Source organism: Apteryx mantelli, unplaced genomic scaffold (genome assembly GCF_036417845.1).
Source record: "Apteryx mantelli isolate bAptMan1 unplaced genomic scaffold, bAptMan1.hap1 HAP1_SCAFFOLD_163, whole genome shotgun sequence".
NCBI lineage: Eukaryota > Metazoa > Chordata > Aves > Apterygiformes > Apterygidae > Apteryx > Apteryx mantelli.
Genome location: NW_027118516.1, coordinates 1 through 125,984, shown reverse-complemented (window position 1 = coordinate 125,984; position 125,984 = coordinate 1). Strand labels below are relative to the sequence as shown.

The window sequence follows — 125,984 nt, the reverse complement described above, 5'->3', positions numbered from 1 at the left end:
TAGTAACACAAGCAAGGTAAATGAGAATACACAAGCCACAGCACCCCTTCTCCCATTCTGCAGGCTATAACGACATTCGGGCTTGCTGTGAGAGGGACATTAGACTAAGTAGTCGCTGGAGGTTTACCTTTACAGAGCTTTTTGCATCCACTTTTTTGGCCCCCGTTCATTAATATTAGTGCTCACTGTGCACTTGGATAGGTGATACTGCTGCCTAATCATTTCCCTGAAATAGCTACTTTAGAGGGGTTTGAGCAGATTGGATTGCAACCGCGCAATGAAAGATGAAAGCCTCAAACACTGTTACAGCCCAGATCACTGCTAAATAGTTTTTCTCATAGCTGGAGAATTTTTGTTCAGCACTAATTGAGCCTTACTGAAACTGATCTCTTAACTTTATATTTCAGATACTTCTCTCCCTCGTTTTGCCTTCTGTAACTCTGGTCACTTGACGATCATCCACTTAAGACAATAACTTGGTGTCTTGTAGCTCGCAAAACATAACGCTTCATATATACAATCATATGCGTACAAATATATCTATGCAATGTACTTTGTTACACATATATGTTACACATGTTATATGTTGGTGATCTGTTATCCTGATCACTATTAAAAGAGATCCTTTCTCACCAAGAAAAATTAGATTTCTCTTGTTGGAGATGGAAACTGCTTTCAGTTGGGTTCATTTTGTTTTACTACTTTAGCTTCTTCTCATTTTTCTGGCCTTTTCTATTTCAGCCATGGCAATTAATCTGGTAAGTGAATATTATATCCTTCCCTTTTCACACATGCATATACGACAACAAAAGAAAACAGAAACAAACAAAGCAAAGCTAAGCCACATATAGTTAACGATATCACAGGGCAGGAATGGGTTACTTAGTCCTCAGCACTGCCCCTGGAGACAGAATTAACAAACATCTGTTAGCGATAGTTACCTTAGTTACCAAGGCTGGAACGCCTCCTTCTCTGGTTTCTGGTGATATCAAGAGTCCACTAAATTGCAGTTTTCTTCCATGTTTCATCACGTCCCTTAGGTATTATTCACAGAAACCTGTTTACTGATCTTCTCTGTTATCTGTCAGCATTTGCTGTCATTGGTTCCATCTCTATAACGGACAGATAAATTTTGCATTTTATTTGAAATGAGAAGCCGTTAAATTTATGCATCGTCTTTTTCTCTTTACTGTGTTCTATTTGTTTGTTTGTTTCCCTTAAAGGAAAGATCCTAATACGTCACTTGCTATCATGCACTACAGGGTAAATTTACGGAAAAATTAAATGCAGTAGTTAAATTTTAGTTATCAGACAGGTGGGAGCATCCCCTGACACTTACCTATACCACTTTCCATAAAACAATATTTTTCTTCAACTACACAGAAGAGTGAGAGCACTTCGTTTGCTCCCTCTGTTTCAAACCTATCACCTTTTTGATACCTCTGCTAGGTTCTTTCCATATCGGGACCCTTACCTCGAAGAAGAGGACTGACATGAACGACCGTGTCTCTGAGTCTAGCTGCTACCCTCGTTCAGAGGATTACCCTGCAAAGGAAACCAAAAAGTCTGCTGAGGCCATGAGGTTATCCTATTTTCAGAGCCCTTCTCAAAAGCTGTATGTACAGCTGATGGACCCGCTTCTCCTCACATGACTCAACACCTAAACTATTTCTTTTTTAGGTTGGCGCTGTTTGTCATTTGCTTTGGGGTTTTTAACTTTGCACGTGCTCCATAATCCACTGTGCCGCGTAGCCAGAGGCACGTTGCGGGGGCCCTGGGGCAGGGCTTGGGGCATTTGGGTCTGCACGGTCCCTGCAGCCCTGCTGCGGGTGGCAAGGAGGATCCCAGCGCGGCGGGAGGCCGGCAGGAGCCACGCTCGCATCCGTCGGGGCCAAGCGGGTTGCGGAGCCGCCTGGCGTGGCCTCGCTGTTTCCCCTAACGGATTATGGCAACATCTGTGTTAATCGTTAGGGGCTGCGGTGCCGCTCCGGCGCTCGGCTCGGGGCCTGCGGGCACCGGGGCTCGCAGGACCCTTCCCCTCCGCCTTCGTGCCAGAGGACGGTTCTCCGCTGCCTCCCCGGGGCCGCGCTAACGGGCCCGGCTCACATCGCCCCTCGCTCCGGCGACTCCGTTCGCTGCTCTGGAGCATCCTCGCGACTCGCCCGCACTGTTGCCGCCGCCGCCGCCGCCCCGCCCCGCGCCGCCTCCGCAGGGAAGCGGCCGCCCAAGGGACGCGTTCGACTCACCGGGGCTCCCAGAGCCGCGGCGAGGGCAGCGCCGGCCTCACCCGCCCCGGGACCGCACCTGGCCGCCGCCATGATGCTCTGGGTACCGCGCATGCGCCGCGCGCCAGGGGGCGGGGCTGCTCCGGGGCACCGCGCGTGCGTCGGACGCCAAGGGGCGGGGCTTCCCCTTGCCGCGCGTGCGCCAGACGCCAAGGGCGGTGGCTGCTTCTTGCGCATGCCCGGACGCCAAGGGGCGGGGCCGCTCCCAGTCCCGCGCGCGTGACGGACGCCAAGGGGCGGGGCCGCTCCCAGTCCCGCGCGTGCGCCGGGCGCGGATCGAGGCGCCCTCGCGCGCTCCCAGCCCCGCGCTGCAGGGACGGGGCGGGGTCGCCCCCACGTCTCGGGGGGGGGGGGGCGGGGGGGGGCGCAGGCCGGACGCCGGGGTCCCCGGGGGGTCCCCAAGGAACGAGGCCGAGTCCGGAGCAGAGCTTTACTGTTGCGGGGACCGGGGAGGCGGCCCCGCTCAGCCGTGCATGGAGGGGGGGCCCGGGGGGGGCCCCAGGGGGGGCAGGTAGAGGGCAGCAAAGGGGGGGGCGAAGGGGGGGGGCAGGCGGGGGGGGGGGCCGCGGGGGGGGCGGCGAAGGGCAGGGGGCCCCCCCCGGCGGCCTCCACCGCGGCCCCCCCTGCTGCCCCCCCGCTGCGCTTCCCCTTCTGGCGCCGGTTGCAGAACCAGACCCGGACGACCTGGGGGGGGGGGCGGGGGGGGCAGGGTCAGGGGCACCCGGGACCCCCGGTGCTCTCAGCACCCCTAGGTCTGCGGTGCCCCTGGCCCGTCCTGCCCCCCAGCAGACAGACCCCCATCTCCCCTGCGCCACCCAGCACCCCGCGTCCCCCATGTGTCCCCACGTCCCCTCTGTGTCCCCCATGTGTCCCCCCCGTGTCCCCCCTGTGTCCCCGATGTGTCCCCATGTCCCCCCATGTCCCCGATGTCCCCCAATGTCTCATATCCCCCCATATCCTCCTATATCCTCATGTCCCCCCATGTCCCCCCTGTGTCCCCGATGTGTCCCCATGTCCCACCATGTCCCATGTCCCCCTGTGTCCCCCCATGTCCCCGTGTCCCCTCATGTCCCCCATCTCCCACCGTGTCCCCACATGTCACCGATGTCCCCCCATGTCTCATATCTCCCCATATCCTCATGTCCCCCCATGTCCCCCTGTGTCCCTGATGTGTCCCCATGTCCCACCATGTCCCATGTCCCCCTGTGTCCCCCCATGTCCCCGTGTCCCCTCATGTCCCCCATCTCCCACTGTGTCCCCACATGTCACCGATGTCCCCCACGCCCCCCCATGTCCCATGTTCCCCCATGTCTCCCCACGTCCCCAATGCCGCCCCGTGTCCCCAGTGTCCCACCAGGTCGCCCCCGTGTCCCCCGTCCCCACTCACGTCCTTGTCCAGCCCCAGCTCCCGGCCCAGCCGCGCCATCTCGGGCAGGGAGGGCCGGGGGCAGCGGCGGAAGCAGGACTCCAGGGCCCCGCGCGCCCCCGTCTCGATGCTGGTGCGGCGCCGCTTGCGGGCCTGCAGGGCCGCCCCCTCGGCCGCGCACAGCTGGGGGGGGGGGGCAGGGCTCAGGCCGACCTCTGACCTCTGACCTCTGACCTCTGGCCCTGGCCTCGACCCTGACCCCCACCACCCCGACCCGCGGGGCCGCCCCCCCCCGGCCGCACACAGCTGCGGCATTTGCTCACCCCAAATCTGCGGCGACCCAGAGCCCCCCCCCAGCCCCCCCCCACGTCCTGCAGCCCCCAGCTGCCGTCGCCCCCCCCCCGGGACCCCCCCCCACCTCCTGCAGCCCCCCGTTGCCGTCGCCCCCCCCCCGGGGACCCCCCCCCACCTCCCGCAGCCCCCCGTTGCCGTCGCCCCCCCCGGGACCCCCCCCCACCTCCCGCAACCCCCCGTTGCCGTCGCCCCCCCCCCGGGACCCCCCCCACCTCCTGCAGCCCCCCGTTGCCGTCAGCCTCCCGCAGCCAGCGCTGCAGCAGCGGCCGCAGTTTGCACATGTTGCGGAAGCTCAGCTGGAGCGCCTCGAACCGGCAGATGGTGGTCTGGCTGAACATGCGGCCTGGGGGGGACACAGAGGTCAGGGACCCCCCCCCGGGACCCCCCCGAGCCCCGGTCTGGCTGAACATGCGGCCTGGGGGGGGACACAGGGGTCAGGGACCCCCCCCCCGGGACCCCCCCGAGCCCCGGTCTGGCTGAACATGCGGCCTGGGGGGGGACACAGAGGTCAGGGACCCCCCCCCCCGGGACCCCCCCGAGCCCCGGTCTGGCTGAACATGCGGCCTGGGGGGGGACACAGAGGTCAGGGACCCCCCCCCCCGGGACCCCCCCGAGCCCCGGTCTGGCTGAACATGCGACCTGGGGGGGGACACAGAGGTCAGGGACCCCCCCCCCGGGACCCCCCCGATCCCCGGTCTGGCTGAACATGCGGCCTGGGGGGGGACACAGAGGTCAGGGACCCCCCCCCCGGGACCCCCCCGATCCCCGGTCTGGCTGGACATGCGGCTGGGGGGGGGGGGACACAGGGGTCAGGGCCTCCCAGGACCCAGGCGTCCGAGCCCCCCCCACCCCCCCACCCGGGACCCGGGGTCAGGCCCCCCCCGCACCGTAGAGGACGCCCAGCGCCAGCCCCACGTCGGCCTGGGTGAAGCCCAACGTGATGCGCCGGTGCTTGAGCTCCTTGGCGAACTGCTCCATCTCCTCCGTGGTCGGCGTCTCCTGCGGGCCGCACGCGTGAGGCCCCGGCGTCCGGGACCGGCCCCCCCCCCGACCCCCCCCCGACCCCCCTCCACCCCACACACCCTTTCCCCGAGGGCCCCCGGTGCCCAGCACGTCGCCCCCCCGCCCCCGGGCCACCCCGCCGCGCCGGCCCGCGGGTCTCCACGTACCTCGCCGTCGCCGTCGGGGCCGCGGGCGCTGCCGGGGCCGGGGCCGGGGCCGCTGCCGGGGGGGCTCCCGGGGCCGCCGGGCTCGGTGGGGGGCGGCGGCGGCGGCGGGGGGGGGCTGGGGGCGCGGGAGGGGGGGGCCCAGGGCGGCGGCGCGGGGGGGGGCCAGGCCGCCCCCGGGGGGGCCCCGAAGGAGCCGCTCGGGCCCGGCGCTGCCCAGGGCTCGGCCGCGCTCCAGCCGCGGGCGCCGCCGTCGGGGCCCGGGGGGGAGCCGAGCGCGAAGCCCCCCGCGAAGGCCTCGGCGCCGAAGGGCCCGGGGGGCTCAGCCGCGGCGAAGGGGAACGGGCGGCCCAGGTCGTGCCCCAGGGGACCCGCCATCGGGGGCGCCCGGGGCTTCAGAGGGGTCGCGGGCGTCCGCGGAGGTCGCGAGGGCACTCGGGCGCCCCGGGCGGGCCCAGCGGGGCCCGGCTGGGCATGGAGGGACCCGGGGGGCCGGGAGGGACGCGCTGCTCCTCCCGGGGCGGGAGGGGTCCGGGCGCGCGGGCCGAGGCGGGCGGCGGCCGGGGGGCCCAGGCGTCCGAGGCTCCCGCCTCGCGGTCAAGGTGCTGCGGAGGTTCGCGGGATGCTCCGCCGGCGAGGACCCAGGCGTCCGGGGCGCGGCGGCTGCGGAGCCCCCGGCCGCCACCTCGGAAAGGGGAAGGGGGCGCGGCGGGAGGAATCCAGGCGCTCGAGGAGAGGCAACGGGAAGGACCCCGGTGTCCCGGGGGGCGGGGGAGCCCCCGAAGCCGAGAGCAGTGGAAGGGACCCAGGCGTCCGGCAAGAGAAACGACGTCGTTGGAAGGAGAGGGGTGGGGGCAATGGGGAAGGGACCCAGGCGTCCGAGCGACTGAGTCCTACCTGCAGCGCCGGGCAAAGCCCCCTCCCCCGGGCGTTGACCCCTCCCTGCCCGCCCCGCCCGACTTCAAAGGCACCTGAGCCCGGACGCCGGGGTCCATTCCGGGGGGGGGGGGGGGGGGCTGGGTTCTCGCCCCAGGGCGCCCTGGAGGTGGGAAACTGAGGCAGCGGGGGGAGGGCGGCCGGGCGGAGCGATGCCCGAGAAGGATCCAGGCGTCCGGGCGGCGCGGCCCGGCTGCTCCCGGTCACTGCCAGCGCGGCTCCCGGGTGGCCCCCAGCCCCCGGACGCCTGGGTCCCCTTGGGGAGGTGGGGGCGGGGCGGGCCCCGACGCCTGGGACGCGCCGGGCCGTCGCTGCCGGCACTTAGCGGCCCATCGAGGCTCAATGGGCGCCGCTCAGGGGAACAATGGGGCCATCGGGGCCGGATGGCCGCGCCCGGGGCCGGCGGCGGGGGACCGGGCGTCCGGGGGACCCAGCGCCGCCGAGGCCCTGCCCCCCGCAGCGCCCACGCCGGGCGGGACCCACCGCGTCCCGCGTGGGACCTGCGTCCCGGACACCCGGGGGCCCTGCAGGGCAGAGCCGGGGGCGGGGGGACGTCGCGGTCCCCGGACGCCTGCGTTCTCCCTGCCTGGGTGACGCACCCGGGGGCGGCTGGGCGCCGCCTGCTCCCCTCCCCGGCCGTGCACAGGGGCTCCCCGGACGCCTGGGCCCGCGGGGCGAGGGCTGGCGCCCAAGGACGGAGGCGGCGGTGGGCAGAGCCGTTTATTTGCCCCGTGGGGCAGGAGGGGACGGGGCGGCTCGGGGCCGCGGTTGGGGGCGGGGGCGGCTCAGTCATCCTTGTCGCGCACCGACGTCGTCCGCTCGGCTGGCGGCGGCGGCAGCGGCTCCGCTGCAAGGGAGAGCGGGGTCAGCCCCAGCCCGACCTCTGACCCCCAGCCCTGGCCCCAACCCTGACCCCCGACCTCAGCCGTGATCCTGACCCCCGACCCCAAGCCTCAGCCCAGCCCCGACCGGCCCGGCCCGCTCTGGGGCCGCTGCGGCTGAGCCGGGCGGTCGGGGCAGCCGCGGGCAGCAAGCGGGACCCAGGCGTCCGGGCGCCTCCGCATTCCCCCCCCCCCCCCCCAGGTCCAGGCATCCAGGCACCTCCCCGGGCCCCCTCCCGGGCCCAGGCGTCCGGGCTCACCCTTGTGGCCCCTCCAGAGGCCCTGGAGGACGCCCCAGCCCCAGCGGAGCAGGTTCATCAGGCACTGGCAGCCCTGGCACATCCTGGCTCACGGCCCGCTCCTGCCGGCGGCACGGTCAGCGCGCACGCTTGAACACGCACACGGACCCGGGCCCCATCCCCGTGTCCCCTCGCCCCCCCACCTCCTCCCTCGCCCAAGTCCAGCCCCGTGACCCCCATTTCCCTATCCCGTGTCCCCTTGCCCCCCGTGTCCCTGTCCTGTGTCCCCCCTGTGAATCCGTGTCCCCATCCCAACTCGCCCCCAGTCCCCCAGGTCCCTCTCCACTGTCTGGGTCCATCCCTGTCCCCATCCCGTGTCCCTGTCCCCATCCCGTGTCCCTCTCCCCTGTATCCACCTGTGTCCCCCATCCATCCCCGTCCATCCCCCCCATCCATGTCCTGTCTGTCCCTCCGCCCGCCCCCCATCCCATGTCCCCTTGATGTTCCTGTCCGTCCCCCCATGCCCCCGCTCGTCTCATCCATCCCCCATCCGTCCCCGTCCACCCCCCCATCCTCATCCCCTGTCTGTCCCTTTGCCCGTCCACTGCCCGTCCCCATCCGTGTCCCCGCTCACCGCAGGGTCCCGCCGGTGCCGCGGGGCCCCGGGGCCGCCCTTAAATCGCGGCGGACGCGCAGGGCCGGGCCGGGCCAGGCCGTGTCATCACGGGGCCGCAGGGCCGGTTCACCCGGTCCCGGCCCGGCCGTGGGTGTGCAGGTGCAACACGGGGGACACGGGACAACACGGGACAACACAGGGGACATGGGGGATGGGACAACACGGGGGACACAGGACAACACGGGACAATATGGGAGACACGGGGGACACCGGGGACACAGGACAACATGGGGGATACGGGGCAACACGGGACAACACAGGGGACCTGGAGGACCCAGGGACGGGGGGACACGGGAGTGCAGGGACCCAGGGACATGGGGAACACAGGGATATGGGGACATGGACAGGGGGGGTGTGAGGGCACAGGGATACAGGGGCACAGGAGACACGACACGGGGACATGGGACAGGGGATGGGGGACGGGGGGGTGTGAGGACACGGGACGAGGCAGAGGGACGTGGGGACATGGGGTCGGGGCTGCAGGACCCGGCTCAGGGGGGGGCTCGGTCTCAGAGTGCCGCCCCGTCCCCCGTGTCCCCCGGTCCCCTTCCCGTCTCTGTGTTCCCGTTCCTATTCCCTTGTCCCCCCTGTCCCTGTGTCCCTGTCCCGTCTCCATGTTCCCGTCCCCCCCTGTCCGTCCCCCCCCCCCCCGCGCTCCCGGTGCGCTCGCGGCTGCCCCGCCCGGGCCGGGATCGGCGGGGGCGGGGGCGCGGCCGGACGTCGAGAACCCCCGGACGCCTGAGTCCGCGGGCGGCGGCGGCCTGGCCGGGTGCCGCGGGCGCGCCCGGGGCGGGGCCAGGGCGGAGGATCCTCCCACGGGGGCGTGGCCATGGCGGGGGGCGGGACGCCCGTGGGGGCGGGGTCCGGACGCCGGGGCCCGCGCGCGGCGGAAGGGGGCGGAGCCTCGCGGGCTTTCCTGGCGCGCGGGGCAGCGGCGGCCGCGATGGTCAGCGGGGCCGGGGGTTCCGGGGGGGTCTCGGGCTCCGGTCGTGGGGCCGGGGCGCTCGGGGGATCCCGGGCAGCGGCGGCCCCTCGCGACCCGCGTGTCTGTGTCCCCGCAGCTTTTCTACTCCTTCTTCAAGTCCCTCGTGGGCAAAGATGTCGTGGTGGAGCTGAAGAACGACCTCAGGTGAGGTTCCCCCCACCCCCCCATGGGACCCCGGCGTCGCCTCCCCCCCCATGGGACCGAGGCGTCCCGGTGACTCTCTCTCCCCCCCCCAGCATCTGCGGGACGCTGCACTCCGTGGACCAGGTGAGCGGGGCCGGGACCACTGGGGGGGGGGGACAAGGAGGGATTGTGGGGCTGGGGGTTCCCACGGGGGGGGGGGGTGTCACGAGGGTTCCGGGGGGGCTGGGTCCCACGCGGTGGGACGGGACCTGAGGGGCTAGTTGGACCCACGGGCAGGGGGGTCTGTGGGGTGGACGGGGCCCACGGGGGGCCAGGCCCATGGAGGGGGGGTCTCTGGGGACAAGGGATCCTGAGGGGGGGAAGGCCCCATGGGGGGGCCTCTGGGGTGGAGGGGACCCATGGGGGGGGCAGGCCCTACGGGGCTCCCTGGCCGTGACCCCCCCCCTCCCCCCCCTTTCCTGCAGTACCTGAACATCAAACTGACGGATATCAGTGTCACTGACCCCGAGAAGTACCCGCACATGGTAAGGCCCGGATGCCTGGGCCCCCCCAGGCCAGCCGTGGTGCTCCAGACACCCTGATGCCGGGGTCTCCCCAAACGCCCGGGTCCCCCGGGCCCTGCTGACGCCCAGGCACCTGGGTCCCCCCGCAGCTGTCGGTGAAGAACTGCTTCATCCGGGGCTCGGTCGTGCGCTACGTGCAGCTCCCGGCTGACGAGGTCGACACGCAGCTGCTCCAGGACGCTGCCCGCAAGGAGGCCCTGCAGCAGAAGCAGTGAGCCCGGACGCTGGGGCCCCCCCGGACGCTGGGGTCCCGTCGCCTCCCCGCCCGGACGCCGGATTCCCCCACTCCGCTCCCACCGTTTCTCTACCTCACCCCAATGCCCGAATCCCTCCCCGAGGCCCCCCCTTTCCTCGCCGGGACACCTGGGTTCACCATTGCCCCAACCCCCCCCGGCCTGGGGGTCTGGGGGGGGTCGGGTGGGTGGAGCCCAGGTGTCCGGGGGGCAGTGGGGCACAATAAACGCTGGTGATGGGGACCCAGACCTGGCTCTGTGTCGTGGCGGGGTCATGGTGGGGATCCCAGACGCCTGGGACGGGGGGGGGGGAAGGTAACGGTCCCCGGAGGACCCGGCTGTACGGGCCGCGTCCCGCCCGCGCCGCCAGGGGCCGCCTGACCCGCTCGGTGGCCCGCGGGGGCCGGTCTGCCCCGCCGCGTCGTCCGACTCTGTGGTCGGGGAGGTGCCACCCCCCCCATGCTGTGCTGACTGCGCCTGCGCGGCGCCCGCAGCCAATCCGGGGAGAGCCGGAGGGCGGGCGCATGCGCGGGGCGGGCGCATGCGCGGTCCTTGCGGCTCCACGCGGTTCCTCCCGCACCTGCAGCAGGTACCGGCGGCGGCTCCGGGACACCGACGGCCCCGCCCATCCGGCCCCGCCCCCTTCAGGCCCCGCCCCCGCGACCCCCGTCGCTCCTGTGCCGCGTCGCCAGCGCCCCTCTCTCCGGCGCCCTCGGGCTCCCTCCCGGTGCCCCTGTAGCCCCGGCGCCCCCGGGCCGCGGCCATGGCGGCGCCGCGGCTCTTCCTGCGGCCGCCGCCCGAGGACGCGGCGGCGCAGCGGGTGCTGATCGCCGCCCGGTACGGCGGGGCGGCGCCGGCGCTGGAGCGGGTGGCAGCGGGGCCGGGCCCGGGCCCCGGAGCGCTGCCGGCGCTGCGCACCCCCGCGGGGCGGCTGCTGGCGGGGCCCGGCGCCGCCGCGCTCTTCCTCAGCCCCCCCGCGCTGCTGGGCCGCGGCGCCGCCGCCGCGCTCGTGCGCCAGTGGGTCGCCTTCGCCGAGGCCGAGCTGCTGCCCGCCGCCGCCGTGACGGCCCGGCGCCCCGGCGGGGAGGTATGGGGGAACCGGGACCCGGCGCCCCGGCGTGGAGATACCGGGGAGGGAGGGGACACGGCGCCCCAGAGGGACGGGGGGGACCGGGGGGACGGGGATGGGACCGGGACCAGGGATGGAGGGGGCAGCATGGGGGGGACTGGGACCAGGACAGGGGGGACCGGGAGGGCTGAGACACGGCACCCCAGAGGGACGGGGGGACCTGGGGAGGTGAGTTTACGGGAGTGGGTCGGGGACTGGGGACGGGAGGGCTAGGGGGGACGTGGGGGGGGAGTTGGGGGTCCCCGGACGCCTGGGCCCCCGGGACGGGGCACTTCCGGACGCCTGGGTCCCCGCGGCAGACGGAGGAGCGGGCGCACGCGGAGCTGCGGCGGGCACTGGCGGCGCTGGACTCCCACCTGCAGCCCCGGACCTTCCTGGTGGGCGAGAGCGTGACGCTGGCCGACATCACCGTCACCTGCGCCCTGCTGCTGCCCTTCCAGCATGTGAGCTGCGTGTTCCTGTGTATCCCTGCGCGTCCCCGCGTGTCCTGGCACGGCACGGCCCACGTGTCCTGATGTGGCTCCATGTGCCCTGGCACAGCTCTGCGTGCCCAGCCATGACCCAGCTGCATCCCCTGTGCCCGGCCACGTTCCGTGTCCCTGTGCCAAGCCACATCTGTGTTCCCAGTGTCCTGCTGCATTGCCGTGCCGATCGGCGTTCGTATGCCTGTGCTGATCCATGTCCGTGTGCCGATCGGCATCCATGTCCGTGTGCTGATTGGCATCCGTGTCCGTGTCCCCAGGTGCTGGGCCCGGCCGCCCGGGCCCCGTTCCCCAACGTGCTTCGCTGGTTCCTCATGTGCGTCAACCAGCCCCACTTCCGGGCTGTGCTGGGGCCCGTGGTGCTGTGCGGAGAGGGGGCTGCCAGCGCCCCCCCGGGTGAGTGGGGCCGGGGCTGTGGAAGGCGGTCGGGGGGCCGTGGGCACTGTGGGGCTGGGCATCGGGGGGCTGCGGTGCTGAGGCCTGACCCCGCTGCCCCCCAGAGGAGCCTGAGGCCATGGGGCCGGGTGCTATGGGGCCAGAGGCCGCCCCCCTGGCCAAGAGTGCGTCGCAGCTGAAGAAGGAGGCAAAAAAGAGGGAGAAAATGGAGAAATTCCAGCAGAAGAAAGAAAAGAGTCAGCAGCAGGAGGTGGGGACGGGCCCCATGGCGGGTTGGAGCTGTGCCCCAGAGCGGGCCGGGCTGGGCTGGCCCCACGGCGGGGAGTCATCACCTGCGTCCTGGCCCCACAGAAGAAGGCGAAAGGGGAGAAGAAGGAGAAGAAGGAGCGGAAGGAGCTCGGAGTCATCACCTACGACCGGGAGACCCCCCCGGGGGAGAAGAAGGGTGAGAGGGGCCAGGTGGGGGGCAGATCGGGGGGGAAATGTATAGGACTGGGGGGAATGGGGTGGGGGAAAAGGATCGGGGGGCAAAGAATGGGGCTGGGGTGAATGAGGCTGGCTGGAGGGGGTGAATGGTGCTGGGGGGGGGAGTGGGGGTGGGGGAAGAGGGGCTGGGGGGGGAATGGGGCTGGGGGGCCTGGGCTGGGGGCAGCCTGTCGGGTCCCGTGGTGAGTCGCGTGGCGGGTGCGTGCCGGCCCCGTGCCCGTCGCGTGCCAGCACTGATGGGACCGCGCAGACGTGAGCGGCCCGATGCCCGAGTCGTACAGCCCCCGGTACGTGGAGGCGGCCTGGTACCCGTGGTGGGAGCAGCAGGGCTTTTTCAAGCCCGAGTACGGGGTGAGTCGGGATGGGGCGAGCGTGCGAGCGCGTGTCGTTACGTGAGGCCGCGTGCCCCGTCCCCGCGTAGTCCCCGGCGCGACGTGGTGGCCCCGTGCAAGGCCCTGCGCAAGGCCGGGTCCCTGCGTGTGTCCGTGTGCGAGGCCCTTGGGGGAGGCCCTCGTGCGAGGCTCATCCGAGGGCCCCGTGCGAGGTGGTGCCTCGTGCAAGGCCCTCGTGCGAGGGCCCCGTGCGAGGCGGTGCCGTCCCCGCTCCCCGCAGCGCTCCAGCGTGGCGCAGCCCAACCCTCGCGGCGTCTTCATGATGTGCCTCCCCCCGCCCAACGTCACGGGGTCGCTGCACCTCGGCCACGCGCTCACCGGCGCCATCCAGGACGCCCTGGCCCGCTGGTGAGACCCCGTGCCCCACGGCGTGCCCCACGGCGTGCCCCCCGCGGTGCTCCCGGACCCCGGGGATCCCATGGGGCCCTTCCTGTCCCCCAGACTCCCTGCGATACCCCTGGGACCCCCCTGCTCCACGGAGCCCCTGCAACCCCCAGGGACCCCACAGGCCCCATGGGACCCCCCAGGACCCTTCCTGTCCCCTGGACCCCCTGGGAACCCAACGAAGCCCAGGACCCCTCCTGCCCCATGGTGTGACCCTGCGGTGCCCCACAGCAGCTCGTGGTGCCCCGGGGACCCCCATGGGACCCCTCCTGTTCCCCAGACTCCCTGCAGTACCCCCAAGACCCCCTGCCCCATGGAGCCCCACGGAGCCCCTGGGACCCCCCTGCCCCATGACCCCCCCAGTGGGACCCCCATGTCTTCTGTCCCTATGGGACCCTGCACCCCCTCCCTGGGGGGTCCCACCGCCACACAGAGCCCGTCACGGGCGTTCCTCTGCCCCACGGCGCGGCGTGTGTTCCTCTGCCCCACGGCTGGGCGTTCCCGGCAGGCACCGGATGCGGGGGGCGACGACGCTGTGGGTGCCGGGCTGCGACCACGCCGGCATCGCCACCCAGGTGGTGGTGGAGCGGCGGCTCTGGCGCGAGTCGGGGCGGACGCGGCACCAGCTGGGGCGCGAAGCTTTTCTGCGCGAGGTCTGGCGCTGGAAAGAGGAGTAAGTGTCCCCCCCCGTGTCCCCCGTGTCCCTCACGGCCACCCCACGGTCCCACGGTGAACCCTTCCCGCGCGAGGTCTGGCGCTGGAAGGAGCGAGTGTCCCCCCCGTGTCCCCCCACGTCCTCGTGTGTTCTCATGTGTCTTTGTGTGTCCCCCATATGTCCCCTGTGCTATTGCATGTCCCACATGTATCCCCTGTAGGTGCCACCACCCCGTAGGGGCTCCACAGCATCCCCATAGCTCCCTAACCCCTGTAACCCCTATAGCCCCCCATTGCCCCTCTGTAGCCCCCAACAGCCTCCGCAGCCCCTCCACAGCCCCCCCGCAGCCCCCATTGCCCCCCATTGCCTCCCCAGAGCACCCCATCTCCCCCAATAGCCCCTAGAGCCCCCCCCCTTAGCTGCCCCCCATGGCCCCCCGCAGCCCCCCATCGCCCTGCGGTGTCCCCCCAGGAAGGGCGACCGCATCTACCACCAGCTGAAGCGCTTGGGCACCTCCATGGACTGGGACCGGGCCTGCTTCACCATGGACCCTGTGAGTGGGGGGACGGGGGGGCAGGGGATGGGAGACCCCACGCCGCGGGGGGCTGCTGGGGCACGGGGCGCTGCCCGGGCCGGGGGGCTCAAGGGGCTCGGGAGGTCGGGGGGGGGGCATCGGGGCCATTGGGGGCTGCGCCGCACTTCTAGGGGGGCTGCGGGAGTCTATGTGGGTTCTGTAGAGATCTGTAGGGACCTATGATGGTCACCAGAGAGCCTATAGCGCTCCGTAGGAGACTACAGAGGTCTGGGGGGGTCCAGGCAGGGTCTGTGGGGCTCTGCTGGCGTCCGGGTGTGCCCATGGGGTCCATAGGGCTCTATAGGGGCCATCAGGGTCCACAGGGCTCTATAGGGGCCCATCGGGCTCTGTGGCGGTCAGTGGGGATTTAAACAGGGTCTGTGGAGTATCTGGGGGTCATGGGGGTCTCTAGGGGCCCCTGAGGGGCTGTGGGGCCCATAAGGGCCTATAGGGGCCCTGACGGCTCTGCGCAGAAACTCTCCCGCGCGGTGTGCGAGGCCTTCGTGCGGCTGCACGACGAGGGGCTGATCTACCGCAGCAAGCGCCTGGTCAACTGGTCCTGCGCCCTCAAGTCGGCCATCTCCGACATCGAGGTGGGACACGGGGGGACGCGGGGAGCTGGGGGACGCAGGGGGGACATGGTGGGAACAGGGGGCTGGGGGACGCGGGGGGGGGGACATGGTGGGACACAGGGCCCGGCCGCTCCTGCGCTCTCAAGTCGGCCATCTCCAGCACTGAGGTGGGATGGGGATGTCGGACATGAGAAGACGCTGGGGGCCATGGGGTGTCTGTGGGGCCTCCGTGGGGCACCTGCAGGGGCCACGGGGCAGCCGTGGCGTCCATGGGGCATCTGCAGGGCTGTGTGGTGAGCGAGGAGGGGATGCGGGGGGGCATCTGTGGGGCAGCCGTGGGGCGACGGTGGTCAGGGCGAGGCCGCTGCAGGTGGACAAGAAGGAGCTGGGGGGTCGGACGCTGCTGTCGGTGCCGGGCTACGAGGCCAAGGTGGAGTTTGGGGTCCTGGTGTCCTTCGCCTACGCCCTGGAGGACCACGGTGGGCATGGGGACGCGGCGTGGGGACGCGGCGCGGGGGCAGGACGTGGTGTGGGGAGGGGATGTGGGGATGGGGGACGGGATGGGGACGTGGCGCAGGGAGGGGACGTGGGGACGGGGGACATGGTGTGGGGAGGGGACGGGCGACAGAGGTGGGATGGGGACATGGGGACGGGGCAGGACGGGACGGGATGGGGACGTGGCACGGGGAGGGGACGCGGGATGGGGGCGAGATGGGGACGGGGAGGGGACGCAGGGACACGGCCCAGGGACAGGGATGGGGCACCCCACGGTGCGGGGCCATGGTCGGGGATGGGGAGGGGACACGGTGGGGGGCGTGGCTGGGGTGTGGGGGCGTGGCTGGGGCACGGGGGCATGGCTGGGGAAGGCTGACCCCACCCCCAGAGGAGGAGGAGGTTGTCGTGGCGACGACCCGCCTGGAGACGATGCTGGGGGATGTGGCTGTGGCCGTGCACCCTGAGGACCCTCGCTACCAGGTGGGCGGGGCCAGGGGTGGGGCTTGTGGAGGCGGGTCCTGGTGGGTGGGGCTTATCCCAGGGTGGGGAAGGGGCCTGCTGGGGTGGGGTGCACGGGGGGGGCGGAGCCATGGCTGGCCCGGGTGGTGCTGGGCGGAGCTTGGTGGGTGGGACTGGGATGGGGGGGCGGGGGCTGGTGTGGGCGGGACCTGTGTGGGCGGGGCAGTGACGCGCTGTCCCCAGCACCTGCGGGGGCGCCGCGTCCGTCACCCCTTCACGGGCCGGAGCCTCCCCATCATCCACGATGACTTCGTCGACGTCACCTTTGGCACCGGTATGGGGCGGGGCCACAGGGGGGCGGGGCTGTGGGCAGGCAGGGCTTGGGGGTGGGACTAAGCTGTGGGGGGGGGTGATGATGGCTGGGGTGGGGCCTTGGGGTGGGTGGGGCTTGGTGCCATGGGTGGGGTTAAGCTAGAGTTGTTATGAGCTGGGGCGGGGCCTTGGTGTGGGCGGGGCCTTGGTGTGGGCGGGGCCACCGCTGCAGAGGCTCCGCCCCCAGGTGCGGTGAAGATCACCCCGGCCCACGACGCCACCGACTTCGAGGTGGGCCAGCGCCACGGGCTGCCCTGTGTCACCGTGCTCAGCGACGAGGGGCGGCTCGTCAACGTGCCCCCCCCTTTCCTGGTACGTGTGGGGGGGGGGGGACGTGGGGGGACACGGGGGGGACACGGGGGGATACTTGGGGACAGGGGGGCACACAGGGGGCTACAGGGACACGGGACCCCCAGCGCACGGTGGCTGGGGCGTCCCCGGACCCTGGCAACGGGGGGGATCCCGGAACTGCACTGGTGACGGCCGGGCCCCGAGGGAGGTGGTGGTGACAGCGCTGGGGGGCATGGGGACAAGGGGGGGGGGCCTCGGGGACCTGTTGGGGACCTGGCGGTGTCCTGCAGGGCATGCGGCGGTTCGAGGCCCGGGGAGCCGTGCTGGAGGCGCTGAAGCAGCAGGGGCTCTTCCGGGGCGTCAGGGACAACCCCATGGTGGTGCCCATCTGCAGGTCGGTCACGGGGACGGGGGGGGGACCGGGGGGGGCCTTAGTGGCTGTGGGGTGCTGTGGGTGTCCAGGGGTGGCCATAGATTGCTGTGAGGTGTCTGTGGGTCGTGGTGGGTGTCCGTGGGTCACCGTGGGTCTGACCGGGGCTCCCGCAGCCGCTCCAAGGACGTGGTGGAGCCGCTGCTGAAGCCGCAGTGGTGCCTGGGGGGCCGTGGGGGGTCCGTGGGTCGCCGTGGGGTGTCCATGGGTCGCCGTGGGTCTGACCGGGGCTCCTGCAGCCGCTCCAAGGACGTGGTGGAGCCGCTGCTGAAGCCGCAGTGGTGCCTGGGGGGCCGTGGGGGGTCCGTGGGTCGCCGTGGGGTGTCCGTGGGTCGCCGTGGGTCTGACCGGGGCTCCCGCAGCCGCTCCAAGGACGTGGTGGAGCCGCTGCTGAAGCCGCAGTGGTGCCTGGGGGGCCGTGGGGGGTCCGTGGGTCGCCGTGGGGTGTCCGTGGGTCGCCGTGGGTCTGACCGGGGCTCCCGCAGCCGCTCCAAGGACGTGGTGGAGCCGCTGCTGAAGCCGCAGTGGTACGTGCGCTGCGAGGGGCTGGCGCGGGGGGCGGCCGAGGCCGTGCGCCGGGGGGACCTGCGGATCCTGCCCCACGGCCACACGCGCACCTGGTTCCAGTGGATGGACAACATACGGTGAGCCCCCCGCCCCATAGCCCCCGCCCCATAGCCCCTGCCCCATGGCCCGGGGACCCCCACGTCCTGCCCCACAGCCGCTTCTCCACCTGGTCCCTGTGAGCAGACGTCTGGTGAGCCCCACGCCTGCCCCGTGGCCCCCCCTGCCCCCTGGTGCCGTGGGGCAGCCCCCGACGTGCCCCTGCCACAGGGACTGGTGCATCTCGCGGCAGCTGTGGTGGGGCCACCGCATCCCCGCGTACTTCGTCACCGTGCGCGACCCCGCCGTGCCGCCCGGAGAGGTGGGTCGGGGTGGGGCCGGGGGGTGTCTGGGGCGCTGGGTCCGCCGTGGGGCCGGGGGCCTCGTGGGTGCCGGGGCAGTCTGGGGGGCTGCAGGGACGTCAGCTGGGAACTTGGTCACGGGGCTGGTGGCACCAGGCGGTCAGGTGGGGGCTGTGGGGCCAGGTGGGGGCCGTGGGGCCAGGACCATGGGTGCCGTGGGGCCGGGGCCTTGGGTGCCGTGGGGCTGGGTGCTGTGGGGCCGGGTGGGTGCCGTGGTGCTGAGTGCTGGGGAGTGGGTGGGGGCCATGGGTGCCATGGGGCTGGGTGCTGTGGGGCCAGGACCATGGGTGCTGTGGGGCCGGGTGGGTGCCGTGGGGCCGGGGCCTTGGGTGCCATGGGGCTGGGTGCTGTGGGGCCAGGACCATGGGTGCTGTGGGGCTGGGTGCTGTGGGATGGGTGGGTGCCGTGGGGCTGGGGCCTTGGGTGCTGTGGGTGCCGTGGGGCCGGGTGCTGGGGGGCTGGGTGCTGGGGGGCCGGGTGGGGGCCATGGGGCTGGGTCCTTGGGTGCCGTGGGGCCGGGTGCTGGGGGGCCGGGTGCTGGGGGGCCGTGGGGCTGCAGCCGTGGGGCTGACGCTGCGGGGCAGGACGAGGACGGGCGGTACTGGGTGAGCGGCCGCAGCGAGGACGAGGCCCGGGCCAAGGCCGCCCGCGCGTTCGGGGTGTCCCCGGAGAGCGTCGACCTGCGGCAAGGTGGGGCCGGGGGCTGGGGGGTACTGGGGGGCACTGGGGGGTACTGGGAGCACTGAAGGGGAATGACAAGATAGTGGGGAGCACTGGGGGGCACTGGGGGATACTGGGGGGAGCACTGGGGGTGCTGGGAGCACCAGGGGGTACTGGGGGATACTGGGGGGGAGCACTGGGAGCACTGGGGGATACTGGGGGGAGCACTGGGGGTACTGGGAGCACCGGCGGGTACTGGGGGATACTGGGGGGAGCACTGGGGGTACTGGGCGCACCGGGGGGTACTGGGGGGAGCACTGGGGGTACTGGGAGCACCGGGGGGTACTGGGGGATACTGGGGGGAACACTGGGGGCACTGGGAGCACCGGGCAGTACTGGGGGGAGCACTGGGGGTACTGGGAGCACCGGGGGGTACTGGGGGGAGCACTGGGGGTACTGGGAGCACCGGGGGGTACTGGGGGGAGCACTGGGGGTACTGGGAGCACCGGGGGGTACTGGGGGATACTGGGGGAGCACTGGGGGCACTGGGAGCACCGGGGGGTACTGGGGGGAGCACTGGGGGTACTGGGAGCACCGGGCGGTACTGGGGGATACTGGGGGGAGCACTGGGGGTACTGGGAGCACCGGGGGGGTACTGGGGGATACTGGGGGGAGCACTGGGGGCACTGGGAGCACCGGGGGGTACTGGGGGGAGCACTGGGGGTACTGGGAGCACCGGGGGGTACTGAGGGATACTGGGGGGAGCGCTGGGAGCACCGGGGGGTACTGGGGGGAGCACTGGGCCCCCCCGACCTGCTCTCCCGCAGACGAGGACGTCCTGGACACCTGGTTCTCCTCTGGCCTCTTCCCCTTCTCCATCTTCGGCTGGCCCGAGCCCGTGAGTGGGGGCCCCGGCGTCCGGGGGGCCCCGGCGTCCGGGGCGGGGCTGGGGGGGACCTGGTGTCCAGGGGGAGTGCGGGGGGGGGCCGGGGGGACCCTGGTGTATGGGGGGGCTGGGGGGACCCCGGCGTGCGGTGCGGTGCGGGGCTGGAGCCCCCCGGCCCCGAGGGACCCGGCGTCTGGGGGGACCCCAGCGTGCGTTGGGGGGGGGGGGGGCTGGGGGGACCCTCGTGTCCGGGGGGGACCCCGGTGCGGGGGCAGGGCAGGGCCGGAGCCCCCCCCGCCCCCCCCCCCCGGCCCCGAGGGACCCGGCGCGCGCGGCCCCGCAGAGCGAGGAGCTGGAGGTTTTCTACCCCGGGACGCTGCTGGAGACGGGCCACGACATCCTCTTCTTCTGGGTCGCCCGCATGGTGATGCTGGGGCTGGCGCTCACCGGCAGGCTGCCCTTCCGCGAGGTGCGCTGCCCGCTGCCCCCCGGGACCCCCCCGCTGCCCCCCCCGGGACCCCCGCTGCCCCCGCAGGGGCCCCCAGCTGCCCCCCCAGGACCTCAATTGCCCCTGCAGGGACCCCCAGCTGCCCCCCACAGGGACCCCCGCTGCCCCCCCAGAGCCCCAGCTGCCCCCCCAGGACCTCAATTGCCCTTGCAGGGACCCCCACTGCCCCTGCAGGGGCCCCCCGCTGCCCCCCCAGGACCTCAATTGCCCTTGCAGGGACCCCCAGCTGCCCCCCAGAGCCCCAGCTGCACCCCAGGACCCCCCACTGCCCCTGCAGGGGCCCCCAGCTGCCCCCCCAGGACCCCCCACTGCCCCCCCAGGACCCCCACTGCCCCTGCAGGACCCCCACTGCCCCCCCCAGGACCTCAGTTGCCCCCCCAGGACCCCCGCTGCCCCTGCAGGGACCCCCGCTGCCCCCCCAGGACCTCAATTGCCCCTGCAGGGACCCCCAGCTGCCCCCCACAGGGACCCTAGCTGCCCCCCCAGGACCCCCACTGCCCCTGCAGGGGCCCCCCGCTGCCCCCCCAGAGTCCCAGCTGCACCCCGGGACCCCTCCTGCCCCCACAGGGACCCCCAGCTGCCCCCCCAGAGCCCCAGCTGCACCCCGGGACCCCCCCTGCCCCCACAGGGACCCCCAGCTGCCCCCGCAGACCCCAGACCCCCCAGGGACTCCTTAAGTGCCCCCCCCCCCCGGGATGCCAGAACTGCCCTGAGGACACCCAAACTGCTCCGGGGACCCTGAGCCACCCCCCGGGGACCCTCATACTGCCCCAGGGGCACCCCCAACCGCCTGGGACCCCACTAACACCCCCGGGGACCTCCAAGCCCCACCGGAGACCCCCAAAGCGCCCCGGGGCCCCCCAACCCCCGTCGCGCCCCCCAGGTCTACCTGCACGCTGTGGTCCGCGACGCCCACGGGCGCAAGATGAGCAAGTCGCTGGGGAACGTCATCGACCCCCTGGATGTCGTCACCGGCATCTCCCTCGAGGTGCCACGGGGCCGGGGGGGCGCAAAGGGGGCAGCGGGGACGTGGGGTGGGGGGATGTGGGGGGGTGCAGAGGGCTTGGGGGGGCGCAGGGGGAGCCTGGGGGGAGCAGGAGAGGTTTGGGGGGGGCCCTCAGGGGAGGTCGGGGGGCCGTGGGGGGCACAGGGGGAGCCTGGGGGGGTGCTCAGGGGAGGTTGGGGGGCCATGGGGGGGCACAGGGAGGATCTCGGGGGAGATCGGGGGTCCCAGTTTGGGGGCCCCACGTTCGTCTGTCCATCCCCCCCCCCAGGGTCTGCACGCGCAGCTGGAGAGCAGCAACCTGGACCCGGCCGAGCTGGAGCGAGCGCGGCAAGGACAGGTGGGGCCGGGGGGCTGCCGGGGGCCATGGGGGGCGCCATGGGGCTGCCGGGGGGCTGCCGGGGGGCTGGGGGGATGCTGGGGGGCCATGGGGGGCAGGTGGGGCCGGGGGCTGCCGAGGGGCTGGGGAGGATTTGGGGACGCTGGGGGGCTGGCAGGGGGGTCTGGAGGATCCTGGGGGGCTGCAGTGGGGGGGCTGAGGGGGCTGCCATGGGGTGGGAGGGCCTGGGGGGCTGTGGGGGGGCCAGGGGCGGGGGCTGACCGTGCCGTGGGGCTGCCCCACACCGGCCCCCCCCCCAGAAAAGCGACTTCCCCAACGGGATCCCCGAGTGCGGGACGGACGCTCTGCGCTTCGCCCTCTGCGCCTACACGGCCCAAGGTACGACCCACAGCCGCTCCCCGGCCTCCCCGCGCGCCCCACGGCCGCCCCACGGCCGCCCCACGTCCACCCCACGTGCCCCCCAGCCGCCTTGTACACCCCGTATGCCCTATGGCTGTCCTGCACGCCCCCGGCCGCCCCACAGCTGCCACCCTGCACACCCCACATGCCCCGCAGCTGCCCCACGGCCACCCCATGTGCCCCCCCGGCCCCTCTCGCGCCCCACGGCGCCGCCGGTCGCTCCCGGCCCCGGCCCCACAGCAGCTGCCCGCAGGCCGCGACATCAACCTGGACGTGGGGCGAGTCCTGGGCTACCGGCACTTCTGCAACAAGCTGTGGAACGGCGCCCGGTTCACGCTGCGGGCGCTGGGCCCCGCGTACCGGCCCCCCGCCGCCCTCCAGGTGCCTCCGCGCGGCCCCCGGGGGGGGAATGGGGGGCTGACCCGTGGGGGGGCCCCAGCCCACGGGGGAGACCCCGACCCACGGCGGGACTGCGGGGTGGGGGGGACCAACCCATGGTGGAACCGCGGGGAGGGCCTGACCCACGGCGGGACTGTGCAGGGGCCTGACCTGTGGGGGGGACCTGACCCATGGTGGGACCGCAGGGGAGGGCCTGACCCACGGCGGGGACCGTGACCCACAGCGGGACCATGGCAGGACCCCAGCCCCCAGCAGCCTTGCCCCACGGGGGGATCCTGACCCGCAGGGGGACCACGGGGACCCCAACCCACAGCCCTGACCCAAGGGGCCCTGACCCACAGGAGACCACCGAGGCTCCCAAGCCGTAGCACACCCACGGGGTAGACTCTGACCCACGGTGGTGCCCCTGACCCACGGGGGGCTCCCCGAGACCCCCCCCGTTCCCCCTGAGCCCCAACCCACAGCAGGAGACCCTGACCCATAGGGGCGACTGGGACCCCCAGCCGCGGGGACCCCCGAGCCCCCCGGCGGGGGTCTGCGGGGGCCCCCCCTGACCGGTCTCCGCAGCCGCGGGGCGCCGTGGGGCTGGCGGAGGGCTGGATCCGGAGCCGCCTGAGCCTGGTGGTGGCGCAGTGCGGGGCGGCCCTGGGCGCCTACGACTTCCCCGCCGCCACCACGGCCGCCCACGGCTTCTGGCTGTACGACCTCTGCGACGTCTACCTGGTACGGGGACACGGGGGGGGACACGGGGACAGGAGCTGCGCTGCAGACAGGGGCGCAGGGAGGGGGACGTTGGTTGGGGGGGCACTCGGGGATGGGACACAGTGCCGGGCGCTGACGTGCCGGCGCGCAGGAGTGCGTGAAGCCGGTGCTGGCCCGCGGAGCCGGGGACGGGGACGGTGACGCCGATGGAGCCGGGGACGGCGGCGGCGAGGAGGCGGCGGCGGCGGCGCTGGCGGCGCGGGACACCCTCTACACCTGCCTGGACGCGGGGCTGCGGCTCCTGGCGCCCTTCATGCCCTTCGTCACCGAGGAGCTGTGGCAGCGGCTGCCGCGCCGCGACCCCTCCGGGGACCCCCCCAGCCTCTGCGTCAGCCCCTACCCCGACCCCCAGCAGGTACCGGGGGCGACGGGGGGTCTGGGGGGGGGGTCCCAGGGGTGCTGGGAGGAGTCAGGGAGCCCTGGGGGGTGATGGGGGGGTTGGGGGATCCCTGGGGCACCTCAGCGTGGTTTTGGAGGTCCCAGAGGGGATTTGGGGCTGGGGGGACTTGGGGGGCTGGGGGGTCTCGGAGGGTTGTGGGGTGAGAGGGGGTCTGGGGGCCCCCGTTGACCCCCCCCCCCCGCCCCCTCCCGCAGTACTGCTGGCGCGACCTGGAGCTGGAGGCCACCATGGAGTTCGCCCTGGGCATCGTCCGCACCCTGCGCTCCCTCCGCGCCGACTACAACCTCACACGGAGCAGGGCCGACTGTAGGCCCCAGGGCCCCGGCGTCCGGGCCGGGGAGGGGGGGGACCCCCGCGTCCTGGGGGGAGGCAGAAGGACCCCAGTGTCCTGGGGGGAGGCGGAAGGACCCCAGCGTCTGGGCAGGTGGAGCTGAGCCAGGCAGGGGGTCGGCGGGGCCCCGGCGTCTGGGCGGGCACCGGGGGGGCCCCGGCGTCCGGGTGACCCCCCCCCCGCCCCCCCCCCCCAGGCTTCCTGCAGTGCCCGGAGGCGGAGTGGGCGGCGCGGGCCCGGTGCTGCAGCAGCTACATCCGGACCCTGGCGTCCTGCGGGGCCCTGCGGGTGCTGGAGCCCGGCGAGAGCCCCCCCCCGGGCTGCGCCGTCGCCGTCGCCTCCGACCGCTGCACCGTCCACCTGCTGCTCAAGGTGGGGCCCCGGCGCCTGGGCACGAGGGTCCCAGGGGACCGGGATGGGGGGGGGGGGCACGAGGGACCCAGGGGACCGGGATGGGGGGGGCACAAGGGACCCAGGGGACCGGGAGGGACCCGGGCGTCTGGGACGAGGGGCGGCGCGGGGGCCCCTGACGCTCAGCGTCTCGTGGGGGCCCGTGCTGGGGGGGGTGTTTAGCGGGGGTGGCGGCGGCGGAGGGGGGGACCCAGACGTCCGGGGGCCCTGGCGTCCCCACGGGCTGATGGGGGCCGCGCAGGGGGTGATCGACGCCCCTAAGGAGCTGGCCAAGCTCGGGGGGCGCCGGGAGGAGCTGGGGCGGCAGCTGGAGCGGTTGCGGGAGCGCCGGGCCGCCCCCGAGTACGGCGCCAAGGTGCCCCCCGCTGTGCAGGAGGCCGACGCTGCCAAGGTAGGGGGCTGGGGGGCGCTTGGGGGGCTGGGGGAGTCCCGGGGGGCGACTTGGGGGGGCTGGGAGGGTCCGGAGGGGTGACTTGGGGGCCTGGGGGAGTCCCGGGGGGCGACTTGGGGGGCTGGAAGGGTCCAGGGAGGTGCTGTGGGGCTGGGGTTGGGGCGGGTTCTCCCGGCACTGCCCTCCTGCTCGTGCAGGTCTGGTGTTTCCTGGTCTCCGGGGGGTCTCAGTGGGGCTGGGGGGCCCCTCGGGACAGGGAGTGCCTGTGGGGCCCAAAGTGTCTGTGGGGCTGGGGGGTCTATGGGGCAGGGGGATTTCCAGGGGTGGGGGCTCTCTGTGGGGCAGGGGCTTTCCATGGGGCTCTGTGGGGTGGGGGGCTCCCAGGGGGGCTTTGTTGGGTGGGTCTGTGTGGGGTGGGGGTGTCTGTGGGGCAGGGGGACCCCGTGGGGGTCTCCGTGGGGCGGCCCCACAGCCTGTGTCCCGGCAGCTGGCGCAGGCCGAGGCGGAGCTGCACAAGGTGCTGGAGGCGCTGGAGCTGGTGCAGAGGATGCTCTGACCCACAGCTGCCCCACGGCCGGGCCCACATCGCCCCACATCGGCCCTGTGGCCCAGCCCCACATTGGCCCCCCCTAGACATTAAAGTTATTTTGCTGAGCTGCAACTCTGGGCGTGTTTGGGGCTGTGGAGGCCTTGGGGGGGGGGGGCAGCTGTGGGGCAGTTGGTCACCGTGGTGCAGGGGTTGCCGTGAGGCAGCTGCGGGGCAGTTGTGGTAGTCACGGGGTCACTGGGGCAGTTGGGGGGTTGCTGTGTGGGGTGTTTGGGCCAGTTCTGGGGGTGGCTGGGGGCAGTTGTGGGGCAGTTGGGGCAGTTAGGGGGTGGCTGGGGCAGTTCTGGGGTCGCTGGGGGCAGTTTAGGGGTGGTGGGGGCAGTTCTGGGGCAGTTGGGGCAGTCTGGGGGTGGCTGGGGCAGTTCTGGGGTCGCTGGGGGGCAGTTGTGGGGCAACTGAGGGCAGTTTGGGAGTGGCTGGGGCAGTTCTGGGGTTGCTGGGGGCAGTTTAGGGGTGGTGGGGGCAGTTCTGGGGTGGCTGGGGGGCAGTTGTGGGGTGGTGGGGGCAGTTCTGGGGTCGCTGGGGCAGTTTAGGGGTGTCTGGGGCAGTTCTGGGGTGGCTGGGGGGCAGTTGTGGGGCAGTTGGGGCAGTTTGGGGGTGGCTGGGGCAGTTCTGGGGTCGCTGGGAGGCAGTTGTGAGGCAATTGAGGGCAGTTAGGGGGTGGCTGGGGCAGTTCTGGGGTTGCTGGGGGCAGTTTAGGGGTGGTGGGAGCAGTTCTGGGGTGGCTGGGGGGCAGTTGTGAGGCAATTGAGGGCAGTTAGGGGGTGGCTGGGGCAGTTCTGGTGTTGCTGGGGGCAGTTTAGGGGTGGTGGGGGCAGTTCTGGGGTCGCTGGGGGGCAGTTGTGGGGCAGTTGGGGCAGTTTAGGGGTGGTGGGGGCAGTTCTGGGGTGGCTGGGGGGCAGTTGGGCAGTTGGGGCAGTTTGGGGGTGGTTGGGGCAGTTCTGGGGTCGCTGGGGGCAGTTTAGGGGTGGTGGGGGCAGTTCTGGGGTCGCTGGGGGCAGTTGTGAGGCAATTGAGGGCAGTTAGGGGGCGACTGGGGCAGTTCTGGGGTCGCTGGGGGGCAGTTGTGGGGCAGTTGGGGCAGTTAGGGGGTGGCTGAGGCAGTTCTGGGGTCGCTGGGGGCAGTTTAGGGGTGGTGGGGGCAGTTCTGGGGTCGCTGGGGGGCAGCTGTGGGGCAATTGAGGACAGTTAGGGGGCGACTGGGGCAGTTGTGGGTCGCCGCGGGGGGGGGGGGGGGCGCCCTCGTCCCGGTGCGGGCGGGCACAGGCGCCCGGGCGGGGCCCCTCTCCCCCCTCCCCCCTCCCCCCCCGCCGGATTTCCGCTCCCCCGAGGCCCCGCCCCGCGGGCGGTAGCCGAGGGGACCCAGGCGTCCGGGCGCCGCCCCCGCTTCCTCGGGCGGGGCCCAGGCGTCCGGGAGCCGCCGGGACCGGGCGCAGCCGTGCAGCCCCGACCCCCGCGGTGACCCCGCGGCGACCCCGCCATGGCGGAGGAGCAGCCGCTCGTGGAGCTGTTCGTGAAGGTACCGGGGGGGGGAGGGGGGAGCTGCCCCCGCTGCCCCCCCGGGCCACGCCGGCGCCCTCGAATGGCACCGGGGAGCCCGGACGCCTGGGTCCCCTGGGGGGGGGGGGGAAGGGAGGGGAGCCCCGGACGCCTGGGTCCCCTGGGGGGGGGGGGGGAGGGGAGCCCCGGACGCCTGGGTCCGCAGCAGCCATGCCTCCCCTCCCCCGTGTTTCCGGGTGGCGGTTTCAGCCCCGGACGGAAACGGAGGCACCAGGGAACACGTGTCCCGTGTGACACGTGTGCGCAGGTCTCCTCACACACACGCATGTGCGAGGGCGTCTCCCATGTGACAGGCATGTGCGGCTCACCCCATGCGCACGCGTGGGCAAGGGCGTCTCCCGTGACTCACGTGTGGGCGAACGCCGGTCTCCTCATGCGCACGTGTGTGCGAGGGCGTCTCCCGTGTGACACGCATGTGCGGCTCACCTCATGCGCGTGCGTGTGCGAGGGCATCTCCCGTGTGACACGCATGTGCGGCTCCCCTCGTGCGCGTGCGTGTGCGAGGGCGTCTCCCGTGACACACTTGGGCAGGCACAGATCTTCTCACGCACACGCATGTGCGTCTCCCGTCACATGTGTGGGCGGTCCAGCCCCTGCTACCTGTGGGGGCGCCGGGGTCAGAGGTCAGTGCAGGGGCGGGCGGGTGCCACCAGAACTGCCCCCGCGTTCAAGGAGGGGCCCAGGCGTCCGGCCCCGCCCTGCCCCGGCCGTCTCCATGGCGACAGGGCTGCACCTGCTCCCCGGTGGGCCGTTGCCACAGCGACTGCCCGCGCGGGAGGGCGGCGGGTGTTTGCTGTTGGCCTGGCAACGCGGGAGGGGGCGGGGCCTGGCGGCCAGCAGCCAACCAGCTCTCTGGCGGGCTCAGCTCCCTAGCAACAGGTGGGGCCACGAGGGGGCAGGGCTCTGTGACCCGGCTGCCTAGCAACGGGGCCGAGGCCTCCCTAGGCCCAGCTGGGCCCGGGGCCTCCTTTGCACCACGGGCCACCCCGTGCCCCCGCTGTCCCTGCAGCCCTGTGGCCCCGTCACCCTGCTGTCCTCGTCAACTCCCCCACCCCCGCTTCCCTCATTAACCCCCCACACCCTTGCCATCTTCATTAACTCTCCCACGTTTGCTGTCCTCATTAACTCCCCCGTGCCCTCGTTATCCCGTGCCCTTGTTAACCTCCGCCTTGTGCCCCGTGCCCGCAGGCCGGCAGCGATGGGGCCAAGATCGGCAACTGCCCCTTCTCGCAGCGGCTCTTCATGGTGCTCTGGCTCAAGGGCGTCACCTTCAATGTCACCACGGTGGACACCAAGCGGTGAGTGTGCCGTTCCCCCCCATCCCAGGGCCCTGGCGTCCAGGGCCCCGGTGTCTGGGCGCCGCCTACCGCCTGCTCCTGCCCGCAGGCGCCCGGAGGCCGTGCGGCGCCTCTGCCCCGGGGGGCAGCTGCCCTTCCTGCTCTACGGCGGTGAGGTCTACACCGACACCAACAAGATTGAGGAGTTCCTCGAGGAGGTGCTCTGCCCCCCACGGTGAGCCATGGGGCTGCTCGGGGTGGGGGGTCCCAGGGCCGCTCGGAGTCCCGATCTGCCCCCCAGGTACCCCCACCTGGCCGCCCGCAACCCTGAGGGGCAGCTCGGGAGTGTCCCGGGGCAGTTTGGGGGGTCCTGGAGCGGTTTGGGGGGGTCCCGGGGCAGTTCAGAGCCCCAGTCCCACCCCAGGTACCCCCGCCTGGCTGCCTGCAACCCCGAGGGGCAGCTCGGGAGTGTCCTGGGGCAGTTTGGGGGGTCCTGGAGCGGTTTGGGGGGGTCCCGGGGCAGTTCAGAGCCCCAGTTCCACCCCAGGTACCCCTGCCTGGCTGCCCGCAACCCAGAGGGGCAGCTCGGGGGGGTTCCAGGGCAGTTTGGGGGGTCCTGGAGCGGTTTGGGGGGGTCCCGGGGCAGTTCAGAGCCCCAGTTCCACCCCAGGTACCCCCGCCTGGCTGCCCGCAACCCCGAGGCCAACACCGCCGGCCTTGACGTCTTCGCCAAGTTCTCGGCATACGTGAAGAACGGGAACCCCACCCTGGATGCTGGTGAGCCCCGCCCACAGGGGAGGGGCCTGGGGAGGCCATGCCCATGGGGGAGGGGCCGGGGGAACCCACCCTGGATGCCAGTGAACCCTGCTCACTGGGGGGGGGTGTCCTAGGGGAGACCACACCCACATGGGAGGGGCCCAGAGAAACCACACCCACCAGGGGTGGGACCAGGGCAGACTCCTCCCCTTGGGTGAGGCCTGGGAGGACCCACCCCAGGGATGTGGTCAAAGGAAGCTCCTCCCAGGGGTGGGGCTTGGGGGCTCATCATTGGGTGCTCCGCCACCTGTGCTTCTGCCCCGTGTTCCCATTGGCTGCTTCCCCATCCCCCAGCCTGATTGGCTGTCACAGGCACTCTGATTGGCTCCCCTTTTCCCACCCAGTTCTGATTGGCCATCTGGTCTTTTCTGCCTTACCTGATTGGCAGCTGTCTCTCTCCTTTGGCTGCTTATCGGGTGTTTTTTCTCTCTCTGGATTCTGATTGGCTGTTCTTTTTCTTCTTTTCCCTACATGCTCTCTGATTGGCTGTGTCTCTTCTTCCTTCTTCCTGGATTGGCTGTCTCCTTACAACCTTGGTTTTGGTATCTCTCTCCTGTGTCTCATTGGTTGTCTCTGCCGCCTTTCCTCTGATTGGCTCACTCTCCTCCCATCCTTACCATTGGCTGTCTGCGCCCCCCTGCCTCTCCCATTGGCTGCCGCTCCACAGCCTCCTGGTCCCTCTTGGCTGTGGGGGGCTGAAATGCCGCAGGTGGGTCCCGCTGTGGGTCAGGATGTGGCCATAGGTCCTCCTGCGGGTCTGGCTGCTGGTCCTGACACGGCCGTGGGTCCCGCTGTGGGTCCCGCGGCGGGTGCTGACGCAGCTGTGGGTCGCAGGGCTGCAGCAGGGGCTGCTGCGGGCGCTGCGGGCGCTGGACACCTTCCTGCTGACGCCGCTGCCCCAGGAGCTGGACGAGGGCAGCGCCGAGGAGCCGCCCCCATCGCAGCGCCGCTTCCTGGACGGTGACGAGCTCACCCTGCCCGACTGCAACCTGCTGCCCAAGCTGCACGTGCTCCAGGTGGCACAGGGGGGATACGGGGGGGGGACGGGGGGAGGTGGGGACACATGTCGGTGGCTCATGTCGCCCTGTCCCTGTCCCCGCCCAGGTGGTGTGCCGGCGGTTCCGGGGCTTCAGGATCCCGGAGGAGCTGGCGGGGCTGCAGCGGTACCTGCGCAACGCCGCCGCCCGCGAGGAGTTCGCCAGCACCTGCCCCGACGCCACCGAGATCGAGCTGGCCTACGAGCAGGTGGCGCGGCCCCTCGCCTGAGCCCGCGCTGCCCTGAAAACGCCCCCAGATCCTCCAGCCGGCCCCAGGAACGTTCCGTCCAGCCCCCAAAATGCCCCCAAGGTGTTCCAGCCGGCCCCAGGATCACTATCCAGCCCCAAAACGCTCCGTCCAGCCCCCCAAATGCCCCCAACAGCTGCCAAATGCTCCAGCCAGCCCCAAAAATGCTCTCTTCAGCCCCCAAAACACCCCCAATGGCTCTGAAAACACCCCCCAATCCTCCAGGTGGCCCAGAGAACACTGTCCAGCCCCAAAACCCTCCATCTGGCCACAAAAATGCTCTGTCCAGCCCCGAAACGCTCCCAACGGCTCAAAACACTTTCTCCCATCCCGAAGTCTTCATCCTGCCCCAAAACACTTTATCTTGCCATGAAATCCTTCATCCTGTCCCCAAAACCCTCCCAACGGCCCCAGAACACATCATCCTGCCACGAAACTCCTTGTGCTGCCCCAAAATGCCTCCAGTGGCCGCAGAACGCTTCATCCTGCTCCCAAAACCCTTCCTCGGTCCTGGAGCCATCCGGGAACCATCCACCATCTCGGAAACGCCTGGTCCTACCTCAGCCGCCCCCAGGGCACCCTGGAACTGCGTCCTGCTCGGGAACCCCCTGGCGGCCTCAAAAACCTCCCTCTGGCCCCAAAAGCCTTTGTCTTACTCCAACTGCCTGTGCCCCCCCCCCACTGGCTGCAATAAAGGCGGACGGAGGGACCCAGGCGTCCGGGGCCGCTGCTGACGGAAGCACCGGGGGTCTGCGACGCGCGAGGCGGGACCCAGGCGGCTGGGGAGGACAACCCCAGCGTGGTCCCAGTGCCCCCAGTAAGGCCCGTTCCAGTGCCCCCGTGGTCTCGCTCCTGCCTCGAGCTGGTGGGTGGGAGAAGGGGGCGGGGCCTTCCTTGGGTCCCGCCCCAGGGTGGTGCATTCTGCCGAGGCCCCGCCCCCAGGAGGGGCCCGCCCCTGGAGGGGGTGTTCTACCTTGGCCCCGCCCCTGGGCGTGGTACCCTGCTGCGGCTCCGCCCCTGCCGCGGAGACAATGGGCCGCGCGGGCGGGGCCGCCCTGGGCAGCGGCGCCGCGGGGGCTGTCGGGAGCGGGGCGGACCGCGGCTGGCGGACCCGCCGGAGCCGACCCAGCGGTGCGGGGGGGGGAACTGGGGGGACTGGGGGAAATAGGGGGCGGGGGACTGAGACGGGGGCGATGGGGGGAACTGGAGGGGGCTGGGGCAAATGGGGGGTGGGAACTGGCCTGGGGGGAGAGGCGGGGGACTGGGAGGGACTGGAGCGGGACTGGGGGCGTTGGGAGGGACTGGGGAAACTGGTGAGGACTGCGGAGGGGACAGAGGTGAGCTGGGGGGGACGGGACGGGGGGAGCATGGCTGGACTGGGTGTCACTGGGAGAGCTGGGGCTGCACTGGGAGTCTGCTGGGAGAACTGGGGGGCACTGGGAGAGCTGGGGCCAGACTGGAGGTCCACTGGGAGAACTGGGGGGCACTGGGAGAGCTGGGGCCGCCTGGGCCGTCAGCCTGTGGGGCGGGGGGCCCGGACGCCTGGGCCCCGAGGGGCTGAGCCCCAGCCGCCCCCGCCCGGCACATATTTTCCCCCTGAGCGAATCTGGCCCGGTTCCACTCCTGCCTCCACCCGCGGCCAGCGAGTCTGGCAGCCCCAGCTGCCGCTAATCATGGTGTTAATTGCACTGATTTGCGGGGCTGTCATGGGTCTGAGGAGCGTGTAATAACCAGGGTGAATTTGGGGTCGTTTAGGCCTGTTTGTGGGAATCCCCCGCCCCTGCTGACCCCCCCCCCCCGGTTCCCTTGCAGCTTTGGCCCCGTCCTGTGGCGGGAGCTGCCTCGGGGAGAAACCGAGGGAAATCGGGGCACGGAGCTGCCTGCCCCGTGTCGGTGGGGGCTGCCGCGTCTCACTGGCACGGAGGGATCGAGCGATCATGGAGCGAACCTAGGAAATCGGGGACTGAGCCGGCACAACAGCGGATTGCACCCGGGTGATCACAGGCTGAGCTGGGGCGATCACGGACAGAGATCGCGGACCGAGCCCGGGAAATCACGGATTGCAATCACGGAGCGAGCTCAGATGATCATGGACTGAGCCCGTGTGGTCGCGGATTGAGCCCGTGCGGTCGCGGGCTGCGATCCCGGCTGGAGCCCCGGCGATCGCAGCGGGACCCAGCGCTCCGGGCCTGAGCCTGGCTCGTCGCCAGCGTGCGGGGCCGGCGATGGCGGGGCCGGGGGCCTTCGGGCGCTACAGCCACGCGGTGGTGCGGGCGCTGCCCGAGGCGCCAGGGGCCGAGGGCCCGGGGGGGCCGCTGGACCTGGCCAAGGCGCAGCGGCAGCTCGGCGTCTTCGCGGGGATCCTGCGGCAGCAGCTGGGGCTGCAGGTGGTGGCGCTGCCGCCGGTGGCCCCCCGCGCCGTGCTGCTGGAGGACGTGGCCGTGGTGCAGGGCGACACCGCGCTGCTCACCCGGCCCTGGGAGCCTGCCCGCCGTGACGAGGTGCCGGCGACGGGGGGCGGCTGGGACCCCGGGGGGGGGGGGGGCTGGGGGGGGACCCGGACACCTGGGACCACAGGGAAGGCGGGAAACCCGGATGCTGGACACCCGGGACCGGGACATCCTTGGTTTGGGGGTTGAGGGGGCTCAGTGGGGTCCCTTTGGGGGTGTCAGGACCCCTGGTTGGGGGGGGGGAGGCACCAGCTCATGCAGGAGATAGATAGTGCCATTTCTGCCCCCAAACGCCCCCCAATAGGCCCAGAAGGGGTTAATGCCGCCCTCATAGCCCCTGCCCCGGACACCTGGGTCCCTCCCGCAGGGGGCATCGGTGGTGGGTTTTGGGAGGGATTTGGGGGTTCCGGGGACTGGTCCCAGCCCTGTACCGGCAGCTGGGCAGCGTCCGGGCAGTGCTGGAGGAGCTGAAGCTGCGAGTGGTGGCGGTGACGGACGAGGGGGCGACGCTGGACGGCAGCGACGTCCTCTTCACTGGTGAGTGACCCCAGCCTGGCCCCGCGGAGGGGCCCCGGCATCCGGGACGGGCCCCGGTGTCCAGGTGACGGCGCCTCCCCGCAGGCCGCGAATTCTTCGTGGGCATCTCGCGCTGGACCAACCACCGCGGGGCTGAGATGGTCGCCGACGCCTTCCGGGTGAGTGCGGCGGGCCCAGGTGTCCGGGCCGGCCGGGGGGGGGAAGGGAATGCCCCAACACCCCCCGGGGACCCAGGCGTCCAGGTGGCCCTGAGCTGCCCCCAGCGTGTGTGTGTGGGGGGGGGGGGTAGGAGGGTGCTTGGGGGGGGTGTTTCAGGGTGGGGAGGGGAAGGGTCGTCCTGCGGCCCCTCCCGGACGCCTGGGCCCCCAGGACTTTGCGGTCTCCACGGTGCCGGTGGGGGGCGGGGGGCACCTGAAGAGCTTCTGCAGCATGGCCGCCCCCGACACCATCGCCATCGGCAGCAGCGAGGCCGCCCAGCGCGCCATGAAGGTGGGATCGGGGGTCGGGAGGGGTCAGAGGTTGGGGCAGGTGGGGGGGGAACGCCAGGGGTCATAAGGGGCATCATGGGGGTGTCAAGGGTTGCAGGCAGGTCAGGGGCCATGGGAAAGGTCACAGTGGGGGTGGGGTCAGGGGTCATGTGGGGGGTCAGGGGCCACGGGGGGGGGGTCAGAGTGGGGTCGGGGGGGGGGTTAGGGCACATTTGAGGCTGGGGGGGGGGCACAGGGTCGGGGTCCCAGTGGGCAGGTCAGGGGTGTGGGGTGGAGGGTCGTGGGCCGAAGGGGAGGGGTGGAGGCTTGGGGGTCGGGTCAGGGGTTGGGGGTCAGGGTTGGAGGGCCAGGGGTCGCAGGTGCGGGGCGGAGGGTCGGGGGTCGGGCCAGGGGTCGAAGGTGAGGGCTGGGGCCGGCACAGGCCATGGAGCAGCTCTCGGACCACGGCTACGGGCGGCTCTCGGTGCCCGACGACCCGGCCGGGAACTGCCTCTTCGCCCGCCTGGGCCCCGGCGGCTGCGCCCTGGTGCACCGCAGCCCGGAGGAGTTCCCCCACAGCCTGCAGGTGGGGGCGGGGCCACCCGGGGGCGGGGCCGCTGGGGGCGGGGTCTGCTGGGTGGGGCCGCTGGGGGCGGGGCCTCGGAGGGGTGGAGCCAGTGGGGGGGCAGCTGCACCCTGGTGCACTGCAGCCCTGAGGAGTTCCCCCACAGCCTGCAGGTGGGGGCGGAGCCACCTGGGGGTGGAGCCTTGAGGGCGGGGTCTGCCAGGGGGTGGGGCAACCCCAGGGCAGGGGGTGGCAGGAGGGGGCTGGGCCCTGGATGGGTGGGGCCTCATGGGGGAGGGGGTGGGGCCTGGGTGAGGGTGGGGCTTGAGGGCAGGGGCAGGGCCATGGTGGGGGGTGTGGTTCTGGCAGGGGCATGGCCATCCTGGGGGGCGTGTCCTGATGGCCCCGCCCACAGCCCTTCCAGAAGCTGCCGGGCTGCACCCTGGTGCCGGCGTCCTGCTCCGAGGTGGCCAAGCTGGGGGGGGCCCTGAGCTCCTGCGCCCTCCTCGTCAACACCCGCCCCGAGGCCTAGCGACCCCCAGGGCCGTGGGGCGCCCCACGGCGGGATCTGTGGCCCACCGGGACCCCCACGGCCACCGGGACCCCCACGGCCCTGGGGTGCCCCACAGTGGGACCCACAGCCACTGGGAGCCCCACAGTGACCGGGACCCCCCCCCCCATGGCTATGGGGAGCCCCACGGTGAGACCCATGGCGACCAGGACCACTCCCCACCCTGCCGATGGCAGGAATCATCTTGGGCGCTCCTCATCAAGCCTCCAGTGATGAATGATGGCATCAATCGGGAGCAGGACTCGCTCCCCCCCCACCCCCCCCCCATGGACATAGGGAGCCCCATACCGAGTGGGACCCCCCCCCCCGGTGACAGGGCTCCTCCTGCGCTGTCCCCCCCCCCCACAATACCCCCCCCCGATGACTAATGATGACAGTGCCATGAGGAGCAGGACCCCCCCCATGGCCACAGGGGTCCCCCAAAGTCCCTGGCCCCCCTGCCACAGGCCCCCCTGCCACAGGCCCCCCCCCCCCTGTGATTCTTCCCCTCAAAACCAACCCAGGATCCCAGAAATAGGCTCACTCTCCCCCCCCAAATTGGTCCCCCCATTAACTCCATGGGGGGGGGGGCCCCCCCCCCATTTTGGGATCACTGTGAGGGGTTTGGGGGGGGTCATGAGCATGGTAGCGTAGTTGGGGGGGGGTCATGTAGCAGCCCCCCCCCAAGTGGCAGCTGAACCCCTCCCCCGCCTCATTATTTTTAGCTTAATTTGTTAATAAACACCTCAAACGGCTCCGTCTTTCTCTGTCATTGCCTCCCACCCCCAATAAAGGGTCCAGGTCCCCCCCCCCAACCCCCCCATACTGCTCGAGGCCGCAGGTACAAAAAATACCTTTAATGGCGGGGGGGGGGGGGGGCTGGGGGGGGCTAGAGGCGCCAGGGCAGGCGGAAGGCCTGGGGGGGCAGCGGGGCGCAGTGCGATGCCTCGAAGTTCTGCAGGTGCTTCCGCGCCTGGGAGCGGGAGGGGGGGGGGTCAGGGGGCCCTGGCATCCAGGGGGGTCCTGCCCCATCCCACCGAGGACCCCCCCAGACCTCCCCAAATGGACCCCCATGCCCCCCCCCATGGACCCCGGTGTCCAGGTGCCCCCCCCGCAGGGGGCCCCGGTGTCCGGGCGGGCCCTTACCAGGAACAGGGCCAGCTGCCGCCGTCCCTCAGCCGACATGTCTTCGCCTGGGGGGGGGGGGGGGGGCAACGAAGGGTTAATGCTGGGAGGGGGTGGGGCCTGCCCTGGCCCCACCCCTGCAGCCACTCCCACTTCCTGATTGGTTGATGTGGGACCAGCCCCCAAACCCCATCAGCCAATCCCATTTCCCCTCCTCAGACATTGGCCAATCGCCCATTGCAGGCCTGCTTTCCCATTGGCTGAACAGGGAAAGCCCCACCCATCCATGCCTGACCCCATTGGTTGCTCTGCAATGCCAAGCGAACCCGTTGGTCGCTCTGCAGGGCCGAGCACGCCCATTGGCCATCCCACAGGACCGAGCACTCCCATTGGTTGCCCCACTGAACCGAGCACTCCCATTGGCCACCCCACGCAGCCAAGCACCCCCATTGGCCGTGTGTGAGGCTGAGCTGCCCCCATTGGCCTCCCTGCGAGGCCGCGCGCCGCCATTGGCCGACTCACCGACGCTCCAGGGGAAGGGGGGGTCGCGGTCCTCGGCGAAGGAGCTCAGCACCGAGAGGCACCAGCCCTCGTCCACGGCGCAGCGCTGCAGCACGGCCCCTGCGGGCACCGGACGCCTGGGTCCCACGGCTGCCGGGGGGGCTGCCGGGGGGGGCCGGACACCTGGGCCCGCGGGGACGGGGACTGGGGGGGCGCCGGACCGGACCCTGGGGTGGGAGCTGGCAGGGGCGGGGTCAGGGGCTCCCAGACACCTGGGTCCCTGGGGGACGGGGACGGGGGCTGTCCCGGATGCCTGGGTCCCCTCCCCATGGTTGGGGGGGGTCCCGGTCTCTTACCCTCCTCTGCAGGGGTGGCGGCCTCGAGCCACTCGCGCACGACGCGGACGCCCTCGTCGGCCATGATCCTGGGGTAGCTGCGGGGGACGGGGGGGGTCAGAGAGCCCCCAGCTGCCCCAAACGGCCCTGAACCTCCCCAAAATCACCCCAAACTGTCCCCACTCACCGGTGCTGCAGCAGCTTCAGCAGCAGGTCGTTGCCCCGGTTGGAGGCGATGTCCTCAGGGACCCTGCGGAGACCCCGCGGGGCCGAGTCAGGGCGGGCAAGGGGGGCCCAGGCATCCGGGTGCCCCCCATCCCCGTCGCCCCCCCGCCCCGAGGGACCCAGGCGTCCGGGCTCACGTGGTGGTGATGATCTCGTCCTTGGTCCTTCGCACCAGCAGCACCGGACCCTGGTACCTGGGCAGGGAAAGGGGGGGCTGCAGGCGGGGCCCAGGCGTCCAGGCACCCCCAAAGGGGGCCCAGGCATCCGGGCCCCTCCCCACACCCCCCCCAGCCCCACGGGGCCCCAGCACCCAGTACCTGCAGAGCTGCTCCCCGTTGTTGAGGTTCAGGTACTGCCGCACCGTCAGGGTCACCAGATCCCCTGGGGGCCGCAGGGAAGCGGTTAACAAGGCTGTGGTTTAACGGGGGGGCAACCCTCCCCCCCGAATCAACAGGCTGCCCCATAACCCCCCCACTGCCCCCGCAACCCACCTCCTGAACAGGCCGCCCCCTTCCACCCCAGCCAGACAGAAAAGCTCTAATTAATCCACTGCACTAATTAAAGCAGCACATTAATTAAACCACATTAATTAAATTAGTACTTTACCCCCCCACAGAGCCCTGATTGGTTGACAGGTGACCATACAGGGTACTGATTGGCCAGGGGGCTCTCTGCAGGGTCCTGATTGGCCGGCGGGGGCCCCGTGGGGTCCTGATTGGCCGGCGGGGGCCAGGGACACTCACGCCAGCTGCGGGGCAGCACCTTGAGCGCCAGCGGCACCAGGTCGTCGAAGGAGGCGTCGAGCACCAGGGCCCCGACCTCGGGGTACGACATGGCCGCCCAGGTGGCTGCGGGGGGGGATCGCTGGGGGGGGGGCAACCCCGGACCCCCACCAGCCCCCCATAACCCCCCACTGACCCCCATAACCCAAATTATACCCCCCCCAAAAAAACATTAGTCCCCCCCCAGCCCCCACATCACCCCCAATCTCCCCCCATAGCCCTCTCGCAGCCCCATTACCCCCCAAGAGCCCCCATCACCCCCCTCAGGATCCCCCATCACCCCCCAGGATCCCCCATTTCACCCCAGGACCCCTATTACCCCCCTCATTACGCCCATCAGCCCCCCAGGACCCCTGCTACTGCCCCAGGACCTCCATCAGCCCCCCCCAAAACCCCCCCATTTCACCCCAAGGGCCCCCATTACCCCCCCCCAGAACCACCATCAGCCCCCCAGGACCCCCATTACCCCCCCAAGAGCCCCTATTCCTCCCCCCAGGACCCCCATCGCCCCCCAAGACCCCCCCCAGGATCCCCCACTTCACCCCAGAACCCCCCATCAGCCTCCCAGGATTCCCCATTATCCCCCAGCACCCTCATCACCCTCCTGGGCCTCCCCCAGGGCCCCCCCCGGGTACCGGTGAAGCCCCCGATGGACCAGGCGTAGATGATGATGTCGCGGGGGGCGAAGCCGAGCCGGTGCAGCGCGTACTGCATCACCACGTCCATGGCATTGGCCTCGCTCTGCGGCAGCGGCACCCCCTGCGCGGGGGCGGGGGGGTGAGGAGGGCCGGCCCAGACGCCGGGGCCCCCCAGACACCTGGGTCCTCGCCCCCGCGGGGGCAGGCAGGGACTCACTGTGCTGCCCGCGAAGCCGGGGTGGTTCCAGCCCAGGACGGAGTATCCGGCTGCGGGAGAGAAGGATGGTGTCGCCCCGAGTGCTGGGGCCAATTGGACCATGGACCCCCAAAGGGGATGGGAAGAGCCAAGGACCCCCTAAAAGGGAACAGACTGGCCCAGAGACACCCCCCCCCCCCAAAAGGGGATGCAAAAAAACCAGGAACTCCCTAAATAAGGATGTGAAAACCCAGGAACCACCAAAAGGGAATAAAAAAAATAGAAACCTCCCCAAAAGGGAATGGAAAAACCCTGGAAGCTCCCCAAAAGGGGATGGGAAAGCCCAGGGACCCCCCCCAAAAGGGGATGGGAAAGCCCAGGGACCCCCCCCAAAAGGGAATGGGCCAGCCCAGGGACAACCCCAAATAAAAGGGGGTGTCCGGGCCGGCCCACAGCACCCGGGGGGGGGGGTCCGAGCTGGTGCACGGTGCCCGGAGGGGGGGCCGGGCCAGTCCACGGCACACAGGGGGGTCTGGGGGGGGGGTCCAGTCCGTACCATCAAGGGGGGTGGAGAGGCAGCCGACCTCGTAGAACCCGGCGTTGCCCTCGCAGCAGATCACCTGGAGGGCAGATGGGGTCACGACCCCCCGAAACGCTGACCCCCCCACCGAGCCTGTCCCGGGCCGGACGCCTGGGCCCCGCGCCGTCCTCACCAGCTTCTTGCCCTGGGGCTCGGGGCCGCCGCGCCGGTCCATGAACATGGTGTCGATCTCGTTGCCGTCGCAGGCCAGCAGCTTGGCGCGTTCGCCGTGACACTGCGCCGCGGGGAGGGGAGGGGTCAGGGCGCCCGGACGCCGGGGCCCTGCCGCGGGGGGGGGGGGGGGGTGTGGGAACGCCCGGACGCCGGGGCCCGCTCACCTCCTCGACGAGGCGGGCCTGGCCCTGCAGCAGCACGGGCATCAGGGCCTTCTGCAGCAGGTAGACGGAGCCGGGGTAGAGCATGCGGCGCCCCAGCGTGTGGGCCAGCACGAAGCTGCGGCGGGGAGGGGGGAGCCCGCGGGGGCGGAGCCAGCACGTGGGTGGAGCCAACGCGTGGGTGGAGCCAGCACATGGGTGGAGCCAGCAGGGGGCAGAGTCAGTGGGGGGGTGGAGTCATTACCAGCTCTGCCCCCACCTGGCTGCCACCCACCTCCCGGCCAGTTGTCACAGCAACGCTGCCCCGCCCCTCCCACCCCGCCCCCCCGGGGGCGGGGCCACCACGAGCCCCACCCCCTAGGGCGGAGCCTACCTGGCCAGCTGGCAGGGCAGCTTGCGGAGGGCTCCCAAGAGGCTGCGGGCGGCGCCGCGGGGGCGGGGGGGCAGCCGGAGCAGCGGGGCCCCCCGGGCGTCCCACCTGCGGGCACCCGCGCGTCAGCCCCACGGCGGGGGCAGCCGGGCGCCTGGGGCCACGCGGGGGGGGGGGGACGGGGGGCTGCCCGGATGCCTGGGACCACGTGGGGGGCTGCCCGGACGCCTGGGACCACAGCGGGGGGCAGGTGGGGGTCTGGGTGCCGGTGCTGGGGCCGGACTCCTGGGTGCCCAGGGCTGGGTGGTGCTGGGGATCGCGTGGGGCCAGACGCCGGGGTCCCGGGGTTAGGGGGGTCCCGGACATCTGGGTCCTGGGTTAGGGGGGCAGCCCGGACGCCGGGACCCGCTGTCCTCACCCACCGGCTGGGGGCGGCGTCCCAGCGGAAGTCCACGGGCCAGCTCCGGAAGTCGAAGTTGTAGTTGGCGAGTTTGCGCTGCGGGAAGGGGCAGGGTGAGGGGGGAGGCGGGGGGACACCGGGGGGGCGCAGGGTGACACCGAGTGACACCGGGGGGGCACGGGGCGGTGGCGCACCTTCACCTCCGGGGTGCCCAGGCGGTGGCTGTCCTCCAGCACCGAGATGAACTGCACGTACTGGGGGTTCGTCCAGCGCCCGATGCCTGCGGGGGACGGGGCTGCCCAGGGCCTGGCCAGGGCCCAGGCGTCCGGGGACCCCCTCCCCCAGGGGCCCAGGGAATCCCCCTTCCCCCCTCCCCCAGGGCCCCGTCCTCGAGGGGCCCAGGTGTCCGAGCACCCCTTGCCCTGCCCCGGCAACCCCCGTAGCTGGGTAACCCCCCGCACCCTCCCCCAGGGACCCAGGCATCCCCCTTCCCCCCTCCCCCAGGGGCCCCGGCGTCCGGCCCCCCCGTCGCGGGGGCCCCGGCGTCCGGCCCCACCTCGCAGACAGGCCACCCCGGCCAGCAGCAGCACCACGGTGGCGGCGCAGTGCGAGAGCGGCACCACCCGCGACAGTGTCAGCAGCCCTGGGGGCACCGGGGGGGCGAGTCAGGGAGGGCAACGGCCCCCCCCAACCCCCCCTGGAGCCCCCAAAATCCCCCCGGACCAGACCCTGACCCTCCAACGCCCCCAAATCCCCCTCCAACCCCCCCACACCACCTCTGGCCCCCCCAGCAGCACTGGGGGCCCCCCCAGTGCCCTCAAATCCCCCCCAGCACCCCCCAAATACCCCCCAAATACCCCTGACAGCTCCCATCCCCCCACCGCCACCCCAAATCCCCTCTGGTGCCCCCAAATCCCCCCCAGACACCCCAGCCCCCACCTTTGCGGTAGAGGTAAACGAAGGCCAGGGGCGACGCGTAGCACGAGACCGACCAGAGCACCGAGGCCTGAGGGCAGAGCGTTACCGGGCGCCCGGACACCAGGGCCCCGCGGAGCAGCCGGGCCCCCCGGATGCCGGAGCCCCCGGGCACCGGGGCCCGCGCTCACCAGGGCCAGGACGCTGTCGGCGTGCTTCTCCAGGCTGCGCGGTTGGTAGTACGAGTCCTGTGGGACCGAGCGTCAGGCGGCGCCGCCATGGCGACCGCGCGGGGCAACGTGGCGACCGTGTTGGGCATCACGGCGACCGTGCTCGACGCCATGGCGACCGCGCGGGGTGACACAGTGACCGCGCCGGGCGTCACCGCGACCGCGCGTCCCCCCAGCAGCGTTGCGATGCTCACAACATCCCCGTGGGCCCCATGTTGGTGTCATGGCTGCCAACCCCATGGCCACCATCTCGCGGGTGCCATGACAACCCCGAAGCCCTGGTGATGACGTCATGCCAACCCCTCGGCCCCCACGTCATGACAACCCCATGGACACGGTGATGATGTCACACCAACCCCACGGCCGCCGTGTCCCCGTCGCCATGACAACCGCAGCTGATGTCACGGCAGCCCCACGGCGGCGGCCGCGTCCCCGTCGCCATGACAACCGCCCCCGCGGCCCGCCGCGCCCGACTCACCCAGGACGGCTCCTCCCGGACCCCGGCCGCGCCGCGGGGCGCCGGGCCCGGCCCGCGGTACCGGTAGACGCGGTAGAGCCGCGGCCCCAGGACGCAGCTCAGCAGCTTCGCCATCTTGGGCCGGGCCGGGGCGGCGGGAGGGGCGGGGGCGGGACTTCCGGGAACGCTACGGAAGCCCGCGAGCACCGAGCCGCAGCGCGCCGCTTTCGAAACGCGCCGCCGCCGCCGCCGCCAGGGACGGGGCGCCGCTGGGGTCAAGATTCGCCACAAGGTGCTTCGCCCCCCCCCCCCCCTTAAAGGGCTAGGGGCCACTTTCCCTGGGACCCCCCAGGTGACCTCAGTGGGGGCGTTGCCATGGCAACAGCTGCCCCGAGGCGCCATGTTGGGGGGCAGTTTTAGAGGTGACATGTGGGGTCAAGATGGTGTCGCTGCTTCCAGGGTCACTCACTCTTTATTGGCCTGCGCTGGTGCCACAAAACACTCCGAAACACCCCAAAACCAGGCCCCGAAATTCCCATCTCACGCAGGGGTGATCGGACCGGTGCCTCTGGCCCGGACGTCACCTCACCCCCGGCTGTGGGTGCCCTGGCCCACAAGGAGGGGAGGGGGCTCGGGGCTGGATTTGGGGCTGGATTTGGGGCCAGATTCCAGGAACTGGGGCTGGTTTTAGGGCCGGGTCAGGTTCAGGTTCAGGGGGGGGGGTTGGGGCCAGGTTTGGGGGCAGGTTTGGGCGTTTCGGGGCCGGGGTGGAGGTCGGGGGCCGGTCAGCGCAGGGGCCACCAGAGGCCGAGGAGGGCGCCCAGCCCCAGCCCCAGGGCGGGGGGCAGCGCGGGGGCGGCCGCATTGCACAGCGTCGTGTTGCAGCACGAGAGCTCCAGCAGCTCCGAGGAGTTGCGGTGGCAGGACTCCGGCACGACGCAGTCGTACTGCGAGAACACAGCGACCTTCCCTGCGGGGCCAGGGTGAGCCGCGTACCCGGACGCCTGGGCCCCTGGACACCTGGGTCCCCTTCCCAGATGTCTGGGTCCCCCCCCGAAAGCCTGAGTCCCCTCCCAAATACCCGAGTCCCCTCCCTGGGCACCTGACCCCCCCGGACACGTGTGTCCCCTCCCCAGATGTCTGGGCCCCCCTCGAATGCCTGAGTCCCCTCCCGGATGCCCGAGTCCCCCCCCAAAATGCCTGAGTCCCCCCCCAGACACCTGGGTCCCCTCCTACCCTAGGTGTCCCCCTTCTCCTGGACACCTGGGCCCCCCCCAGACACGTGTGTCCCCTCCCCAGATGTCTGGGCCACCTCCCAGATGCCCGAGTCCCCCCCCCGGACGCCTGGGTCCCCTCCCGGACGCCTGGGTCCCTCCCGGTGGCGGCGGGGCCTTACCGAAGGAGAACGTGGCGGAGCTGCAGACTTGGCTGCCGTTGGCGGTGCAGGTCTGGGCCGAGCTCAGGCAGACGCCCTGGAACTTCACCGCGCACTGGTTGCACCGGAGGCCGCCGGCTGGGAGAGGACGGGGGTCGCGCGAGGGCCCCAGACGCTTGGGTCCCCTCGTCCGCCGCCCCCCGGCAGGTCCTGGTGCCTCGAGGTGCCCCCCCCCCCCCCGGGGGCCCAGGAGTCCGGGGCTGAGTCACCCCCCCCCCCCCCCAGGGCTGCACCCAGGAGCCACAAGAGGTTTCGGAGCAAACAGCCTTGCCCCGGCACAGCCGCCCGCCGCGCGGGGACAGGCCGAGGGCCCAGGAGTCCGGGCGCCCTCCCCACCCTGCAGCCCCGGTGGCCCCAGGGGTCCCCGCTGCCCCCCAAGAACCCTGGGCAGCCCCACATCACCCCCCCCCCCTGTCCCCAGACGCCTGGGCACCTCCACCCCATGACCCCTTGGGGACCCAGGCGTCCGGGTGTCCCCATCCTGCCCCACGCGCCCCCCCCCACCCCCAGGGACCCAGGCGTCCGGGCCCCGGCGGCGCTCACCCCCCCGGGCCAGCAGCAGCAGCAGCAGGGGCAGCAGGAGCCGCAGGGCCATGGTGGGGCTCCGGGACGGGGCTGGGCGTCGAGTGTCCCCCCCCCGGGGCCACCGCGGCTTTATAAGAGCCAGGTGCGGCTGCGAGGCCACACCCCGGCCCGGACGCCTGGGTCCCTGGGGCAGTGGCACTGCCCCCCCCCCCACCCCATGGTGCCCCCGGGGGGGGGGTGTAACCATGGTGACCCAAACAGGGGCCCGGGGACACCCCAGGGTGGGGCTGTCAAGGAAGCGGGTGCCTGGACGCCTGGGGGCGGGGGTCCGTGGGGCAGAGCAGGAAGCGGCAGGGCCCGGACACCTGGGCCCGTTCCCGGGGAGATTCCCCGGCTTTTGTGCGCTGGGAGGGGAGAGCAAACACAGCTAATCCGGGCCGGGCCGGGCCGGGAACGCCGCTGCCTGGAGATGCCCCCAGGAGTCCAGGTAGCCCATTTCCCCCCCCCGCTGTCCCCCCCCCCCAGGGGCCCAGGTGTCCGGGGCCGGTCCCCCACCAGCCCCCCAGGACCTGGGCATCCGGGCGCCCCCCCACGAGGGATCCAGGCGTCCGGGGCCTCGCCGGGGCGAGAGGCAGCCGCCCCCTCGCAGGCGTGTTGCGTGTCCGGACGTGTGCGCCCGGCCCGGCCCGTGTCAAGCCGCGCGCGTGACCCCTGCGCCCAGCTGCTTCCCGTGCGCAGAGACGTCTCCCCCATCCCGCGACCCGTGTAGGGACACGCGCGTGGCCAACCCGTGCGTGGGGACTCGTCCCGCGCCTGGACACACGCGTGACCGGAGCCACGGGCCCCGTCCCACGTCATGACACGCGTGGCCCAGCCCATGCGGACACAGGGCCTGCAGCGACGCCCTCCCTCCCCGCCGCTTTGGGTCTTTCTCAGCACAAAAACAAACAGTTTGGCGTTCTTTAGCAAAGACCTGACAAAAAAACAGCTTGCTCGTGCTTCGTTTTTCTGAAATTTTTTTTTTCATTTTGTAGTTTAAGTCTGAGAAAAATCAACCAAAAACAGATCAATTTAAACAGCACGTAGGGTTGGGAGGGGGTCTCAGACCTGCCCTGCGGAGGGACCCGACCCAAAAAACGCGACGGGAAAAGAAAGGAAAGACAAGGCAGAAGCAACCCCTTGCTGCAGGGGGAGAGGAGTGGGGAGAGGAGGGACCCAGGCGTCCGGGGCGGCTGGCTCAGCGGATGGTTTTCACCGGGCTCTTGAAGTTGCTGGCGGCCTGGAGCTGCAGCTGGTACGCCATGGGGTGGATCTTGAAACCGTACAGCCTGGAAGAGAAGCAGAAAGTGTCAGGAGAGTGCTGAAGTGTCAGTAGGTTCCAGAGTGAACGCCCCGGAGAGCGAGGGGCCAGGGCTCACCTGGGCACGAACTGGTTGGCAGGCCGCTTGGGCCGGTACTCGGGGTGCACCATGAAGAGCATGTGGGGGAAGCCGGTGCCGAAGTAGGCGCCGTCGGTGTGGTGGTGCCGCGAGGACTTGGGGGTGTAGACGTCCATGCACTTGGGGCAGTAGAGCTTCACCATCGCCTCCCCGGGGATGTCCGAGAGCCCTGCGCCGCAGGGAGCCTCAGGGGGGCCCAGGCATCCGGGCTCCTTCGTGCCCCCCCCCCCCCCCCGAGAGAACCCCAGCGTCCGGGCACCCTCCCCTCCCCAACACCCGCCGCCCGGGGGCCCAGGAGTCCGGGCCCCGCCCCTACCGATGGGCAGCATGGGCTGGTTCTCGCAGTAGACGCGGGGGCAGTAGCCGAAGTCGCCCTGCTGGTACTTCTCGAGCTGGGGGGAGCGAGAGGGGCCGTGAGGGGGGGCCGGGGGGCACGGGGGGGGGGGCGCAGAGGGCCCCGCCCGGCCCCGGGGCAGCGTGGGCCGGCGGAGGACCCACCATCTGGGCGATGCCGCGGTTGGTGAGGATGTAGCGCGCGTGGATGAGGCCGTAGAGCATCTCGGCCGCCTGCTCGATGAGGTCGCTCTGGTTGGGGTTGTCCTCCAGCTCCTCGTCTGCGCGGGCGGGTCAGGGGGGGGCCCAGGCGTCCGGGCCCCCCTGCTGGACCCCCTTAGGGGGTGCCGAACCCCCCAGAGACCCCCTCAAAGGGTCCGAGCCCAACTCAGGACCCCCTGGACCCCCCCCAGGACCTCCCTGTTCCCTCCGCGACCCATCAAAGACCCCCAAGCCCCTGCCCAGACCCCCCTGGACCCCCCCAGAAATACACACACACACCCACACCGGGACCCCCAGGGACCCCCTGGACCCCTGCAGCCCCCCCCCCCAGGACCCCCAATCCTCTGAAGGAGTCCCCCAGGATCCCCTGGAACCACAGACCCCCACCGGGACCCCCCTGGACCCCCACACAGCCCCCTGGGACCCCCCTGGACCCCCAACCCCTCCCCAAGACCCCCCCAGGAATTCTCACAGCCCCCCAGGACCCTTCCCGGCCCCCCCCAGGACCCCCGTGACCTTCCCACAGATCCCTCTGGCCCCCCACAACTCCCCTGGGACCCGTCAGGGACCCTCAACCCTTCTCTAGATCCTCCTGAACCCACCCCAAACCCCGCAGAGACCCTCACAGCCCCCCCAGCCCCCCCCCCGGAGCCCCCCGGCACCTGGCTCCAGGTCGAGGATCATGTCAAGCGCCTGGCGGTAGTGCGGCACCTGCTCGTTGAGCCCTGTCAGGTTGAACTTGTCCTGGATGTAGTCCTCATCCACCTGCGGGGGGAGGCCGGCGTGAGGAGCCAGGCATCCGGGCGCCCCCCGAGGGGGCCCAGGTGTCCGGGCAGCCCTGCTCACCTCGCAGAAGAACTCGTTGCCGCGGAGGCCACAGAACCAGGAGATCCAGGAAACCTCCTCGGAGCTGCTCATGGTCCCGGAGTCTGGGGGAGGCGGGGGGTGAGGCCGGGGCGACCCCCCCGCCCGGGCACCCAGGCGTCCGAGGCCTCTTCACCCCCCCTCCCCGGGGACCCAGGCGTCCGGGGCCCTTCAACCCCCCCGGGGATGCAGGCGGCCGGGGCCCGGCTCTCCCCCAACCACGACCCCCCCCTGCACCCCGCCCCCCCGGGACCCAGGCATCCGGGCCCCCCTTGGCCACGCCCCCCCCCGGGGGCCCAGGCGTCCGGGCCCCTCACCGCGGCTCTCAGGGGGCGAATAAGGGGCCGCGCAGCGCCAACCCTCCCCGCAGCAAGGCCGCCCTGCGCCGCGCCGCCCCGCGCATGCGCCGCCGCGGGGGCCGCCGGGAACTGGAGTCCGCGACGACCCGGAAGCCGCCCCCGCCGCCGGCCAATCGCAGGACGCCGCTCGGCCGCTGGCCAATCGCGGACCGCCGCTCGCCTACAGCTCCCGGCGGCCCCCGCGCGGGCGGAGCGGGGTGGGAGAAGGCGCCCTCTACCACGTGACGCGGCGGGGGACTACGGCTGCGCGATCTGCCGCCGGCGCCGGTCACGTGGGCCGGCGCACAGCACGGCGGGAGTTGTAGTCCTGCGGCTCCGCCCCTGCCAGAGAGGTGAATGGCGCGGCGGGGGGCTGAGAACTACAACCACGCGGAGGGGGCCCGTTACACCCCGCTAAACACCGCGAGAGGAGGCAGGGCCTGCGCTAAGTGGGCGTGGCTTAGCCTTAATCGGCAAAAGGGGCGTTTCTACAGGCAGCAGCCTTAACTCCGCTGTTACCATGACCACGGGGCGGGGGCGAGCCCGCGGGGGGGCGGGGCCTCGCACGCCCCGCCCCGCGTTACCGTCGTTGTAGGCGAGGGTGGTCCAGCGGCGGCCGGGCCGGGGCCGCGCCCGCGGCTCCCGCTGACACATGGTCCCGGGGCGCCTCCGGGGCGGACGGCGGCGCCGCGCGGGGGGTTGTAGGGGCCGCGCCAACGGCGCCAACGGCCCCCGGGAGGTGCGCGAGCATGCGCATGCGCTAGGCGCGGGGGGGGGAACGCGCATGCGCACGCTCTCCCCGCCCCTCCCCGTCCCCCAGTGGTGCGCATGCGCGCCGGAGCGCGGCGGCCTGGCGCTCTGCTCCGCCGTCTCTATGGTGAGTTGGGGGGCTGGAGGGGGGCGGCTTGCCCCGATGTGGGGCTGCTCCCCCCGGGGATCTGCCCCATCGCCGGGGGGGCCTGGACTTGCCCCATCGCCCGCTACTCGGGGCCTGTATCTGCCCCATGGCCCCCCCCTCGTGCTTATCCACATCCCTGGGCCTGGCCCTTCCATAGGGCCCTGCCCCACGTCCCCCCCCCAGTGCCGGGGCCCGTCCCAAACCCCCTTCTCTAGGGCGACCCCCCGCCAGGGCCCTGCCCCACATCCCCCCGACCCCCCCGTCCTGACCCGGCCTCTCCCCCTGCCTCAGCGCTGAGCCGCCGCCGGGCCCCGCCATGGCCCAGCTCATCGCCTTCACTCGCGCCCGGGACGAGACCGACTGCTGGAAGGACGGACACCTCCAGAAGCGCCCCGCCGCCCCCGAGCAGCCCGGTGGCCTGGCCGGTGACGAGGCGCGGCGCTTCTATGAGAGCCTCCTGGCCGGGGAGGACGGGGCCGGCCCCTCCGAGCCCCCCCAGGCCTCCTCCGAGCCACCTCCGACCTCCTCCGAGCCACCTCCGACCTCCTCCGAGCCACCTCCGACCTCCTCCGAGCCCCCCCTGGCCTCCTCTGAGCCACCTCCGACCTCCTCCGAGCCCCCCCAGGCCTCCTCCGAGCCTCCTCCAGCCTCCTCGGAGCCGCCTCCGCCCCGCCGCAAGCCCCCCGCGGCCCCGCCGGGCCCCACCGACACCCGCCGGGGCAACGCGCTGCTGAAGGCGGCTCAGGACGGCGACCTGCGCACCCTGCGGCGGCTGCTGGAGAAGGAGGGCTGCGACGTCAACTACCGGGACGGCTTCGCCTGGACCGCGCTGATGTGCGCAGCCCGTGCAGGGCGGGTGGCCGCCGTGCGCTACCTCCTGCGCCGCGGGGCTGCCCGGGTGGGCGTCCGCGAGGCCGGGGGCCGCGACGCCGCCGGGCTGGCCGAGGACGCTGGGCACCGCGGGCTGGCGCGGCTGCTGCGCGAGTGGCAGCCAGAGCCGCGGGAGGCGCCACGGTAAGTCGGTGCCCGGGCGGCGGCGGTGGCAGGGCCGGACAGGCACCTGCAGCCGCCCCGATGCCTCCTCTCCCTGCTGCAGGCCGGCCCCAGCGGAGCGGCGCTTCTGCAGCGTCTGCGGGACGTACTACACCGAGGAGAGCGCGGCGCAGCACGAGCGTTCCACTGCCCACCTCTTCAGCCGGGGCGACCCGGCGCCGCCCGCCCGCTACCACATCCCCGAGACCAACGTTGGCTTCCGGCTCCTCGTCAAGGGCGGCTGGGACGGCCGCGCTGGGCTGGGCCCCGCTGGTGACGGGCGCCGCTTCCCCGTGCAGACCCTCCTCAAGCGGGACCACCAGGGCCTGGGCTGCCCCAGCGCCCTCCGGCCCCGCGTCACCCACTTCGAGGCCCGCGACGCTGCTGCCGTGGCCGAGCCGCCCAAGCCACGGGCTGAGCGGGCCGGAGCGGCGGGGAAGCGCCAGGCCCAGCGCCGGGAGGCCGCCGCACGGGCCTGGGAGCGCGACCTCCGCGCCTACATGGGCCGCTGAGCGCCAGCGGCCCCGGCCGCCAGGGCCTGCCCCAGCCCCCCTCCCACTGGCGGCGCAATTGGGGCAGAAACCCAGCTTCCGCGTGCTGGGCAACGCAGCCGGCGCTGCCCGGGCCTCCGGAGCTGCTCGCTGCGGCGCCGCCGGTGAGTCTGATCTGCCGGGGCGCAGCGTAACCCCGGCGCGACGTGGTGTCGGGGGTCTGCAGTGCCGCTCTGGGCCCCCGAATCGCCCCCAGCCCGGGGCCGGCCCTCCCTGCCCCCGTTGACCCTCCCTGTTCCCCCTCGTTCGCCCTGCGGATCCCCCGTTGATTACCCGCCGATCCCTGTTCGTCCCGTTCACCCCAGTGATCCCCATTGCTCCCCACTGATCCCCCTTCACCCCGGAGGCCCGCTCAGGGTCCCCTCGTTCACCTCACTGCCCCTCTGGTCCCCCTTCGCCCCCGTTGACACCCTTCCCCTCCCCGCGCGGTTCCCTCCGAGCCACCAGGCGGCGCTGCCCTGCGCCCTCCCCGCCAGTGACGCCACTTCCGCCCTTCCCTGTCGCCACTTCCGCTCCCTCCGGGGCCGCTTCCGCCCGGGGCCTCCATGGGCTCCCGCCGGCGGCGCCGGGCCCCCGGCGAGGGGCACCGCGGTGAGCCTCTTCCCCCCCCCGGGGGCTCAGACCTCCGGCCCTGCTGCCCCTCCCCCCCCCGGGGGCCCAGGCGTCCGGGTGACCTTTCCCCTTTGTCCCCAGGAGAGCAGGAGCCCCCCGCGCCCCCGCGGCGCCGCTGCCCGGAGCCGGAGGTGCCCCGCGGCTGCCCCCAGCCCCCCCCGGAGCCCCCCAGCCCGGACGGCGGCTGGCACCAGCGGCTGCTCCAGGAGTGGGAGGACGAGTGTGGCGAGCCCCAGTGCTACCGAGGTACGGCTGCCCCACGGCTGCCCCGTGGCAGCCCCACGGTGGGCCCACACGCTGCCCCACACGCTGCCCCGTGGCAGCCCCACACCCTCCCTCGGCCATGAGGCCTCCGTCTCCGTTCTCATGGCCCCAGGGAGACCCCCTTGCCTGCAGCGGGGCTGCCGGGGGGTGCTGCCTGCCCCACAGAGCCCCACTCCCCGCACCGTGGGGCCGGCTCAGCCCTCCGCTCTCTCCCGTGCAGAAGACTTCGCCGTGCCGGAGCCAGAGCCCTATGACGCCTGGGCCGACCGCATCGCGGAGGAGCACCGCCGCAAGCAGAGCCGCCGGGGCGGCCTCGACGCTGCCGGGGGCGCCCCGAAACCACCGCGCGGCCCCTTGCCCCGGCACCGCGCGACCGAATCCCAGCTCTATTGGCAGCGCCAGCGTGAGAAGGAGGAGCAGGTGCGGCGAGCCCAGGCCCAGCGCGCCAGGGGGGCCCCCAAACCCAGTGCCCGGGAGCCCCCCGAACCTGGCACCCGGGAGCCCCTTGATGCCCAGGAGCCCCCCGAACCCAGCACGTTGCTCCGCTACGACGACATCCCCTGGCCCTGCACAGGTGGGGGGCCCGAGGCCATGGCAGCGGCGGCGCTGGCAGCCGCCCCGGCCCCCCCCACCGGCGCCCCCGGGCCCTACCGGCGCCTGCTGCGGCAGCAACGGGCCCGCTGGCACCCCGACCGCTTCGCCCAGCACTGGGGCGGCCGCCTGCACCCCCGGGACCGCCAGCGGGTCCTGGCCACCGTCACCGCCCTCTCGCAGGCCCTCAACCGCCGGGCCGACGCCGCCAAGTGACACGCGGGGCAATAAACGGGGTGTCTGTCCCCCCCTCGGCACCCGCGGTGGCTTCTCTGGTGATTCGTGTGCAGGCTGGATGCGCTGTGGGGTGCCGAGATTGGAGGCGCGGGGGGCCGCGGGCCGGGTTTCAGGGCGGAGGCGCCAGTTTCGGCGGGGGAGAGGCGCTGGAGCTGACGAAAGCTCCTGGCGCGGCTTTGCCTGAACCCGGGCCGTTGTGCACCGAAACGAGGGCGCCGACTTCTCCTTTCTCTGGCAGGTTTCCTCCCGCCGCGGCCCCCCCGTCCCCGCAGGCCACATCCGGCCCCGGGGCTTTTTCTGCCACGGCCCCGACTGCTGGCAAACGGCGCCGGGGGCAGACGAGCCGCCCCCGGGGTAGTTAACGGTTGTCAATAAATAACGAGGCTGTGGGGGGTGCGTCATGGTTCAGCGGGTAATTAGTGGTTGGCAACTTCGTTAGCTTGTGTCCCCCTCGGGGTGCTGCAGCCTTGAGGAGCTGGGAGAACCATAGAGTTGGCAGTAGGGTGGAGAGAATAACTCAGGGAGGACTGGGGGGGGGGGCGAGGGTCTCCAGAGGACCATAGAGTTGGCTGTAGAATGGGCAGAGCAGCCTTGATGAGACCATGGAGATGGGCGTAGGGAGGACAGAGGGTCCTGGGAGAACCACGGAGTTGGGAGGGGGAGGGGCAGGATGCCTGGGTCCCCAGGGAGAGGGGCAGGGCCTGCCCGGACGCCTGGGCTCCCCCGGCCCGTCTGGCAGCTCCCCTGGGCCAGGGAGATTTGCATTGGCGCGGGCCCAGGCGTCCGGGCAGCAGCGAGCGACGTGCAGCGGCGCCCTGCGCAGCACGCACACATGTGCTGTCCCTCCGCACAGCACCCCCAGCCCCTTGTACACGCGTGTGCGCTGTCCCCGCACACAGCACCCCCGGCCCCTTGCACACGTGCGTGCTGGCCCCTTGCACGAAGCCGACGGTGCCGGGCCGGAACGCGGTTTTCCCCCTCCCCTCGCATGGGATCGGGGGGATCTGGCAAACCGCCCTGTGCAGGGGGCTGTGTCGCGCGGCGGGGGCACGCGCGACTGCAGGGATGTGCACACACGCGCACGCGCACATGCACACGCGTGGCCTGGCGTGTGTCCGCGGGGGGGCTCAGCGCGGGGTGCGGGGCGGCGCGGCGGCGCGTGTCGGGGCGGGAAGGGGAAGTGGGGAAAGCCCAAGCGTGGGCAGAGGAGCCATAAAGGCACCGTGCGCGCCGGGCCGGCAGCACCGTGCAGCCATGGCCGGGGCCGGCAGCGCCGCGCAGAGCCGCCCCCCCCGCGACGCCCCGGCCCCCTGCGACGCCGACGCCGACGCCGACGCCACGGCCCGGCCGCGGCCCCCTGCGAGGTGCTGCCGGGGCCCCGCCGCCGCCGCCGCCGCCACGATGCTGCTGCTGCTGCTGCTGCCGCTCGGTGCCGCCGCCCTGCTGCGACTGCGGGCGCCGCCGGCGCAGGTACGGCCACGACGTCCACGCGTCCAGGCGTCCATCTGTCCATCCGTGTTTCTATCTGTCTGTCCAGCCGTGCGTCTATCTGTCCTTCCCACCATCTGTCCATCCGTCCGTCTGTCTCCATCTGTCTCTCTGTGCTTCATCCATCCCTCCCTTGCTCCATCCACCTGCTGCCCCGTGTCCGTCCGTGTCCGTCCGTGTCCGGACGTCTCTGACCTTCTCTCCCTTCCTTCCCCAGGACCCCACAGACATGCCGGTCCCGGCAGCGCTCGGTGAGTGTGTCCCCATGTCCCCCCGCGTCCCCTTACATCCCCCCATGTCCCGTCCCCGCGTTCCCCGGCGTTGCAGCAGCCCCTGGGGCTCCGCGACACGGCAGCTTTCGGGGCTGTTGCAGAACCCCCCCCGCCCCGGCCAGGGGCACCGTCCCCCGTCCCCACTTTACCCCCGTCCCTGGTTCCCCCCGTCGCCTCGGTGCCCCCCTGTCCCCCCTGCTGTCCCCAGACTGACCTGTCCCCGCTGTCCCTGCAGCCGCGGAGCCGCTGGCCATGGAGCTGCAGCGCGGGGACAAGCCGGCAGCGCACGTTGTGGGTGAGTGGGGACGGGGACGGGGACGGGGGGGACATGGGGGGGTCCGGGGGGGTCTGGGGGGGGATGAGAAGATGGAGGAGACCAGGGGGACGGGGGGGACGGGGGGGGGATGTGGGGGGACATGGAAGGACCCGGGGGGACACAGGGGGATCTGGAGGGACCTGGGGGGACCTGGGGGGACACAAAGGGACATGGACAGGGAAGGACCTGGGGGGACACGGAGGGATCTGGAGGGATCTGGAGGGACCTGGGGGGACACAGAGGGATCTGGAGGGATCTGGAGGGACCTGGGGGGACACAGAGGGATCTGGAGGGACCTGGAGGGACCTGGGGGGACACGGAGGGACACGGAAGGACGCGGCGGGTGCGGGGGCGGCGGGGGGCCCGGCGCTGAGCCCGTCCCCCGCCGTCCCCGCAGCCTCGTCGTCGTCGCCGGGGGGGCTGGTGTGGGACGACCGCGTGGCCCCCTCGCTGGTGCGCAACGGCGTGCGGCTGCACGGCAACAAGCTGGTGGTGCCGCGGGACGGGCTCTACTTCGTCTACGCCGCCGCCGCCTTCCAGGGCGCCCGCTGCCCGCCGCGGGCCGCCGCCGCCCGGCCCCTGCGCCTCTCCGTCTCCCGCTTCTCCGAGGAGTACCCGCGCGACGTGCCGCTGCTCACCGCCGTCCGCTCCGTCTGCCCCGGCGGCGGCCCCGGGGGGCGGCGGCGGCGGCGGCGCCGCGGGGGGGACGACGGCGGCGGCGCCGGGGGGGACGACGACGACGACGACGGCGGGCGGCAGCTCTGGTTCGAGTCGCTCTACCAAGGCGCCGTCTTCCAGCTGCGCCGCGGCGACCAGCTGGCCGCCACCACCACGGCCGAGCGCTTCCTCGACCTGCACGGCGGCGGCCAGGCCTACTTCGGCGTCGTCGGCGTCGACTGAGCGCGGCCGCGGCGGGGGCCGGGGGGACGGATGGGCAGGGCGCGGGCACAGGCGGGGACGTGGGGACGAGGGAGACACGGGAACAGGCAGGACACGGGGACAGGTAAGGACGTGGGGATGGGGGGACATGGAGACATGCAAGGACGTAGGGACACGGGGACAACAGAGACGTGGGGACCAGCAGGACAGGGGGACAGAAGAACATGGGAACAGGTAAGGACATAGGGATGGAAGGACATGATGACAGGACATGGGGACAGAGGAACATGAGCACAGATAAGGACTTGGGGACAGAAGAGACGTAGGGATGGAGGGAACGTGCAGACACGCAAGGACATAGGTACGGGGAGACATGAGCACAGTAAGGACTTGGGGGACACACAAGGACGTAGATGGGGGACATAGGGACAGACAAGGACAAGGGGAACATGTAGGGACACAGGGATGGGGGGACACGAGGACAGGCAGGACATGGGGCCATGGGGACCAGCAGGGACACGGGGATGGGGGGGACACGCGGTGGCCCCGGGGAGGGGACCCCTCGGCACCGCGGCTGTTGCGCCCCGTTTGTTATTGCTGTTATTAACCGTGATCATCGCTGCCGGGGGGGGGGGGGGGGACGTGTCCACAGCGCTTCTATTTATTCACGTATTTATGTATTTATGCAGCCGCCCTCCCTGGGGGCTCGGCTATACCGTGTATAGCCCCCCGCCCGGACGCCTGGGCCCCCTCAGCGGCGGCGTCTGAGCTCGCCCAGGTCGCAGGGCCGAGGCGCCCCCGTTTCGCACTTGTTTTACGTTAAAATGTGGCGGGTTTGCGGGCGGCTCCCGCGGGGCCATTTCGGGGGCAAATGCGTCTATTTTTTGTAGTTTTATTTATTTACCGCCTGCGGTTATTTATTGCGCGGACGCGTCCGGGGAGCGACGGACGGGGCAGGCACGGGTGAGGCTGCCTCCGTGGAAAATAAATGCTGGAGTTGTTTTGGAAGTGGCTTGTCGTCTCCTTTGGGGGTGGGGGGGGCCCGGGGGGGGCCCGGACGCCTGGGTCCCCTGAGGGCGGGGGGTGCCCGGACGCCTGGGTCCCCTGACAGCGGCACGGGGGCGCCCGGACGCCTGGGTCCCCACCCTGCCACGTTACCCACTGGCCCCGGGAAGTGGCCCCACACGCAGGGGCGGGTTGTGAGTTTGGGAGACTTTGGGCAATTTGGGGTTTTCTGCTACTTCTCCGTTTCCCTTCCTCGGCCCAGCAGTGTTTTCCCAGAAGACCGGGGGTGAATCCTTGGTATTCTGCGGCAGGGCTGAGCCCCGGCCGCCTGGGTCCGCGCTGTCGGGCCGGGAGCGGGGGCTGCTGGGCCCGGACGCCTGGGTCCCTTCTCTGGCCCCTGGAGGGCTGTGGGAGGGGCGGGGGGGCAGGAAGGGGCCCGGACGCCTGGGCCCTGTGTCATTTCTTCCCCACTCCGGGCTATTTTTGGCCCTGGCGGCGAGGCCCGACTTCCCCTTGGGAGCTGCGGCAGCTGGGAACCCCCCGGGCTGGGCTGGAGCTGGGATCCCTCCGGCTGCCCACGACCCCACTGCCCCGGCCCTGATCCCACCCGGATCCTGCACATTTCCTTGCCCAAATCCTCCCAGTTATCTTGTCCGAATATTGCTCAAGTCCAGCCTAATTCTCTGCCCCAGTCCAGCCCCAATGCAGCCTGAATCTTGCCCGTTTCCTGGTCCTGATTCGGCCCTGATCCCGCCCAGATCCTGCCCACTTCCCTGCCTAATTCCTGCCCGTTTTCCTGTCCAAATCCTGCCCATTTCCTTATCTGAATATTACCCAAATCCTGCCAGCTTTCCTGTCCGAACACTGTTCAAGTCCTGCCTATTTCTCTGCCCCGGTCCAGCCCTAATCCTACCTGTTTCCTAGCCCTGATTCTGCCCCAGTCCTGCCTGAATCCTGCCCATTTCCAGGCTCTGATTTAGCCTGAATCCTGCCCCTTTCCGAGCCCTGATTCTGCCCCAGTCCTGCCTGAATCCTGCCCATTTCCAGGCTCTGATTTAGCCTGAATCCTGCCCGTTTCCGAGCCCTGATTCTGCCCCAATCCTGCCCAGCCCCAGCCCGGCCCAGTTCTCCCCGCTGTGTTTTCCCCAGCTTCCGCCCGAAACCAAAACCCAGCGGTGAGGTAACGGCCGCCCCCAGGGAAGCGCCAGGCTGCGGGATGGGGCTGCCCCACGAGGAGCCCAGGCGTCTGGGTCCCCCCCGCCTCTGTGCCGCCAGCGCCACTGGCGCCGCCACCAGCGAGCGGGCCCAGGCGTCCGGGCTCCCAGAACCCCTTGTTCCAACCCTTGGGTGCCGCAGCTCCGAGGGACCCAGGCGTTCGGGTGCAGGAGCCCCCGGCTCCAACCTGATCGGTCCCTGCCCCGGGGAGGGGACCCAGGCGTCCAGGCACCCCGCGCCACTGCTGTCCCCCACGGGGAGGAAGGGCCCAGGCGTCCGGGGGCCCCATGCCGCCACCACTCATAGGCTCCACTGCCATCCCCGTGTGGGGAGGAACCCAGGCGTCCGGGCCCCGAATCTGGGTCAGGCCGTGGGCGGTGCTGGGAAGGGGCAGGATGTGACCCCTCAGGGAGCGGTGCCATGACGCAGCGGGCACGGCCGCGTCACGGGGCCTCCACCCGCCTGAACGCCTCGGCCCCCGGCCCCTCGATCCTGCGGTTGCCTCCTGGATGCGGCTGCCGGGAAGGGCCCGGACGCCTGGGTCCCTTCCCCGGGGTGGTGGTGCCCGGGAAGGGCCCGGATGCCTGGGTCCCTTCCCCGGGGTGATGGTGCCTGAGAGGGGCCCGGACGCCTGGGTCCCTTCCCCGGGGTTGTGGCGCCTGGGATGGGCCCGGTCGCCTGGGTCCCTTCCCCGGGGTGATGGTGCCTGAGAGGGGCCCGGACGCCTGGGTCCCTTCCCCGGAGTGATGGTGCCCGGGATGGGCCTGGACGCCTGGGTCCCTTCCCCGGGGTTGTGGCGCCTGGGATGGGCCTGGTCGCCTGGGTCCCTTCCCCGGGGCAGTGGTTAAAGCGAGTGGCTCAGTGACCCCGGACGCCTGGGTCCCCTCCCAGGTGCAGGCAGCACTAACGAAGGTGCCTCGATGCCTGGGTCCTCCCCAGCTCAGCGACACTAACGAGGGCTCCCAGATGCCTGGCTCCCCCCCGGTTTGGTGGCACTAACGAGGGCCCCCAGATGCCCGGGTCCCCCCCCGGTTTGGTGGCACTAACGAGGGCCCCCAGATGCCTGGGTCCCCCCCGGTTTGGCAGGGCTAACGAGGGCACCCGGACGCCTGGGCTCGCGGTGGCGGCGGTGGCCTCCCACATCCGGCGCTACCTGGAAGGGCCCCGTTTCGCTCCTGGTACCTGGGGAGGTTTCGCCTCCGGCTCCCGGGTTGAGTCGCCCGGGGAGGGGGGGGGGTTTCCCGAGCCCCAGAAATGACTCTCCGGGGGGAATCCCGGGCCAGGCGAAGGGACCCAGGCGTCCGGGGGCCCCCGCCCCTCCTCTGCCCCCCCCCCAGGGACCCAGGCATCCGGGGGCCCCTGCTCTGCCCCCCCCCCCCCAGGAGCAGCAGTGACACCAGGTTGCAGCAGGTAGAGCAAATTTTGCGGGGGAACCTCTGCCCCTGCCAGTCCCCCCAGCTCCCCCCCAGTCCTCCTGGTTCCCCCAAGTCCCCCCCATTTCCCCCACTCTCCCCACTTACCGCCATTTTCCCCCATTTCCATGAATTTCTCCCATTTGCCCCGTTTTTTTCCCAGTTCTCCCAGTGCCCCCAGTTCCCCTCATTTCCCCCAGTTCCCCCCAGTCCCTCCCAGTTCCCCCAGTTCCCCCATTTACCTCAATTTCCACCCATTTTCCTACATTTCTCCCATTTCCCCTCAGTTCCTCCTGCTTCTCCCAGTCCCTCCCAGGCCCCCAGCTCCCCCCATTTCCCCCTGTCCCCCCCAGTCCTTCCAGTCCTGGGGCAATGCTGGGGCGATGCTGCCCCCCCATGGGCGCGGGGGGCACTGCGGGTCCCGGGGGGGGTTGGGGGGGTGGTTGCCATGGAGATGGGGGCCGGTTGCTAGGGGAGACCTGCGGTCGCTGCAGAGCCGGTGGCGGTTGCTGGGCCGAGGGGCCGGGTTGCCATGGCGACCTAGGGTGGGGCCACAGCCCGGCAGCCATGTTGGGGGGCTGGTTGCCATGGTGAGGGGAGGGGACTGTGGTTGCCATGGCGACAGCAGGGTAGGCTGCAGCCTGTGACCCCCCCGGGGCCCCCCAGGACCCCCCCAGGGACCCCCGAGACCCCCCCAGGCCCTCTCTGGGCTCACAGCCCTCCGCCCAGGAACCCTTGGGGACCAAGGCCAATCTGGAGCCCCCGAGATGGGTGTTTTGGGGACAGGAGACTCTGATTGGTTGGGAGGAGGGTGAACCCCCCCACACACACCACACCCGGGTGGGATGGTCCATCGTGGTGGAGGGGGGGGAAGAGAGATCTGGGGAGTGACATCACTCAGTGGGCAGGGACAAGGCGTGGAAGAGCCAATTACGGCTGGGGGATGGTTCATCGTGTGTGGGGAGGCGCCATTACGGGGAGGATGGTCCATGGGGGCCGCCATTACAGGGAGGGAACGATCTAGGGGGCCGCCATTACGCGGCGCGGAGGACGGGTGGTTCCATCGCCGCGGGGGGGGTCGGACTGTTCCATGCCACCGGAAGCGGGAGGGCCGAGACGCCCCGTTGCGGCTGACGGAGGGGAGGGAGGAGGAGCCTATCTGCGGGCGGGGTGTGACCAGGCCGCTGCCGGCCGCGGCCATTTCTCCCCCCCCCGTGGCGGAGCAGTTACCCCCCACTTTGTCCCACGATGGTCGCGCCCGCGAGGGGGCGGGCCCAAGCTGCGGCGACGGCCAATGGGCGCGGGCGGCGGCGAGGCCCCGCCCAGGTGCGGGCGAGGTGGCGCGCGCGGCGCGCATGCGCGCAGGGGCCGGGCGGCCGTTGGCGGGGGCGAGCGCGCCGCCTGCAGGGAGGAGGGGGGAGGGGGCCGGGCCCGCGCGAGCAGCCGGGGCGGGGAGGGGGGGGGGACGCCGGAATCCGCCTCCATCCTCCGCCCGCCGCCCCCATCCGCGCCCGCCGCGCCCGGATCCGGCGAGAGCGGAGCCCGCCCGAGCCGGAGAGGTCGGTATGGGCCGCGGGGAGGCGGGCGGGAGGCGGGCAGCGCCCCGCCGGTGCCGGCCGCCGCGCCGCGCCGCCATCGCGGCGCCGGCCGTTGGGAGCGCTCGGCCCCGCCGCCATCTTGCGACCGGCCGCGGCCTCTCCCCCCCCCCCCGCCGCCATTGCCCCCCCCATCCCCACGGCGAGGGGGCGCTGGGGGGCCCGTCCCAGTGCCCCCCCCGCCCCAGGCCCGCAGGGCGGGAGGGGGCCGCTGTGGCGGCGCGGACCCTCCGCCGGCCCCCCCGGGCCCGGCGCGGCGCCTCCGTCCCCGCAGCGCCGGGTCTCCCCCCCGCGGGTCCCGTCGTGGGGCGTGGGCGGCCCCGGGGTTCCCCCCCCCCCTGTGCCGGGGCCCCTCTCCCCGCAGATAACGGGGGCTCTCTGCGGCCGGGACCCTCCCCCCCCCGCCCCGGGGACCTTCCCCTGGGGGCTGCGCCCCCCCCCCAGCCCCACGGCTGAGCCCGGGGGGCAGCCCGGACGCCTGGGTCCTGCGGAGGGTCGGAGCAGGGGCAAGGGGAGCCCGGACGCCTGGGTCCTTCGGGAGATCGGAGCAAGGGGAATAGGGAGCCGGGACGCCTGGGCCCGCTGAGGGGAGCCCGGACGCCTGGGCCCTGGGGGAGCCGGGGCACCTGGGCCCGCTGAGGGGAGCCCGGACGCCTGGGCCCTTTGCAGGGGGGATTGTGCCCCTCTAAGGGATCAGGGTCGGGGGGGGCGTTGGACCCCTCTAAGGGTTCAGGGCAGGGGGAGCCGGGGCACCCGGGCCCGCTGAGGGGAGCCCGGACGCCTGGGCCCTTGGGGGAGGAGCCGCGCGCGGCTGCGGAGGGCAGGTCGCCGGGGGAGGGCAGGGCGCCGGGACCCCCGCGCCCCGCGGTGCCGCCGCCCCGGGCCCACGCGCGCCCTCGCCCGCAGAGAGAGGCCCTTCCGCGCGGAGCCGGAGGAACCAGCGTGCTCAATGACCTTCCAGCGCGATGTCCGATCGCTCGGGGCAAGCAGCAAAGGGGAAGGATGGAAAAAAGTACTCGTCGCTCAACCTGTTTGACACGTACAAGGGGAAGTCGCTAGAGAGCCAGAAGCCCGCAGGTAGGGGGGGCGCGGGGGGGCGGCGGGGGGGCGGCCCGGCGCGGCCTCACCGCCCCCCTCCCCGCAGCCGCCCCCCGCCATGGCCTGCAGAGTCTCGGCAAAGTGGCCGTCGCCCGCCGCATGCCGCCGCCCGCCAACCTGCCGAGCCTGAAAGCCGAGAACAAAGGCAATGACCCCAACGTCTCGCTAGTCCCCAAAGACGGCACAGGATGGGCGAGCAAGCAGGAGCAGCCCGACCCAAAGAGGTGAGGGCGGGGGGCCGGGGGGGGCGCCGCCGGCCGGGCCCCGCCGACCCCCCCCGTGCCCCCGCAGTTCCGATGCCTCAGCAGCTCCGCCGCCGGAGTCGCCGTCGCAGCCGGCTTCGCAGACGCCTGCCTCCAGCCAAGCGAAGCGCCCCCCAGCAGCCCCCGAGGTGAGCGGGGGGCCGGGGGGGGGCCGGGGCCCCCGGCGGGCGGCCGCTCGCTCGCTCGCTCACCCCCCCTCTGCCCCCCAGAACCCCCCCACGGCGGCAAGCGGGGTAAAGTCCTGGGCGCAGGCCAGCGTTACCCATGGAGCGCACGGAGATGGTGAGGCCGGCCGGGCCGCGGGAGCGTTTTTGGGGTGCCGAGCCGGGGGGGCTGCGTCCCCGCTTTCAGGGGGTGCTGGCGGGGGGGGGGGCGTCCCTGTTTTCTGGGGGTGCCGGACTCGGAGCTGGGGCGATGTCCCCGCTTTCAGGGGGCGCCAGCGCGGGGCGACACGCTCGTTTTCTGCGGGTGCTGGCGCGGGGCGACGTCCCCATTTTTGGCGGGTGCCAAGCCGGGGCGACATCTCCGTTTCCCAGGGGCGGCGAGGCAGGAGCTGGGGCGACGTCCCTGCTTTGGGGGTGCTGTCGCGGGGTGACGTCCCCGCTCTGGGGGCCGCTGACAGCCCTCCCCCCTCGCCCCCCCCGGCAGGTGGAAAGGGATCAAGCCTACTGTCGCGATTCTCTCGCGAGGAATTTCCGACCCTGCAGGCGGCTGGCGACCAGGACAAGGCTGGCAAAGAACGGGACACTACCGATGCGTCGTCTGGGCCCGCACCAAGCCTCCGCCCCCAGAGTGAGCGGGGAGGGGTGGGGGGCGCGGGGGGCGTGGGGGCCCCGACCCCCCCCCCCCCGGCGCCCGCTCAGCCCCCTCTGCCCCGCAGGCGCTGCCAGCTGGCGGGACGGAGGCGGCCGAGGCGCTGACGGGGAGCCGCTGCCCGACGAGCACCCCGGGCCCCACGACGCCCGGGCTGGGGGGGGGCCGCAGCCCCCGGGGCCCCCCCAGTTCCCGCCTTACCGGGGCATGATGCCGCCCTTCGTGAGTAGGGGGCTGGGCGGGGGGGGCTGGGGGGGCCCCGCGGGCCGGGGCCGCCCCTGACGCGCCCCCCCCCCCCCCCGCAGATGTACCCCCCCTACCTGCCCTTCCCGCCCCCCTACGGGCCGCAGGGACCCTACCGCTATGCCGCGCCGGAGGCGCAGAGGTGAGCCGGGGACGCTGGGGCCCCCCCCCCCTTGCTGCCAGGGCCCCCCCCCGCGGTGCTGAGCGCCGCCCCCCCCCCGGCAGGTTCCCTCGGCTCTCAGGCCCCCGCGGCCCCCAGCACCCGCTGCGCGCCGCCGAGCCCATCAGCCGCCCGCCCGTGCTGAAGCAGGACGACCTCAAGGAGTTCGACGAGCTCGACCAGGAGAACGACGAGGGCTGGGCAGGTAACGGGGGGGGGGCCTGGGGGGGCTGGGGGGGGGGCCGTACCGCACCCCCCTCCGCTCACACCGCCCCCCCAGGCGCCCACGAGGAGGTGGATTACACGGAGAAGCTCAAGTTCAGCGATGAGGAGGACGGCAAAGACTCGGACGAGGAGGCGGCTGAGCAGGGGTGAGAGGCGGCGGGGAGCCGGGGGGCCCCCCCCCCACGGCGTAACGCCCCCCCCCCCCCCACGGCATAACGCCCCCCACTTGCCCCCCCAGGAAGGACGGCGAGGCGCCGGCCCCCGAGCGCCCCGCCGAGGGCAAGAGGAGCCCCAAGGAGGAGCAGCCGCCCGCCAAGGCCGCTGGCCCCGAGGGGGGCAAGGAGCCGCCGCCGCCGGCGCCCCCCCCGCGCCCCCCGCCGCCGCCGCCGCCCCCCAACCGCGGCAGCTGGGCGCAGCCCAACGAGTTCCCGGTGAGCGGGGCCGGGCCGGGGGGGCGCGGGGCGGGGGGGGGGGCGCGGGGCGGCGGCGGCGCTGACTGTCCCCCCCCCGTGTCCCCCCCCCGCCGGCAGCGGGCCCCCGAGGACGAGGACGAGGCGTGGCGGCAGCGGCGCAAGCAGTCGTCGTCGGAGATCTCGGCGGCGGTGGAGCGGGCGCGGCGGCGGCGCGAGGAGGAGGAGCGGCGCATGCAGGAGGAGCGCCGCGCCGCCTGCGCCGAGAAGCTCAAGCGCCTCGACGAGAAGTTCGGCGCCCCCGACCGGCGCCCCAAGGCCGAGCCCCCCCCCCGCGAGCCCCCCAAAGAGCCGCCGGCCCCGCCGCCGCCCCCCCCCGCCGCCCCCCCCGCCGCCGCCGCCGCCCCCCCCTGCCCAGGAGGCGCCGCCGGCCCCCGCCAACCTGCCGCCGCCCGCCGAGGAGCTGCGGGAGGCTGAGGAGCCCGGCCCCCCCGAGGGCAGCGCAGGTGAGGGGGGGGGCCGCCCCACGCCCGGGGGGGGCGTCCGGTGCCCCCCGCTCCGGCCGGCCCCTCGCGACGCCCCGCTCTCCCCGCAGCCGAGCCGCCGGCCGCCGAGGCCCCCGCAGAGCCGCCCCCTCCGGAGGAGCCACCGGCCCCCCCCGCCGCCGTGCCGGCCCCCCCTGCCGTTGCCGCCGCCGCCCCCAAAGGGGAGCCCAAGGGGGAGGCCGCCGCCCCCCCCCGGCAGCCCCCGCCGCCCGCCCAGGCCCTCTCCTACCCCAAGTACCAGAAGTCGCTGCCGCCTCGGTTCCAGCGGCAGCAGCAGGTACCGGGGCGCCGTGGGGCTGGGAGTGGCGGGGGGGGGGGGCTGGGAGGGGGGGTGATTGGGGCGCAGGCCGCGGGGCTGGGGGGGTTCCAAGGGGGGCTGGGGGGCGGGAATGGGGCTGGGGGGGATTTGGGGGGTGCAGGCCTGAGGGTGGCTCCCGTCTGGGGGCCTTGGGGCAGCCCCAGTTCGGGGGGGGGGTCTGTCGCCGTCCCCCCCACTCAGGGGGGCCCGAGCACCCCAAATGGGGGGCGACGGACCCCCCCTGACCCCCGCCGCCCCCCAGGAGCAGCTGCTGAAGCAGCAGCAGCAGTGGCAGCAGCAGCACGGGCAGCCCCCCGCAGCGGCGGCAGCGGCGGCCACGGTGGCGGCGGCCCCCCCGCCGGGCCCCCCCGCCCTGGGGGCCCTGGGGCCGGGCGCCGGGGTGCACCCGCCCGCCGGGGCCCCCCCCGCGGCCCCCCCGGCCCAGCCGCCGCCGCCGCCCGGCCCCCCCAAGGCCCTCTACGCCGGCTCCATGGGGCGCCCCCCGCCGCTGCCCCAGATGAACTTCGACCCGCGCTGGATGATGATCCCCCCCTACATGGACCCCCGCATGATGCAGGGGCGCCCCCCCGTCGACTTCTACCCCCCCGGCGTCCACCCCTCCGGTAAGCTGCCGTCCTGGGCCCTATAGCGCGGCTGGCAGGGCCCCTGCGTGCGACCCGGGCCCTATAGCCTGGTTATCGGGGCCCCCCTGTGCCCCCTGGGCCCTATAGTGCAGCTATTGGGGCCCCCACGTGTAATCCAGGCCCTATAGCGCGGCCGTTGGGGCCCCGACATGTGCTCTGGGCCCTATAGCGTGGTTTTTGGGGGTCCCCATATGTCTCTGGGGGTCTCCTAGCCCTATAGCACAGCCATTAAGGTCCTGTTATGTCCCCCGGGCCCCACAGCGTGGCCAGCGGGGCCCCTGTGTGTCCCTTGGCCCTATAGTGCAGCTATTGGGGGTTCCTCTGCGTCCCTTGGGCCCCACAGTGCAGCCATCGGGGCCTCCACGTGTAATCCGGGCCCTATAGCGTGGCCATTGGGGCCCCCATATGTGCTCTGAGCCCTGTAGCGTGGCTGCTGGGTCCCTATGTGTCTCTGTGGGTCCCCCAGCCCCATAGCACGGCCACTGAGGCCCCGTTATGTCCTGCGGGCCCTATGGCATGGCCATGAGGGCCCCCCCGTGTCCCCTGGGCCCTATAGCGTGGCCACGAGGGCCCCCCCGTGTCCCCTGGGCCCTATAGCGTGGCCATGAGGGCCCCCCCGTGTCCCCTGGGCCCTATAGCGTGGCCGTCAGGGCCCCTGCACGCCTCCGGGGGTACCCCAGGCCCCAGAGCGCAGCTGCTGGCGCCCTTGCGCGTTCTCAGGAGCCCTGAGCCCCCCCATAGCGCGGCCCCCGGGTTCCCCCCGCATTCCCGGGGCACCCCGGGGACCCCACAGCGCGGCCGCGGGGCGTCCGTGGGGCGCCGGCTCCCCCCCTGACGGCGCGGTGGCGCAGGGCTGCTGCCGCGGGAGCGCTCGGACAGCGGGGGCTCGGGCTCGGAGCCCTTCGAGCGGCACGCGGCGCCGCTGCTGCGGGAGCGCGGCACCCCCCCCGTGGAGGCCAAGCTGGGCTGGGGGGGCGACGTCTTCGCCGCCGCCGCCGCCGCCGAGCCCCGCGCGCTGCCCTCGCCGCTGCGCCCGCCCGACGACGACGACCCCAAGGGCCTCAGGTGAGCGCTGGGGGCGCCGGGACCCCCCCGCCCCGCCCGCCCGCCGCCCCCCGCCCTGCGCGCTGACCCCCCTCCGCCCGCAGGAGCGAGACGCCCCCCGTGCGCCTGCGCGACCCCGGCGCCCCGCCGGCCTACGTGACGCCCTACCCGGCCTTCGCCGAGAACGGCGCCCCGGCCCCGCTGCACCGCTTCGCCGGCGACGAGCCCCGCGCCGGCCCCCCCTGGCCCGCTGCCCTGGCGCTGCCCCCCGGCGCCCGCCCCGAGCCGCCCGCGCCCCGCGCGCCCCCCGCTGAGGAGCCCCCCAAAGCGGCGGCGGCGGCGACGGTGCCGCCCGAGCCCCCGGCGCCCCCCAAGGAGGAGGCGCCCGCCAAGGAGGAGGCGGCAGCGGGCGGCGGCGGCGGCGGCGGGGGGCGGCGGGGCGAGCGCCCGGCCCGGCAGCCCCACGACTTCCACAAGGCGCCGCGGCGCGAGGCCAAGACGGAGACGCGCTGGGGGCCGCGGCCCGGCGCCGCCCGGCGCCCCGAGGAGGCCGCCGAGAAGCCGCCGCCGCCGCCGCGCCGCGCCGGCCCCATCAAGAAGCCGCCGGCCAAGGAGGAGGCGGAGGAGCCGCCGCGGCCCAAGGGCAAGGAGGGCGCCGAGGGCGGCCGCCCCGAGCCCCCCGCCGCCGCCACCGCCCCCCGTGAGCCCCCCCGGGCGCCCCGCGAGCCCAAGGCCAAGGCGGCCGCCAACGGGGCGCCCCCCAAGGAGGCGCCGGGCCCCGGCTCGCCCGCGCGACGCCGCCGCGACTGCGTCTACGAGCGTGGCGGAGGCGGCGGCGGCGGCTATGTGGGCCGGGGCCGTGCGCGGGGCCGCGGCGAGTACTTCGCCCGGGGCCGGGGCTTCCGCGGCGCCTACGGGGGCCGGGGCCGCGGCGGGGGCCGGGGCCGCAGCCGCGAGTTCCGCAGCTACCGCGAGCCCTTCTACCGGCTGGAGGAGGCGCCGGGCAAGGCGGCGGCGGGCGGCGGCGGCGGCCCCCCGGCCGCGGGGCCCCCGGCCGCCCCCGGCTTCCGCGCCCGCACCGCCAGCGAGACGCGCAGCGAGGGCTCCGAGTACGAGGAGATCCCCAAGCGGCGCCGCCAGCGCGGCTCCGAGACGGGCAGCGAGACCCACGAGAGCGCCAGCGACGTGGCCCACTCCGACAAGGAGGCGGCGCCGGGGCCAGCGGCCCCCCCGGCGCCCGGCAAGGCCGAGCGGGGCCGCGGCGGCGGCGGCGGCGGTGCCCCCCCGGGGCTGCCCCGCTTCGCCGACAAGGTGCCGCCGCGCCTGGCCGAGCCCGGGGGCCGCGGCGGGCGCATCTTCACCCCCCGCGGCGTCCCCTCGCGCCGGGGCCGCGGCGGCGGCCGCCCCCCGCCCGGCAGCTGGAGCCCCCCGGCCAAGGCCGCCCCCGGGAGAAAGCCGGAGCCGGCGGCGCCGGAGCCACCCGACAAGGAGAAGGCGGCGGAGGAGGCGGGGGCCGCGCCGGGACCCCCCAGGCCCCCCACGGCAGCGGCGACGACGGCGGGACCCCCCGAGCGGGGCTTCGAGCGGCCGCCGCGGCGCCGGCGCCACGGGCGCTCGCAGCAGCAGGACAAGCCACCCCGCTTCCGGCGGCTGAAGCAGGAGCGGGAGAACGCGGCGCGGCTCAACGGGGAGCCGCCGCGGGGCCTGGCCGGGGGCCCCCCCTTCGCCCCCGCCGCCCTCCCGCCCCCCGAGGACCCCGCGGCGGCAGCGGCGGCGGCATCGGCGGCAGCGCGGGGCCGGGCGCCCGGCACCAAGTCGCCAGACCTCTCCAACCAGAACTCGGACCAGGCCAACGAGGAGTGGGAGACGGCCTCGGAGAGCAGCGACTTTGCCGAGCGCCGCGGCGGCGGTGAGAAGGACCCGGCGCCCGGCGGCCCCCCGGCCCAGGCCTTCCTCAAGGGCGGGGGCCCCGCGCCGCCCGGGGGGGCCCGGCCGCCCCCCGGCCCCGCCGACCTCAGCCTGGCGCAGCGCAAGGAGCTCTCCAAGCGCAGCTTCTCCAGCCAGCGCCCCGGCATGGAGCGGCAGCACCGCCGCGCCGGCCCCGGCTCCGGCACCGGCCCCGGCCCTGGCGGCGGTGGGGGGAGCGGCAAGGCCGGGGGGGGCCGCGGCGGGGCCGGTGGGAGCCGCGGCGACAAGCGCAGCTGGCCCTCGCCCAAGAACCGCAGGTGGGCGCCGGCGCGGGGCGGCGAGGGGGCTCCAGAGGGACTCGGGGGAGAGCAGGGGCTTTGGGGAGCTCCGGGGGGTGGGATGGGGGCTGTGGGGGGGCCTGGGGGATGAATAGGGGCTTTGGGGGGCTCCGGGAGGTGGGAAGGGGGCTGTGGGGGGGCCTGGGGGATGAATAGGGGCTGTGGGGGGCTCCGGAAGGTGGGAAGGGGGCTGTGGGGGGGCCGGGGGGATGAATAGGGGCTGTGGGGGGCTCCGGGAGGTGGGAAGGGGGCTGTGGGGGGGCCGGGGGGATGAATAGGGGCTGTGGGGGGCTCCGGGAGGGGGGAAGGGGGCTGTGGGGGGGCCTGGGGGATGAATAGGGGCTTTGGGGGGCTCCGGGAGGGGGGACGGGGGCTGTGGGGGGGCCTGGGGGATGAATAGGGGCTTTGGGGGGCTCCGGGAGATGGGAAGGGGGCTGTGGGGGGGCCTGGGGGATGAATAGGGGCTTTGGGGGGCTCCGGGGGGTGGGAAGGGGGCTGTGGGGGGGCCTGGGGGATGAATAGGGGCTTTGGGGGGGCTCCGGGAGGGGGGACAGGGGCTGTGGGGGGGCCTGGGGGATGAATAGGGGCTGTGGGGGGCTCCGGGAGGGGGGACAGGGGCTGTGGGGGGGCCGGGGGGATGAATGGGGGTTTTGGGGGGTGTCTGGAAGGGGCCTGAGAGGACAAGGGGGACTTTGGAGGGCCCTAAGTGGGGAATAGGGGACCTGGGTGCTCAGTGGGGGCTTGGAGGAGCGGTTGGGGCCTTTGGGGGGGGTGTTGGGGGGATGTGGAAGGGTCCTGGGAGGACAATGGGGGTTTTGGGGGGCCCCAAGGAGTGAATAGGGGCTTTGGGGGGACTTGGCGGGGATCTGGGGGGTTTGGGGTCTCCTGGGGGGCTCTGAGGGACAGATGAGGGTTTGGGGGGGGATTTGGCCGGGGGGTTCTGGGGGCTCAGGGGGGTCTGGGGGGGGGCGGATGGGGCCTTGGGGGAGGGTTTGGGGGCCGGGAGGCGGTGCGGGGGGTCCCGGGGGCTCGGCGGGGGTGCGGGGCAGCCCTGACCCCCCCCCCGGCCCCCCAGCCGTAACGCCGAGGACCACTCGCCGGGGCTGAGCCTGCCGCCGGCGCCCTCGGCCAGCGCCGTCTACCGCCTCGACCGCGTCATCCACAGCGACCCCGCCGGCATCCAGCAGGCGCTGGCCGAGCTGGGCGCCCGCCACGGCGCCGGCCCCCGGCCCAAGGGGGGGCCTGGCCCCACGGCTGCCCCGGGGCTGCCCCCCTTCCCGCCCGCCGCCCCCCCCGCCGCCGCCGCCGCCCCGGGGGGCTCCCTGCCGCTGGCGCCGCCCTTCGAGGCCCGGCCCCCGGCCGGCGTCGCCCCGGGTAAGCGACCCCCGCGGCCCCCTACGGCCGCCCCACGGCCGCCCCACGGCCCCCCCGCGGCCGCCCCTCATCTGCTGCCCCTCCCCCTGCAGCCCCCGACTCGCCCTTCCTGGAGAAGCCGGAGCCGCTGCGCCCCGGCAGCGCCGCCCTCCGCGACGTCCCCGTGGTCGGCGGCTTCCTGGCCAAGCGCCGGGAGCGGGAGCGGCCCCCCCGCAAGCCGGAGGTGAGGCGGTGGTCAGGGCACCTCGCTGCCCCACGCTAGGGGGGGGCCAGGGCCCCCCAGCGCCCCGCTGCCTCCCTCCTTTCTCCTTCCCTCGCTCCGCAGGACGCGCTGGGCTGCCCGGCTTCGGCGACAGCAAGCAGGAGGCGGCGGGCGGCTGTGGGGAGCCGCGGGGCCGGCCGGGCTCGGCCAAGGGGCTGGCCCCACACATCTGGAGCCGCCTGCAGAGCGGTAAGGCGCGGGGCGGCGCTGGGGGGGGGCCGCGGGGGGAGTCCCCGTCCCCCCCCCCCCCCGCTCACGGCCTGCCCTCCGCCCCCAGGCGCCGCCCGCAAGCCCTTCGGCCCCGGCGAGCCCTGGATCGAGCCGCTCGGCACCTTCGAGGACATGGGGGGCACCGAGGTGAGCGCGGGGCCTGGGGGGGGCTCAGGGCTCAGCCCCGCACCCGGGGGGGGGCCCAGCCCCGCTGACGCCCCCCCCCCTGCACCCCGCAGATGAGCCAGTCGGACAGCGGCGTGGACCTGAGCGGGGACTCGCAGGCCTCCTCGGCCTCCTGCAGCCAGCGCAGCTCCCCCGACGGGGGGCTCAAGGCCGTGGCCCCCCCGGGTGGGGGGCAGCCGGGGCCCCCCGCCCCCGAGGGGCCCCAGGAGCAGCGCCGCCGCCTGCCCCCCCGCGAGCCCCCCGCTCTCAAGGACAAGAAGGTACCGGGGGAGGGGGGGATTTGGGGTGACTTTGACAGGGTTTGGGGCCGGGGACCTCTCTCACCCCCCCATTCCCCCCCCCCCCCAGGTCTGCAGCCCCCCCGGCCGCCCCCCCCGGACCCCATCGGCACCGAGCGCTCGCAGCGAGCGGACAAGGCCAAAGCCCCCCCGAGGACCCCCCCGGCCCCTTCGAGAAGGTCCGGCCCGCCCGACGCCGGGGTTCCCGCCGCCGCCGCCGCCGCCGGGGGGGCAGCGGGGGGCCCGGATGCCTGGGCCCCGCCGGAGGGTGACGCCCGGCGCCGAGCAGCGGCGCGGGGAAAGAGCGACAAGGAGCAGCTGCCGCCTGCCGCCGCCGCCAGCCGAGGGGGTAAGAGAGGGCCGGGCGCGCGGGTCCTCTCAGGGAGCGCGGGGGGCGCCCGGACGCCTGGGTACCCCTTGGGGGGCGGCGGGGGCGCCGGGCTTCACTCCGCCTTGTCCCGCAGCTGGACGCCGGCTCGCGGGACTGGGAGCCGCTGACGTCCGGGGGCCCGGCCCAGCCCCACGGCGGCCCCGAGGCCCCCCCGGCGCGGCCGGCCGAGCCCAAGGGCCTGGCCCCCCCCGAGCCCCCGGGGCCCGGCCAGCGCCTCTACCCCGAGCTCTTCTACGGTGGGGCTGGTGCCGTGGGTCAGGTATGGGGCAGGGCCGCGGGGGGGGATCGGGCAGCTCTGGGGTGCTGCGGGGCAGGGAGGGGAGTTGGGAGCAGGTGCAGGGGGTGGTATGGGGTGCTGGGGGCACTTGGGGGGCCGGTGCAGGGTGCGGAGAGCACTGGGGGCACCATGGGGGCACCATGGGGTAAAGAGAGCGTGGTGGGGGCACTTATGGGGCAGGTATCAGGTGCTGGATCCAGAGTGGGGCGAGTACGGGGGGCGCAGGGGCGCTGTGGGGCCAGTGTGGGACGGTTGATGGCTTATGGGGTGGGTACAGGGTGCTGGGACACCTGTGGGGCAGCTGTGGGGTTGCGCAGGGTGGGTGTGGGGCGCTTGGGGGGCGCCGTGGGGCTGACGCCTCCCCGCAGGTCCCCAGCGGCCCCGTGGAATCGCAGCTGGGCACCAGCGGGAGCTTCCGGCCGGGGACGCCCTCGCTGAACCCCTACAGGTACTGGGGGGGGGGGGGCCCCACGGCGCCCCACGGCGCGGCCTGCCCTGCCCCACGGTGCCCCACGGCACAGCCCAGTGCCTCATGGCGCTGCTCTCCCTGCCCCAAATGCCCCCCCCCAGCTCTGCCTGCCCCCTACTGCTGCCCCCCCCCCCAGAGCTGCCTCTGCCCCCAGTGGGGCTGCCCCCTCCCTGTGGGGTGGGTGGGGGCTGAAGCACGTGTGGCGCAGGGCGGGGCCTGCGGCAGGGGGCGGGGCTAACGTGTCAGGGCGGGGCCCATGGTGAGGGCGGGGCTAACGTCACAGGGTGGGGCCCGTGTTGGCGGTAGGGGCGGGGCTTGTCAGTGGGAGGGGAGGGGCTAACCCATGCATGGGGCAGGGGCGGGGCTAATGTGTGTGGTGCAAGGCGGGGCTTGTGTTTGTGGCAGGGGTGGGGTTTGTGAGTGTTGGGGGCGGGGCTAACCCGTGTGTGGTGCGGGGCGGGGCTCGTGCGGCAGGGGCGGGGTTTGTCAGTGCTGGGGGCGGGGCTAACCCGTGCGTGGCGCAGGGCGGGGCCCGTGTTCGTGGCGGGGGCGGGGCTGCCGGCGGTGCCCCTCAAGGGCCCCTTCGTGGAGTTCCCGGCGGTGGCGGGGCCGGAGCTGGCCAAGCTGGGGGGCGCCGGGGGGCTGCTCTACCCCCCTGCCCCCCCCTTCGTCTACAGCCCCCCCTTCTGCCCTGACCCCCCCTTGCTCCAGGTGAGGGGCAGGGCTGGCAGTGGGGCTGTTTTCAGGGGTGGGGCTGGGGCTGTGGGAGGGGCTATGGGGTGGGTTGGGCAGGGGGCGGGACAAAGGGTGGGGCTGGGTCAGGGGTGAGGCTGGAGGAGCTGTGGGAGGGGCTATGGGGATGGTGGGTGGGGCTATAGGGCATGGGGGCGGGGGTGGAGCTTGGCAGTGGGGCCGGGAGGGGCTGTGGGTGGGGTTGGCTCAGGGGGAGGCGCTAGAGGAGTTGTGGGAGGAGCTATGAGGCAGGGGTGGAGCTTCATAAGGGCATGTGAGTAAAATGGGGTGGGGCTGTTTGTGGGAGGAGCTATGGTGTGGGATGCTCCACCCCAGGGGCGGGGCTTGGCAGGGAGCAGAGTAAAGACAGGGCTGCATCAGGGGAAGGGCTGTGGGAGGGGCTATGGGGCAGTGGGTGGGGCTAAGGGACATGGGGAGGGGTGGGGCTTGGCAGTGGGGCTGTGGGTGGGGCTGTGGAAGGCCCCGCCCCCTCATTGCCCCCCTCCCGCCCCCCCCAAGGTGCGGCAGGAGCTGACTCCACCCTCGGACTTCTACGGGCAGGGCGGGCAGAGCAGCTTCCAGCAGGTAGGCCCCGCCCCCGGGGTGGCCCCGCCCCCGCGGCGAGGCCCCGCCCCTAACGCCCCCCCCCCCCCTCACCCCCCAATACAGATGCTGCTGCCGGTGGTGGAGTCGCCGGTGGCGCCGGTGGTGAACTTCGGGGGGCCGCCGGGGCCGCCTGCCCCCCCGCTGCCCCTGCTGCCCCTCGGCCGCCTGGTGGCCCCCCCCGGCCGCCCCTTCGGGCCCCCCGGCCCCCCGGGGGGGCGCCCCGAGGCCCGCGGGGGGGGCCGGGGCCGCCCCGCCGAGGCCCCCCCTGGTGCCCCCCCGCCCCCTCGCGGGCCCCTGCCCCGGGCTGCCGCCCCCCCGCCGCCGCCGCCTCCGGGGCCCCGCCGCCCCCCCGGCGCCTGGGGGGCACCGCCACCCCCCCGGGGGCTGCCGCCCGCCCTGGAGCCCCCCCCGGGGGGGCGCCCCCCCCCACGCCCCCAGTGACCCCCATGGGGGCTGGGGCCCCCCTATTTATGTGGGGCCAGGCAGGGGCTGTACATAGGTATAAATACGAGGGGGCCCGGCCCCACCCCGCCGTGGGGCGCAACATCTTTGTGGGGCGACCGCCCCCCCGGGCCCCCACCCAGGGCCCCCAGCCCCGGGCGAGACCCGCCCCCCCCTCGGGGCGCCTCCCCCCCCCCGGGCTCCGGCCCCTTTGTTAAAGAAATGGAGAAAAACTTGTTTGCAAAAAAAACACCCCCCAAAAAAAGAATAAAAGGTGGAAAAACTGACGGGGTGTTTGTGGGCACCGGGGGCTTGCGGGGGGGCGGGGGTGGCGCAGACAGAGGAGGGGCGGAACCTGGAGGGAGGCGGAGCCTTTATTGGGGGGGGCCGCGGGGGGGCCCCTCGTTGAAGACCCGCTGGGCATTGGGGAAGCGCCGGGGCGAGAAGTCGGGGTCGTCGCGGAGCCGCCGCTGCAGGTCGGCCTGGAGCTGGGGGCGGGGCAAGGGGCCGTGGGGGCGGGGCCGGGCGGCAGAGCCCCGCCCCGCCCACCCGGCCCCGCCCCCCCTGGGGTGGGGCCTGGCCACTCAGCCCTGTCCCCAACAGGAAACCCCCCCCTATGGGTGGGGAGCTGCCTCCCAGGAAGCCCCGCCTCCTTCCCCCAGCCCCATCCCCTGGGGGCAGGACACGGTGCCAAGGAAGCCCCGCCCCCCCAGAGCCCCACCCCCTGGGAGCAGGACCCTCCCCAAGAGCCCCACCCCCTGGCCAAGCCCCAGCCCCTGGTGTGTGTTGGGGGGGAGACCCTGCTCCTCCATTAACCCCACCCCTTAGGGGGCAGGCCCCCAGAAGCCCCACCCCCTCCCCAGGGTCCCCCCCACCCGCAGCCCCTCCGTGGGGCCCCGGGAGCCCCCCGCCCCCCACCCCCACCGGGAGCCCCCCGCCCCCGGGGCCCCGGTACCTGCTGGCGGTAGCCCTCCTGCAGCGGCCCCTCGCTGAGCTCCCGGCTGAGGCTCTCGGGGGGGCCCAGGGGGCGGGCGCCCGCGGCCCGGGCGGCGCGACCCACGGCGTCGGCCAGCAGCAGCGGGGGGCCCTCGGCCTGCATGGTCTGAGCGGGCATCAGTGGGGCTGGACGGGGGGGGGGGTGGGGTGGGGCGGGGGGCAGGAGGGGGCGGCCGTGGGGCGGACCCACCTTGCGGCGCTTGGCCGGCATCCCGGTCAGGTAGGCGTCGCTGAGCGGCGGCTGCTGCTTCACCTTGCGCTGGCTCTGGATGTCCTCGCGGATGATGGGCACCCACTCCTGGAGGGGGGGGGCCGGGACGGGATGGGGGGAGTGTGAGCGGCGCGTGGGGCTGCCCCACGGCGCTGCCTGCCCCACGGCGCCGCCCCGCGGCAGCGCCCCGCGGCCCCCCGCACTCACCGGGGGCACGGCGGCGGCCCAGGGCTCGCTCTCGGGGGCCAGCGCCTCCTCGGCCGTGGTGGCGGGGGCGGGGGAGCCGGCGCCGTCCCACTGCGGGGGGAGGGGAGCGTGTCAGGGGGCGGGGCCAGGCCCGGCCCCGCCCCCGGCCCCACCCCCCTCGTCGCCACGCCCTACCTGGGGCCCCTCGGGGGGCGGCTCTGCCTCCTGCACGTCCATTGGCTCCTCAGGCGGCTGGGGGAGGGGAGCGCCGTCAGGCAGGGGCGGGGCCTGCAGGGGTGGGTGGGGTTACTGCTGGGTGTGGTCACCCACGAGGGGTGGGGCTATTCATCACTGGGCAGGGGCAGGGATTTCCAGGAAGGGGCGGCCCTATCTTGGGGGGGTGGGGCTTGTTTTCAGGGGCGGGGTTTAACCTATAGGCTGCAGAGGGCGGTGCCCTGCTTGGTGGGTGGGGCTGGTGCCTGGGGGGTGGAGTTATCTCCAAGAGGGCGGGGTTACCTCTGCAGGGGGCGGGGCCATGCAGGGGGGCGGGGTTACCTGCGCGGGGGCGGGGTCGCTGAGGCGGCGCACGTAGGGCAGCACCTGCTCGGGGGTGACGGGCATGTGCTCGAGGACGCCCTGGAGCCGCATCCCCACGACGGCCGTGAGCCAGCTGACGAGCGAGGGCGACACGTCCGCCGACATGCGCCGCTGCGGCACAGGACACGCGGCTGCACACGTGCACGCGGCACGCCTGCCGCACGCTCCCGCAACACGCCTGCGACCCGCCTGCACACGCCTGCAACACGCCTGCACACGCCAGTGATGTGCACACACACGCACACGCACACACGCGCCTCAACACCCCACAACAGCAGGGACACGCAGCTACGGCAGGTGCTTTTTTACCCCCTCCCCCTCCCTCCAGGTGTTTTTGTCCCCCCCAGTGGTGTTTCTGCCCCCCCTCTCCAGTGTCCCCCCCCCACAATTCTTCCTGCCCCCCCCCAGGTTTTTTTGGGTCCCTCCCAGGCATTTTTGCTCTCTCCTGGGTATTTTCGGGGTCCCAGAGATTGTCCCCGCCCCCCCCCCCCCGTTTCTTGCCCTCCCTGGTGGCTTTTCCCCACCCCCAGCAGTGTTTTTGCCCCCCCCCCCGCAGCATTTCTGCCCTTCCCAGGCCTTACTGCCCCCCTCAAAGACGTTTCCCCCCCCCCCCCCCAGGTGTTTCTATTCCTCCCTAGGTGCTTTGCCCCTCCCCGGGGGTGTTTTCAGCCCCTTCTGGGTATTTTCACCTCCCTGGGTATTTTCACCCCCTCCCAGGGGTATTTCCCCCCCCCGGGGTATTTCCACCCCCCCCCGGGGTATTTCCCCCCCCCCCACGGGGGGCGGCGCTCACGATTCGGTCGCCGATGAGGGCGGCCAGGGCCCCGCGCTCGCCCCGCAGGCAGTGCAGGTTCAGCGCCAGGCACTCGAACAGGCCCCGGTTGCAGAGCTCCAGCAGCCGCGGCCCGAAGCTGCCGTCTGCGCGGCCCCGTCAGACCCACGGCTGCCCCACGGCGCCCCCCCCAGGCCCAGAGCTGCCCCACGGCCCCCAAAGCTGCCCTACGGCTGCCCCCAAGTGCCCCACAGCTCCCCAACTGCCCCGTGAAGGCCCTTGTGCCCCCCCGCCCCCCCATCTGCCCCACAGCAACCTTGCAACCCCCCAAACTGCCCCACAGCAGCCTCGCAACCCCCCAAACTGCCCCACAAGTGCCCCACATCTGTCCCAGGGCCTCACATCTGCCCCATACCCTCCCCACCTGCCCCACAGCCCCTCCCCCTCCAACTGCACCCAAACTGTCCCATAACTCCCCCCAGCCACCCCAGCTGCCCCACAACCTCCCCATTTGCCCCATAACTCCCCCAACCGCCCCCCCCCAACTGCCCCCAGCCCCAAAAGGGACCTCGTGGCCTCAGAGGAGCCTCCAGCTGCCCCCGAGGCTGCTCCCAGGCCCCACAACTGCCCCCCACAGCCTCCCAGGACCCCCTCCAGCCCGCTGGGACCCACCGCAGCCCCTCTGGACCCCCCCCCCCGGCCCCCCCACACACCGGTGCAGCGCAGCACGTGCAGCGCGATGCGGTTGAACTGCTCCTGCAGGAACTCCACGTTCGTCCGCGTGATGTCGACCCCCTCGGCCACGCGCACCCCGGCCTGCAGCGCCGTGGGTCAGCGCGGATCCCTGCGACCCGCGTCTGCCCCACGGCGACCCCCAGGGACCCATGTCCACCCCATTGAGCCCCCCCCCCCCCCCCGGGACCCCCATCCACCCCATAGGGATGCTGGTGTCAGGGCCCCAGCTGCCCCACAGCCAGCCCACCCCATAATCCCTCTCCGTGCCCCCCCCCCCCCCAAAACTGCCCCAGCCCAATGACCCTCCTCCCTCTGCCCCCATTGGGGACCCCCCCACACACACCCCTCTGCCCCATAGCCGCCCCCAAGTGCCAAAGGGACCCCCCCCCCGCCAGTAACCAGCCTATAGACAGACAAACAGACAGACAGACAGACAGACAGACACACACACACCCATGCGCCAGGGCAGAGGCATGCGCACGCACACGCAGATAAATGTGTGCATGTGCCGATACACACATATGTACATATATGCACACACAGTGCGATACACATGCGTGCACACATATAAGCATAAATCCACGTATATTATATATATATATATGCACACATGTATACATATACACACACCCCTACATGTGTGCACACACAGCATGAAACACATGCAAACGCGCAGTCATGAAGCACTCATGGATACATATGCACATGTGCACGAACACATACATAAGCATACATCTACATATGTGTATACATACGTGTACACACGTGTACGCACGTATGCACACAGAGCGCATACATATATACACGTGAGTGCCTGCGTACATACATGCACGGTGAGGCACACGTGCGCACGCATGAAGCTCCGGCACATAAACACACACACACACACACACACACACACACACACACACACGCGCGCACACATATAAGAGCACCCGCAGGTACGTACGAAGCTCTCGCGGATGAACTCCTCCAGCCCCGTGATGAGCTCGTGCGTCGCCGCCTGCAAGAGCCGCGTCAGCGCCCAGCTGGGACCTGGGGCCTCGCAAATCCCCCCCCCCGAGCCCCCCCCCATGGCCGGGAGCAGCCCTGGGGCTGGGTGTGTGTGTGGGGGGGGGGGGTGTGGGGGTGTGTGTGTGTGCGCACGTGTCTCATGTTCTGTATGTATATATGTACGCGTGTTTTATAAGTGTCTCTCATGCTCCATGTGTGTAAACAAACATGCGCGTGCACAGATTTATATGTATGTGCACCTATATACATATTGCAGATATGTACATTTTTTATATATATGTATATATTGATATTGTAAAAAATATATATTATATACTATATTAATAGTATATAATTTAGAAAGAGAATATGTGTGTGTGCGACTGTTCCTGTTTGTGTCTCATGCTCTGTATCTACCTATCTATATATGCGTGTGTGTGTGTGTGTGTGTGTGTGTGTGTGTGTGTATATATGCACACATATGTTTTATGTGTCTCTCATGCCCTGTGTGTATATGCAAAGGTGTGTGCATGTACCTTGTTCTGTGTGTGCCTCATGCTATATTTGTAAATATGTGTGTATCTGTGTGTGTGCGTGTGTAAAAAATACAAACACATATACACACACACACACACACACACACAGAACACAAGACAGATAAGGCAATAGTATGCAAATATATATAAACTATATATATATAAAAAAATAAAAAAATGCATGTCTGTATTCCTGCGTCTCTCGTGTGTCTCATGCTTTGTGTGTAAGTATGTACGTGTGTGTATATGTACATGCAAAAACACGTGCATATATATGCAGGTGTACATCTTATATACAATTATGTGTGTATGCACATACTATGTTTGTAAATACATGTGTATGTGTGCATATATGTGCATGCACACACATCTTTTAGCTAGATATATATGGGTATATACAAAAAACAGACGTATATATGAAGGTCTTGTTCTGTGCGTGTGCATGTGTGCGTGCGCATCTGCCTGTCGGTGCATCCGTCTCCTGGGCGTCCTCGAGAAGGTGACGGGTGCAGGGAAGGATCCCAGGGCAGCTACAGGCCTCTGGGGGGGTTTGGGGTCCTGGGGGGGGGGGGGGGGTTATGGGGGTCTTGGGGGGGGCGTTATGGGGTCGTGGGTCTGGTCACAGTTTGCGGAGGGATTCTGTGCTTACAGCGAGACTTACGGGAGTCTTGGGAGAGGTTATGGGGGGCCTGGGGAGGGTTTTGGGGTCCCAGGAGTCCCCATCCTGCCCAACCAGGTGCTGCTGGGGGGGTTATGGGGGTGCTGGGGGGGGGGAGGTGGGGGGTTTTGGGGGTGTTTTGGGCCCCGTCTCACCCGGACGTTGCCGTCGGTGGGCTCCCGGCCGCCCAGGTAGCGCTGGGGGTGTTATGGGGGTCCCGGTGGGGAGGTGGGGGGTTTTGGGGGGTCTGGGGGGGTGTTTTGGGCCCCGTCTCACCCGGACGTTGCCGTCGGTGGGCTCCCGGCTGCCCAGGTAGTGCTGGGGGGGGGTTATGGGGGTCCCGGGGGGGTTATGGGGTCCCAGTGGGGAGGTGGGGGGTCTGGGGGGGGGGTGTTTTGGGCCCCGTCTCACCCGGACGTTGCCGTCGGTGGGCTCCCGGCCGCCCAGGTAGTGCTCGCGGAAGAAGCGGCGCAGCTGGGGCTGCAGGCGCTGCAGGGGCTGGCACTGCCCGTGCAGCAGCATCACCACGTCCACCATGGAGACGTTCTGGCAGATCAGCGACAGCAGCTCCCCGAAAAACCCTGCGCCGCCGAGGGGGGGGGGGGGAGGGGGGTGAGGGGCTGAGACCCCCCCCCCCCTCCTCCGGATGGGTGGCCTCGAAACCGCGACGGGGTGAGCCCTCTGGGCTTGGGGGGGGCTTGAAACCACCCCTCCGGTTGGAGGGGGAGCCCTTGAAACCGCTCTCCTAGGCTGGGAGGGGGAGGCGGCCCTCGAAGCCACCGCTCCAGTGAGGGGCCTTGAAACCATCTCTTTGGCCAAGGAGGGCCTCGAAACCTCCACTCCGCTTGGGCGGTGGTGGTGGGGGCCTTAAAACCACCATCCTAGTTAAAGAAGGGAGCCTTAAAACCACTTTTCTGGCCATGGAAATCTTAAAACCCCCATTCCAAGTGAAGGCAGTGCCTTAAACCACTGCCCTAGTCAAGTTGGGGGGCCTTGAAACCATTATTTTGGCCTAAAAAACTTTGAAACCACTGTTCTTGCTGAAAAAGAAGAGCAAGGGGCTGTAATACCATACCCCTGGCCATGGAGAGCTTGAAACTATCATCCCGGCTAAAGACGAGACCTTAAAACCACCTTCCTGGCCACAAAGACCTTGAAACCACCATCCCAGTCAAGCTAGGGGGCCTCGAAACCACTCTTCCGGGCAAGCAGGCCTTGAAATCAGTGTGCTGGGTGAGGAGGGGGCAGCCGCAACCCCCCGCCCGGTGCCGGGCGGCCTCGAAGCCGCCACCAGAGCGGCGGTGGGGATGGGTGCTCACCACTGGGGCCCTCAGCGCCCGGCTCGAAGATGTTGGGGGTGCCGCTGAGGCGCTGGATGAAGGCGGCGATGCTCTCGGTGCTGCCCTGCGGGGCCCCCAGCGAGCCCAGCATGGAGGAGAGGACGCCCTGCACCACGCTGGTGAAGAACTCGGGGGGCAGCGCCTCGGGGGCCCCCGGCGCCCGCCCCCGCACCCCCGCGCCCGCCGGCGGGGGCGGGGCCGAGGCCCCGGGGGGCGGGGTTGCCACCGTGGGGGGCGGGGCCGCATCTGCCGCAGGGGCAGGGCCTGTTGCCGGGGGGGCGGGGCTTCCCTGGGTGGCCTGAGGGGGGGAGGCAGGAGGGGAGGGGGTGAATTACCCAGCGTGCTCTGGGGCCAGCTGCTCCCGGCATGCCCACAGGGAGCCCCTTCCCAGCATGCTTTGGGGTGGGAAGCCTCCCCCTTCCCAGCATGCTCCAGGGCAGAGACCCCCCCCAACTCCCATCATGCCGTGGGGCTGGAGACCTCCCCCTTCCCAGCATGCCCTGGGGCTGGAGAAACCCCTCCCTGTTCCCATCATGCTGTGGGGCGAAAGATCCCCCTCCCCTAAACTCCCATCATGCCCTGGACAAGGGATTCTTCTCGCCCACACTCCCATCATGCCCCATGGTGAAACACTTCCTCATCCCCATGATGCTGTGGGGCAGATCCCACCCCCCCCAGTTCCCATCATGCCATGGGGCAATTTCTCCCCCCATTCCCCTGATGCTGTGGGGCAGAGACCCCCCCCAGTTCCCATGATGCTGTGGGGCAGGTTCCCCCCCCTTCCCATGATGCTGTGGGGCAGATTCCCCCCCTTCCCATGATGCTGCGAGGCAGAGCCCCCCCCCCCCCCTTCGTGCCTGCAGGAAGTCGGTGACGCCCTGCAGGAAGGCGGGCACGCCCGGCATCGCCACGGCGACGGCAGGGGCCGGCCCCGCCCCCAGGAGCCCCCCCAGCAGCTGGGCCAGGGGCAGCTCCTCGGGGGGGGCCGAGGCCGCGGCGGCAGTGGTGGGGGGGGCCGCGGGCACAGGGCCACCGGGGGCCCCCGCGGCGCTGCCTGTCCCTGTGGTCGTGGTGGCGGCCGCCGGGGGGGCCGGGGGGGGCGCAGGGGCCCCCGAGGCACTGGGGGCCGACGACGGCGGCGACGACGACGATGGTGACGATGAGGTGGCGGCTGACGAGGCCGGAGAGGCGCCGCCCTGGGCTGGGGAGGGAGGTGAGGGGCTGCCTGTGCCCCCCCCGTGGCCCACAGTGCACTGGGGCAGACCCCCCCCTTCCCACAGTGCACTGGGGCAGCCCTTGGGTGTGGGGACCCTTCCCACAATGCCCCGGGGTGGGGTCTCCCCCCTCCCTCCTCTCCCCTCCCCCTTCCCACAGTGCACTGGGGCAACCCCCTCTCATGCTCTAGGGTGCCTCCCTCCCCTTCCCATAATACACTGGGGCAGGCCCTAGGGTGTGGCTTCCTCCTTCCCACAATGCTTTGAGGCAGCCCCCCTCTTCCCACAATGCACTGGGATGACCCTGGGGGCATGTCCTCCCTCTTCCCACAGTGCCCTGCCACCCTGCCCCATCCCACAATGCTCTGGGGCCCCTGGTCACCCTCCCCCTTCCCATGATGCTCTGCTCCTCCCCCCACCCCCCCCGGTGTCCCCCATCCCCGTCTCCCCCATGTCCCTGCATCCCCCCCATCCCCGCGCCCCCCCTGTGCCGTCCCCCTCCCCCCCGCGCCGCCCGCGCCGCCTCACCCAGCAGCACCGGCTGCATGAGGAGCTGCCCCACGAGGCCGCTGATCATCTGCGCCAACGACGCGCCCCCCCCGCCCGGCGCCTGCCCACACAGCGCCGCGGTCACCTCCAGTAGCCCACAATGCACCACGAGCCCCCCCTACCATCCCACCATGCACTGGGGCACCCCACAGCCCCCCCCCAGGCACCAGGACAACCCCCCATGTCCCATCATACACCAGGTCACCCCCACCATCCCATGATGCACTGCAGTGACCCCCCACACACTATCCCATGGGGCACCGGGGCAGACCCCAGTGTCCCACAATGCACCAGGGCCGGCCCCGCCACCCTGCACCATCCCACAATGCACTGGGGCCAACCACCCCCCCCAACCATCCCACAGAGTCCTGGGGCTTCCCCCCACTATCCCACAATGCCCCTGTCCCTCCTCCCTCAGCCCCCCACTATCCCACAGTGCCCTGGGGCCCTCCCCTTCCCCCCACATCCCTCCATGCCCCCCACCCCCCCAGGCCCCCCTGCTATCCCAGCATCCCCTGGGCCCCCCCATCCCAGCATGCTCCTCTGCCCCCCACTCTCCCAGCATGCCCTGGACCCCCCACATCCCAGCATGCTCCTCTGTCTCCTGCTATCCCAGCATCCCCCAACCCCCTGCTATCCCAGCATGCCCCAGCCCCCCACTATCCCAGCATGCCCTGGGCCCCCCCGCTATCCCAGCACACCCGGCGACTCACGCTGGCCTGGGGGGCGCCGGGGTGGGTGGGCCGGGGCCCAGGTGGGGGGGGGCGGGCAATGACGACCCGCGCGGGGGCCGGGAAGCCCCCGACTGCCTGGCCTGGGGGGGGAGACGCGCCGTGGGGCAGGGCTGCCGTGGGGCAGCACCGTCCCGCCACAGGGTAGCACTGCCGTGGGGTAGGACCTCCTCCAACCGCAGGGCACCACCCGCCGTGGGGCAGCACCCGCGCGGGGGCCGGGAAGCCCCCGACCGCCTGGCCTGGCTTGGGGCAGGTGCGCCGTGGGGCAGGGCTGCCGTGGGGCAGGGCCTCCCTGCCGTGGGGCAGCACCCTGCCGAGGGGCAGTCGCCCCCCTTCGCCGTGGGGCAGCTTCTCCATTGTGGGGAGATTCCCCAGGCTGTGGGGGGCGGTTGGGGGGCGCCGTGGGGCAGTTGGGGGGTGGGGGGCGCCGTGGGGCAGCCCTACCTGTGGCGGCGGAGGCGGCGGCGGCCACGGCCTGCTGGGTGATCTGGTGGGCAACGGCCTGCAGGAACTCGGGGGGCAGCGGGGGCAGCTGCAGGGGGGCCCCGCCTGGGGGGGGGTCAGCAGGGCCGGACCCACAGGCGCCCCTGGCCCCACAAGTGCCCCCCCCCACCCCAATGCCCCCTGCCACCCTGGATCTCCCCCAAAGTGCCCCAAATGCCCCCCAAAACGCACCCAGATCTTCCCAAAATACCCCTAACCCCCCCCAAAGTGCCCCAAACACCCCCGAGCCCCTCTGAAATGCCCCAGGTGCCCCCAGATCCCGGCAAGTGCCCCAAAATCCCCTCCTGCAACCCCCGTTCCCCCAAAATTGCCTTACTGACCCCAAAATTCCCCCAAAGTACCCCCAAACCCCTCAAAATGTCCCTAAATCCCAATGTCTCTCCCCCAAAGTGCCCCCAAACCCCCCCATCCCCGCAAAACATCCCCAAAAACATCTCAGATCCCCTCCAAATACCCCCAAAGAGCCCCAAATCCTTCCAAATGCCCCCAGATTCCCCCCAAACGCCCTTATATCTCCCAACGTGCCCCCCAACTCCCCCCAAAGTGTCCCCAAATCCCCCTAAGTGCCCCCAGATCCCCCCAAAACGTACCACGGTCCCCTCAGCTTGCCCCCAAGTACCCCCAAACCCCCTCAAACTCCCCCCAAAACGCCCCCCACCCCCCGACGCCCCCCCAGGGCTCACCCATGCCCAGGCCATGCCCGGGGGGGCCGGCATTGCCCCCGGCCGCCTGCGACCCGGAGTCTGGGGGGGGGACACAAAGGGGAAGGGGGGGGTGAGCGCCGGGGGCCCAGGCGTCCGGGCGGGGGCCCCGGCGTCCCCACTCACCCTGGATGTTCATGTGCATCATGACGACGGGCTCCACGGTCTGGTGCGAGATGCGGATGACGCGGGGGGGCCCCGGCTGCGCCCCGGGGGGGGCCGGGGGCGGCGGCGGCCCTGGGGGGGGCGGCGGCCCCTCGGGGGGGTCCCCAGGGCTGGCGGCGGGGGGGCCCTCACCGGGGCCGGGAGGGGCCGGGGCCCGCGCCCCGTTCCCCGTCATCGTCACCGTGGTGCCCACGTTGATCTGGGGGGGGGGAACCGGGGGGGCAGAGTGTCAGCAGCACCACCCGGACGCCTGGGCCCCTTCCGAACCCACCCGGACGCCTGGGCCCCCTCGGAGCCCGCCCGGACACCTGGGTCCCCTCAACCGTCCCCTGAAACGCTCGGGGCCCTTCAGCCCCCCTTCCCGGACACCTGGGCCCCCTTGGAACACACCCAGATGCCTGGGCCCCCTTGAAGCTCTCCCGGATGCCTGGGTCCCCCTGGAACCTGCCCGGACGCCTGGGTCCCCTCAACTGTCCCCTGAAACGCTCGGGGCTCTTCAGCTCCCCTGCCCGGACGCCTGGGCCCCCTTGGAACACACCCAGATGCCTGGGCCCCCTTGAAGCCCTCCCGGATGCCTGGGTCCCCCTGGAACCTGCCCGGACGCCTGGGTCCCCTCAACTGTCCCCTGAAACGCTCGGGGCTCTTCAGCCCCCCTCCCCGGACGCCTGGGCCCCCTTGGAGCCCTCCCGGACGCCTGGGCCCCCTCAACCGTCCCCTGAAACGCTCGGGGCCCTTCAGCCCCCCTCCCTGGACACCTGGGTCCCCCTGGAGCCCTCCCAGACACCTGGGCCCCCTCAACCGTCCCCTGAAACGCTCGGGGCCCTGCAGCCCCCCCGCCCGGACGCCTGGGCCCCCTTGGAGCCCTCCTGGACGCCTGGGTCCCCCTGGAACCTGCCCGGACGCCTGGGCCCCCTCAACCGTCCCCTGAAACGCTCGGGGCCCTTCAGCCCCCCCGCCCGGACGCCTGGGCCCCCCCGCCCTCGCGCCAGGCGCTCTGGGCAGCCGGGAAGCGGCGGGGCCTCGCGCGGGGCCCCTTCGTGCCGTGGGGGGCCGCGGGGCCGGGCCGCACCTGTATGGGGATGGCGGCCTGCTGCAGCACCATGGGGGCGGTGTAGTGGGCGAGGGGCCGGGCGACGTGCAGGTGGCGCGGGGCGGCGCCCGCCAGGTTGCAGCGCAGGTCCGACAGCGCCACCAGCACGTTGCCCAGCAGCCGCTGGCTCTCGCCCACCAGGTTGATCACGCGCTGGTCCTCCTCGCGCGCCTCCGTCTGCGCCGGGGTTTAGGGGGGGGGGGTGTCAGCGGGGCCCTCCCGAGCCCCCGCTGCCCCCCGGGGCATCGCCCCGGCCCCCCCTGGTCCCGCGTAGTAGCGCCCAGAGGCCCCCAAAAGGGCCCGACTCCCCCCAGCCCCACATGGTATCGCCCAGAGCCCCCCAAAAGGGCCCAACTCCCCCCAGCCCCACATGGTATCGCCCAGAGCCCCCCAAAAGAGCCTGACGCCCCCCCCAGCCCCACATGGTATCGCCCAGAGCCCCCCAAAAGAGCCTGACGCCCCCCCCAGCCCTGTGTGGTAGCACCTAGAGCACCCCAAAAGCACCCGAGCCCCCTCAGCCCCACACAGCATCACCCAAAGCCCCCCAAAAGGGTGTGACCCCTTCTACAACCCAACATGGTATCACCTAGAAGACCCCAAAATGACTTGCCCCCCCCAGTCCCGTGTGGTATCACCCAGAGACCCCCAAAAGAGCCTGACTCCTCCCCAGACCTGTGTGGTATTGCCCAAAGCCCCCTAAAAGGCCCTAACCCCCCCACAGCCCCATGTAGTATTGCCCAAAACAGCCTTAAAAGGGCCTGGTCCCCCCAGCCCCCATGGTATCACCCAGTTCCCCCCCCCTCTGCAATGGACTGACCCAGTCTCCCCATTACACCTGCACCATGGGGGGGGAACAGACTGCACCACTGTGGGGATGACGGGGGGGGGAACCCGGACTGCACCACCCCAGGAGAGTGGGGGGGGGAACCAACCTCCCCAGCCACCCCGCTCCCCCGGGATGGGAGGTGAATTTGCCCCCCCCCCGAGCCCCCCCTCTCCCCGGCTCACGTTGTTGTTGTAGTCGGCGGAGCCGGCGGCGCCCAGGATCTCCTGGCAGCGCTGCCGGAAGGGCTCCAGCCGCCCCTCCAGCCGCCGCAGCTCCAGCAGCACCTCCAGGTACTCGCCCGGCGCCGGGTGGCTGCGCGGAGAAGGGGGGTGAGAACGGGGCCCCCCCTACGGCCGGGCGGCCCCCCCCCTGCACCCCCCCCTGCTTACTTGGCGGCGGGCTCGGGGGCCGGCGGGGGCTCGGGGCCGGGCGGCGGGGGCTCGGCGGGCGGCGCGGGCGGCTCCTCGGGGGCGGCGGCGGCGGGGGCGGCGGGGGGGGGCTCCTCGGGGGGCGCCTCGGCGGGCGACGGGGCCCCACTGCTGCCCTGTGGGGGGGACGATGAGGGCAGCGGGGCGGGGGGGGGCACGGGGGGCGCCCCCGCCCGCCGCGGGGGGGGGGGGGGGTTTCGCTCACCTCCAGGCGGTTGAGGATGCCCTGGATGTCGCGCAGCATGTGCTGGGCCACCACCAGGCGCATGCGGGGCTCACTCTGGGGGGGGGGAAGCAGCGGGGGGGGGCTCAGGCGTTGCGGGGGGGGCGCCAGAGGGGCCTGGCCCCCGCCCCACCGCCCCCCGCGCCCACCTGGATGGGGGCCTGGTCCATGTTGATGTGCACGTCCACCGACGACCCATCAATCTGTGAAAAAAACACAAAAAATGTCCCAAAAACCCACCCAAAATCACCAAGAATCGCTGCTACGACCCCCCCCCAGTGTCAAGTGCCCCCCCCCGGCACCCCTCCTCGGCTCACCGGCAGGTTGAAGGTCCCCACCATGACGTAGCTGTTGGCGTTGCGGTCGTGGCCGGGCCCCCCCGGCCCCCGGGGCCCCCCGCCGTTGTGGGGGGCCGAGGAGGAGCCCAGCCCCGAGGGGCCCCCCCCGGAGGGCGACTGGGCCTGGGGGGGCGCCCGCTCCACCAGGTGGATCACTTTGCCCCCCACATCTAGGGGGGGCAGAGAGAAAAAAGGGGGGGGGGTCAGCCAGGCTGCCGGCGCTGCCCCACGGCACCTCAAACGCCCCCAACTGCTGCCCAAAGAGCCCCCAAAACCCTCCCAACTAACCCCAGGACCCTCCCACACACCCCCAAACTGCCCTCAAACGGCCCAGATGCTGCCCCAAAGCCCTCCCCAACCCCCTTAGCTTATCTCAGGGCTCCCCAAGTTCCCCCTAAACCCCAACTGCTGCCCCAGGCACCCCAAAATCCCCTTTATTAACCCCAAGGCTCCCCAACCCCCCCTTAAACTACCCTCAAATACCCCAACTGCCGCCCAAGGAGCCCCCAAAGTGCCATAACTTACTCCTAAGCCCCTCTAAACCCCCCCAAGTCCTAAACTCTTGCCCCAAAAGCCTCTAAATTGCCCCAAATCCCCAACAAAATGCTCCAATTTTGCCCAAAGGGCCCCCAAAGCCCCTAATTGACCCTAAAGCTCCCCCAAATGCCCCCAAGCCCCCATAAAACGCCTCGGGTGCTACCCAAGGGGCCCCTGAACTCCCCTACCCACCTCAGGGCTCCTCCAACCCCCCCCAGGGCCCCCCAAGTCCCCCAAACTGCCCCAACTATCCCCAAGGGCTGCCCAGTTCCCCCCACAAAGCCCCTAAACTGCTGCCCGGAGCCCCCCAAGCCCCCCCAGAGCCCCCCCGGCCACCGCCAGGACTCCCCAAGTCCCTAAGCCCCCCCGAAACCGCCCCGATGACCCCCCCAGCACCCCCCCAGCCCCCCCTCACTGTATTCCTGCAGTTTCTTGTCGTCCTGCAGCACCCGGCCCTGATAGATGAGTCGCTGCTTCTCGGCGGGGATGGAGACGGCAGTGGCGATGTGCTCCTTGAACGCCCGCACCGTGATCTGGGGGGACCACCGGGTCGGGGGGGTCGGGGGGGGCGGAGGACCCCGGGGGGGTCTGGGGGGGGGAACGCAGGGACCCCCCGTCCCGGCCTCACCTCCGGCTCCACGTGGAAGCTCCGGGTCTGCGAGTCCAACGTCTTCACCAGCACCTCGAGCTGCTCCTCCGCCATGGTGCCGCCGGCCCTGCTGCCCGCAGAGCTGACCCCTGACCTCCGACCCCACGACTCCACCCCACCCCAACCCCTGACCTCTGACCCTGCCACCCCAATCCTCACCCCGATTCCCGGTTTTAACTCCTGATCTCTGACACAATCCCCAACCCTGACCCTTAACCCTTGACCCCGCACCCACACCAACCTCAGCGTTGATCCTTAATCTTTTGCCCTGCCCTTTGACCCTACAACCCCACCCCAACCCCCACCCTGATCCTCGACCCCTGACCTCTAACCCCGCGGCCCCAACTCCCACCCCAAACCGCCCGGTCCGCGCCCCAGCCTGTAACTCTCAATCTCTGACCCCCAATCCCGAGCCCCTGACCCCACCCCTGACCCTTGACCCCCCCCGCCGGTCGGCGGCGACTTGCCTCCGCGGGGAGTCGCTTCCGGCTCGGTGCGCGATCCGCTTCCGGGGCAACCGGGGCGGAGGGATCCGCTTCCGGGGGTTCGGCGACCCCTGCGCCGCTGCGCGGGGGTCGCGGTCGGGCGCGGGGGCCCGCCGCCGGGGCCGGGCCGGGGCCGCGGGGCCGCACTCGGTGCGGAGCGGCTCCTCCGTGCGCCTCCGGCCGCGCCGCCCGGCCGCGCTCTAACGCGCATGCGCCGCGCACGCAGGACCCCCCGCCGCCGCGCCGGGCTGCCCGCGCCGCGCCTGCGCCGCCGCCGAGCAGGCGTCCGCCGCGGCCACCTCAGCCGGGGGGGGGGGCCCTCGCCGCCCCGCGCATGCGCGACGCCGCGCTGGGGACGAAGTCGCAGAGGCCGCCATCTTTGCTGCGGGCCCGCCCCCCTCCCCTCGTTTGTTGTGGTAGACTCGAGCGTAAACATGGCGCTGGTGACTTCCCCCCCCCCCCCCCACGGGCAGGGCCCACATTGGGGGCGGGCAGAGCAGCCGCCCCCTGTGCTATTGCGGGGGAGTACAATATTCCCCCCCCGCCATGGGAGGGAGCAGCCCTCACCCAAGAGGGCGGCCGGGGGCGGCACTGCCCTCACCCGACATGGCCGCCCCCCATCGGCGAAAAAAGGCGGGAAACGCCCCCTCGCGCGACCCCCTGTTACTATGGAAGCAGAATTTCTCTGCCCTGTGGACCCCCCCCCCCGAAAGGAGACACCACCAGGCCACATCCAGACCCAGAATCAGCTTTATTTGCCCCAATCCCAGCCGCCCCCCCTCCATCGGCGCCGTCTGTTCCTCGCAGGCTCCGGGCCGGGGCTGGGAGAGAAGAGAGAAGCGTCGGGGGGGCGGGGGGGGGCGCCGGGGGGGGTTAACGGGGGGGTCCCGGGGCCGCCTCGGCTCAGGGCGCTGCGAGAGGTCGTCACGGCGGGATCGGACTCCGTGCGGGTTCCTCATCGCCGGGGGGGGCCCGGTGAGGGGGGGGGGATCCCGGGGGGGTGTCACTCACTCTGCGGCATCCCGGTCCCGGCGGGTCTCGGGCACCTACAAGACACGGGGGCGGGGGGGGGGGAAGAGGGGGGGGGTGTTAGCGAACGGGAGGGGCCCAGGCGTCCGGGTGGGGGGCAGGGGGCGTCGCTCAGACTGGGGATGTCGTCAGGGGGGTCAGAGACTCTAGTCTGGGGGATCATCACGGCGACGCCCCGGGACCCCCCGGGATGGAGGGGGAAGGGGGGATCCTCACCGCATGGCGCGGCCGGGGGAGCCCAGGCGTCCGGTGGGTCCGACCTGCGGGGAGAGAGAGAAAAGTGAGCGGGGGGAGGGGGGCAGGGGCCCAGGCGTCCGGGGGGAGAAGGGGCGTCGCTCAGGCTCGGGGGATCGTCACGGGGGTCGGAGACTCTAGTCTGGGGGATCATCACGGCGGCGCTCGCGGGGCAGGGACCCAGGCGTCCCAGCCCCCCCCCCCCCCCCAAGGGACCCAGGCGTCCGGGCTCCCCCCGCCACTTGCCCGCGGCTCCCCGGCGTCCGGCGGGAAGAGACCGCGCCTTCCCCGCGAGGTCCTTTATAGCAGCGCCGCCGAGGCCCCGCCCCCACTTCCCCGCCCACCTCAAAGATGGCGGCGCCGCCCGCGCGCATAATGGCCGCCGCGGCTTCGCTCCCCCGCCCCTGCGCACGCGCAGCACCGCTTCGCCCTCAGTGCGACGCCGCGCCCTCGCGCTTAACTCCACCTCCTGCAGCCCAGCCGCCTCCAGCCCCGCCCCCGCTCCAAGCCCCGCCCCCCTAGCAGCAGCCCCCCCCCCCCCCCCCCCCCAGCAGCAACGCAGGGGCAGAATCGCCCCCCTTCCCCCCCCCCCCCCCCGGCCCCCCCCCAAACCAGACGGCAGCATCCAGGGACCCGGCGGGCCGGGCGACTTTAATTACCAAAAAACCAGAAATTGTACAGCTGAGAGGAGCCCGGGGGGGGAGGGGCCCTCCGGAGCCCCCGCCCCCCCACCCAGCGCCCTTTTCTTCTTCCTTTTTTTTTTTTGTCTTTTCAGGCTTTTTTTCTATAAAACCCCCCCGTGTCCGGGCAGGGGCTGGGGGAGGCGCCGCAGGGTGGGAGGAGGGGGCAACTCCATCGTCGCTGGTGGTTTCCAGGGCCCCCCCTCATCCAGGCGGCGGCGGTTTCGGGGGTTCCCCCCTCCGGGGCGGCGGGTTTCGTGGGGGGGGGGGGCTCCCCCCTGCCCGGGCAGGCTGCGGCGGCGGTTTCGGGGCTCCCCCCGCAGCCCGGCCGTGGGGGGGGGGGGGGGGAAGGAAGGAGGAGACGTAAAACCGGCGGGAGGGCGGCGGGCGCCGCGGAGCTTATCGGGTCTGCTCGACTGCGGGGGGAGAGAGAGTGCGTCAGCCCCGTGTCCCCCCCCCCCCCCCGTGTCCCCCCCCCATGTCCGCGTCCCCCCCCCCCCCCCGCGGCCCCGCTCACTGTAGGAGGAGATGTCGATCTCGTCGGGCAGCTCGCTGATGTTCACCTCGAAACGGTCCTGCACGTCGTTGAGGATCTTGGCGTCGTTCTCGTCCGACACGAAGGGATCTTGGCGTCGTTCTCGTCCGACACGAAGGTGATGGCCAAGCCCTTGGTGCCGAAGCGCCCGGCCCGGGCCACCTGCGGGGGGGACACGCGCCGTCAGCCCCCCCCCGTGCGGCGCGGCGCAGCGTTGCCCCCCCGGCCCCCCCCCGGCACCCACCCGGTGCAGGTAGGTGTCCGAGTCCTCGGGCATGTCGTAGTTGAAGGCGATGTTGACCCGCTCGATGTCCATCCCCCTCCCGAAGAGGTTGGTGGCCACCAGGATGCGGCGCTGGAAGTCCTTGAACTGCTGGTACCGCGACAGCCTGGGGGGGACACGGACACGGGGGGAGGGGGGGGGTTAGGGAGGCCGGGACACCCCCCCCCAGCCCCCCCTCGTCCCCCCCACCCCCCCGGCGCGCACCGCTCCTCCTGGGGCATGCCGCGGTGGATGGCGATGGCCGGGAAGTTCTGCTCCACCAGGAGCTGCGCCAGGGCGATGCAGCGCTGCACCGACTTCACGAAGATCACCACCTGCGGGGGGGACGGGGCGGGGGGTCACCGGGGGGGGGGGCTGGATGCCGGGCCCCCCCTCAGCCCCCGGGACCCCCCAAACCTCCTTGGCCACCAGGGTCCTTCCCTGCAGCCCCCCGCAACCCTCCTGGACACCGGGACCCTCCCGGAGCCCCTAAACCCCTCCTCAACCCCCGAGATCCTCCAAGACCACAGCATCCCTCTCTGGAGCCCCCCCAAACCCCCTGGGACACCAAGGTCCCTCCCGGAGCCTCCTGAGACCCTTCAGGACACCGGGACCCTCCCTGGAGCCTTTCCAAGACCTCCCTGGACACTGGGGTCCCTCTCTGGAGCCTCCCAAAACCCTCTTGGACACCAAGGTCCTTCCCTAGACTTTCCCGAGACTCTCCAGGACGCCAAGGTGCCTCTCTGGAGCCCCCCAAAACCACCTCAGACACCAGGATCCTTCCCCAGAGCCTCCTGAGACCCTCTGGAACAGCAAGATCCCTCTCTGGAGGCCCCTAAGCCCCCTAGGACACCAAGGTCCTTCCCTAGGCTCTGCTGAGATCCTCCAGGACAACGAGGTTCCTGCCTGGAGCCCCCAAAACCACCTTGGACACTAGGAAACCCCCCCCAGAGCCTTCCGAGATCCTCCAGGACACCCAGGTCCCTCCCTGGACCATCCTGAGACCCTCCAGGACACTGAGGTCCCTCCCCGGAGCCCCCCGAGACCCCCTTGGAGGTTGGGGTCCCTCTCCGGAGCCCCTCAAAACCCTCCGGACCCCGAGGTCCCTCGCCGGAGCCCCCCAGGTCCCTCCGGAGCCCCCCCGGGCGGCGGCACCTGGTTGAACTCGAGGACGTCGAGGAGGTCGAAGAGCTTGCGGTTCTTCTCGTTGTCCTTGAGCTTGACGTAGTACTGCTGCAGCCCGTGCAGCGTCAGCTTGGTCTCGTCGTCCACGAAGATCTCCATGGGCTGGGGGGAGAGCGGGGTCAGCGCCCCCCCCGGCCCCGCCGCCGGCCCCCCGGCGCCCCGGCCCGCTGCTCGGCTCCCGGGGCATCACGGGATACGGGTGCCCACGGCTGGGCTCCTAGAGCATCATGGGATTGGAGCGCCCCACGGCTGGGCTCCCGGGGCATCATGGGATACGAGTGCCCCACGGCTGGGCTCCCAGGGCATCATGGGATACGAGTGCCCCACAACTAGGCTCCTAGAGTATCATGGGATATGAGTGCTCCATAGCTAGGCTCCCAGGGCATCATGGGATTGGAGCGCCCCATAGCCGGGCTCCTAGAGCATCATGGGATACGAGCACCCCACAGCTGGGCTCCCAGAGCATCATGGGATACAAGTACCCCACAACTGGACTCCTGGGGCATCATGGGATACAAGTGCCCCACAACTGGACTCCTGGGGCATCATGGGATACAAGCGCCCCACAACTGGGCTCCCGGGGCATCATGGGACTGGAGCGCCCCACAGCTGGGATCCCATCGCTCTCTAAAATAGGAGCTCCCTGCCCCACGGCTGGGCGCTGCTGCGTTGTGGGATAGCGCTGCCCCATCGCAGGGTTCCCAGGGCATCATGGGATAGAAACACCCCATCGCAGGTTCCCAGGGCATCATGGGATAGCGCTGCCCCATCGCAGGGTTCCCAGTGCATCATGGGATAGCGCTGCCCCATCGCAGGGTTCCCAGGGCATCATGGGATAGCGCTGCCCCATCGCAGGGTTCCCAGGGCATCATGGGATAGAAACACCCCATCGCAGGGTTCCCAGGGCATCATGGGATAGCGCTGCCCCATCGCAGGGTTCCCAAGGCATCATGGGATAAGAGCACCCCATCGCAGGGTTCCCAGTGCATCATGGGATAGTGCTGCCCCATCGCAGGGTTCCCAGGGCATCATGGGATAGCACTGCCCCATCGCAGGGTTCCCAAGGCATCATGGGATAAGAGCACCCCATAGCAGGGTTCCCAGTGCAGCAAAGCATAGGATCACCCCATAACTGGCTCCTGTTGCATCCTGGGATAACAGCGCCCCACAACTAGGTTCCTATTGCTTTCTGGGACAGCAGTGCCCCACAGCTGGGCTCCCATTGCACTGTGGGATAGCAGCGCCCCATAGCCGGGCCCCGCTGCACTATGGGATAGCAGCGCCCCACAACTAGATTCCTATTGCTTTCTGGGACAGCAGCGCCCCATAACTAAGCTCCCATTGCACTGTGGGATAGCGGTGCCCCATAGCCGGACCCCGCTGCACTATGGGATAGCAGCGCCCCACAACTAGGTTCCTATTGCTTTCTGGGACAGCAGCGCCCCATAACTAAGCTCCCATTGCACTGCGGGATAGCGGCGCCCCATAGCCAGGCCCCGCTGCACTACGGGACAGCAGCGCCCCACAACTAAGCCCCCGCCGCGCCACGGGGCAGCAGCGCCCCACGGCTGGGCTCCCCCGGCCTCCCGGGACAGCGGCCACCTGCCCCACAGCTCCATCCCCGGCCCCGGGGCATTCTGGGAGAGCAGCCCCACGGCCGCCCCCCCCCCGCCCAACCGCCCCCCCCCCCGCCCAAGCGCCCCCGGCAAAAAGGATAAAGGCGGCTGGGCCGGGCCGGGCCGGGCCGCGCTCCGGGCGCCTGCTGGGGTGTCCGTGGCCGCACCGCCGGGCATCGCGCGCCGTCCGGGTCCCGCCGACAGCTCCTCGCCGAGGTCTCCGGGGGGGCCGCGCCGACGGGCCGGCGCCGGGGGGGCTCCTCGCCGAGCTTCGGGGGGGGCCGGGAGGAGGAGGAGGAGGAGGAAGAGCGGGGCAGGGGGGGCAGCGGCGGCGGCGCCGGGCAGCGCTGCGGCGGCGCGGGGGAACCCGAGAGATCTTCCGCAGGGGGGGCGGGGGCCGGGGCGGGGGGCGGCGGCGGCGCCGGGGGGGGGCAAAGAAGGTAGAAGGGGTAATTACGTCTTGCATGAATTTGCGGCAGACGGGCCGGATTTCCTTGCTGAGGGTGGCGCTGAACATCATGACCTGCTTTTCGTGCGGGGTCATGCGGAAAATCTCCTGGACGTCGCGGCGCATGTCTGCGGGGGGGGGGACGACACGGGGGTCAGCGGGGGGCGGGCGGGCGGCCGCGGGGGGGGGGGGACGGGGACGTCCCGGCCGCGGGGGCCCCGCGCCGCCCCTCACCGAGCTGCTCCAGCATCTTGTCGCACTCGTCCAGGATGAAATGCTTGATGTGTTTGAGGTTGAGGCTCTTGTTGCGAGCCAGGGCCAGGATGCGGCCCGGCGTGCCCACCACGATGTGCGGGCAGTTCTTCTTCAGCACCTCCTCGTCCTTCTTGATCGACAGCCCCCCGAAGAACACCGCCACCTGCGCCGCGCGGGGGGGGGGGGTCAGGGGCGCCCCCCGGCCCCCCCGAGCCCTCTTCATACCCCCCCGCACCCCTCTGCACCCCCTTGCGTGTCCCAGAGCCGCCTTACGCTCTCCTTTCCTGCTTCCGGGCTTCTTCGTAAGCCCTTTTACGTCCCAGATTGCCTTTATCCCCCCCCACTTGTCTCTCAAATCCTCTTTATTCCGCTTATTTGTACCCCAAATCCTATTTATACTCCCGCTTTACATTCTAAATCCCCTTTACGCTCCTTGTTTGTGCCATAAACCCTTTTCATATTCGTTTGTGCCCCAAAATCCCTTTATACCCCCCACTTATGCTCCTAAACCCCCTTTATATTTCCTCTTTGTACCCCCAGAACCTCTTGATCCCAGCTGCCCTTTATCCCCCTGCTTTGTGCCCCCAGGCCCCCTTTAAACCCCCCCCTTTGTGCCCCCAGGCCCCCTTTAAACCCCCCCCTTTGTGCCCTGCCCCGTTTGCCCCTGCCTTGGGGGCCCGGAGCCCCTTCACGCCCCTCTCTGTGCCCCAGCCCCCTCCCTGCCCCACTTTGCCCCCGTTGCGGCAGCCCAGGACCCCTCTGCACCCCCCCCTTTGTGCCCCGGGCCCCCTCGCCGCCCCGCGTTGCCCCCCCCCCAGCCCCTCACCTTGACGCTGGGCATGTACTTGGAGAAGCGCTCGTACTCCTTACTGATCTGGAACGCCAGCTCCCGCGTGTGACACATCACCAGCACCGAGACCTGGGGGGCGCCGGGGCCGTGAGCGGGGGCCGACGGTGACGGCGGCGGCAGCATCGTCCCCCCCCGCGTGCCCTACGGCAGCGGCGTCCCCCCCCCGCCCCCCCCGCGCTCACCTGCCCCGTGACGGGCTCCAGCTGCTGCAGCGTGGCCAGCACGAAGACGGCGGTTTTGCCCATGCCGGATTTGGCCTGGCAGAGCACGTCCATGCCCAGGATGGCCTGCGGGATGCACTCGTGCTGCACTGCGGGGCCAGAGGAGCCGCGTGAGGAGCCAGGCGCCCGCGCCGGGGCCGCCCCCCGCCCGCCGGCCCCCCGCCGCCCGCCCCACCTTCCGAGGGGTGCTCGAAGCCGCAGTCGACGATGGCGCGGAGCAGCTCCGGCTTGAGCAGGAAGTCGCGGAAGCCGGAGCTGTGGATGGAGACGTAGGAGCCCTTGACGTCCTTCTTGGAGGGCACGTCCACGCCGTCGCCCCCCGCCTGGTTCTCCACCTCGTCGTCCTCATAGTCCAGCAGCTCGTTGTCCACGTCGTTCTCCGCCATGGTACCGGGAGCCTGGGGACGGCGCCGTCAGCGCGCTTGGACCGGAGACCCCCAGCGCCCTCCGCTCCCCACCTGGGGGGAGCCCTGGAGTCCGGGCCCCCCCAAAAAGGCCTGGAAGAACCCCAGTGTCCTCCCCTGCACCGGGGGGCTGGAAAAGGCCCCGGTGTTCGGGCCCCCCCCCCCAAAATAGCCTAGAGAAGACCCCAGTGTCCTTCCCTGCACCGGGGGGCTGGAAAAGGCCCCGGTGTTCGGGCCCCCCCGGGGGCCCTCCCACTCCAGTGAGCTTGGAGGAAGCCCCGGTGTCCGGGACCCCCCACAGAGGCCCGGCGGGAGCCTCCCGCCCCCATCGCGGCAGAGGGAACCCGACGTCCGGGACCCCCAAAACGGCCTGCAGCGAACCCCCGTGTTCCCGCCGAGGCAGAGGGGCCCCAGCGTCCGGGACCCCCCGAAGCCCCGAGCCGACCCGGCGTCCGAGACCCCAAACGAGCCCGGCGGGATCCGGTCTCTCCCCCTCCCCCCCCCCCCCGCCGGAACCCGGCGCGTCGCTGCCGCCATCTTGGCGCCCACAATGGCCGGGGGCGCCATGACCCCCCCCTCCCCCGCGCCGCGCCCCGGCGGCGGCCCCGAGCGGGTGCGGCGGACGCGGGGCGGCCCCGCCGCGCGGTATCGGCGGCCGCCGGGGCCGGATGGGCGGCGGCGGCGACGATGCGGGGCCGATGGCGGGGCCGGGCCGCGCCGCCATCACTTACCGCCGAGCGCGCTGCGAGCCGCCGATGGGGAAGAAGGGGGCGGGGCTACGCAGACGCCACTTCCGGCCCCGCCCCGCCGGCTCCAGCCCGCGCGCGCGCGCGCGCCCTGGCCGAGGCCCCCCGTGGGGGTGGCCGCCGCGGACGCCCGACCGCGCCGCCGCTCCCGGGACCCCCCTGCCGGCGCCCCGCGCCCCCTCGCAACTCCGGCCGCCCCCCTCCCCCCAAAGCCGCGCCCCGGGTGGGTCCCCGGTGCCGCCAGTGCCAGCGCGGAGCCCCCCGTGCGATCGGGCGGCGCCGCGGGCAGCCCCGCGCGGCCCATTGGGGCCCGGCGGCGCCGGGGTCTTTCGGGGAGGGTTCGCTCGGGTCAGGCTTCGCCGCGGCTCCCCCCACCCGCCGTTGCCGTGGCGACGGCCCCCCCCATTGGCCGTGGAGGAAAGCCCCGCCCCCGGCGTCGCTATGGCGACGGGTCCCGCCGCGGGCTGCGCCGAGGCCGGCGGACCCAGGCGTCCGGGAGGGGCCCAGGCGTCCGGGGACCCCCCCAAATCACGGCGCGGAGCCCGGCTGGGTTCGAGCCCTTTATTGACCCCATCCCGGGGCGGGGGGGGGGGGAAGGAGGGGGCGGGGCCGGGGGCGGGGTCAGAGGATGCCAAAGATGCTGATCTTGGCCAACGAGATGCTCTCTGTGGACTGGCTCCGCCCCTTCTCGTAGATGAGGTAGAGGCTGGGGGCGTCGCCCTCGGCCCCCGGGGGCGGGGCCGCCAGGGTGGAGTAGCCGCTCGGCCCCGCCCACACCTGCAGGCCCCGCCCCCACCACGTGGTGCCATTGGTGAAGCTCCAGCGCAAGGTCAGGTTCACACCTGGGGGGGGGCGGGGACAGGTCAGGCCACACCCCTGGCTGCAAGCTCCACCCACCTGCCATAAACCCCGCCCCCAGCACCCTCCTCCTCTGACATCTGGGCCCCTCCTCCCTCTCCAGGACGCCTGGGCCCCTCCCGGACGCCTGGGTCCCTCCCCATCCCCCCCCGACCCCAGGGTCCCCCGGACGCCTGGGCCCCTCCCGGACGCCTGGGTCCCTCCCCGTCCCCCCCCGACCCCAGGGTCCCCCGGACGCCTGGGCCCCTCACGCTGGCTCTCGTGGGCGGGGTTGCTGAAGAAGACGAGGCCGGCGGTGACGAGGGCGCCGGCGGCCACGGCGGGGTCCACCAGGGCGGGGTCGAAGGTCACGGCCTCGGGGGGGAGGGTCCGGCCCCCGTCCCAGCTCCGGGCCACCATGCGGCAGCGGCAATGGTAGAAGTTCTGGTTCCGGATGTTGATGACCAGGGAGCCGTCGGGCAGCTCGTAGGGCTGGAAAAGGGGCCGGACGCCTGGGTCCCTCGGACGCCGGGGCCCCTCGGACGCCGGGGCCCCTCCTCTGCCCTCCCCGGGCACCCAGGTCCCGCCCGTCCCCCACCCCAGCACCCACCTGCTGCCTCCCTAAATGCCACGTTCCCTCTTCCCGGGATGCCTGGGCCCCCTCCACCCGGACGCCTGGGCCCCCTCCGCCCTGCCGGTTCTGCTCCGTCTTCCTTGCCCGGACGCCTGGGTCCCACCTGCTCCCAGAGCCCCAGTTCCCCCCAGCGCCTCCCCCGGACGCCTGGGCCCCCCGCGCCCCCGCGGCCCGGACGCCGGGGCCCCACCTGGCACTCGTCGGGGGTGAAGTCGAAGGGGCGCTTGGCGGCGCCGAAGGGGATCCCGCGCAGGGCGCCGCCGCGGCGCCAGTTGCGGCCGCCGTCGTCGCTCAGCAGGCAGCTGACGCCGTCGCGCTCCAGCGAGCCGTGGCCGCACACCACGAGGCGCCCGCGCGCCGGCTCGCACCGCTTCTGCCGCCGCACGCCAGGGTGGCTGCACGCGCGCCCGCTCCCCCCCCGGACGCCTGGGTCCCCCCCGGACGCCCACATCCCCCCCCGGATGCCGGGGTCCCCCCCGGACGCCTGGGCCCTCCTAGTCCGAGCCCCCCCCCACCCCAGACACGTGGGTCTTGCAGCTCCCGGACTCCTGGGTCCCCCCACTGCTCCCAGACCCCCCATTTCCTCCGATGCCTGGGTCCCTTTCCCGAACTCCCTGACCCCCCCGGACACCCGGGTCCCCCCCCCCAGTTCCCCGGATACCTGGGCCCCTCCCCACGCTCCCTGACCCCCCCCGGACGCCTGGGTCCCCCCTCCCAGTCCCCAGCCCCCCGGACGCCTGGGTACCTTCCCTGCGCTCCCTGATCCCCCCCCCCAGACACCTGGGTACCCCCCCAGTCCCCCGGATGCCTGGGCCCCTTCCCCAAACTCCCTGATCCCCCCCCAGACGCTGGGGTCCCTTCCCCGAACTCCTTGACCCCCCCGGACACCCGGATCTCCCCCCAGCCCCCCGGATGCCTGGGCCCCTCCCCGCACTCCCTGATCCCCCCCCGGACGCCTGGGTCCCTTTCCCGAACTCCCTGATCCCCCCCCGGACACCTGAGCCCCTCCCTGCGCTGCCGCCAGGCGCCGCGCCGCACCTGGATGCCGTAGCCGGGCCCGGGGGCGAAGACGGCGGTGCCGACCTGGTCGGAGAGGTTGCGGGGGGCCCCCCAGGAGACGCCGTCGTCGCGGCTGCGCAGCAGCATGGTGCTGGGGGGGCCGCAGGCGGCGCGGTGGGCGCAGAGCGCGTAGAGCAGCAGCACCTCGGCGCCCGCCACCACCACGGCGCCCAGGCTCAGCCCGTCGCCCGCCGCCCCGTCGTCGGCGATGAAGCGCGTGGGGCTCCACGTGGCGCCTGCGCGAGCCCCGGCGGAGGCCGCCCGCGTTGGGGGGAGCCCCCGAGACCCCCGCGGGGGCCTAGAACCCTTCCCGGGGGGGGGGGAAAACCTCCCGGGGGCCCCAAAATCCCTCCTGGGGGACCCAAAACCTCCCAGGGGGACCCAAAACCCCTCCTGGGGAACCCAAAACCCCTCCTGGGGGACCTGAAACCTCCCGGGGGGCTCCAAAATCCCTCCCGGGAACCCAAAACCTCCCAGGGGGCCCCAAAATCCCTCCCGGGAACCCAAAACCTCCCAGGGGGACCCAAAACCCCTCCCAGGGACCCAAAACCCCTCCTGGGGAACCCAAAACCCCTCCTGGGGGACCTGAAACCTCCCAGGGGGCCCCAAAACCTCCCGGGGGGCCCCAAAATCCCTCCTGGGGGACCCAAATCCTCCATGGAGCCTCCCAAGGAGCCCCCAAACTCCCTGGGAGCCCCCAAACCACCTGGGGAGCCCCAAAATCCCCCAAGGAAACCCCAAAGCCCCCCTAGGGAACCCCAAATCCTCCACGGAGCCCCCCCAGCAGCCCCCCAACCACCCGGGAAGACCCTCAACCCCCCTGGGGGGTCCCAAAACCATGCGGGGAGACCCAACCCCCCCCCTGGGAAACTCCCAAGAAGCCCCCAAGCCCCCCAGGGAGCCCCAAACCCCTCCCCGGAGCCCCCCCACGGTGCCCCCAAGCCCCCTCGGGGCCCTCAACACCCCTCCAGCAGTCCCAGGACCCCCAAATAGGGGTCTCTCTTGGCCCCAGACCACACGGGAGCCCCGGGACCCCCAAGTTGGGGTCTCTCTTGGCTCCAAGACCCCCATATCGGTGCCCCCCTTGGCCCCAGCCCCCCCCAGCAACCCAAGGACCCCCATATTGGGGTCTCTATTGGCCCCCAGCTCCCCTTGGAGCCCCCAGGACCCCCCCAAGCAGCCCCAGGACCCCCATATCGGGGCCCCCCTTGGCCCCAGGCCCCCCGGGACCCCCGCGTCAGGCCCCCCCACCCGCCGCCGCAGCCCCCCACCTCCGTCGATGGAGCGGCGGCAGGCGATGAACTTGGCGCCCACGTCGGCGGCCGAGTGCTTCCGGGCCTCGGCGAAGGCCAGCAGGGTCCCGCGGCCGGTGGCCGCCAGCAGCGGCACCCGGAAGGTGTCGACGGCGCCCAGCGCCCGGCCGCTGACCCACAGCAGCTGCTCCTGCGTCACCAGCGGCCGCACCTGCGCCGGCACCGCACCGTGGGGCTGGGCCGGGGGAGCCGTGGGGGGGGGGCTATGGGGCAGGAATGCGGCTGGGGGAGCTGTGGGGATGGGACGGGGGCCATGGGGCAGGAACGAGGGGATGGGGAAAGTCTATGGGGCAGGAATGGGGCACAAGGGAGCTGTGGGGAGGGGACGGGGGCGGTGGGGCTAGGCTGTGGGGCAGGGATGGGGCCGTGGGGCAGGAACGAGGGGATGGGGAAGGTCTACGGGGCAGGAATGGGGCACAGGAGGGCCATGGGGCAGGGACAGGGCTGTGGGGCCAGGCCGTGGGGCAGGGACGAGGGAACAGGGGGGTCTATGGGGCAGAAGCAGGGTGGTGGGGCTGGGCCATGGGGCAGGGATGAGGGAACAGGGGGGGTCTATGGGGCAGGAATGGGGCACAGGGGGGCCGTGGGGCAGGGACAGGGCTGTGGGGCCAGGCTGTGGGGCAGGGACGAGGGAACAGGGGGGTCTATGGGGGGGGAATGGGGCTGGGGGGCCGTGGGGCAGGAACAGGGGTACGGGGGGGATCTATGGGGCAGAAATGGGGCACAGGGGGGCCGTGGGGCAGGAACAGGGGTACAGGGGGGGATCTGTGGGGCAGGAATGGGGCACAGGGGGGCCGTGGGGCAGGGACAGGGCTGTGGGGCCAGGCCGCGGGGCAGGGATGAGGGAACAAGGGGGTCTATGGGGCAGTAACAGAGGTGCAGGAGGGGCCATGGGGCAGGGGCGGGGGGCACAGGGGGACCATGGAGGGGGCTATGGGGCAGGACATGGGGGGGGTCTGTGGGGCAGGGAGGGGCCGTGGGAGGATCTATGGGGCAGGGAGGGGTCCCTGGGGAGGAGCCTGTGGGGCAGGAGTGGGAGGAGCCAGCGCTGCAGCCCCGCCCCGGAAGTGCCCCCCCCGGAAGTGCCCCCCGGTACCGTCTCGGGGGTCGCGACCCACTCGCGGGCGGCGGCGGCGGCGGCGAGGCCGAGCAGGGCCAGGAGCGCGCGCGGGGCCGCCATGACGGCAGCGGGCGCGGCCCCTTTAAGAGCCGCCGGCACCGCGAGCGCAGCCTGCGGCAGTCACGCGCCGCCGCCGCGCCCCTATTGGCCGGGCACCGCCCCGCCCGGGGGCGGGGCCGCCCCTTAAAGGGGCAATGACCGGAGCGGGGCTGCCGCCCAACAGCCGGGTCTGTTCCCTGAAAACAAAGAACGAAAATGGGGGGAAAAAAAACTTTTATTGCCCCTTTTCCCCCGAACGAACCCCTCGATACATCGATTAGTGCTAACGAGCCCCCACGGCCCCGTGGGGGAAACCGAGGCACAGCAAGATCCCGGGGGGGGGGGGGGGGGGGGGCATTTTTGCCATGCCCCTTTTATGGGTGGGCCCAACTTTAGCCACACCCCTTTTAAGTGCTGTCAACCTCTCATAACCCTTTGAAGAGGTGGGACCCACTTTAACCACGCCCCCTTGAAGGGGTTTCCCCCCTACACCTCAACCAAGTCCCTTTTAAAGGTGGGGCCCACTTGGGCCAAAACCCTTCGAAGAACCTGGGCTGGCTTTAGCCCCGCCCCCTCAGAGGGGGCGGGCCCTGCCCGAGCCACACCCCCATTGGTCCACAGCGCTCCCCGAGGGCGGGGAGCAGGGCCTGGCGCAGCCCCGTTGCATGCTGGGAAGCATCCAGTCCTCCAGGGGGGCGGGGGGCAAAGGTCACGTCTCGGCCAATCGCAGCAGCGTCCCGGAGGCAGAGGGGATGCTGGGAAGAAAGGGGGAGGGGTGAGCGCCCGGCTGGGGTCAGGGGTCACGGCGGGGGTCAGGGGTCGGGTCAGGGGTCGTACCGGTGGACGAGCTGAGCCCCGACGAGGTCGTGGACGTGGTAGGCCACCCCCAGACGGGCCCCGGCCAGGCTCCGGCGCTGCCCCAGCTCCGCCAGCGCCACCTCCTTGTACCGCGAGCGCCGGATGACGGCCAGCAGCGCCCGGCGCCCTGCGGGGTCAGGGGTCGGGGGTCAGGGGGCACCGGGGAGGAGATGAGGGGGGGGGAATGGGGGGACTTGGGGGAGACATGGGGGGGTCTGTGAGGCCCTACAGGTGCTGGGGGGGTCCTGGGGGGGCCCCATGGGGTGGGGGGGGGCAATGGGGGAGGCCCATGGGGGTCCCAGGTGCGTTCCAGGGGGTCCCTGAGGGGTCTAGGGGGGTCCTGGGGGCCCCCAGGGGCAGCTGGGAGGGATCCAGAGGGAGCAGGGGGTATTTGGGGAGGGTCTGGGGGCCCCAAGGGGTGTTGGGGGGCCCCAGGTGACCCAGTTGGCTTTGGAGGGGGTGTGGGGGGATTTGGAAGGGACCCAGGGGGCTTTGGGGGGTCTGGGAGTGACCCTAGGGGCGTCCTGGGGGGGGGTTGGAGGCTCCCAGGGCACTTTTGGGGGTCCCGGGGGGGGTTGGGTGGTCCCAGGGGATCCGGGGGGTTTTGGGGGTCCCCACGCACCGCGGACGAATGCCTTGATGAAGCGCCCGGCTCCCGGCACCGCCAGCCACCAGCTCCCGGCGTCGCGCACCGTCAGCACCCCGGCTGCCACCAGCTGCCTGCAGGGACCCACGGCGGCGGGGACAAGGCACGACGGGACCCGTGAGGACGGGCCCCACGGCGCGGGGAGGGGGGCGAGATGGGGCCCACGGGGACGGGCCCCACGGCTGGGGAACGGGGACAGGACAGGGCCCCCCGTGATGGGACCCACGGCGCAGGGACGGGAGCCGTGACAACAAGACCCACGGCACAGAGACGGGACGGGACCCACGGCAGGGAGCTGGTGGGGAAATAAGGGCGGAAATGGGATGCACAGCGCGACCCCCACCCACCCCCGGGGCCTCAGCCCCGCTCTGGGGCGCCCCGAACCCCATCCCGGGGGCTCCCAGCCCATCCCGAGGGCCCCGTTCTGGCCCCGGCCCCATCCCGGGGGTCCCCGCCGCCCCCCAGGGGCCCCGCGGCCGCCCCGCTCCTACGTGACGTCGGCGTCGGCGAAGCCCAGCACCCGCATGCGGCTCTGCTCGTAGCTGAGCTCGGGGCAGGCGGCCACGGCCGTCTCCAGGAAGCGCCGCACCAGCCCGGCCTGCGGCTTCCCCGCCACCGCCTGCAGCACCTGGGGGGGGACGGGGGGGGGGACAGGGGTCAGCGCTGCCCCACGGCGCCCACGGCAGCGGCAGCCCCACGGCGCCCGCACGCCCCCTCACCCACCTTGGCCGTGTAGGGCTCCGTGAAGACGACTCCCAGCGCGTCGGCCTCGAAGCCCAGGTGCAGCAGCCGGATCCGGCCCTCGTCCCTCAGGCGGTTCTGGGAGGGGGGGGGGAAGACGTGTCAAGCGGGAGGGGCCCAGGCGTCCGGGCGGAGGGGCCCAGGCGTCCGGGCGAGCAGCCCCCACCCACCCCCAAAGGAACCCAGCGCCCAGGAAGACCCTGCTCCACCTCGGAGATGCCTGAGGGGACCCAGGCGTCCGAGTGCCCCCCCTTCCCTGGGGACCCAGGCGTCCGAGCACCCCCTGCCCAAGGGACCCAGGCGTCCGGGCTGCCGCCTCCTCCCCGAGGAGCCCCAACATCCAGGTGTCTCCCTCCCCTGCCGAGGGGCCCCGGCGTCCGGGCTGTTCCCCCCCCTCCCCCTCCCTGGGGACCCAGGCGTCCGGGCCGCCCCCTCCCTCCCTCCCTGCCCCCGCGGGGCCCCGGCGTCCGGGCGCACCAGGTGCCGGTCCACGGCGGTGCGGTCGCGCACGAGGCTGTAGAGCTGGTGCCGCAGCACGAGCGGGGGCAGCGCGTCGCCGAAGAGCCCCCGCGGGAAGAGCGCGGCCACGTCGCGCAGCGCCGCCTCCACCGCCTGCGGGGAGCCTGCGGGCCCAGGCGTCCGGGAGACCGTTGCTGCCCCCCAGGGACCCAGGCGTCCGGGATCTCCCCCCAGGAACCCTCCCCACTGCTTCCTGGGGACCCAGGCGTCCGGGAGACCCTCGCCCCCCCCCCCCCCCAGGGACCTAGGCGTCCAGGGGGCCCAGGCGTCCGGGAACTCCCAATTCCCCCAAATAACCCACAAACCCAGGCACCTCCTACCACCCCCCCAGGGGCCCAGGCGTCCGGGACCCCCAACCTCCTCCCCCCCCCAAGGGACCCAGGCGTCCGGGGGGGCCCAGGCGTCCGGGAGACCTTCGCCCCCCCCCCCCCAGGGACCCAGGCGTCCGGGGGGCCCAGGCGTCCGGGAACTCCCAATTCCCCCAAATAACCCACAAACCCAGGCACCTCCCACGGCCCCCCAGGGGACCCAGGCGTCCGGGGCTCCCCAGCCCCCCCCAGGGTCCCAGGCGTCCCGGTACCGTGCAGGGGGGGCTCCCCGGGGGGGGCCTCGCCGCGGGGTCTCTTGGCGCTGAAGGTGTCGGCGAGGGGCCGCCGCCGTCGCCGCCGCTCCATGGGGCTGGAGGGGGGGACGGGGGGGGGGGTCAGCGACCCCCGGCGGCGCCGCGGCCCCCCCCGGCCCCACAGCGCCCCTCCGGCCCCCCGCCCCCCCTCTTCCCGGCCCCGGATGATGACGTCACGCCGCCCCTACCCCGGCGCGAGCCTTCGCGGCGCCGCTGCCTCCGCCCCCGCCTCGGCGCGGCCCGATGACGCGCGGGGAGGGAGCGCGCGGGGTGACGTCACGCGGGGGCGGGGCGGGAGGACTAACGGCCGGGCGCGCGCGGCCCACAAGGGTCACGTGGGAGAGGGCGGGGCTTGCTTAAAGGAGCCGCACAGGCGGCAACGGCGCGGAGTGATGTCAGATAGGAGAGAAAAATCCACCTCCTCCTCCCAAAACGGGGGTGCTATCGCCCCGATCCCCTCCCAAATGGTGGTATTGAGCCCCTCTCCCCCTAAATGGGGGTGGTATCACTCATGTCCACCCAAAATGGGGGTGGTACCACCCATCTCCCCTCCCCAAATGGTGGTTTCGCCCACTTCTCCCCTCAAAATGGGTGGTATCACCCATCTCCCCCCAAAGCAGGGATGCTATCACCCACTTTTCTCCCCCAAATGGAGATGGCATCATCCACTTCCCCCCAAAACGGGAGTGGTATCACCCATCTCCCCCCAAAACAAGGGTGGTATCACCCATCTCCCCCCAAAACAAGGGTGGTATCGCCCATCTCCCCCCCAAAAGGAGGATGGTATCACCCATCTCCCTCAAAGCAGGGGGCCCGGACTGAACCAAGTGGCGCTGGCGGGGGGGGACAGGGGGGTTTTGGGGGCCGAACCAAGTGCGGGGCCAGCACAGGGGGATGATGCTGGGGTCCCAGGGCAGGAGACAGAGACAGAGATGGAGGCGGAGGCGGAGGCGGCGGCGGCAGCGGGGCTTTATTGCGTGTAGAGGCTGGCGGCGAAGACGATGTCGCGCTTGATCATGCTGGAGGCGGCCTCCATCTTGGCGCAGAGCGTGGGCTCGCCGATGAGGCGGGCGGCCTTGCGCACGTCGCGGCACGTCTCCTCCAGGCGCTGGATGCAGCGCACCACGACGCCCTCCTGCACCGCCGCCAGCCGGGCGATGTCCGCGAAGGGCTGCAGCGGCCGTCAGCGTGGGGCGCGGGGGCGCCCAATTCCCGCAGGGGGACCCACGGACGACGGGGGGGGACCCACGGACGACGGGGGGGGGCACATGGAGCCGGGGGGGGGGCCATGTGGGGGGATATGGGGGGACCCACGGAGCCAGGGGGTGGCTGGGAGGATGCGGGGGGCCCACAGAGCCATGGGGTGGCCACATGGGGGGATACGGGGGGACCCACGGAGCCATGGGGTGGCCACGTGGGGGGATATGGGGGGACCCACGGAGCCGTAGGGTGGCCGGGAGGACATGTGAGACCCTCAGAGCCATGGGGTGGCCATGTGGGGGGATACGGGGGGACCCACGGAGCCGGGGGGCAGCTGGGGGGGGACATGGAGGAGGTCCCATGGAGCTGGGGGGGGATATAGGGGGACCCACAGAGCCTTGGGGCAGCTGCAAGGGGACGTGGAGGCACCCACGGAGCCATGGGGCAGCCGGGGCAGGGACACGGTGGGTCCCACAGAGCTGTGGGGTGGCCAGGGGGGGCGATACGTTGGGACCCACGGAGCTGTGGGGCAGCTGGAGGGGATATGGGGGGACCCACAAAGCTGTGGGGGGGATATAGGGAGACCCACGGAGCTGTGGGGCAGCTGGGGGGAGACACAGGGAGACCCACGGAGCCGTGGGGGGGCCGTGGGGGGCCGCGGGGGGCGGGCGGCGCCTCACCATGCCGCGCGCCCACTCGTAGACGACCTCGACGAGGCCGAAGTTGAACTGCTCCACGAAGTCCTCGACGCTCTGCGGGAGGCCGCAGTCGCGCTGCAGCGTCCCCACGCGCTCGGCCACCGCCCGGATCTGCTCCATGCCCTGCGCACGCACGCACGGAGGGAGGGATGGAGGGACGGATGGACGGAGGGAGGGAGGGAGGGAGCGAGGGGGCGTCCGGGCGCGCGTCCTACCTGCTGGAGCGGGGCGGGCAGCGGCGCCGGGGGCGGCCCGCGGCCCGGGCAGACGGTGCAGGAGAGCAGCGCGGCGCTCTCCTCCGGCCGCAGCGCCGTCAGCACGTTGCCCAGCACCAGCTCCGTCAGCAGCAGCTCGTGGGCGCTCATCTCGCAGGCCACGCGCCCCGCCAGCCGCACCGCCCCGGCGCCGTCCACGTAGCCCAGCGCCCGCAGCACCTGCGGCGACGCGGGGGACGCGGAGGGATGCAGGGGGATGTGGGGGACACGGGGGGGGGACGCGGGGGGACATGGGGGGACATAGGAATACGGGGGGACACGGGTGGACGTGGGGGACATGGGGATGTGGGGGACATGGGGACACCACGTCCACATAGCCCAGCGCCCGCAGCACCTGCAGCAACGTGGGGGATGTGGGGGGACGCGAGGGGACACGGGGGGATGCGGGGACACATAGGGGTACGGGGACACCATGTCCATGTAGCCCAGTGTCCACAGCACTTGTGGCAATGCAGGGGACGTAGGGGGACGTGGGGACGCGGGGGGGACACGTGGGGATGTGGGGAACATGGGGGGACAAAGGGGTATGTGGGGACACATAGGGGTACGGGGACACCGTGTTCGCGTAGCCCAGCGCCCATAGCACCTGCGGGGACGTGGGGGGACACGGAGACACGTGGGGACACAGGGACGCCCCGTCTGCGCACCTGATGTGCCCAGAGCCCATGGGGACAGCGACGTGCAGGGACACTGGGACGTGGGGGGACATTGGAGATGTGCAGGGACACTAGGGACATGTAAGGACACGGAGACACGTAGGGACATGGGGACACGGGGACGCCGCGCCCATGCAGCCCAGCACCCGCAGGGGGGACACGAGGGGACGCGGGGGGGGACACGGGGACGTGGGGGGACATTGGGGACACGCAGGGACACGGGGACACGTAGGGACACGGGGACGCCGCGTCCACGCAGCCCAGCGCCTGCAGGGGCACACAAGGGGACACGAGGGGACACGGGGACGTGGGGGGACACCCGGGGGGGCCCCGCGGGGCGCTGACCTCCACGCGCTGGTGGTACTCGGGCAGCAGCAGCAGCGACTGGTCCGAGAGCAGGAAGCGGAGCTGCTCCACCTGCTCCAGCAGCTCCTGCCGTGCCGCCAGCCGGGAGAACTGGGGGCCGCGGCGTCAGCGGGCCCCGAACGCCCCCGGGGGGCCGAAACACCCCCCGGGGGGGCCCAAGTGCCCCGGGGGAGGGAGGGAGGGGCCATCAGGGGACCCCAAAATGCCCCGGTTGTGTCCCAAAATGCTCTGCGTGGGGTCATGGAACCTCAGGGGGACCCCAAAACATCCCAGTTGTGCCCCAAAGCGCCCCAGGGGGAGGGAGGGGCCATCAGGGGACCCCAAAATGCCCCAGTTGTGCCCCAAAATGCTCTGTGTGGGGTCATGTGACATTAGAGGGGACCCCAAAACATCCCAGTTGTGCCCCAAAGTGCCCCAGGGGGAGGGAGGGGGCAGCGGGGGACCCCAAAATGCATCAGTTGTGCCCCAAAGCGCCCCAGAGGGGCACACGGGGCATCAGGGACACCCCAGGGGGAGGCGGGAGGCATCGGGGGACCCCAAGAGACCCCAGTTGCACCCCAAAGTGCCCCAGAGGGAGGTAGGGGCCATCAGGGGACCCCAAAATGCCCCGGGGGGGGCACATGGGGCATCAGGGACACCCCGGGGGGAGGGAGGGGGCAGCAGGGGGACCCCGAGGTGCCCCGTGGGGGGGACATGAGGCATCGGGGGACCCCAAGAGACCCCAGTTGCACCCCAAAGTGCCCCGGGGGGAGGCAGGGGGCCTGGGGGGACCCCGAGCCCCCCCGGCGCGCCCCCCCCCCCCGGCGCCCCCCCCGGTACCTGCTGGGCGAAGCGGGGGCTGCGGACGCACTGGAAGGAGCCCAGGGCGGCCGCCGCGTCGCGGACCCGGGCCGCCGCCTCCACGGCCTCCACGTCGCGCAGCTGCAGGGCCCCCACGGGCTCCAGGCAGGGCAGCCCCCCCGCGGCCCCCCCCGCCAGCCGCGCCAGCTCCTGCGCCGCCGCGCTCGCCTCCGCCCCGGGGGGGTCCTTCCTGCGGGGGGGGGGGGGGGTGTCCCAGGGAGCTCCCGGGGCGCCCCGAATCCGGGGAAACCCCCAGGGAGCCCCCAGAGCGCCCCGAATCCGGGGAAACCCCCCCAGGGAGCCCCCGGAGCGCCCCAAAACCAGGGACCCCCCCAGGGAGCCCCCAGAGTGCCCCGAATCCGGGGAAACCCCCAGGGAGCCCCCAGAGCACCCCAAAACCAGGGACCCCCCCCCAGGGAGCCCCCAGAGCGCCCCGAATCCGGGGAAACCCCCCCCAGGGAGCCCCCAGAGCGCCCCAAAAGCAGGGACCCCCCCCAGGGAGCCCCCAGAGTGCCCCGAATCCGGGGAAACCCCCAGGGAGCCCCCAGAGTGCCCCGAATCCGGGGAAACCCCCAGGGAGCCCCCGGAGCACCCCGAATCCGGGGAAACCTCCCCCAGGGAGCCCCCAGAGCGCCCCAAAAGCAGGGACCCCCCCCAGGGAGCCCCCAGAGCGCCCCGAATCCGGGGAAACCCCCCCAGGGAGCCCCCAGAGCACCCCAAAACCAGGGACCCCCCCCCAGGGAGCCCCCAGAGTGCCCCGAATCCAGGGAAACCCCCAGGGAGCCCCCAGAGCGCCCCAAAAGCAGGGACCCCCTCCCAGGGAGCCCCCAGAGTGCCCCGAATCCGGGGAAACCCCCAGGGAGCCCCCAGAGCGCCCCGAATCCGGGGAAACCCCCCCAGGGAGCCCCCAGAGCACCCCAAAACCAGGGACCCCCCCAGGGACCCTCCAAATCAGGGAGCCCTCCAAGAGAACCCTCCCCCCCCAAAACCGGGGGACCCCCTGGAGCACCCCCAAATCCAGGGAAACCCCCAGGCAGCTCCCAGAGCGCCCTGAATCTGGGGAAACCCCCAGGGAGCCCCCGGAGTGCCCCAAAACCAGGGACCCCCCCCCCAGGGAGTCCCCAGAGTGCCCCGAATCCGGGGAAACCCCCAGGAACCCCCCCAAATAAGGGAGCCCTCCAAGAGAACCCCCCCTGAATCCAGGGGACCCCCCTGGGACCCCCCGGAGCACCCCCAAATCCAGGGAACCCTCCAGGGACCTCTCTGAAAGCAGGGACACCCCCGAGCATCCCAAATCCAGGGAATTCCCCCCCAGAGACCTCCCCAGGAGCGCCTCAAAAGTGGGGAATCCCCCCCAGGGACCCCCAGAGCATCCCAAAACCACAGACCCCCCCCCAGAGACCACCCCAAAACCACGGACCCCCCCCGAGCGCTCCAAATCCAAGGAACCCCCAGGTCCCAAAACAAGGGACCCCCCCAGGGGCCCCCCAAAAGCAGGAATCCCCCCCCGGGACCTCCCTAGGGACCCCCAATCCCCCCCCCAGGCTCTAGGGGAGACCCGGGGCCCCCCCCGGCCCCCCCAAGCGCCCCCCCCGGCCCCCCCACCTGTAGCGGGGCGCCTGCCGCCGCCGCACGTCCTCCAGCACCCGCTCCGCGTTCACCCGCAGCGTCTTGGCCGTGATGGCCACGATGTCGCTCGGCACCAGCTTCTCCAGCGCGTGGCCGCAGGGACCTGGGGGGGCCCAGGCGTCCGGGGGGGGCCCAGGCGTCCGGGGGGGGCTCCGCGCCGCTCGCGGGTCCCCCCCCGCCTCCCTGCGGGGCCCAGGCGTCCGGGATCCCCCCCCACTGCCCTGCAGGACCCAGGTGTCCGGGACCCCCCCCCGCCACTGCCCAGTGGGGCCCAGGCGTCCGGGGGGGGCTCCACACTGCTCAGGGATCCCCCCCCACCCCACAGGACCCAGGCATCCAGGACCCCCCCCCACCCCCCCACCGGGGGGCCCAGGCGTCTGGGACCCCCCCCACACCCTGCTGGGGGCCCAGGTGTCTGGGACCCCCCACCCTGTGGGACCCAGGTGTCCAAACCCCCCACCACCACCACCCTGCAGGGCCCAGGCATCCGAGACCCCCCCCACCCCCCCGCCGGGGGGCCCAGGCGTCCGGGAACCCCCCACCCCTCAGGACCCAGGCATCCAGGACCCCCCCCACCCCCCCACCGGGGGGCCCAGGCGTCCGGGATCCCCTCACCCCACAGGACCCAGGTGTCCGGGACCCCCCCACCCCGTGGGACCCAGGCATCCGAGACCCCCCCCACACCCCCCTGCCAGGGGGCCCAGGCATCCGGGACCCCCCCCCCCTTCGCTGGGAAGCCCAGGCGTCCGAGACCCCCCCCACCCCCCCTTCGCTGGGGGGCCCAGGCGTCCGGGACCCCCCCACCCTGCAGGGCCCAGGCGTCCGGGACCCCCCCACCCCCCCTTCGCCGGGGGGCCCAGGCGTCCGGGCCGACCCTCGGGCACGAAGAGCCTGGTGAGCAGCAGGTCCTCGGGGTAGGGCACGTCCGGGGGGGGGCTGCTGCCGGCCGGGGGCCCCCCCTCCTCGGGGGGCTTCTCGCAGAGCACCAGCGCCGCGAAGCTCCGGCCGCCGCCGTCCGACGAGGCCTGCGCCGGGGGCGGGGGACAGGGGGGACGACGACGATGGGGTCACCCGGGGGGGGGACACGACGATGGGGTCACCCGGGGGGGGGGGGACACGGAGGGGGACGGGGATGGAGGAACCGGGGGGACACGGAGGGGGACGGGAAGGGCCTGCGGACGGTGGGAGGGGACACAGGAGATGCGAGGGGACGTGGAGGGACGTGGGGGACACGGGGGGGACACGAGGGGACATGGAGAGGGATGTGAGGGGACATGGGGGGACACAGGGGGACGCGAGGGGACACGGAGAGGGATGCAGGGGACACAGAGGGACGTGGGGGACACAGAGGGATGTGGGGGACACGGAGGGGACACCAGGAACACAGAGGGGACACGGGGGGACGCGGGGGGACGCGAGGGGACACAAGGGGACATGGAGGGACATGAGGGGACATGGAGGGATGCGAGGGGACATGGGGGACACGGGGGGGACACAAGGGGACATGGAGAGGGATGCAGGGGACATGGAGAGGGATGCAGGGGACACAGATGGACATGGGGGACACGGAGGGGACACAGGGGGGACACGAGGGGACACAGAGGGTTGCAGGGAACAGAGGGACGTGGGGGACATGGAGGGACGTGGGGGACACAGAGGGGACAGCAAGGACACGGAAGGATCACAGAGAGGACATGGGACGCGAGGGGACACGGGACGCGAGGGGCCACAAGGGGACGTGAAGGGACATGGAGGGGACACAAGGGGATGCGAGATGTGATGGGACACGAGGGGTTGTGGGGGGACATGAAGGGCCACGGGGGGACATGGAGGGGACCCGGGGGGACGCGAGGGGACGCAGAGGGACCCGGGGGGGGCCGCGGGTACCTGCAGGATGAGGCCCAGGGCGTTGCGGTGGGCCGGCGTGTTCACCACCACCACCCGGCCCGGTGCCAGCGCCTTCAGCCCCGCCACCGACTCGGCCGCCCGCCGCTGCCACCGCCGCACGTCAGCGCCGCCGCCGCCGGGGACCCCGGGAGCCCCGCGGGCATCCACGGGACCCCCAACACCCCCATGGGGATCCACGGGACCCCCACGGGACCCCCAACACCCCCCCAGGGACTCCCAGGACCCCCGAGACCCCCGTGGGGACTCCCAGGACCCCCCGGACCCCCACGGGCATCCACGGGACCCCCAACACCCCCCTGGGGACTTCCAGGACCCCTGAGACCCCCATGGGCACACCAGGACCCCCAACACCCCCAAGGGGACTCCCAGGACCCCCAGGACCCCCACAGGGACACCGGGACCCCCAACACCCCCACGGGGACACCAGGACCCCCACAGGACCCCCAACACCCCCGCAGGGACACCGGGATCCCCAACACCCCCGTGGGGACTCCCAGGACCCCCGAGACCCCCGTGGGGACACCGGGACACCCAACGCTCCCGCGAAGGTACCAGGGACCCCCCCAGGACCCCCAACACCCCCCCAGGGACACCGGGACCCCCCCCCAGGACCCTCAACGCCACCATGGGGACCCTTAGGACCCCCCCGGGGACCCCCAGGACCCCCCCGGAACCCCTGACACCCCCACAGGGACCCCCGGGACCCCCAACACGGCCATGAAGGTGGCACCTGCGGCCCCCCCGGCCCCCCGGGCGCACCTGGAGCAGGGCGCGGGCCTGGCGCAGCGCCCGCACGGTGCCGTAGTAGCGGGGCAGGTCGGCCAGCGGCCCCGAGGTGTCGACCTCGCCCAGCGCCTCCAGCGCCCGGCTCAGCTCCGCCACCCGCCCCTCGTGCGCCTGCGACCCAAACCGCCCCGGAATGGCCCCAAATGACCCCCAAAACGACCCCCGAGCCCCCCCAGCTCCGCCACCCGCTGCTCGTGCGCCTGCGACCCAAACCACCCTGGAACGGCCCCAAAATGACCCACCGACCCCCTCCCCAAAACCCCCCCAAACCCCTCCCCGCCGCTCGTGCGCCTGGGACCCAAACTGCCCCGGAACGGCCCCAAAATGACCCCCAAAACCCCTCCAAAACCCCTCCCCGCCGCTCATGCGCCTGGGACCCCAAACCGCCCCAAAACGGCCCCAAAATGACCCCGAACCCCCTCCCCAAAACCCCCCAAACCCCCTCCCCGCCGCTCGTGCGCCTGGACCCCAAACTGCCCGGAACGGCCCCAAAATGACCCCCAAAACCCCTCCAAACCCCCTCCCCGCCGCTCGTGCGCCTGTGACACCAAACCGCCCCAAAATGGCCCAAAATGACCCCCCGACCCCCTCCCCAAAACCCCCCCAAACCCCTCCCCGCCGCTCGTGCGCCTGGGACCCCAAACTGCCCCGGAACGGCCCAAAATGACCCCCAAAACCCCCCCAAAACCCCTCCCCGCCGCTCGTGCGCCTGGGACCCCAAACCGCCCCAGAACGGCCCCAAAATGACCCCCAAAACCCCCCCAAAACCCCCCGAACCCCCTCCCCGCCGCTCGTGCGCCTGGGACCCCAAACTGCCCCGGAACGGCCCCAAAATGACCCCCAAAACCCCCCCAAAACCCCTCCCCGCCGCTTGTGCGCCTGGGACCCCAAACCGCCCCAAAACGGCCCCAAAATGACCCCAAAACCCCCCCAAACCCTCCCCGCCGCTCGTGCGCCTGCGACACCAAACCGCCCCAAAACAGCACAAAAAATGACCCCCGAACCCCCTCCCCACTGCCCACGCACCAGGGACCGCACCAGGACCCCCAAAACCCCCCAAAACTCCCCCAAAGCCCCCTTGTCCCAAGGCACGGGGCGTCCTCGTGCCCCCCCCAGGCGTGTGTGTCACCCCTAGGCGTCCCCATGTCCCCCCCGTGTCCCTGTATCTCCATGTCCTGTGTCATCCCGTGTCATTCTGTGTCCCATGTCCCCATGTCTCCATGTCCCGTGTCATCCCGTGTCCCCATGTCTCCATATCCCGCATCATCCCATGTCCTCCCGTGTCCCCATGTCTCCATATCCCATGTCATCCCGTGTCCTCCTGTGTCCCCATGTCTCCATATCTCCATGTCCCGTGTCCTCCTGTGTCCTCCCGTGTCCCCATGTCCCCATGTCCCGTGTCCCATGTCCCCATATCTCCACGTCCCGTGTCCTCCCGCATCCCCATGTCCCCATGTCTCCGTGTCTCCATGTCCCCTCGTGCCCCTCCATGTCCCCACATCTTCACGTCTCCATATCTCCATGCTCCCCGCGTCCCCTCATCGCTACGTCCCCGCGTCCCCGCGTCCCCCGCGTCCCCCCGCGTCCCCGCCGCACCGGGCGTCGCGGCGCGCGTGGAACTCGGAGAAGCTGCGGCGCATCATGTCCTCGACGCGCAGCGCCTCCACCCGCAGCAGGTTGAGGATCATGGTGTAGGTGAGGCGGAACTGGGACTCCAGCCGCGTGGGGCGGCCCTGCGGACGGGGACAGGGACGTCGCCGCGGGGGGACACCACCACAGCGGCCTCGAGGATGTCACCGTGGGGGACGCGGGGACACCAGGGGACACGGTGTAGGTGATGCAGAACAGGACACCGGCTGTGTAAGGCAGCCCTGGGGACGGGGACGTCACCACGGGGGGACACCAGGTTTAGGGACACGGGGACACAAGACATTGGGGACACGGGGGGGGGCTGTAGGTGGACGTGGGCGTTGGGGACGTCGCAGGATGTCACCGCGGGGGGACACCAGGTTTAGGGACACGGGGACACAAGACATTGGGGACACGGGGGGGGGCTGTAGGTGGACGCGGGGCGTTGGGGACGTCGCAGGATGTCACCGCGGGGGGACACCAGGTTTAGGGACACGGGGACACAAGAGATTGGGGACACGGGGGGGGCTGTAGGCGGACGCGGGGCGTTGGGGACGTCGCAGGACGTCGCCGTGGGGGGACACCAAGGGTTGGGGGTGCTGCGGGGACACGTGGGGGGACACGTGTGGGGGGTCACGGGGGGCCTCACCAGCATCATGCGGTGCAGGTCGGCCATTTCGGGGACGGGCCCCCTTGCAGAGGATGATGACGGTGCCCGTGCGGTCGAGGCCCCGGCGCCCCGCGCGGCCGGCCATCTGCACGTACTCGCCTGCCGGGGGGGGGGGGGTCAGCGCCTGCCCCACGGCCGCCCCACGGCCACCGACCCCATCCCATGGCCACCCACCCCGCCCCACAGCCGCCCCACGGCCACCGACCCGGCCCCACGGCCGCCCCACGGCCACCGACCCCGTCCCATGGCTGCTGACCCCGTCCACGGCTGCCAACCCCGGCCCCACGGCCGCCCCGTGACCCCAAATCCTGCCCCACAGCTCCGAACGCCGCCCCTCGCAGCTAGCCTCACCAACCCAGACCCCTGCCCCACGGCAACCCCATGGCTGGCCCTGGCCCCATGGTGGCCCCACGGCAGCCCCCGGCCCCATGGTGGCCCCATGGCAGCCCCCAGCCCCATGGTGGCCCCAAGGCAGCCCCCAGCCCCACGGCAACCCCATGGCTGGCCCCGGCCCCATGGCGGCCCCACGGCAGCCCCCAGCCCCATGGTGGCCCCAAGGCAGCCCCCAGCCCCATGGTGGCTCCATGGCAGCCCCCAGCCCCATGGTAGCCCCCCGGCAGCCCCCCGGCCGGCCCCAGCCCCACAGCGGCCCCCCGGCAGCCCCCCGGCTCACCGGGCAGCAGGTCGCGGAAGTTGGTGCCGTCGTGCTGCGGACGGAGTCGAAGACGACGGTGCGCGCCGGCATGTTCACCCCCATGGCGAAGGTCTCGGTGGCGAAGAGCACCTGGGCGGGGAGGCGGGCCGCGCCGTGGGGCCGGGCCGCGCCGTGGGGCAGGGCCCGGCCGCCGCCCCCCACGGCGTCTCACCTTGACCAGCCCCTTGCTGAAGAGCATCTCCACCACCTCCTTGAGGATGGGCAGCACCCCGCTGTGGTGCACCCCGATGCCCCTCTTCAGCAGCTCCGCCAGGTGCAGCACCTGGGGGGCGGCGGTGGCTCAGCCGGCCCCACGGCGCCGCCCCACACATCCCATGGAGCCCCCCGGCACGCCCCTGCGCCCACCCGCGTCCCACGGGGCCCCGCAGCGCGTCCTCGCGGCCCCCACGCAGCCTCCACGTCCCATCCGAGCCCCCCCAAGGTGTCCCCGTGTCTCCCCAAGCCCTGTTGAGCCCCACAGCACGCCCCCGTGTCCCCACGTATCCTCCGTGTCCCAACCAGCCCATGGTGTGCCTCCATGTCTCCCACATCCCATCGAGTCCTGTAGTTTGCCTCCATGCCCTACACGTTCTCCATGTCTTCGCGTGTCCCCACACATCCCCCACATCCCATCGCGCCCATGGCGTGCCTCCTTGTCCTGCACGTTCTCCATGTCCCCACACGTCCCCCACGTCCCATCAAGCCCTATAGCGTTCCTCCAGGTCCCCCCAATATTCTCCATGTTCCCACGTGTCCCCCGGGTCTCCGTGTGCCATTAAGCCCCACAGTGTGTCCCTATGTCCCCAGCATATTCCCCACACCCTGTCAAACCCCATGGCGTGTCTCCACGTCCCATGTGCCCCCCTGTGTCCTCCACGTCCCATTGAGGCCCATAGTGTGCCCCCATGTCCCCATGTGTCCCCACATGTCCCCATGTGTCCCCACATATCCCCCACATCCCCTTGAGCCCCATGGTGTGCCTCCATGTCCCCACATGTCCCCCATGTCCTATTAAGCCACATGGTGTCTTTCCACGTCCCCATATGTCCCCACATATCCCCCATGTTCCCTCGAACCCCATGGTGTGTCCCCACATCCCCACGTGTCCCCCACATCCCATTGAGCCCCATGGTGTGCCCCCACGTCCCCCCACATGTCCCCCATGTCCTCTCAAGCCCCATGGTGTGTCTCCATGTCCCCACATGCCCTCCACGTCCTATTGAGCCTCATGGTGTCTTTCTATGTCCCCATGTGTCCCCACATGTCCCCCGTGTCCCCTTGAGCCCCATGGTGTGTCCCCACATCCCCATGTGTCACCACATGTCCCCCATGTCCCTTGAGCCCATGGTGTGTCTCCATGTCCCCACATGTTCTCCATGTCTCCTTGAGCTCTGTGGCGTGTCTCCATGTCCCCACGTATCCCCACATGTCCCCCATGTCCCCTCGAGCCCCACGTGTGTCCCCACATGTCCTCCGCGTCCTACTGAGCCCCATGGTGTCTTTCCATGTCCCCATGTGTCCCCACATGTCCCCCACATCCTCTCGACTCCCATGGTGTTTTCTCCATGTCCCCACATGCTCTCCACGTCTCCTCGAGCTCCGTGGCGTGTCCCCACGTCCCACGTGTCCCCCCTGCGCCCACGCGCGCCCCCCATGCCGGCGCGGGACCTGGGGCAGCTGCCGGTCGGAGCCCTTGAGGCGGGCGACGCACTTCTGGAAGAAGACGTGCACCTCGCTCTTCTCGGCGCTCGAGGTGAGGTCCAGGGAGCCGAGGGCGGCCGCGTGCTCGTCGCAGCGGCTCCGCGAGAAGGTGAAGGCCACCACGGGCAGCTGCTCGCGGGCCCGCAGGGCGCCCAGCAGCGCCAGCCACACGCCCTTGTCCTGCGCGCGGCGCGGCCTCAGCGGGGCCCCGCCAAACGGGACCCCAAATCCCCCGGGGACCACAAATCCCCCCAAATGGGACCCCAAATGCCCCGGGGACCTCAAATCCCCCCAAAACGGGACCCCAAATCCCCCCAAACGGGACCCCAGCTGCCCCAGGGACCCCAAATCCCCCCAAAACGGGACCCCAGCTGCCCCGGGGACCTCAAATCCCCCCCAAAACGGGCTCCAACCCCCCCGGGGACCACAAATCCCCTCAAAATGGGACCCCAAATCCCCCCAAAAACGGGACCCCAGCTGCCCCGGGGACCTCAAATCCCCCCCAAAACGGGGCTCCAACTGCCCTGGGGACTCCCCAACACCCCAAAACGGGACTCCCAACTGCCCTGGGGATCCCAAATCCCCTGAAACGGGACCCCAACCCACCCGGGGACCCCAAATCCCCCAAAACGGGACCCCAGCTGCCCCGGGGACCTCAAATCCCCTCAAAATGGGATGCCCACCCACCCGGGGACCCCAAATCCCCCAAAATGGGATGCCCGCTGCCCTGGGAACCCCAAATCCCCCCAAAATGGGACCCCAGCTGCCCCAGGGACCCCAAATCCCCGAAACAGGACCCCAGCTGCCCTGGGGGACCCCAAATCTCCTGAAACAGGACCCCAACCCACCCGGGGACCCCAAATCCCCCCCAAAAAAAGGGCTCCAACCGCCCTGGGGACTCCCCAACACCCCAAAACGGGACTCCCAACTGCCCCAGGGACCCCAAATCCCCCAAAATGGGACCCCAACTGCCCCGGGGACTCCCCAACACTCCAAAATGGGACCCCCCCCTGCCCTGGGGACCTCAAGCCCCACAAAATGGGCCCCCCACCTGCCCCAAAGACCCCAAGTCCCCCCCAAAACAGGATTCCCCAGACCCATCCCTGAGGCCCCAAATATCCCCCAAAACGCAGGCCCCAATTCCCTTCCCAGGACCCCAAAACAGGACCCCCAGACCCAACTCTCGGGACCCCCAACCCCCCCCCCAAACGGGCGCCCTCGGGACCCCCGAGCTGCCCCCCAAAACGGGCGCCGCAGCCCGGCCCCACCTGCCCGGGGCCGGTGCCCCCGAACGTGGGCTGCTTGGCCCCGAAGCTCTGCGCGTGCTTGCTCGTCCGCTCCTTCTTGGCCTCCACGGCCGCGTAGTACCTGCGGGGGGGGGGGGGCGACATGTGGGGCGGCCGTGGGGCAGGGCAGGGCCGCGGGGGGCCGCCGTGGGGCGGCGCAGGGCAGGGCAGGGCAGGGCTGCGCCGTGGGGGGCCGGGCGCCGTGGCGCGGGGACGTGCTGGCTGCGGGGTCCCGCGGGGCTGGACGGCCCGTGGGGCCGGCGCCGTGGGGCCGGGTGCCGTGGGGCAGGGCGCCGTGGGGCCGGGCTCGCTCACCCTGGGTGCAGAAGGTGCCGTGGGCGTCGAGCAGCAGGAAGAGCTGGTCGCGCGTGCGGGGGCTGTTGCCCGTGTAGAGGAAATGCTCAGCGGCACCGGGCGCTGCCGGGTGCTGATCACCCGCAGCCGCTTCCGCTTGATCCGCCTGCGCCGCGCCGAACCGGGAAAACGGGGGGGGAAACGGCAATCGGGGGGAAATCAGGGAAAAACGGGGGGGAATAGGGGGAAACAGCGATTGGGGGAAACGGGGGGGAATCAGGACAATGGGTGGAATTGGGGGGAATCAGGAAGAAATACGAGAGAAGTGGAGAAAACAGAAGAATTGGGGGAATCGGGGGGAAAAACAACAGAAGTCAGGAAGAAACGGAACAGAAGTCAGGAAGAAACGGAACAGAAGTCAGGAAGAAACGGAACAGAAGTCAGGAAGAAACGGAACAGAGTCAGGAAGAAACGGAACAGAAGTCAGGAAGAAACGGAACAGAAGTCAGGAAGAAACGGAACAGAAGTCAGGAAGAAACGGAACAGAAGTCAGGAAGAAACGGAACAGAATCGAGGAAAAATAGGAATGGAGAAAAAATAGGGAGGAATCAGGGGAAAAACAGGGGGGATCGGGGAAAACGAGGGGGAATCAGGGGAAAAATAGCAAAGAATTGAGGAAAACGGGGGGAATCCAGGAAAAGTGGAGGGAATTGGGGAAAAATGGGGAGAGTTGAGGTACTTTCAAGCCCCCAAACCTCCTAATAGTCTGCACAAATGTGCAAAACCACCTAAAACCCCTCACAACCCCCAGCATTCCCCAGTGCTGCCCAGAGCCCCCCCCAGAGCCCCCCCCCGGCCCCCAGGACCCCCTAGGGCTGCCCCACGGCCCCCAGGGACCCTCTACTGCTGCCCCACAGCCCCACAGAGCCCCCCCACGGCCCCCCAGCACCCCCCATTGCTGCCCCACGGACCCCCAGGGACTCCCCAGAACCACCCCCAGCCCCCAAACACCCCTACTGCCACCCCCCAGCACCCCTCACCATCGCCCGCGTCTCCCCGCAGCCCCCCAGTGGGCTCACAGCCCCCCCCGGCCCCCCACTGCCGCCCCCCGACCTACCCGACCCACTGGGCGAACTCGAGGTGTTGGGGACGGTGGCGCTGAGCAGGATGAGGTTGACGTGGTCGGGCAGCATGATGAGCACCTCCTCCCACACCACGCCGCGCTGGGGGGGGGGGGGGGGGGGCTGCGTCAGTGGGGCCGGGGCTGCTCCCAGCCCCCCAACAACACCCCCCCGACGCCCCCCCGGCACCCACCTCGGCGTCGTTGATGTAATGCACCTCGTCGAAGATCACCCACTCCAGGTCGCGGACGATGTCGGAGCCGTTGTAGAGCATGGAGCTGCGCGGGGAGGGACGGAGGAGCGTCGCGGGCGGCCCCCCCACGCGGCGGCCCCCCCACGGCGGCGGCCCCCCCACGGCGGCGGTGCCCCCCACGGTGCGCTCACCGCAGGATCTCGGTGGTCATGATGAGGCAGGAGGCGTCGGGCTGCAGCTGCACGTCGCCCGTCAGCAGCCCCACGTCCCCGAACGTCGCCTTGAAGTCGCGGAACTTCTGGTTGGAGAGAGCCTTGATGGCGACGTGTAGATGGTCCTGGGGGGGGACGGAACGGGATGGGGGTCAGCGGGGGGCGAAACGGGGCCGGCGGGGACCGGGGGGGGCCCCGCGACGGGGCTGGGGACGGGCTCAGCAAACCCTGAGAGAAGTTTGGGGGGGTTCTGGGGAGGTTTGGGGCTTTCTGAAGAGGTTTGGGGATTCCTGGGGAGGGGGGTTGGGGGTTCTGGGGAGGTTTGGGGAGTCCCAAGGAAATTCGGGGACCCCTGAGAAGGTTCGGGGGTTTCTGGGGAGGTTCGGGGAGCCCCAAGGAAATTTGGGGATCCCCAGGAAGGTTTTGGGGCTCCCCAGGCGGGTTTTGCCCCTCCCGGGCAGGTTTTGGGATCCCCAGGGAAGTTTTGAGGCCCCCAGGCAGGTTTTGGGATCCCCAGAGAGGGTTTAGGCTCCCCTGGGCAAGTTTGGGGACCCCTGAGTGGGTTTTAGGGCCCCCCCAGGCCCCCCGGGCAGGTTTTGGGGCTCCTCGGGCAGGTTTTGGGATCCCCAGGAAGTTTTGAGGCCCCCAAGCAGGTTTTGGGGCTCCCCGGGCAAGTTTTGGGGCTCCTCGGGCAGGTTTTGGGCCCCCCTGGGCAGGTTTGGGGATCCCCAGGGAAGGTTTAGGCCCCCTGGGCAGGTCTGGGGGCCCCCTGGGCAGGTTTTGGGGCCCCCCCGGGGGGTTTTGGGGGCGGCGGGCGCGCACCGGGTCATGTGGCGGCGGGACAGGGCGATGGCGTACTCGGCCACGGCGGTTTTGCCGGCCGACGTGTGGGCGGCCACGAAGACGGACTGGCCGCGCTCCAGGCACAGGATGGCCTGCTTCTGGAAGGGGTCGGGCTCGAAGGGCCACTGCGGGGGGGGGGGGGGCACGTCAGGACCCCCCCAACCCCCCCCCAGGACCCCCCCGAACCCCCCTGCACCTCCCAACCCCCCCCCACGACCCTCCTGACCCTGCTGCATCCCCCAAATCCCCCAGAACCCCCTGCTTCTGGAAGGGGTCGGGCTCGAAGGGCCACTGCGGGGGGGGGGGGCACGTCAGGACCCCCCCAAACCCCCCCCAGGACCCCCCCTGTGCCTCCCAACCCCCCCACGACCCTCCTGAACCCTGCTGCATCCCCCAAATCCCCCCAGGACCCCCCCAATCCCCCCCCAGAGCTCTCGCACGTCCCCTCCAGCCCCACAAGCTCCCAGACCCCTAACAGGACCCCCCCAGGAGCCCCCCCGGCTCCCAGGGCCCCCCCAGAGCCCCCCAAGGGACCCCAGAGTCCTCCAGACTCCCAAGGGACCCCCCCAGGAGCCCCCCCGGCTCCCAGGACCCCCCCAGAGCCCCCCCAAAGGGACCCCAGGGACCCCAAACCCCCAAGGTCCTAGAGTCCCCCAGACCCCCCCCAGGGACCCCAGAGTCCTCCAGACCCCCAACAAGACCCCCCAGGAGCCCCCCCGGCTCCCAGGCCCCCCCCATAGCACCCCAGACCCCCCCCCAGCGCCCAGACCCCCCCCCCCGGCCCCCCCACCGTGAACGCAGGGTCGGGGATCCTCTTGTAGAAGTCGTCCACGGGGGCGCTGATGTCCACCGGCTCGGCCCACTGCTCCTCGGGGGGGCTCCGGGGGGGCGGCGGCGGCAGGCGGGGGGCCCGGGGGGGCCGCCAGCACCTTCTGGGGGGGGGGGGCAGGGGGTGAGCTGGGGGGGGGCACGGACCCCCCTATCCCCAAATCCCCCCCCCGTCCCGGCACCCACCTGCAGCACCAGCTCCTCCAGGCTGTCGGCGCGGCGCAGGGGGGGCTCCGCGGGGCCCCCCCCTGGGGGCTGCGGTCGGGGGGGCCCCCCCCGCGTGCCTGGCCCCCCCCGCGGCCCCCTTCTCCTCCTCCTCTTCCTCCCCCCCCAGCTCCAAGGGGTCCAGGGCGCCCAGCAGGCTGGAGAGCGACAGCGGCCCCGGGGCCCGGGTGCCTGGGGGGGACACGGATGGGGGGGGACACGGATGGTGGGGGGCCACGGCCTGCACTGAGCCCCCCCCCGCGGCCCTGGGGGGCTGCAGAGCCCCCCCACGGCCTGCCCCAGGGGCCCAGGCGTCCGGGTGCCCCCCCCCACCCCCCAAAACACCCCACAGCAGCCACAGCATCGTTCTGGGGCACAACAGCCCCTCCCCCATGGGGCAACACTGCCCCCCAACCCAATAAAACCACCCCCCCAGGGCAAAAGTACTACCCCGGGGTAAAACTATCCCCCCCCCCAGGACAAAATTACCCCCCCCCCGGGGCAGAAACGCCCCCCCCCAGCTCCTACCTTGGGGTTGGAAGTCAACGCCGCGCTTCAGCCCGGGGGGGGGTCGTCAGCAGGTCTGCGGGGGGGGGGGGGGTAAAGGTGCTAATTTGGGGGCCCCAAATCGAGGAAAGGGTGCCGGGGGGGGGGGGGGGCACGAGGCCCCTCCCGGACGCCTGGGCCCCTCACCGGTCTCAAAGTCGATGTCCTGCTCCTGCAGATCACGGGCTTGGATCTGCTCCAGGCTCGGCTCATCCAGGCCACCTGGGGGGGGGAAGAGCCGTGGGGGGGGCCGTGGGGGCCCAGGGGGTTGGGGGGGGCTGTGGGGCAGCCCTGGGGGGGCCCGTCCTGCCCCGGGGGGGGGCAGTTACCTGGCCAGAAGGGGTAGTTGGTGGCGGCGCCCCGCAGCGCCTCCCCGGGGGACTATGAGGGGGGGGATGTGGGGGGGTGGGGGGGCCGTGGGGCAGCCCCAAGGGGGTCGGTCCTGCCCCGGGGGGGGCCCGTCCTGCCCCGGGGGGGGGCAGTTACCTGGCCAGAAGGGGTAGTTGGTGGCGGCGCCCCGCAGCGCCTCCCCGGGGGGCTATGGGGGGGATGCGGGGGGCCATGGGGGGCTGTGGGGCAGCTCCGGGGGGGTCGGTCCTGCCCCGGGGGGGCCCGTCCTGCCCCGGGGGGGGGCAGTTACCTGGCCAGAAGGGGTAGTTGGTGGCGGCACCCGCAGCGCCTCCCCGGGGGGCTATGGGGGGGGATGCGGGGGGGCCATGGGGGGCTGTGGGGCAGCTCCGGGGGGGTCGGTCCTGCCCGGGGGGGCCCGTCCTGCCCCGGGGGGGGGGCAGTTACCTGGCCAGAAGGGGTAGTTGGTGGCGGCGCCCCCGCAGCGCCTCCCCGGGGGGCCCCGGCGCCCGCCGCAGCGACAGCGAGTTCTTGGCCGAGAGCCCCCGGGTTCTCCAGCAGCACCTGCAGGTTTTGGGGGGGGGGGGGTGAGGACCCAGGCGTCCCGGGCGCCCCCCCCGCCGTGTGCCCCCCCCGGGACCCCCCCCGCACCTCGGCGAAGGCCAGCACGGCCCCGCTGCGGGGGTCCCGCTCGGCCCGCAGCTCCCCGTGCACCGGCGTCGGCTCCAGCGCCAGCAGCGCCCGCGGCTCCGGCGCCCGCGACCAGCACCTGCGGCAATGGTGGGGGGGGTCGGGGGGGCTCCAGACCCCCCCCAAACCCCCCTGGAGCCCCCCCGGATCCCAGGGACCCCCCCTGGGCCCCTCTTGAACCCCTAAACAACACCCTAAACCCCCCCATACTCTCAGGATCCCCCCAAATCTCGTGGACCCCCCCACAGGCTGGAGAACCCCCCAAATACCCCCCCACCCTAGGCACCCCCCCCCACGGCACACAGAGCCCCCCCATAACCCCCCTGGCTGCTAAGGGCCCCCCCTCAGAGCCCCCCCTGGCCCTGGGCCCCCCCCAGGCCACAGACTCCCCCCCCACAGAAGTGCCCCAAAACCCAGAGACCCCCAAGGGCCCCCCAGACCCCCAACCCCATCACAGACCCCCCCCCCACGAGCCCCACATCCCCCCTGTGCCCCCCCAGGACCCTCATGGCCCCCCCACCCCTCCAGGACCCCCCCAAAGACCTCCAGACTCCCCTGTGCCCCCCAGGACCCTCATGGCCCCCCCTGCTCAGCCCCCCCAGGACCCCCAAAGACCTCCAGACCCCCCCTGCGCCCCCCAGGACCCTCATGCCCCCCCTATACCTGCGCGCCCGCTCGTGGCTGTGGGGCGGGAGCCACTCGGGGAGCTCAGGAAGAGTCGCTCCAGCTCCGAAACCAGGGGAGGGTGGCGGGGGGCAGCCCCCGGGGCAGCTGCGGAGCGGGTGGGTCAATGCGGGGGCGGCAGGGGATTTGGGGGTGATTTTGGGGGTGATTTGGGGTCTCTCACCGTGGAGAGGGGCGCAGGGGGGGATTTGGGGTCTCTCACCATGGAGAGGGGCGGCAGGGGGGGATTTGGGGGGGATTTGGGGTCTCTCACCGTGGAGAGGGGCGGCAGGGGGGGATTTGGGGGGGATTTGGGGTCTCTCACCGTGGAGAGGGGCGGCAGGGGGGGATTTGGGGGGGATTTGGGGTCTCTCACCGTGGAGAGGGGCGGCAGGGGGGGATTTGGGGGGGATTTGGGGTCTCTCACCGTGGAGAGGGGTGGCAGGGGGGGGATTTGGGGGGGATTTGGGGGGGATTTGGGGTCTCTCACCGTGGAGAGGGGTGGCAGGGGGAGATTTGGGGGTGATTCGGGGTCTCTCACCATGGAGAGGAGCAGCAGGGGGGGATTTGGGGGTGATTTGGGGGGGTTTGGGGTCTCTCACCATGCAGAGGGGCGGCAGGGGGGATTTGGGGGGGATTTGGGATCTCTCACCGTGGAGAGGGGCGGCAGGGGGTGATTTGGGGGGGATTTGGGGTCTCTCACCGTGGAGAGGGGCGGCAGGGGGGGATTTGGGGGGGATTTGGGGTCTCTCACCGTGGAGAGGGGCGGCAGGGGGGGATTTGGGGGGGATTTGGGGTCTCTCACCGTGGAGAGGGGCGGCAGGGGCCCCTCGGCTGCGTCAACAGCTCCAGGCGCCCGGCGCAGCCCAGCTCCAGCAGCCCCAGCGGCAGCTCCAGGGGCCCCCGGGGGGGCAGGCTGGAGGAGGGGGCGTCAGGGGGGGGCCTCCAGCCCCATAGACACCCCCAGGGCCCCCCCAGACCAATAGGCTTCCTCTGAGTCCCCCCGACCCCATGGACCCCCCTGCCTGCCCCCCCCCAGCCCCA

General features: G+C 72.0%; 17 protein-coding genes and 2 long non-coding RNA genes across 21 annotated transcripts in view; 9 read left to right on the top strand and 10 right to left on the bottom strand.

Moving 5' to 3' along the window:
- Positions 1–2,329, bottom strand: part of LOC106491405 (uncharacterized) — a 2,831-nt gene extending 502 nt beyond the window's left edge. For both annotated transcript variants that reach the window (XR_010887394.1, XR_010887395.1), the window contains exons 1-3: positions 2,247–2,329; positions 1,475–1,545; positions 942–1,112 (exon numbers count right to left, since the gene is read on the bottom strand). This is a non-coding gene — a long non-coding RNA (uncharacterized lncRNA). The remainder of the gene's footprint in view (positions 1–941; positions 1,113–1,474; positions 1,546–2,246) is intronic.
- A 386-nt stretch (positions 2,330–2,715) lies between these two features.
- Positions 2,716–6,166, bottom strand: POU5F1 (POU class 5 homeobox 1). Its single transcript, XM_067316885.1, has 6 exons — positions 6,143–6,166; positions 4,893–5,004; positions 4,218–4,348; positions 3,673–3,834; positions 2,879–2,969; positions 2,716–2,747 (listed from the first exon to the last, which is right to left on the bottom strand). The coding sequence occupies exons 1-6, from the start codon at positions 6,164–6,166 to the stop codon at positions 2,716–2,718; spliced, it is 552 nt and encodes a 183-aa protein (XP_067172986.1).
- A 2,597-nt stretch (positions 6,167–8,763) lies between these two features.
- Positions 8,764–10,077, top strand: LSM2 (LSM2 homolog, U6 small nuclear RNA and mRNA degradation associated). Its single transcript, XM_067316880.1, has 5 exons — positions 8,764–8,849; positions 8,965–9,032; positions 9,125–9,155; positions 9,497–9,556; positions 9,685–10,077. Exons 1-5 carry the CDS (start codon positions 8,847–8,849, stop codon positions 9,808–9,810), a joined length of 288 nt encoding a protein of 95 aa, XP_067172981.1. The 5' UTR covers positions 8,764–8,846; the 3' UTR covers positions 9,811–10,077.
- A 514-nt stretch (positions 10,078–10,591) lies between these two features.
- VARS1 (valyl-tRNA synthetase 1) lies at positions 10,592–25,054 on the top strand. Its single transcript, XM_067316884.1, has 30 exons — positions 10,592–10,915; positions 11,257–11,400; positions 11,700–11,835; positions 11,940–12,085; positions 12,187–12,280; positions 12,572–12,672; positions 12,934–13,061; positions 13,606–13,770; positions 14,224–14,305; positions 14,800–14,919; positions 15,269–15,377; positions 15,782–15,873; positions 16,096–16,186; positions 16,412–16,536; positions 16,806–16,909; positions 17,431–17,589; positions 17,780–17,870; positions 18,495–18,600; positions 19,398–19,468; positions 19,800–19,925; positions 20,848–20,952; positions 21,239–21,307; positions 21,607–21,685; positions 21,960–22,087; positions 22,673–22,828; positions 22,959–23,222; positions 23,462–23,573; positions 23,795–23,970; positions 24,251–24,400; positions 24,888–25,054. Exons 1-30 carry the CDS (start codon positions 10,592–10,594, stop codon positions 24,954–24,956), a joined length of 3,822 nt encoding a protein of 1,273 aa, XP_067172985.1. The 3' UTR covers positions 24,957–25,054.
- A 1,294-nt stretch (positions 25,055–26,348) lies between these two features.
- On the top strand, positions 26,349–30,383 carry CLIC1 (chloride intracellular channel 1). Its single transcript, XM_067316897.1, has 6 exons — positions 26,349–26,526; positions 27,756–27,865; positions 27,954–28,079; positions 28,515–28,621; positions 29,495–29,676; positions 29,765–30,383. Exons 1-6 carry the CDS (start codon positions 26,488–26,490, stop codon positions 29,924–29,926), a joined length of 726 nt encoding a protein of 241 aa, XP_067172998.1. The 5' UTR covers positions 26,349–26,487; the 3' UTR covers positions 29,927–30,383.
- A 591-nt stretch (positions 30,384–30,974) lies between these two features.
- DDAH2 (DDAH family member 2, ADMA-independent) lies at positions 30,975–35,268 on the top strand. 2 transcript variants are annotated; one of them, XM_067316895.1, is made up of 7 exons: positions 30,975–31,075; positions 31,757–32,445; positions 32,832–32,931; positions 33,016–33,089; positions 33,301–33,420; positions 33,841–33,984; positions 34,379–35,268. In XM_067316895.1, the coding sequence occupies exons 2-7, from the start codon at positions 32,170–32,172 to the stop codon at positions 34,493–34,495; spliced, it is 831 nt and encodes a 276-aa protein (XP_067172996.1). In that variant the 5' UTR covers positions 30,975–31,075; positions 31,757–32,169; the 3' UTR covers positions 34,496–35,268. The 2 variants fall into 2 exon arrangements, with proteins under 2 accessions (XP_067172996.1, XP_067172997.1); XM_067316896.1 differs by lacking the exon at positions 30,975–31,075 and adding an exon at positions 31,263–31,281.
- Positions 35,269–35,386: 118 nt separating this feature from the next.
- Positions 35,387–41,783, bottom strand: ABHD16A (abhydrolase domain containing 16A, phospholipase). The gene is made up of 20 exons (XM_067316879.1): positions 41,624–41,783; positions 41,107–41,163; positions 40,940–41,006; positions 40,557–40,643; positions 40,195–40,280; positions 40,023–40,096; positions 39,604–39,708; positions 39,234–39,348; positions 39,029–39,130; positions 38,872–38,935; positions 38,337–38,386; positions 38,117–38,240; positions 37,443–37,547; positions 37,017–37,080; positions 36,837–36,893; positions 36,662–36,724; positions 36,496–36,572; positions 36,161–36,259; positions 35,660–35,706; positions 35,387–35,486 (listed from the first exon to the last, which is right to left on the bottom strand). The coding sequence occupies exons 1-20, from the start codon at positions 41,735–41,737 to the stop codon at positions 35,403–35,405; spliced, it is 1,641 nt and encodes a 546-aa protein (XP_067172980.1). The 5' UTR covers positions 41,738–41,783; the 3' UTR covers positions 35,387–35,402.
- A 2,778-nt stretch (positions 41,784–44,561) lies between these two features.
- Positions 44,562–46,841, bottom strand: CSNK2B (casein kinase 2 beta). Its single transcript, XM_067316889.1, has 7 exons — positions 46,738–46,841; positions 46,403–46,485; positions 46,219–46,321; positions 45,500–45,615; positions 45,318–45,393; positions 44,981–45,170; positions 44,562–44,890 (listed from the first exon to the last, which is right to left on the bottom strand). The coding sequence occupies exons 2-7, from the start codon at positions 46,472–46,474 to the stop codon at positions 44,800–44,802; spliced, it is 648 nt and encodes a 215-aa protein (XP_067172990.1). The 5' UTR covers positions 46,475–46,485; positions 46,738–46,841; the 3' UTR covers positions 44,562–44,799.
- Positions 46,842–47,532: 691 nt separating this feature from the next.
- Positions 47,533–49,277, top strand: GPANK1 (G-patch domain and ankyrin repeats 1). Its single transcript, XM_067316887.1, has 3 exons — positions 47,533–47,635; positions 47,948–48,670; positions 48,753–49,277. The coding sequence occupies exons 2-3, from the start codon at positions 47,973–47,975 to the stop codon at positions 49,198–49,200; spliced, it is 1,146 nt and encodes a 381-aa protein (XP_067172988.1). The 5' UTR covers positions 47,533–47,635; positions 47,948–47,972; the 3' UTR covers positions 49,201–49,277.
- A 491-nt stretch (positions 49,278–49,768) lies between these two features.
- Positions 49,769–50,966, top strand: NFKBIL1 (NFKB inhibitor like 1). Its single transcript, XM_067316888.1, has 3 exons — positions 49,769–49,830; positions 49,933–50,097; positions 50,336–50,966. The coding sequence occupies exons 1-3, from the start codon at positions 49,785–49,787 to the stop codon at positions 50,920–50,922; spliced, it is 798 nt and encodes a 265-aa protein (XP_067172989.1). The 5' UTR covers positions 49,769–49,784; the 3' UTR covers positions 50,923–50,966.
- A 1,231-nt stretch (positions 50,967–52,197) lies between these two features.
- LOC136995863 (tumor necrosis factor-like) lies at positions 52,198–53,919 on the top strand. The gene is made up of 4 exons (XM_067316883.1): positions 52,198–52,413; positions 52,649–52,682; positions 52,939–52,998; positions 53,417–53,919. Exons 1-4 carry the CDS (start codon positions 52,198–52,200, stop codon positions 53,917–53,919), a joined length of 813 nt encoding a protein of 270 aa, XP_067172984.1.
- A 5,050-nt stretch (positions 53,920–58,969) lies between these two features.
- Positions 58,970–68,750, top strand: PRRC2A (proline rich coiled-coil 2A). Its single transcript, XM_067316882.1, has 18 exons — positions 58,970–59,089; positions 60,032–60,202; positions 60,270–60,447; positions 60,515–60,614; positions 60,696–60,768; positions 61,135–61,278; positions 61,367–61,521; positions 61,605–61,684; positions 61,768–61,907; positions 61,983–62,073; positions 62,166–62,358; positions 62,458–62,694; positions 63,022–63,159; positions 63,443–63,803; positions 64,676–64,889; positions 64,973–67,093; positions 68,190–68,488; positions 68,581–68,750. Exons 2-18 carry the CDS (start codon positions 60,091–60,093, stop codon positions 68,748–68,750), a joined length of 4,806 nt encoding a protein of 1,601 aa, XP_067172983.1. The 5' UTR covers positions 58,970–59,089; positions 60,032–60,090.
- Positions 68,751–68,861: 111 nt separating this feature from the next.
- On the top strand, positions 68,862–72,340 carry LOC136995861 (protein PRRC2A-like). Its single transcript, XM_067316881.1, has 9 exons — positions 68,862–68,939; positions 69,028–69,107; positions 69,200–69,406; positions 69,495–69,773; positions 69,889–70,074; positions 70,461–70,540; positions 71,086–71,272; positions 71,813–71,878; positions 71,963–72,340. Exons 2-9 carry the CDS (start codon positions 69,093–69,095, stop codon positions 72,338–72,340), a joined length of 1,398 nt encoding a protein of 465 aa, XP_067172982.1. The 5' UTR covers positions 68,862–68,939; positions 69,028–69,092.
- Positions 72,341–72,696: 356 nt separating this feature from the next.
- On the bottom strand, positions 72,697–87,974 carry BAG6 (BAG cochaperone 6). The gene is made up of 26 exons (XM_067316893.1): positions 87,790–87,974; positions 87,302–87,389; positions 87,089–87,206; positions 86,116–86,306; positions 85,948–86,001; positions 85,781–85,855; positions 85,537–85,691; positions 85,330–85,459; positions 84,301–84,498; positions 83,193–83,430; positions 83,049–83,108; positions 82,306–82,410; positions 81,841–81,941; positions 81,107–81,188; positions 80,222–80,565; positions 79,344–79,662; positions 78,436–78,605; positions 76,787–76,840; positions 75,816–75,918; positions 75,124–75,248; positions 74,289–74,441; positions 73,929–73,985; positions 73,755–73,844; positions 73,527–73,634; positions 73,296–73,442; positions 72,697–72,828 (listed from the first exon to the last, which is right to left on the bottom strand). Exons 2-26 carry the CDS (start codon positions 87,374–87,376, stop codon positions 72,715–72,717), a joined length of 3,366 nt encoding a protein of 1,121 aa, XP_067172994.1. The 5' UTR covers positions 87,377–87,389; positions 87,790–87,974; the 3' UTR covers positions 72,697–72,714.
- Positions 87,975–88,539: 565 nt separating this feature from the next.
- Positions 88,540–89,360, bottom strand: LOC136995866 (uncharacterized). Its single transcript, XR_010887396.1, has 4 exons — positions 89,317–89,360; positions 89,053–89,096; positions 88,819–88,853; positions 88,540–88,628 (listed from the first exon to the last, which is right to left on the bottom strand). It is a non-coding gene; the product is annotated as an uncharacterized lncRNA (long non-coding RNA).
- A 334-nt stretch (positions 89,361–89,694) lies between these two features.
- On the bottom strand, positions 89,695–96,273 carry DDX39B (DExD-box helicase 39B). The gene is made up of 12 exons (XM_067316892.1): positions 96,258–96,273; positions 95,298–95,520; positions 95,084–95,211; positions 94,878–94,970; positions 94,031–94,214; positions 93,806–93,924; positions 91,703–91,834; positions 90,773–90,882; positions 90,530–90,674; positions 90,405–90,447; positions 90,268–90,372; positions 89,695–90,166 (listed from the first exon to the last, which is right to left on the bottom strand). Exons 2-12 carry the CDS (start codon positions 95,506–95,508, stop codon positions 90,150–90,152), a joined length of 1,287 nt encoding a protein of 428 aa, XP_067172993.1. The 5' UTR covers positions 95,509–95,520; positions 96,258–96,273; the 3' UTR covers positions 89,695–90,149.
- Positions 96,274–96,869: 596 nt separating this feature from the next.
- Positions 96,870–101,462, bottom strand: LOC136995869 (sialidase-1-like). Its single transcript, XM_067316890.1, has 6 exons — positions 101,212–101,462; positions 100,074–100,266; positions 98,782–99,038; positions 97,934–98,116; positions 97,382–97,601; positions 96,870–97,114 (listed from the first exon to the last, which is right to left on the bottom strand). The coding sequence occupies exons 1-6, from the start codon at positions 101,293–101,295 to the stop codon at positions 96,894–96,896; spliced, it is 1,158 nt and encodes a 385-aa protein (XP_067172991.1). The 5' UTR covers positions 101,296–101,462; the 3' UTR covers positions 96,870–96,893.
- A 29-nt stretch (positions 101,463–101,491) lies between these two features.
- Positions 101,492–104,724, bottom strand: LOC136995870 (inactive serine/threonine-protein kinase 19-like). The gene is made up of 7 exons (XM_067316891.1): positions 104,619–104,724; positions 103,997–104,142; positions 103,502–103,597; positions 103,270–103,406; positions 102,755–102,852; positions 102,112–102,259; positions 101,492–102,029 (listed from the first exon to the last, which is right to left on the bottom strand). The coding sequence occupies exons 1-7, from the start codon at positions 104,710–104,712 to the stop codon at positions 101,984–101,986; spliced, it is 765 nt and encodes a 254-aa protein (XP_067172992.1). The 5' UTR covers positions 104,713–104,724; the 3' UTR covers positions 101,492–101,983.
- Positions 104,725–105,612: 888 nt separating this feature from the next.
- On the bottom strand, positions 105,613–125,856 carry LOC136995874 (superkiller complex protein 2-like; the record flags this gene model as incomplete). The annotated part of the gene is given in 38 exon segments (XM_067316898.1): positions 105,613–105,831; positions 106,541–106,681; positions 106,774–106,992; positions 107,835–107,945; positions 108,675–108,885; positions 110,301–110,427; positions 111,199–111,349; positions 112,212–112,316; positions 112,992–113,235; positions 114,615–114,751; positions 115,297–115,332; positions 115,334–115,416; positions 115,991–116,026; positions 116,029–116,101; positions 116,184–116,294; positions 117,680–117,892; positions 118,981–119,080; positions 119,310–119,403; positions 119,406–119,458; positions 120,410–120,434; positions 120,437–120,515; positions 120,607–120,691; positions 120,798–120,924; positions 120,927–120,943; positions 121,641–121,786; positions 122,452–122,533; positions 122,535–122,593; positions 122,676–122,792; positions 122,794–122,885; positions 123,222–123,261; positions 123,263–123,276; positions 123,387–123,461; positions 123,569–123,620; positions 123,880–123,930; positions 124,035–124,151; positions 124,239–124,356; positions 124,941–125,048; positions 125,746–125,856. Coding segments are annotated over 38 exon segments (3,961 nt in total), but the record flags the coding sequence as incomplete, so codon positions are not given.
- Between the last annotated feature and the right edge of the window lie 128 nt (positions 125,857–125,984).

Coding starts and splice junctions, on each gene's coding strand:
- POU5F1 (XM_067316885.1), bottom strand. CDS start 6,166: ATGGACCCCGGCGTCCGGGCTCAG. Junction 3,835..4,217: donor GCAACGGGGGGCTGCAGGAG/GTGGGGGGGGTC, acceptor CCCCCCCCCCAG/CTGTGCGCGGCCGAGGGGGC. Junction 2,970..3,672: donor AGCTGGGGCTGGACAAGGAC/GTGAGTGGGGAC, acceptor CCCCCCCCCCAG/GTCGTCCGGGTCTGGTTCTG.
- LSM2 (XM_067316880.1), top strand. Junction 9,033..9,124: donor GAGCTGAAGAACGACCTCAG/GTGAGGTTCCCC, acceptor TCCCCCCCCCAG/CATCTGCGGGACGCTGCACT. Junction 9,557..9,684: donor CCGAGAAGTACCCGCACATG/GTAAGGCCCGGA, acceptor GTCCCCCCGCAG/CTGTCGGTGAAGAACTGCTT.
- VARS1 (XM_067316884.1), top strand. CDS start 10,592: ATGGCGGCGCCGCGGCTCTTCCTGCGGCCGCCGCCCGAGGACGCGGCG. Junction 10,916..11,256: donor CCCGGCGCCCCGGCGGGGAG/GTATGGGGGAAC, acceptor TCCCCGCGGCAG/ACGGAGGAGCGGGCGCACGC. Junction 19,469..19,799: donor TCTTCGGCTGGCCCGAGCCC/GTGAGTGGGGGC, acceptor GCGGCCCCGCAG/AGCGAGGAGCTGGAGGTTTT.
- CLIC1 (XM_067316897.1), top strand. CDS start 26,488: ATGGCGGAGGAGCAGCCGCTCGTGGAGCTGTTCGTGAAG. Junction 26,527..27,755: donor TCGTGGAGCTGTTCGTGAAG/GTACCGGGGGGG, acceptor CCGTGCCCGCAG/GCCGGCAGCGATGGGGCCAA. Junction 28,622..29,494: donor GAACCCCACCCTGGATGCTG/GTGAGCCCCGCC, acceptor TGTGGGTCGCAG/GGCTGCAGCAGGGGCTGCTG.
- DDAH2 (XM_067316895.1), top strand. CDS start 32,170: ATGGCGGGGCCGGGGGCCTTCGGGCGCTACAGCCACGCGGTGGTGCGG. Junction 32,932..33,015: donor CAGCGACGTCCTCTTCACTG/GTGAGTGACCCC, acceptor GCCTCCCCGCAG/GCCGCGAATTCTTCGTGGGC. Junction 33,090..33,300: donor TGGTCGCCGACGCCTTCCGG/GTGAGTGCGGCG, acceptor CTGGGCCCCCAG/GACTTTGCGGTCTCCACGGT.
- ABHD16A (XM_067316879.1), bottom strand. CDS start 41,737: ATGGCGAAGCTGCTGAGCTGCGTCCTGGGGCCGCGGCTCTACCGCGTC. Junction 39,709..40,022: donor TGGGACGCCGCCCCCAGCCG/GTGGGTGAGGAC, acceptor GGGTGCCCGCAG/GTGGGACGCCCGGGGGGCCC. Junction 37,081..37,442: donor GGTGCTGCCCCGCAGCTGGC/GTGAGTGTCCCT, acceptor TGCGGCCCCCAG/GGGATCTGGTGACCCTGACG.
- CSNK2B (XM_067316889.1), bottom strand. CDS start 46,474: ATGAGCAGCTCCGAGGAGGTTTCCTGGATCTCCTGGTTCTGTGGCCTC. Junction 45,171..45,317: donor CCAGCCCATGCTGCCCATCG/GTAGGGGCGGGG, acceptor CCTGCGGCGCAG/GGCTCTCGGACATCCCCGGG. Junction 44,891..44,980: donor GCCAACCAGTTCGTGCCCAG/GTGAGCCCTGGC, acceptor CTTCTCTTCCAG/GCTGTACGGTTTCAAGATCC.
- GPANK1 (XM_067316887.1), top strand. CDS start 47,973: ATGGCCCAGCTCATCGCCTTCACTCGCGCCCGGGACGAGACCGACTGC. Junction 48,671..48,752: donor GAGCCGCGGGAGGCGCCACG/GTAAGTCGGTGC, acceptor TCCCTGCTGCAG/GCCGGCCCCAGCGGAGCGGC.
- NFKBIL1 (XM_067316888.1), top strand. CDS start 49,785: ATGGGCTCCCGCCGGCGGCGCCGGGCCCCCGGCGAGGGGCACCGCG. Junction 49,831..49,932: donor CCCCGGCGAGGGGCACCGCG/GTGAGCCTCTTC, acceptor CTTTGTCCCCAG/GAGAGCAGGAGCCCCCCGCG. Junction 50,098..50,335: donor CGAGCCCCAGTGCTACCGAG/GTACGGCTGCCC, acceptor TCTCCCGTGCAG/AAGACTTCGCCGTGCCGGAG.
- LOC136995863 (XM_067316883.1), top strand. CDS start 52,198: ATGGCCGGGGCCGGCAGCGCCGCGCAGAGCCGCCCCCCCCGCGACGCC. Junction 52,414..52,648: donor TGCGGGCGCCGCCGGCGCAG/GTACGGCCACGA, acceptor TTCCTTCCCCAG/GACCCCACAGACATGCCGGT. Junction 52,683..52,938: donor GCCGGTCCCGGCAGCGCTCG/GTGAGTGTGTCC, acceptor CTGTCCCTGCAG/CCGCGGAGCCGCTGGCCATG.
- PRRC2A (XM_067316882.1), top strand. CDS start 60,091: ATGTCCGATCGCTCGGGGCAAGCAGCAAAGGGGAAGGATGGAAAAAAG. Junction 60,615..60,695: donor GCCCCCCAGCAGCCCCCGAG/GTGAGCGGGGGG, acceptor TCTGCCCCCCAG/AACCCCCCCACGGCGGCAAG. Junction 62,074..62,165: donor GAGGAGGCGGCTGAGCAGGG/GTGAGAGGCGGC, acceptor TTGCCCCCCCAG/GAAGGACGGCGAGGCGCCGG.
- LOC136995861 (XM_067316881.1), top strand. Junction 69,774..69,888: donor CGCCGCCGCCAGCCGAGGGG/GTAAGAGAGGGC, acceptor CTTGTCCCGCAG/CTGGACGCCGGCTCGCGGGA. Junction 71,273..71,812: donor CTGACCCCCCCTTGCTCCAG/GTGAGGGGCAGG, acceptor GCCCCCCCCAAG/GTGCGGCAGGAGCTGACTCC.
- BAG6 (XM_067316893.1), bottom strand. CDS start 87,376: ATGGCGGAGGAGCAGCTCGAGGTGCTGGTGAAGACGTTGGACTCGCAG. Junction 86,002..86,115: donor TGGGGACCTTCAACCTGCCG/GTGAGCCGAGGA, acceptor TTTTTTTCACAG/ATTGATGGGTCGTCGGTGGA. Junction 74,442..75,123: donor CCCTCATCGGCGACCGAATC/GTGAGCGCCGCC, acceptor CCTGTGCCGCAG/CGGCGCATGTCGGCGGACGT.
- DDX39B (XM_067316892.1), bottom strand. CDS start 95,508: ATGGCGGAGAACGACGTGGACAACGAGCTGCTGGACTATGAGGACGAC. Junction 95,212..95,297: donor CTTCGAGCACCCCTCGGAAG/GTGGGGCGGGCG, acceptor CTGGCCCCGCAG/TGCAGCACGAGTGCATCCCG. Junction 90,675..90,772: donor GGCATGCCCCAGGAGGAGCG/GTGCGCGCCGGG, acceptor TGTCCCCCCCAG/GCTGTCGCGGTACCAGCAGT.
- LOC136995869 (XM_067316890.1), bottom strand. CDS start 101,295: ATGGCGGCCCCGCGCGCGCTCCTGGCCCTGCTCGGCCTCGCCGCCGCC. Junction 100,267..101,211: donor GGGTCGCGACCCCCGAGACG/GTACCGGGGGGC, acceptor GTGCCGGCGCAG/GTGCGGCCGCTGGTGACGCA. Junction 99,039..100,073: donor CCGCCGCTCCATCGACGGAG/GTGGGGGGCTGC, acceptor GGGCTCGCGCAG/GCGCCACGTGGAGCCCCACG.
- LOC136995870 (XM_067316891.1), bottom strand. CDS start 104,712: ATGGAGCGGCGGCGACGGCGGCGGCCCCTCGCCGACACCTTCAGCGCC. Junction 104,143..104,618: donor CGGGGAGCCCCCCCTGCACG/GTACCGGGACGC, acceptor CTGGGCCCGCAG/GCTCCCCGCAGGCGGTGGAG. Junction 103,598..103,996: donor CCGCCGTGGACCGGCACCTG/GTGCGCCCGGAC, acceptor CCCCCCTCCCAG/AACCGCCTGAGGGACGAGGG.